Source organism: Ylistrum balloti, unplaced genomic scaffold, assembly GCF_031769215.1.
Source record: "Ylistrum balloti isolate Yb309-2 unplaced genomic scaffold, AGI_CSIRO_Ybal_v1 Utg370464, whole genome shotgun sequence".
Taxonomy (NCBI): Eukaryota; Metazoa; Mollusca; class Bivalvia; order Pectinida; family Pectinidae; genus Ylistrum; species Ylistrum balloti.
Window position 1 is genome coordinate 290,955 of NW_026782306.1, and position 144,179 is coordinate 435,133.

Genomic DNA, 144,179 nt, shown 5'->3' on the forward strand with positions numbered 1-144,179 from the left:
ATAATGTTGAACTACAAACAGGTTTTTCACGGTATTCATATCTGCTCGGTATCCAGCTTTTGTAATGTACAGAGAATGCGATATATGTTTTGTGATCGTACGACCAAGTATTCACCTGGGCAGCATTCTGATATCATAGATCTCGTTGTGGCAACCATAAAGTTAAATTACTGCAAATCTTTAATTTTCGAAGGGGATTTATTTTCTTTGATTATGCGGGCACACTTTGGCACTTAATCCACGAATTCCTATTCTTATGTCCACGAGTTGTTAAATTAGTTTAAATTGATTTATTGACTTATAATTATCCACGAAATCAAGTTTGCATTAAAAAGTTATTTTATGAACCATGAAAATAAAACCCTACAAAATATGATCGCAGAGTACTGATTCACTACTAAAAATAAAGGATATAATTTTTTCATGAAAAAAGCATCATCACGTATAATGTAGGCGGTGCTGTGGTGTGTGAAGTCTTCAAGGCAGGCAACTCTAGTCGACCAGTTTGAACACTTCAACCCAAAAACAATTTGGTGGATAGAACATGGGGACTGATGTGTTAGCACCGCGACAAGGAGACTGCATATTAATAGTTAAAACCTGAAGTACCTAGGGTTCCATGAAAACAAATATTGGAAGTAAAGGTGCAAGAGGACAACGATGAAAGAAAACCGTTTATTCAAGTAAAATATCAAAGCAGGTAGAATTGAATGTTAACACTGAATAAAAACTAGAATTATAAAGGTAATGAAATTAAACATTCAGTCGACTCCTAGAATTATAACCGTAGAATTGATAGGTGATGATACCATTTTGATATAATAAAGGTATGCGACACCTCAAGTTGGTGCCCGTTAGGGGGTTTTATTTTGATATAGCCGGATCTCATTTGAAAACATTATTTATCTGAATATTTTTTAAATCACCAGCATCTTCGCTGGAGTAGAAGACACTTACCATTCTGGAACACCTGATCTTATCCTAGTATAATTTATCCGTGTAGATGCTCGTTTAGTTCATATTTGTCCTATTTTCATCGATTGTCGATACGAATAATGCAGAACATATGGTTTTTGACCTCGGTGTCAATGTAAACTTTTCGACTGTTTTAAGTAATGTCGGTTTTTTTTTCTGTCTATGACAGCTCCTCCATATTCGTCTTTTTCTTAACTAGATACAATCTGTGGTTAGTATTCTTCCTTATTAACTCTCCAAAATTTGCTTTTGAGTTTTTGAAGAAAAACCAGAAATACTAACATGAGAAAATAATCATAAATTCAAATTCAATAAAACTAGAGGAACGTGTGAGCAAAGAAAGATTTACACGAGAATCATGAAAAAGTACAATGAGGAGGTGTCTTCTGCCTCGACGACATCTGCCATATATACCTTGGTCAATCCAAGCAAGTAATGTCACGTTCTCAAATAAGAACAAGGTGTACAACAAAGGAACCAATAAGCAAACTATCGATAACAATTTGTTTGGCCATAGTGATGTATAAATGTGGTCACATGACTAAAATGCTGTTATTTGCATTGCCTCCTCTGTAGATAGTAATGTCACAGAAGCTGGCTGGGAGGTGTCATACTTTTACTGTATCATCATGTTACACAATAATGTCTTGAAGTATGGAAATAAATTGATAAATGTTTCTTCAGCGTGAAAGAGAACCGTTCATTTGAGAAAAAAAATCAATAAAGCGGATACAAAGAGCCAATAAACCAGACACAAACAGCCAATAAATCAGACTCAAACAGTCAATAAATCAGACTCAAACAGTCAATAAATCAGACACGAACAGTCAATAAATCAGATAAAAACAATAAATAAATCAAACACAAACAACCAATAAATAAGACAAAATCAGTCAATAAATCAGACACAAACAGTCAATAAATCAGATAAAAACAATGAATAAATCAGACACAGTCAATAAATCAGACAAAAACAGTCAATAAATCAGACACAAACAGTCAATAAATCAGACACAGTCAATAAATCAGACACGAACAGTCAATAAATCAGACACAAACAACCAATAAATAAGACACAAACAGTCAATAAATCAGACACGAACAGTCAATAAATCAGACACAAACAGTCAATAAATCAGATAAAAACAATAAATAAAACAGACACAAACAGTCAATAAATCAGATAAAAACAATAAATAAATCAGACACAAACAACCAATAAATAAGACACAGTCAATAAATCAGACACGAACAGTCAATAAATCAGACACAAACAACCAATAAATAAGACACAAACAGTCAATAAATCAGACACGAACAGTCAATAAATCAGACACAAACAGTCAATAAATAAGATAAAAACAATAAATAAAACAGACACAAACAGTCAATAAATCAGATAAAAACAATAAATAAATCAGACACAAACAACCAATAAATAAGACACAATCAGTCAATAAATCAGACACGAACAGTCAATAAATCAGAAACAGTCAATAAATCAGACACAAACAGTCAATAAATCAGACACAGTCAATAAATCAGATACAAACAGTCAATAAATCAGACACAGTCAATAAATCAGAAACAATCAGTCAATATATCAGACACAAACATTCAATAAATCAGACACAAACAGTCAATAAATCAGACACAGTCAATAAATCAGAAACAAACAGTCAATAAATCAGATCCAAACAGTCAATAAACCAGGCATAAACAGTCAATAAATCAGACACAAACAGTCAATAAACCAGGTATAAACAGTCAATAAATCAGACACAAACAGTCAATAAATTAGACACAATCAGTCAATAAATCAGAAACAAACAGTCAATAAATGAATATAGAAAATGTTCTCGAATACCAAACAATGTTGAAAATAAATAACTCTTTAGCATTGTTGGTTTTTCGTATGTTTCTTTGTTTTTAACAATCTTCGAGATTGCAGGTGGTGGATATTGCCGAGTTTTGTCATAGAATGTAAGCCATGTTCTATATCAGGCAAGGTTCAGAATGAACATAATTACATAATGCTCTTTCGAAATGATCAGATGTTTGTAAATGATGAAAATTTCTTACACCATGGGGCTAGTGTACCACTCACCTTAATTCTGACATTTCATGCAATCAATTTTGATTATCCCATCGTCTGCTATGTTTCACATTCTAGGTTCTTTAAATGGACTAAAAAGCTGTAAGACGTATTTATAATTCGACTCTACTTATTCTAAATTTGTTTGATAGGAGAAATAACTATTGGGGACCAGATACAATACAATCCGTAATCCGACATAACAAACAATGTGTAACCTTCAAGGAATAGGAAGAGAGAGGGACACATACACATACAGAGAGAGAGGGGGAGGAGGACAGAGGGGGGGGGAGGACAGAGAGAGAGAGAGGGGGGGGGGAGGAGGACAGAGAGAGAGGGGGGGAGGAGGACAGAGAGAGAGGGGGGAGAGAACAGAGAGAGAGAGATAGGGGTGAGAAAGGGGGACACAAACACACACAGAGACAGAGAGAGGGGTAGAGAGAAGGAGAGAGATAGGGGTGAGAAAGGGGGACACAAACACAGAGAGAGAGTGAGAGAGAGAGAGAGAGAGAGAGAGAGAGAGAGAGAGAGAGTGGGAGATATATATATATAGAGAGAGGGGGTGAGAAGGGGGGCACAAACACACACAGAGACAGAGAGAGTGGGGGGGGGAGAGGGAGAGAGGGGGGAAAGGGGGGGGACACACACACACAGAGGGGGAAGAGAGAGGGAGAGAGAGGGGGAGAAGGGGGGGGGGACACACAAACAATGAGATAGATTTCATTACATTGAGTAATCCGACAACACAAATCTGTCAATGTGTAACCTGAGAGAGAAAGAGAGAGAGAGAGAGGGGGGGGGGGGAGAGGAACACACACACTTACACTCACACACACACACACACACACACACACACACACACACACACAGTGATAGACAGACAGACAGACAAAAACAAACGAAGAGACAGATATCATATTCAGCAATCTGTCAAACTTGCAAGGCAGACAGGTTTGTCAGACATTTTAGTTAGGTTGTTTCCCTTTTAATAAGGAGATTTTATCAGACACTATCTCAAAAGTTAATGCATTGCTTTCTGAGAATTCATGAAAGACAATCAAATTATTAGCGTTTTTTATCCATTAACATACGGTAGAGTCAATATATTGAACTGTATCATACTGCTGCTAAGGCCGTTTAGGATTCCTGAGTGATGCTACTGGTCTAGCGAGACCAGTCATGCGTCTCTTGTCAGTTAGACATATTTCTATTAATTGTACGTACTAGTAAAATGATTTTCTATACATACCGTTAAAAAAGAAGTTCATAATCAAGAAAGGTATAGTAACCGCCTCAATGTTCGCCATGTTGTCAGTAGGTTGTCCCGAGCATTCACGACTTGAAATCGTCTGGCAGATTGACGTTGATTGTTTTTATTCTTAGTATATCCATATATATACATAGAAATACGCACATAACAACATTTTCCATTGAAATATGTGCACGAATACTGAAGAGGTATGGCTGAGCGGAGAAGTCCACTTTACCAACGGAAGGAAATATGACTACACGATGGTAGTAACAGTTAGGAATCTAGCTATGAAGCCATGCCGAGAAATGTATGCACATTACACTATTGAGTAAGGATTTAGATTACTTTATACTACAGATATTATTTTTTCGAGCTACTTCTATTTGATGACGGACTCTAATGGTTGGGGTTTTGAGAGTTTGAATAAAAAAGGGTTATTTTTTAATAAAGAAATAGACAATAATTTTCTCTAGAAATTTTATCTTCAGTTCTCAAAAATGGCGAGAACCGGTCTTATTCGAACACAATCATCTTTTCAGATTATGTAGTGGTATTTGGTGTCTATTCAGACTATGTAGTGGTATTTGGTGTCTATTCAGACTATGTAGTGGTATTTGGTGTCTATTCAGACTATGTAGTGGTATTTGGTGTCTATTCAGACTATGTAGTGGTATTTGTTGTCTATTCAGACTATGTAGTGGTATTTGGTGTCTATTCAGACTATGTAGTGGTATTTGGTGTCTATTCAGACTATGTAGTGGTATTTGGTGTCTATTCAGACTATGTAGTGGTATTTGGTGTCTATTCAGGTTATGTAGTGGTATTTGGTGTCTATTCAGACTATGTAGTGGTATTTGGTGTCTATTCAGACTATGTAGTGGTATTTGGTGTCTATTCAGACTATGTAGTGGTATTTGTTGTCTATTCAGACTATGTAGTGGTATTTGGTGTCTATTCAGACTATGTAGTGGTATTTGGTGTCTATTCAGACTATGTAGTGGTATTTGGTGTCTATTCAGACTATGTAGTGGTATTTGGTGTCTATTCAGACTATGTAGTGGTATTTGGTGTCTATTCAGACTATGTAGTGGTATTTGGTGTCTATTCAGACTATGTAGTGGTATTTGGTGTCTATTCAGACTATGTAGTGATATTTGGTGTCTATTCAGACTATGTAGTGGTATTTGGTGTCTATTCAGACTATGTAGTGGTATTTGGTGTCTATTCAGACTATGTAGTGGTATTTGGTGTCTATTCAGACTATGTAGTGGTATTTGGTGTCTATTCAGACTATGTAGTGGTATTTGGTGTCTATTCAGACTATGTAGTGGTATTTGTTGTCTATTCAGACTATGTAGTGGTATTTGGTGTCTATTCAGACTATGTAGTGGTATTTGGTGTCTATTCAGACTATGTAGTGATATTTGGTGTCTATTCAGACTATGTAGTGGTATTTGGTGTCTATTCAGACTATGTAGTGGTATTTGGTGTCTATTCAGACTATGTAGTGGTATTTGGTGTCTATTCAGACTATGTAGTGGTATTTGGTGTCTATTCAGACTATGTAGTGATATTTGGTGTCTATTCAGACTATGTAGTGGTATTTGGTGTCTATTCAGACTATGTAGTGGTATTTGGTGTCTATTCAGACTATGTAGTGGTATTTGGTGTCTATTCAGACTATGTAGTGGTATTTGGTGTCTATTCAGACTATGTAGTGATATTTGGTGTCTATTCAGACTATGTAGTGGTATTTGGTGTCTATTCAGACTATGTAGTGGTATTTGGTGTCTATTCAGACTATGTAGTGGTATTTGGTGTCTATTCAGACTATGTAGTGGTATTTGGTGTCTATTCAGACTATGTAGTGGTATTTGGTGTCTATTCAGACTATGTAGTGGTATTTGTTGTCTATTCAGACTATGTAGTGGTATTTGGTGTCTATTCAGACTATGTAGTGGTATTTGGTGTCTATTCAGACTATGTAGTGATATTTGGTGTCTATTCAGACTATGTAGTGGTATTTGGTGTCTATTCAGACTATGTAGTGGTATTTGGTGTCTATTCAGACTATGTAGTGGTATTTGGTGTCTATTCAGACTATGTAGTGGTATTTGGTGTCTATTCAGACTATGTAGTGATATTTGGTGTCTATTCAGACTATGTAGTGGTATTTGGTGTCTATTCAGACTATGTAGTGGTATTTGGTGTCTATTCAGACTATGTAGTGGTATTTGGTGTCTATTCAGACTATGTAGTGATATTTGGTGTCTATTCAGACTATGTAGTGGTATTTGGTGTCTATTCAGACTATGTAGTGGTATTTGGTGTCTATTCAGACTATGTAGTGGTATTTGGTGACTATATATTTTGTTTCTTATCGGTTGCTTTAGCTTTCCTATTGTCTTTAATTTGAGTTATAAAAAGAAAATACCAACATGAGACCATAATCATTTATACGGACTACTGAGAATGTACATGGAGAATAAGACCAGGTGTCAAGGAAGAGTGTGCGTCCCCTCCTTCATCGACGACACCCAACTATGTAAACCTTGGTCAAGTCAAATAAGTATACAAGGTTCTCAGATTTGTATTAATATTTTTTGATACACTTTAGAGATGTTTGAAACAAAAAGGTCTAAATGATAAAAAAAACTACAGTTTAACCTCGTTATCTCGACCTCAACGAGACCATGGAAAAACTTCGAGACACCCGAGAATGCGATTTAAGTCAGTTCTAATTTTGTGTTAAGAGGCAAGGACCGATGAAATACTTCGAAGTAAACGGGATTTTCGAGTTATAAGAGATCGATATAACGATGTTCGTCTGTAGAACCAGATATTTCTTTTTGTTGATGTTGTTTTGAATTTGTCTTATTTTCCTGTTTATTGTGTAGAAATATTCTTGATATATTTTTGATCGTGAGCATCAGATCATTTCAAAGTCACTTTTGATATACAACTGTTTCGTAAGTACCTGATGAACCGGGAAGTAACCAAGTATTATTTTATACTTCTGTTTCCACGGGAATGCTGTTTGAGGTTTAGCTTTACGTCATGTCATGATAAAACCATTCTATGCATTGTTAGATTGTGTAGTAGTCCAAAGTGATTGATATATAAGATGTATAATAAGTGCCATCGATGCACATAGGACGTTCTTCCTTTTCAAACGCCTGGTCTTGTTTCCCTTGTAATTTTTCTGGAGCATTCGCAAATGTTTGCTCATATTTGGCTCCAGCTTTATCGAATTTGATTCAATGTTCTGTTGACATGTCAGTACCTTATTTGTCGTTCACGTTCATCATTAATGTGTGACAATATTACAACTTCCTGTGACATAAGATTCTACTCATGTCACAATTGAGGGAACAGCCATGTACAGTTCCGTACCTCCCTAACACTTGTCATCAGGAAAAACATGGGATATATTTTATCGACATCAGTTGAATGTCATCAAATTGTTTTAATTCTGTTCTGTAAAAATACTTCGATCTGATATCCTAGTATGAACATGTAACACTTATTGAACTGTAACAATATTTTTTGTTGTTGGGGACGAGTATCTCAGGTTCGATCTTAATCTTATCGACACCAGCGGTCATCCAATAAAGTAACCAAGCCATCATGGATACATCTCATGTTGTCGGTATAGTCAAATATGGTCACCGGATTTTTACAAACCGATGTTTTGGATGTATATGAGTAGAAAAATATGCAAATATACATTTTAACCTTCTCGACAATTCGATTCAGATAATGAAGTATCTAAAGATGCTTTAAGCTATGACAGCATATGGCCTTGTTCTGTAATCGGCCCGAAGAAGTCATGTTTCTTTGTTGATATAAGATTGTTGATTTACACGTACCATCATGTTATATTGTTCTATGAATTTTTATTTTGTATTTTTGTGTTTCGATACTGGGACATATCGCCCCTAAAATTGACCAATCATTTTTGTTTTGTATTTTTGTGTGTTTCGATACTGGGACATATCGCCCCTAAAATTGACCAATCATGTTTGGTTGTATCGTTGCTATTGTCTGTTTATTAAATCATATATCAAATATGATCGCTAAATATTGAAACATAACCCTTTTGTATCCTACATAACTAATTGATGATGTGTATCTGTTGATGGACGTTATTATAAATAAACATTTCAAATTAACAATTAAATTAAATACGTGAAAGGTTTGATTACCGTCTTTGAGGAATCACCCCAGGTCTCACCATCATTTATAGTCAGTATTGACGATGTCACGTTGGCTGTTCCAGTGCTCCTGGATGTTTGTATGTTTGTCCCGTTGTTACGACATTACTTACTTGGATTGACCAAAATTTACATGGCGGTTGTCGTCGATGGAGCAGAAATCGCTTACTCTTCCGGTACACCTTCTCTTATTCCCTTTTTTTGGAATTTGATTATGTTGACATGTTGATATTGATAATTTCTTGGTTTTTATTTATTTTATTTGTTTATTTATTTATTTATTTTGTATGTTTTTTGTTTTGTCATTTATTTTTGCTGTTCTTTCTCAATAAAGGAAGAATTCTAGGTGTCAATGTTAGGGAAATCTTATCATGTGCTGTGACATGTAGATCTTAAAGATAAAAAAAGCTGACAGCAACTCATTGGAAAAGCACGCAAGACTTTATTATTCAATAACCACTTCCGGTGTGCTAAAAACATGTAGAATACACCAGGTAAAAGACTATTCTAATGTATTGACTGGTGTCTTCATTATTGTTTTATACATTTGAATGAAAACATGATACTTGTCTGTTTTGTTGCAGATGAATACACACGTAACAAGGCCAATAAGAACAAAAACTGATACAGGTTTTTTCATATTTCCCTTAGATGTGAAAACATTGCATGCAATTTATATTCAACTCGCTATATTAACAACACATATCAAATTGAAATCAGCATAAAAGGACTATGAAAAATAAACACAAAATTACGCATCCTTATATTGAAAAGGTAAATAAATCAATGACACGATGTTTCCTTGAGAAGTACCCAGATATTACCAAGTGTATGTGACATTTTCCCGATATCCTTGTTTTGTATGTAGAGATCGTGTAAGGATTTTCTAGTCGTTGCTTGAATATAAAATCAAAATGGCATAATGAACAAGTTATATAGTCAAATACAGTGTTTGTACCTACACTATGTAAACTCAACAATACTCACAGTGATACAACTGAATAGAATGAGACATGGCGAACACATGCGGTAAACACTCACGTGGTAAAACACTCACGCGGTAAAACACTCACGTGGTAAAGTATTCTCACGTAAGTGAGTTGTTGTACCAAGCAAATAGCGGTGTTATAATTAATGGTTGTAGATATATATACTTAATTGTGATGAATTATCGTCACTCTGTCCAATGAACGATGACCTAGATTTTGCGAGAAAATTTTCAAGCGTATCAGCTCTCACAATTTTACAGATAGTATCATATTGTTGTATCAAATACTATAAAACGTTAGAATGGTTGAATGGATTCTAATTGTATGAGTATGTCTACAGAACATTGCTTAAATACACCAGATCTGTGACGAAGCTTTTATCCCTTATTATGAAGATTAAACTACATCTCCTCGTTAATGCGCAATTTTCGGAACAAGCTTTCATAACAGTTACTATCACCGATACCTTTCTGGCGCTGTTTAAAATTACTTATTAAAAAGTCTGGTAAAATATATCAAATGTTGAAATGTGCCGTTCTCATCTGTAAAATTTTTCTTTAGACTCCAGTTTCACGAACAATGTCTTTGGCAAGCTTATCGGCGTCCATTTTCTCCCAGTAGCCTCTGTTAGCTAAAACACCCTCTTTCAATGGTGAAAAATATATGTCCATTTTCGCCATTGCCTGAAACAACAATAAATTAACAAACAATCAATAAGAAGCTAGTTATACAGTAACTCGCTTGCGGTAACGGAAGTGTGTGAAAGGGTGCAAGATACACGTCTGTCACATTTCTTTGGATGTTTTTTTAACGTTAATGTATTTCAAATATTTTTTCATTTTGGAATCGAATACAATAGCTATTTCAATTTGGAGAATTTCTTATATTTTCATTGTGTGATTCGATAAAGTCTATTTTAATACCTTTAGGAAAATATTTCTATTCAGAAAAATGTTCTTTGTTCGCAGATTAAAAATATAAATATTGTCTGATATAACAGTTATGATATTTGACTAAATTTGTAAAAGTTATAGTGAGAAAGTTACATTATACAAAGGAAGACAAATTCCGTCTATCCAGCCCATTTGCAGTTTTGGTAGCTCGTCCTGACGTTCCCGGTCCATGCAGGCCTTTGTGGTAAAGAATGAAAAATAGGATTCTATTTCAGCAAGATTAAATTAACACTTTATGAGCAATAGGTTCAACATATAATGCGCATTTCTTCAATATTACAGTCGGTATGTGATTTCAAAGATTTGAAAATATCCATGGCTACGGTTATTACCAAACCAGCGCTATTATAATTGAAGTCTTATTGTAATACATCACACTTTCTCTTGTGCGATATGGGGAGTTGTAGATACGAAAAAAGGAAGAGCTCGTAACACAAAAATAACATTAATAAAGAGACAAATGAGAAACTGAACTGCATCGTGCAGCTATTTCGTCCTTCTAGGTCAGTGATGCCGGATGTAGAAGACCAGAAGTAATGAAACTAATAATTGTACTGTGGAAATGAAGATTAGGCGGAAGAAATGTCAAAATCTAGAATGGAAAATTGTAAGATTCCTTTTATCAATATATATACTTAATAATTTCCACATTTCGGATTATTTCAAAACAATGTCAAGTATATGTGTAATAAAAAAATCTGACATGAAGCTTCCTGATTACCACGGATTTGACCCCGATTTTTACGACAGCTGTTATCAGTGTAGTAGAAGAATGACTATACACCGTATTTACAGTTGTCAGTGTAGTAGAAGAATGACTACTTTTACACCGTATTTACAGTTGTCAGTGTAGTAGAAGAATGACTACTTTTACACCGTATTTACAGTTGTCAGTGTAGTAGAAGAATGACTACTTTTACACCGTATTTACAGTTGTCAGTGTAGTAGAAGAATGACTACTTTTACACCGTATTTACAGTTGTCAGTGTAGTAGAAGAATGACTACACACCGTATTTACAGTTGTCAGTGTAGTAGAAGAATGACTACTTTTACACCGTATTTACAGTTGTCAGTGTAGTAGAAGAATGACTACTTTTACACCGTATTTACAGTTGTCAGTGTAGTAGAAGAATGACTATACACCGTATTTACAGTTGTCAGTGCAGTAGAAGAATGACTACTTTTACACCGTATTTACAGTTGTCAGTGTAGTAGAAGAATGACTACTTTTACACCGTATTTACAGTTGTCAGTGTAGTAGAAGAATGACTACTTTTACACCGTATTTACAGTTGTCAGTGTAGTAGAAGAATGACTACTTTTACACCGTATTTACAGTTGTCAGTGTAGTAGAAGAATGACTATACACCGTATTTACAGTTGTCAGTGTAGTAGAAGAATGACTATACACCGTATTTACAGTTGTCAGTGTAGTAGAAGAATGACTACTTTTACACCGTATTTACAGTTGTCAGTGTAGTAGAAGAATGACTACTTTTACACCGTATTTACAGTTGTCAGTGTAGTAGAAGAATGACTATACACCGTATTTACAGTTGTCAGTGTAGTAGAAGAATGACTACTTTTACACCGTATTTACAGTTGTCAGTGTAGTAGAAGAATGACTACTTTTACACCGTATTTACAGTTGTCAGTGTAGTAGAAGAATGGCTACTTTTACACCGTATTTACAGTTGTCAGTGTAGTAGAAGAATGACTTTACACCGTATTTACAGTTGTCAGTGCAGTATTTACAGTTGTCAGTGTAGTAGAAGTATGACTACTTTTACACCGTATTTACAGTTGTCAGTGTAGTAGAAGAATGACTACTTTTACACCGTATAAACAGATGTCAGTGTAGTAGAAGAATGGCTACTTTTACACCGTATTTACAGTTGTCAGTGTAGTAGAAGAATGACTACTTTTACACCGTATTTACAATGTAGTAGAAGAACTACTTTTACACCGTATTTACAGTTGTCAGTGTAGTAGAAGAATGACTATACACCGTATTTACAGTTGTCAGTGTAGTAGAAGAATGACTACTTTTACACCGTATTTACAGTTGTCAGTGTAGTAGAAGAATGACTACTTTTACACCGTATTTACAGTTGTCAGTGTAGTAGAAGAATGACTACTTTTACACCGTATTTACAGTTGTCAGTGTAGTAGAAGAATGACTACTTTTACACCGTATTTACAGTTGTCAATGCAGTAGAATGACTACTTTTACACCGTATTTACAGTTGTCAGTGTAGTAGAAGAATGACTACTTTTACACCGTATTTACAGTTGTCAGTGTAGTAGAAGAATTACAGTTGTCAGTGTAGTAGAAGAATGACTACTTTTACACCGTATTTACAGTTGTCAGTGTAGTAGAAGAATGACTACTTTTACACCGTATTTACAGTTGTCAGTGTAGTAGAAGAATGACTACTTTTACACCGTATTTACAGTTGTCAGTGTAGTAGAAGAATGGCTACTTTTACACCGTATTTACAGTTGTCAGTGTAGTAGAAGAATGACTACTTTTACACCGTATTTACAGTTGTCAGTGTAGTAGAAGAATGACTACTTTTACACCGTATTTACAGTTGTCAGTGTAGTAGAAGAATGACTACTTTTACACCGTATTTACACCGTATTTACAGTTGTCAGTGTAGTAGAAGAATGACTATACACCGTATTTACAGTTGTCAGTGCAGTAGAAGAATGACTATACACCGTATTTACGTATTTACAGTACAGTTGTCAGTGTAGTAGAAGAATGACTACTTTTACACCGTATTTACAGTTGTCAGTGTAGTAGAAGAATGACTACTTTTACACCGTATTTACAGTTGTCAGTGTAGTAGAAGAATGACTACTTTAACACCGTATTTACAGTTGTCAGTGTAGTAGAAGAATGACTACTTTTACACCGTATTTACAGTTGTCAGTGTAGTAGAAGAATAACTATACACCGTATTTACAGTTGTCAATGTAGTAAAGAATGACTACTTTTACACCGTATTTACAGTTGTCAGTGTAGTAGAAGAATGACTACTTTTACACCGTATTTACAGTTGTCAGTGTAGTAGAAGAATGACTATACACCGTATTTACAGTTGTCAGTGTAGTAGAAGAATGACTATACACCGTATTTACAGTTGTCAGTGTAGTAGAAGAATGACTATACACCGTATTTACAGTTGTCAATGTAGTAGAAGAATGGCTACTTTTACACCGTATTTACAGTTGTCAATGTAGTAGAAGAATTTACAGTTGTCAGTGTAGTAGAAGAATGACTACTTTTACACCGTATTTACAGTTGTCAGTGTAGTAGAAGAATGACTATACACCGTATTTACAGTTGTCAGTGTAGTAGAAGAATGACTACTTTTACACCGTATTTACAGTTGTCAGTGTAGTAGAAGAATGACTACTTTTACACGTATTTACAGTTGTCGCTACTTTTACACCGTATTTACAGTTGTCAGTGTAGTAGAAGAATGACTACTTTTACACCGTATTTACAGTTGTCAGTGCAGTAGAAGAATGACTATACACCGTATTTACAGTTGTCAGTGCAGTAGAAGAATGACTATACACCGTATTTACAGTTGTCAGTGCAGTAGAAGAATGACTACTTTTACACCGTATTTACAGTTGTCAGTGTAGTAGAAGAATGACTATACACCGTATTTACAGTTGTCAGTGTAGTAGAAGAATGACTACTTTTACACCGTATTTACAGTTGTCAGTGCAGTAGAAGAATAACTACTTTTACACCGTTTTGGCATTGTCAGTGGAAGAAGTTATCTTACTGTTTTTGTACCCGTGGTGTTATTCACCAATATATCCTCCGTATAATTATTTTTGTTTATATGTATTACCTGTCATAAAAGTTTCGATAACAAAACAAATCTACTGGACAACACTCACCTGTGGCTGTATATTCAACTGGTGTTTTTCCTTGTCTCCCTGGTCAAAAAACTCGGACATCACTAGGTCTGCGGCCTAAAGGCAAATAGACACAAAGTCATAAAAATACACAATAATAAAGTTTAATTGATTATTAAAGATATCGTTCTCCCTATAATCTTATATCAGGTACATGCATATATTGAAGTATTTACGTATCAGCAATTTCATCAACGTTGGCGAATGTAGTTTACAAGGTGGTACTGCTGCTTGGCTTCATATGTTTAGGCCCTAAGCATCACTGACGAGTCTTGGAAGGACGTATGATGTTAAACTTCTGAAGTCAAGAAGTGCTATTCAAAAGAAGGCAGAAGTGAAGGTATTAATTGGCCTGGAGTCGGTTTCAGGAGAAGAAAAAGATCGATCACAGACCGGAACGCTCTTGTAAAGATTACAAAGGAGCCAGCTTCAAAGCTAGGACAACAGGTTATGCAATATCGCGATTAGTTTGATGTGCATCAAAGGATCAAATAATCTTCTCGACACAAGGTGTCGCACACGAAACCTTTAATCTTGCCATGACATGTTCCAGAGATACAGAGAATGACAGTGAGGTTTATATTATCTTATTAATACTATTATTTTTATGGGTTTTACCAGGAGTAACAGATTTAAGTTTGGGGGGTTATTTATACACTACAAACAAGTAATACATTTTACAGTAAAATAAATGTCGATCTAAAATATCGTTATGAAGCAGGAAAAAACTGTGTTGCTATTCAAGTACAATGTACTTGAATATCAACATAGTACTTGAAATATTTTTAGAATTCAATTTCACACTTGAGATATGTGATAGGAACTGCCAGCTGTCTCCAAACATTAAGGTTTTATTTTTAAAACTTCCTTGTGTCGACTGGCTGTTCAAGATAAAAGGAAGTTTGTTCATCCCAATGTTTTAATGCGTTATATGATAATACTCATCTAATATATGATATTTTCATAACTCACAGGCCCTCACTTATCGCATTAAGGCAGAGACGGAAGTACATCAGAGTGCAGTCACTTACATTTTAATAAATTATGTGAGTTTTCGATCATCTACTAACACAAATTTGTTCACAAGACTTTGTTTAATAGATATCACTATTTCCCTCATATTAAGTATTTCAAATACATATATCAACACACTGATCAGATATATTTAAGTCAGTTATAAACACGAGGCATTATTGTGTAATCTCGTTAGAAGTTTTCACGAGAATAGAAATGACCTGCTTGCTGAAATGTTTTAGGATGAGTAACATTAAAATGATAATAAAAAACCATGTTTGTATTTAGTAAAATATTTCAAGTTTAATAATTTTTTAAAAAATATGAATAAAGTAATACGAAAAGATCTTGTTTTCAGCTTAATGAAAGAGAAATAGAATATATTGTTATTCAGTTACTTTTGCCGGTCAGAATTACCTCCCTTTATTTGAAATTACTCTCAAGTCTAAATGTATGAATACTGATATTTTTTCCGTTTTCTTAAATATTTGCAATAATAAAGAATTGAATGAGTATTTTTTATTAAAAATCCAAAAACACCATCCCTCATCAAGTTCTCAAAAAAAAAACATATATATATATATATATATATATATATATATATAAAAGTATTGTCACTGAGCATTTGTTAAAAGAAATATGACGATGAATTTGATCTTCAGCAAACATACCGTCCTCTTCAATCACACACACACACAAAAGTGATTGGCTGAGTTTTTTTTTCAAAATTATCTGTTATATTATAGATTATACAAAAGATACCAAAGTTAATAACACCTTTTATTACAAATTTAGTGTTGTATACAGTAGAGAGCCAAAAAATGAATAAACTGCATCATACAGCCGTTTCGTCCTTCTAGGACTAGTTAGTGATGCTACATCATACAGCTGTTTCGTCCTTCTAGGACTCGTTAGTGATGCTACACCATACAGCTGTTTCGTCCTTCTAGGACTAGTTAGTGGTGCTACATCATACAACTGTTTCGTCTTTCTATTACTCGTTTGCGGTGCTACATCATACAGCTGTTTCGTCTTTCTATTACTTGTTAGTGATGCTACATCATACAGCTGTTTCGTCTTTCTATTACTTGTTAGTGATGCTACATCATACAGCTGTTTCGTCTTTCTATTACTTGTTAGTGATGCTACATCATACAGCTGTTTCGTTTTTCTATTACTTGTTAGTGATGCTACATCATACAGCTGTTTCGTCTTTCTATTACTTGTTAGTGATGCTACATCATACAGCTGTTTCGTCTTTCTATTACTTGTTAGTGATGCTACATCATACAGCTGTTTCGTCTTTCTAGGACTAGTTAGTGATGCTACATCATACAGCTGTTTCGTCTTTCTATTACCCTTCAGTGATGCTACATCATACAGCTGTTTCGTCTTTCTATTACCCGTCAGTGATGCTACATCATACAGCTGTTTCTTCCTTCTAGGACTCGTTAGTGATGCTACATCATACAGCTGTTTTATCTTTCTATTACTCGTTAGTGGTGCTACATCATACAGCTGTTTCGTCCTTCTAGGACCCTTAGTGATGCTACATCATACAGCTGTTTCGTCTTTCTATTACTTGTTAGTGATGCTACATCATACAGCTGTTTCGTCTTTCTATTACTTGTTAGTGATGCTACATCATACAGCTGTTTCGTCTTTCTAGGACTAGTTAGTGATGCTACATCATACAGCTGTTTCGTCTTTCTATTACCCGTCAGTGATGCTACATCATACAGCTGTTTCGTCTTTCTATTACCCGTCAGTGATGCTACATCATACAGCTGTTTCTTCCTTCTAGGACTCGTTAGTGATGCTACATCATACAGCTGTTTTATCTTTCTATTACTCGTTAGTGATGCTACATCATACAGCTGTTTCGTCCTTCTAGGACTCGTTAGTGATGCCAGGCGTTTATTTTTAAGCCTAGGACGAGTGAAAAAACTACAGTGATCGAAAGAAAAATCACAATCTTGTTAGGGAGGTGCGCGAGCCATTTATTTCAAAGGATTTTGTAATTTGCATACATCTGAATAATTTTACCCTGACTAAATCCAAAGAGATGGCCATATCTATCAAAAATGTACAGTTAAACGCATCAAATGCTTTAATACAAAAAGTATTAGAATGGGTATACAGCCACGCCCCTGTGGCAAAAGTCTTAAACAGCGAAAACTTTCGATGCTTTTAGTGATGAAAGAGAAATAATGTGCTAACGCGTGGTTACCTTTCGCTGTATTTGCCACGGTTTTGTTATCGAGGCTATATCACTTGACGTCATCAGTATACTTCGGAGAGTTTCTTTTGATTCTCGGTCATCCCATGCGCTTTGGCCGGAGTCGACCATTGCGAAAAACTTGTTACGTAACCTCAAAAAAATAAATGGATAATTCTGCATTTTATGACTTGATAAATGATAACAATGTTTTCGTTGCAGATATCGGTAAACAGAGTTCACACTTATGCAAAAAAAATTTTTGTTTCGAATAAGGACCAAAAGAATGATAGGGGCTTTAAATGATTACTCTAAGAATTTGTTTGAAATCTGTATTATAAATTTGTGATGATTCATGTTAATAGCGAATTTGCTGGAACTAAAACATCCCTAAAACATCCCGATTTACTGTATTTGTGGCCAGTAGACATTGGCGATACTCACTGTATGTGGAGGGAGAGATCGGTCGCCAAAATAGACTCCTTCAGTAATGTTATAATGCCACTATACTCTTCGGACGTAAAATTGGCGAATATGTTATTACCCTGGAATAAAATATAACATGTTATTACTTAGGAATAAAATATAACATGTTATTACTCTAGAATACAATATACCGTGTTATTACACAGAAATAAAATATACCGTGTTATTACTCTAGAATACAAGTACTGATTTTCTATATCTGGATAGCAACTTCCCTGTGCTACCTACTGTATTTACGTGTCGTTGTTAAAGCGATATTTAAGGGGATTTTCACAATATCACATTTTTCGTGCAAGATGTCGACAACTCAGAGACAAACTCACAACACAGGGTTTCGAGAGATATAGGTTGATGTAAAATTTTGGGAAGCTTTACTGTCGTCATAGAGATTCATTCATCATGAAGCTTATTAAGTATATTTGTTGCTCGTTAGTTTGCCTGTCGCTTTGGTTGTTGAATAGCCTATTCTGATTTAGGAACGCGGCATTACATACTTAAATTGACAAAGATGTACATGGCGGATGTGGTCGATGAAGCAAGACGCTTACTCTTTCGGAACACCTGGTCTTGTTTTCCTTGTACTTTTTCATGAATCTCCGTGTAATTTTTTCATTATTGAATTTGAGTTTGGATTATGATTATGTTCATATTTTCTTGTGGTTTCACAATTAGTTAACACGAGAATTTATTCATCCAATTAAAGTTCACAAAGATCCAAAGCCGAGGTAAACACCACTTTTCAAGTACAGAGAAACTGTCTTCATTGTTCATTATACTGAGGGGTCTCCCTGTAATAATTGGTGACTACCTCACCAAAAATCGCGCTGGAGTTCCGTCATCTGATATTCATGACAAAATGTAGTACGGTCTGTTCCCTTAGGGAACAATCACAATATCTCATACCGGTCCGCGCTTTCAACTTCTAGAGAAACAGAAACTAACAGAGATAACGTCTACACCCAACAGCTTGAATCTTTACCGAGGTTAATAGGTCAAATAATCTACAAATCAAGGTATCACGGTAAGTACATGTATTATAACTAAAATACTTAAATACAAAATATATTACGTTGTACTTTTGTCTTAAAGAATCTTCTATATAATTGGATAGCAAATACAAGAAAGAAGATAATTTTTCGTTATCTAACTTCCTGTTTTCCTTTTTTGCTGGCTGTCTACATCTTTTAGTTATTAATTACTAAATATTCCGATTGAGTCATTTATTACCTCAAAATGATGGAAACAAAAAACACCGTAATTTTCCTACATAATGGAATTGTCCCTAATGATGTGCGGTGCCGGTTATATAATAATGTGAAGTTCCTACGGATTTCCGTTATTTATTGTATAAAAACACACGTTATATTGGAATTGTTAGTACATTGATTTATACAAACAGGTTTTTTTAAGGAACTCCAGCAGTTTTTGTCTTATCAATAATGTTACCTTAATATTTCAACGCAGATCGTGATTTCTAATTAGATTTTTGTGATGCCGTATCGTTTTGGAGCATAGGAAAAGAATGTAATATTGTTGCTATTTCAGGATTATAGGATAAGTAATTAAAATATTTCTTAACCTCCTGATCAATGGTTGACGGATCATCTGTCCTTCTACACTCAAGTTATTGTTATATGACTGAGAAAATCCTCTCTTGTAATTAACTCTGAGGTCTCTCACTGGTTTCGACAAAATGCGATGTTAACCTCAAACCGACAAATTCTTGCACGAGCGATTGATACCGCAAATTAATAACTTAGTCTGAAATTATTAACAGGGAATTTCCATGACGCGATATACTTTCGACCAATGAGAAGGCAGCTTTATCTGTTTTTTCAAACATGGCAGACGACCAGAGTTGTCAAGAAAGCCGATTAGCTCCAATGTCTGAAGAAGATTTACGAAGACTTATAAGGTGGTATCTTCGTATTAACCTACAAAAGTCGATAATTGTTTAATGTCGCAATGATCCTTCGATTTTTTATCGAAGGCACAGTTCCCTTTTTCGACATTAATCGCTTTTAAGCGATCACAGATATCTATGTTTCTGTTTCCAGACAAGTTAATTTGTATCCTCCATATCATCCATCAGCTGGTACACACAGACAATTTGATGTCACATGCTCAAAGAATGCTGAGGCGAATGATAAATGTTCATGAAGAACGCAGCCCCTACATTTCCTAACTGCAGACGTCTGCGATTTTTCACGTCTTTAAACGTGACGAACTGTTCCTAAAAACAAAATTTTTAAACACATGCAATTAGTGAGTGAAACTGTGTAACATAGGTCTGTGTTATTCTCTAAAGTGTTGAGACTGAAAGATTGAAATGGTTACATACCTCATTGTTGAGTATTGTGACTGCAAGATTGAAATGGTTACATACCTCACTGTTAAGTATTGTGACTGCAAGGTTGAAATGGTCACATACCTCACTGTTGAGTATTGTGACTACATGACTGAAATGGTTACATATCTCACTGTTAAGTATTGTGACTACATGACTGAAATGGTGACATACCTCACTGTTGAGTATTGTGACTGCATGGTTGAAATGGTTACATACCTCACTGTTTAGTATTGTGACTGCATGGTTGAAATGGTGGTGTTCCATTGTGCCGTTGGTACCGTACAACTGAGCAAGCGCAGATCCAGTTCTGCAAACCAGTAAGTCAGCTGTTAGTACAGGTAGTAACGATATTGAATCGTGTTGATATTTTAAAACCAAGGATAATGGTTTAGATATTTGATATAATAACACTCAGAAGAAAACTAGATTATATCACCTATCACCCTGTTAATTGTTCAAATACAATGTCACGACTCATACTGATGTCAATCCTTGTCATAAACCAACGTTTCGTTACATCACTGTACAAGGTATGCTAGTCGTCACAGCCAACATTAACATTGCTTCTAAGGAACAGATGTAAATGTTATCTGAGATTAATTATAGTGCAGAAGGGCAATCAATACATTAAACACGCTTGTTTAACATCACTGTCGAGTCCTAGGACAAAACACTTGTATGATGCAGTCTAATCTAAATTTTATCGAAAGGCGCTTTTCACTTTCCGAACCAATATAGTGCCCCGTCACATTCCGAACCAGAAAGTTCTCTAACCAAAATAATTGTCCTCTACTAAAATAGCTACCTGTCTTTCCCGAACTAAAATAGATCCTCACTCTATCCCGCACGAAAAAAGTCCTTTGTCCAATCCCGCACCAAAATAGATCCTCGTTCTACCCCGCACCGAAAAAAGTCCTTTGTCCTATCCCGCACCAAAATAGATCCTCGTTCTACCCCGCACCGAAAAAAGTCCTTTGTCCTCTCCCGAGTCAAAGAGGTTCTGAAAGAATGTATTGCCTTTCTCGAACCAAAAAATCCCCTTCATATCCCCTTCTTAAATAGTTCCGAATCCTATCCTGAACCAGAATAATTTCCCGTCATATCCACAGCAAAATAGCTACCCTTCTGGTCCCGAACCAAAACAGTTAATTATCCTGTCCTGAAAAAAAACAAACTACCCGTCCTAGCATTAAACAATATAGTTTCCCGTCCAACCCCAATCTGCTTTCGTTAAGTGGTTCAGCAGCTGAAACACTTGTACATAAATCATCCGTATGTTGATGTTGTACTGACTTGTACATAAATCATCCGTATGTTGATGTTGTACTGACTTGTACATAAATCATCCGTATGTTGATGTTGTACTGACTTGTACATAAATCATCCGTATATTGATGTTGTACTGACTTGTACATAAATCATCCGTATATTGATGTTGTACTGACTTGTACATAAATCATCCGTATATTGATGTTGTACTGACTTTTGCTGGAAGGCGTTGTTAGTACCCCTGTGATCTAGGTCATGACAAAGACATCCAACCACCAACGCTAATGTCTCCTTGTCCGACAGGTGTCGCTTTACTCCACTTCTCTATAACAAAATCATCATTTTAAAACATAATCCAGCTTGAGACCAGCCAGTAACAATCAAATAGTGAGGTAGTTAATCACTCTCCTATCAGCAAAAGCTGAAATAGATCTGCGTTTACGAACTTGTTAACAAGTTATTTTATAAGTTTACGAACTTGTCAACAAGTTATTTTATTAGTTTATGAAGTTGTAAACAAGTTATTCAAAAAATGTATGAACTTGTTAACAAGTTATTTTATAAGTTTATGCAAACGTCTTTGAGGTTTGCTCTATTTTAAACTTTTAAAGTTGTTTTTTGAAGTTTTTTTTTCTTTATTATAGCTTAAAGCAGATTTGATTTCGATTTTATTCCATTTCCGACGTAAGCTATCAAAAAGAACTAAACAAAATAATTACAGTATCGTTAGTGAAGTAACATATTTAGACTTTTGTATGCCACTGACGTTATACATAGATGTTCGTAAGGATTTACTCTGCCGATGAAAGCACTGCTTATCTAGGCCATATCACTATATATATTATCGGCAAACAGTCCATGCTCTAGTTAAATTAACCATTCTAGAATAGTGAAATAATATCAATAAGCACATAAGCATAAGGTGATATATTTTTCTCCTACAATTCACAAAGAATCTTTGACAGGAGTTCTCTTATGTTTATTTTTTCAGATACCCACGTAATTACAAAACTTCAGAGCAGAATGACGCAGTTACAGCCTAAACATGTTGACAATTTTTATAAGGTTCCCGCATGCTAAGTTTTTATTAAAGAAATCGAACTGTTTCGCAAGCTTCACCTTTAAGGAAGCGAACATAGTCTGACACACGTTAAATGCATGTCTCCAGTTGTGGTAGGCAACGTTTCGGTAGTTTTTCCTTACTGTCAGCAGCCATCGACACAGAACCTAAACAAAACGAAAGTAAAACATTCTCATTCCACATCAATTCGACGAATGTCACAAACATTGGCATTATAGAGAAGCATTAGACACGAAAAAAGTAAAACGTACATACAACACCAGACATGACGGAAATTTCTTCAAATCCCATTGTTTTTGAGACTCTCATGAAATAGATATGAATGACAAAATCAATTTTCTCGTGTTGTCTCTTGACTCCACTTCTCTATATCGTCACTAAGGTCCTGACGGGCACAGGTCATTTCATCCGTTATCCAGGCGACATTCATATTGCACATAAATTCAAATTGACTAGTGTTCAGTGGTCAGGTAGGTTTTCATTAAAGTGCAGAAGAATAAGTTAATGAACGCGTGGATCGTGAATTCCACGTGTCAATCAATTAAAAATCTTACCTCGTAATCAATTTTAAACTTCCTAATGAATCCTAAATCTTTGAAAATTCTAATAGAGGCCACCAACATCTCGTCTTTGGTGAGAGAGAAATCGTTAAATCTATGACTGTCCAGTTTCCATTCCGTGGTCTCCGGTACTTTCTGGCTCTGTGTGGAAAGTGAACATCGCTTGAGAGTGGAAATGGTTTCAAATGTAAATAAACAATAACTGTATTTATCGGTATTGTTTTCCTTAAGGACGTATGAAGGTATGACGTCAAAAATGTCATAGAAATTTTAAAAAACCGCTTCAATCGTATATTTTCAAAAACTTCGTGCTTTAATAGAAAGAAATTTAGGGAATTTTAACCAATTATCCACTTTGTCAAGATAAAGAAACAAACTAAAGTAACTATTTAAAAAATTATGATCCTCGTCAAATTAAGATACTACCATAGCAACGTCATCTCGGCCGTTCTACAGCAATAGTTTATTTTATAGGGAAACAAAATATACAAAAACACCCAATTTATGTATACAACGTATGAAATTAATTAATTCAATACTTGACGAAGTGATAGGGTTAAGAGGTCAAGACGTAAGAGCAGACGGATTTTGGCACCGTTACGTCATTCAAAAATCCAGCAAAACGTCCTCTTTAATCACTAAATTGTAATTCTTGTTTAGGTTTGGAATCTCAAACTCCAGATTAAATAGATGTCTTAATGACTCAGCGGTGCCCACATCACTGAATTGTAATTGAATTGTCTAAATACACATACACTCTGACGTGATACTGCACGACTATTTAAAATATTTACTTTTTTATCCATAACGTGCAAGACAAAACATTTGGTTAGATATCATTTTGTCACTGAATGACACTATAATACTGGATTGTACTAACAGTAATCGGATATCATCACATTTAAGTAAAACGGATCCATCCAATCAAAACTATTAGCTCGATCACATGATTTATGAATGATATATTGCTTTCCCGATCACTTACACGATGACTTACCTTAAGTCGCACCACGTCTGTGGCTGATACACCAGAATGGTAGGATAGAGTCTAAAATAACAGAAATCGATAGATGAGATTTCTTCGGAAAGTATTGATCTCTTTATGTGGTAGTGTTAGATATACATCAAACTCTTCCTTGGGGCTTTTAGATCAGGTGAATTATTTCAATAGAAATGATATAAAATTTCATGTCTGATATATGCTTGCTCTATACTGTAATCTGATTTGTAGCAATTTCGCCTCCACAAGCCGATCTTCTTTGTGATTTAAACACGTAAGGTACGTCAGAGGTGGTGCATCTGTTATATGTTTGTAATACTATTAATATTGATTGGACAGAGCATCAAGGGGAACAAGAAACCAGATTGGAGAATGTTAACTTATGATACACTCAAAAATTCGATTATAATCTATCAGGTTAGATTTAAACTTTCCTGTCGAGAACGCTGAATTCTCAGATGCCTCTTTGGTTTCAAAACTAAGGACCATAGAATCACTTACTAGCCGAAGAAAGACGAAATCGCTTTATCGTCCAGTTTGATTCATTATCTGGCTTGACTTGTTTTTATTAGATTTATTTATTAGTAAATTTCTATTCACTAATGCGTCTTTTATACTGTCTTAACTTGGTAAATTTTACACGCATAGCTCATAATTTACTTTTTAATCCTGAACAAGTCGTCCATTCCCTTTTTCGTCATTAAGGTAGAAATTTTATTCCAAAGCAGTACATATTGTCCGTTAATTCTGTGTTAAAACACGTCATATTCACACTCTCGTTTCAGATAAAACACATCATATGCACGCTCTCGTTTCAGATAAAAGACATCATATTCACACTCTCGTTTCAGATAAAAGACATGTCACTCGTACTCTCGTCTTATAGTAACACCTGTTCACCAATGCTTTTGTCTCCGAGTCAAAAACGTGACAAACCATTTTCTTTATGGACAAGATGAGAGAGATTTCTTAACAGCAAGAGAGCAAAAGAGGGGAGATAAGAAGTATAAAAAATCCATTCGGCTGCCATAATTCCTACATTTGTCCTGTTACTTGATTTTCGATAAACATTGCGGGTTTTCATATCTTTATAATGGTTGTAGAATTCTTTAAGAACACCATAATAAACATGGACATTTCTGGTATTAAGCATGTTGTTTCTATCTGTCGACATTGAAGAAGCAAATCTATGACAGTGTGTATGTTGATAATCTCAATAATTCCATCCTACGTCTGCAGGAGTTATCTGGAAAGGGGCCATTCTTATGACGAATTCTTATAAATAAGGTAAAATGTTTTCTCGCTACGAGATCAGCGACCTTTTGTCCATATTTGATGTCCTATTCCTCATTTTACGTTTGAGTTGCGACACATTATTGTATCGGCGTTTACTTGTTTTTGTTGTCTTATTTACACCAACAAAAACTGCAGCTAAATTTACCTTTTTTCGTAAGAGATTTTTTAGATTGATGATGTAGTTTAATTCATTGTTTGTCTCAACTGTATCTCAAAAAAAAATTAAAATCGTATGTAAGGGTGTGCCTTTTGTACAATCATTGAGATTGCAGGTGATATACACTGCTGATGGACATTTTGTGGTACAATTTAAAAATGCATTCACGTCTTTGACGTTATTCGAAAATCATCTGATATTTGAAAATTATTAAATGATGGGGCTAGTTCACCTTCCCATCTAGATATGGAATATCCTTTCGATCACTTTGAATTTTCCTCATTCGCCTTCTAGGATTTAAAATTTAGGCCTTTAGTATCACTGACGAGTTCAAAAACAGCTGCATGGTAAAGTTTAATGCATTGTTTGGCTCTACTGTATCTAACACTAAATGTGTGTCTTTTGTATAGTTTCAGAATACACAGAGTAACACTGTAACAGGAAGTATAACATTTTTCTCCAGTATCTGTCACTTTACATTAGGTATGTCGGTACATGTATACGATTGTTCCCGACTCTACATACCTCTAACGTGACTGCTTGTTTCGATAACAATAGAGCTATCTCCTCGTACAGAACACAGTTGTTGATTCCCAAACCGCAGAATATCGTAAAAGCCTGTAAAAATCCATAAAGGATTGTAAGAAAAAACATTTTACGTAAAAATGAATGTCAAAATTCATAAAAAGATTTCTTTGCGATTGACCAGGTGGTCATGATGTGACGTATTTACAGAGTTACTTGATTAACATTCTTCTAAAATAACTTAATTCCTAACTAATGTGTCACGTCTACGATATCACACATGTTTTAATATATCAACATTCAGGAAGCCTTCTCAGAGTCCGCTACAGTAATGGCACTTACTTCAAACAGCTGGTCGTCATGTTCATCAAAGGAAAAACCGTCGGATTTGTTCATTACCTGAGCGACTCCTGTCAGATAGAAAAAATATATATAATTTTAAAGTAATATATTATATACTCCCCCGTGTTACATATAGTTTATATAAATCTACACATACAACTTTATAAGGAATATAAACTCCCACGTGTTACATAAAGCTATTGTAAATCTATACACACTACCTTATAAGGAATATAAACTCCCTTGTGTTACATAGTTTATATAAATCTATACACACAACTTTATAAAGAATATAAACTCCCACGTGTTACATAAAGTTATTGTAAATCTATACACACTACCTTATAAGGAATATAAACTCCCTCGTGTTACATAGTTTATATAAATCTATACACACTACCTTATAAGAATTATAAACTCCCTCGTGTTACATAGTTTATACAAATCTACACATACAACTTTATAAGGAATATAAACATCCACGTGTTACATATAGTTATTGTAAATCTATACACACTACCTTATAAGGAATATAAACTCCCTCGTGTTACATATAGTTATTGTAAATCTATACACACTACCTTATAAGGAATATAAACTCCCTCGTGTTACATAGTTTATATAAATCTACACATACAACTTTATAAGGAATATAAACATCCACGTGTTACATAAAGTTTATATAAATCTATACACACAACCTTATAAGGGATATAAATCCCCACGTATTACTTATAGTTCATAGAAATCTATTTAAATATCTTTAAAAGGAATACAACTTCCCACGCGAAAGCCTTGAAGAGGAACTGGTTGTAATCTGTTTTATCTGATTGATATCACAACTACAAAATGACTGAATCTTTCATTTTTCTGATAGAAGTATTTGTTTCATGAAAACCAATCTTTGGTAAGATGAAGATGTCTATATATAATGATGATGAAACAAAGCAACTTGCTGCGTAGCATCACCGAATCACGAGTATTTTATATCGATGATGACGTGGGCGACTCTCAAATACCATCATCTCGTGCGGAATCAGCAACGACATTCCAACTTAAATAAGGTCTCAAAAGTTCAAGATGAACATCGAATGCTTTTATATTTCTATTTGTTTGTGAAATAACGTCGTGCTAATCTGGTAAATAACACAATTGTTTGAGATCAAACGGGGTTTACGGTATCGTTCTCTGCATCCCTGCAACATTTCATGACAACATTTACGAGTGAAATAACTTGATTGGCCTAGTGTGGAATTCCAAAGGAAAAAAATCTCAGTAATCAAAGGCTGATACACTGCTTTGAAAATTACAAAAGAGCGACATCCAACTTCAAAGCACGTGCAATATACTGTTATGAGACCTCGAGATTCATTTGATGTACATCAAAGGCTTGTCTTCTCGTCTTATCCACAAGGTGACGCATATAGACCTGTCCGTGAAACTTTCCATAGATGTAGAGAGTGCTAGTGAGCGTAACCACTCAAGTGTTAAGATGGGTTTCCTTGTGACGGTGATAAATTATCCTAAAACTCCGGCATCTATTTATGATTATATAACGGTGACGTTTGTTACCGTTATCTTGTTTATGCTTCCCATAATGTCAGCGAATTCCTTGTTGAATGGCATTTCACGTGTTGCTACGGAATTCTACACAAGATTATACATTACGGTAAATACCCTACTACAAGTAACATGTTTCAGTGACATTCTACTCTAGCTTACAATTAATATGAATAATCTACTGCTCAATCACGTGGTCTTGCATAATACCTTTAATGTAATAAAGCTTTTATCTGGCTGTAAATATCCTACTTCTTGTAATGTGCTTCTGTATAATCCTTATCTAGCTTTTATCTTACAATTAAATATTTCTGTATAATCCTTATCTAGTTTTTATCTTACAATAAATATTTCTGTATAATCCTTATCTAGCTTTTATCTTACAATAAATATTTCTGTATAATCCTTATCTAGTTTTTATCTTACAATAAATATTTCTGTATAATCCTTATCTAGCTTTTATCTTACAATAAATATTTCTGTATAATCCTTATCTAGTTTTTATCTTCCTTTAAGTATCCTACTTCACGTGTTTGTGTATACTCGTTTTTTATCTTTTATCTCACAATTAATATACAACTCATGTAACATGTTCCTATTTAATCCTTTTTTTCTTCAGCTTTTAAATTAATATTCTGCACGTAATGTTTTTCTGCACTTTTTAAAATGTCTTTTTACTTACTGTAAGTATCCTGTTAGATGTAATGTGTTTCTGTAATTCTTTATTTTAGCTTTTTTTCTTACTTTAAATATCCTTTGACCTGTCTCTATATAATCCTTATTCACCTTATATCACTAAGAATAACCTACTATGCGTCCAGTTTCCTGTGAAATTCTATGAACGTCTGGGCCATGTTTTATAGAGTGCAGAATGATTCCCTGACCCCTGAACCTCGGAGACTTTGTCATTAATATCTCATTAGACCTGGAATGGTTGGAAACTAAACCTTATTTAAGCATACGAGTACATTTGAACGATGATGTATCTGTGGAAGTGACTACTAGTATTGAACAGTGTCTGATATACACAAAGCTAATGGTAGACCGGTTTCTTTGATGTACGTAAAACGTTTTTAGAATTCCAGAAGGGAATCTGGTATTTTCAAAATAGTACCAGGTCCCAGATGTTTGTACTCTCAAAGAAAAAGTACAAATGTACCCATTGTGACAGATACAACGCTTTAACTGATGTTTCATCAAGATAAAATTTTCCCTCCTGAAGACATCATAACGGCTCAGGCAGTAAAACAATACGATTCCGAGAAACGGCGATAGCTATGTTCTCTTCAGAAAATCGTTTGTCACTTGCAATCATTGCACCATTCTGATGCATCGACACCGGCACGGCCATCAAAATCGTATGAAATGTGTTCTTTCTTTATAATTGAACCAGTAAAGGTTATACACATGCTATGACTTTGGGTAATGATGTGGTTTCTACTATCCCGCTTTCACAATGACGTTATGTAAACCACTAAGTCAGTTAAAACCACATGTCAATCAGCGAGGAAGAAAACACATTTCACAGACATATTTAAGGGGAAAAAAAACATTTCACAGACATATTTGAGGAAAAAACACATTTCACAGACATATTTGAGGAAAAAACACATTTCACAGACATATTTGAGGAAAAAAGACATTTCACAAACATATTTGAGGGAAAAAAACATTTCGCAGACAAATTTGAGGGATAAAAACATTTCACAGACATATTTGAGGGAAAAAAAACCATTTCACAGACATATTTGAGGGAAAAACCATTTCACAGACATATTTGAGGGAAAAAAGACATTTCACAGACATATTTGAGGGAAAAACCATTTCACAGACATATTTGAGGAAAAAAAGACATTTCACAAACATATTTGAGGGAAAAAAACATTTCGCAGACAAATTTGAGGGATAAAAACATTTCACATACATATTTGAGGGGAAAAAAAACATTTCACAGACATATTTGAGGGAAAAACCATTTCACAGACATATTTGAGGGAAAAAGACATTTCACAGACATATTTGAGGGAAAAACCATTTCACAGACATATTTGAGGGAAAAAAAAGACATTTCACAAACATATTTGAGGGAAAAACCATTTCACAAACATATTTGAGGGAAAAAAACATTTCGCAGACATATTTGAGGGAAAAAAGACATTTCACAAACATATTTGAGGGAAAAAAACATTTCGCAGACAAATTTGAGGGATAAAAACATTTCACATACATATTTGAGGGAAAAACCATTTCACAGACATATTTGAGGGAAAAGAACAAAACATTTCACAGAGATATTTGAGGAAGAAAAACCATTTCACAGAGATATTTTGGTATCAGATATAACGACGACCGCCCTGTCCACAGGACATGGCCCTTAAGCTCCTGTGGGTGTACAACTATGTTCAAAGCACTGACAGAATACTATAACGTGATTTGGGAGAAATAACGTCATGTTAGTTGTGTTCTGATCTAGGAGCTACACGTCACTTCTGTCTGTAGAGCACGAATCCATGTTGTAGGAGATGATAAAAGTGTGCACAAGGCTGTAAACAAAGTATAATTACCAGGAGCTTTACATAGAACCCTAAAGGACAATCCGACCTAGTGTTCTCAGTGGAAAAGCTAACAAGCGTTAACTGCACTGAAGGGAGGTGTTCTCAGTGGAAAAGCTAACAAGCGTTAACTGCACTGAAGGGACTTTTATATGATTTGTATCATATTGTCTATTCATATGCTTTTCTGACTTTCTATGAATGTCAGTGTGGTAGGAAGAAAATATTAAGAAAAAACTTTTGCCGTGCTAACATTCCTGTTCTATTTATAGCTAATCAGTTAAAAAAAATTCGAATAACCCCGTGCACGCGACGGTCCTCTTTTGCTATAAATGAAATATGAACTACGGTAGAAAGAAAATAGTAAAAAGACAAACAAACTTACCGATTGTTTTTGACTCTCTGTTTCGTATCGGCTTGCACAGTATTGACCTCATAGTGATGTTTCCACATTTGTCGACCTGTATAACAATCACGTACATACATGTCGGAGTTACGGTATACTTCGTTATATCAGTACTTACAGCTCTAGCCTAAAGTTATTTCTTAATTCTATTTCTGAGATATTTCACAAATGTCTTAATAATGAAAATCGTTAATAGTTGAGAAAAATATCAGCTACAATATATTTTCAACAAGTAGAGAGCCTAATTCAACATCTATAAATTAGTTAATGTTATTAGAAAGCATGCATCGTGTGTCTCACTACTAGTAAATCATAAATGGAATGATAATCAAGTTGTTAGACTCAGAGATTTAAATTTGTTTATATTACGATTATCTCCCTTCCATCAAATGTTAGATTCAATAATTGATAAAGCTATTAAAGACTTCTCTAATTCCTTTGTGATATTTCTCATTATCTTTTTTTAATTTTTCGTGTAAAGCAGGCAATGCAGATGTAGACTGACATACCTCTTGTTCGAAACGACAATCCTGTTCGGCATCCGAAATATTGATTGTCTCCCCTGTAATCAGCACGTGTTCCGCAATCTTGTTACCAAACTTCATGTCTGAAGAGTTTTCAGGGCTATTAACGGCAGAAATGGAACTAACAAACAGCAAGACTCGTGTAAGGTAAAACGTCACCTATATCAAATACTTAATTGAAATACTTAATTGAATTTTTTTTGGTCAATCGAGAGATCCTGTTTTTACATTTAACTATCTACTATCCAATGAGAAGGCAATCCCCCCTGTTTACTATATATGATCTATTCTGTGTTGGTTTGTTTGGTCAATCGAGAGATCCTGTTTTTACATTTAACTATCTACTATCCAATGAGAAGGCAATCCCCCCTGTTTACTATATATGATCTATTCTGTGTTGGTTTGTTTGGTCAATCGAGAGATCCTGTTTTTACATTTAACTATCTACTATCCAATGAGAAGGCAATCCCCCCTGTTTACTATATATGATCTATTCTGTGTTGGTTTGTTTGGTCAATCGAGAGATCCTGTTTTTACATTTAACTATCTACTATCCAATGAGAAGGCAATCCCCCCTGTTTACTATATATGATCTATTCTGTGTTGGTTTGTTTGGTCAATCGAGAGATCCTGTTTTTACATTTAACTATCTACTATCCAATGAGAAGGCAATCCCCCCTGTTTACTATATATGATCTATTCTGTGTTGGTTTGTTTGGTCAATCGAGAGATCCTGTTTTTACATTTAACTATCTACTATCCAATGAGAAGGCAATCCCCCCTGTTTACTATATATGATCTATTCTGTGTTGGTTTGTTTGGTCAATCGAGAGATCCTGTTTTTACATTTAACTATCTACTATCCAATGAGAAGGCAATCCCCCCTGTTTACTATATATGATCTATTCTGTGTTGGTTTGTTTGGTCAATCGAGAGATCCTGTTTTTACATTTAACTATCTACTATCCAATGAGAAGGCAATCCCCCCTGTTTACTATATATGATCTATTCTGTGTTGGTTTGTTTGGTCAATCGAGAGATCCTGTTTTTACATTTAACTATCTACTATCCAATGAGAAGGCAATCCCCCCTGTTTACTATATATGATCTATTCTGTGTTGGTTTGTTTGGTCAATCGAGAGATCCTGTTTTTACATTTAACTATCTACTATCCAATGAGAAGGCAATCCCCCCTGTTTACTATATATGATCTTTTCTGTGTTGGTTTGTTTGGTCAATCGAGAGATCCTGTTTTTACATTTAACTATCTACTATCCAATGAGAAGGCAATCCCCCCTGTTTACTATATATGATCTATTCTGTGTTGGTTTGTTTGGTTAATCGAGACATCCTGTTTTTACATTTAACTATCTACTATCCAATGAGAAGGCAATCCCCCCTGTTTACTATATATGATCTATTCTGTGTTGGTTTGTTTGGTTAATCGAGACATCCTGTTTTTACATTTAACTATCTACTATCCAATGAGAAGGCAATCCCCCCTGTTTACTATATATGATTTATTCTGAGTTGGTTTGTTTGGTCAATCGAGAGATCCTGTTTTTACATTTAACTATTTACTATCCAATGAGAAGGCAATCCCCCCTGTTTACTATATATGATCTATTCTGAGTTGGTTTGTTTGGTCAATCGAGAGATCCTGTTTTTACATTTAACTATCTACTATCCAATGAGAAGGCAATGCCCGAGATTGATTGAATCATGAGGTTATGGTACTTCATATGAAGATTATAACATTTATTTCAATCGCTTTGGATTTTATCTAGACTTATAATCACCAACAAATCCTAGAAGGACGAAACAGCTGTATGATGGAGTTAGATTCGTTGTTTACCTCTACTTTCGATAATTCTGTATTACCAGGTGCTGTTGACTAAACTGTGATGGGATTCGATGAAATTTGGTTTTTATAAACGATCTATTATAAATAAAACACATCATGTAAACTGCTTGTATTATCCAATGATACGTCAGACTAGACTGTTTCTTGATTTTTATTTTTACTTCTAATTCATACTTGGAGTTTCAGTATATCAGTCATTATACACAAAGTTATTGTGAAAGGAAATATCAGTGTGTTTATAAAGATAAATTGTTAAAGTGAGAGAACAGTGCTGACTATTTCCAATTAAGACACGATATAATACAGCAGTATATCTATATTATTATAACAGATGGAGATGACACTACAGGAACGATGTATACGTCATAAGTACACGTGACAGCCATTAACACAAGGGTCAAGGTCACAATTGAAAAGACTTTCAAAGTAGAAAATGACACTGCATCGGAAAAAGTACACCCATTCTATCATGCCAAAAATAGATATTTATAAAGATTGTCATTGTTTGAACTTAATATGAGGCACATGTATTGAAATGTTTTACTGCACAGCTAGAAAGCTGACCACTTAATCAGAACTGATACATGCATGATGACTTAATGACGTGTTGACAAAACAAATCCGACAACTTGTGATCATATAACTATGTAATGACATATGAATTGCGCATTCACAAGCAACATAGCTACGACATAGTGACATCATCAGTGTATCTCAGCCAATAGGAGATAAGGAATTGTGACCTTGACCCTGTAATAGACATAGAGGTACAAGAATCAGATTACCTTGTACATATTATGGAAGGTACATTACGTGGCCGGTTGGCGGGATGCATGTTGGGATCACACGTGGAGAATACATTCCTGTGACGTCAGAAGGAGAGGAAGAACCGACAGGGACAGAAAAAGAGTCAGAGAGAGAGAAAAACATGTACAATACTGACAAAAAAAAGAAGAAATTCAGGTAAAATACAAACTGTCATGAAACCCCATGCAATTGTTAATGGGTTTTGTTCTTGTTTGAATAATTTTGAATTATTATCCCGTTAAGATAATTAAATCAAAACACTGAATGAGTATGCCCACAAGATAAAGGGTGCTTTTAACAAGACTGAATATTTCACTTTTGAAGGTTTTGTAGATTTCAACCATAACGTATATATAGTGTTCATGCGCTATAATATCAATCCAAAATCCCAACTTAAAGGAAGGTTGTCATAGCAATTAAGCATAAAGAGTTTGCAAAAACATATACGTAGTAAAATGCAGACATAAAGTGAAATAGAAGTATGACATAATCTTGTTTCAAAAGTAGATTATCCTAGATACTTCAGGGGTTACGCTCACTATCGCTCTCTACACCCCTGGAACCATCCTCGACACTTAAGGGGTTACACTTACTATCGCTCTCTGTACCCCTGGAACCATCCTCGATACTACAGGGGTTACACTCACTATCGCTCTCTGTACCCCTGGAACCATCCTCGATACTTCAGAGGTTCAGCTCACTGTCTCTTATTCTGCACCATTGAATATTTCATAGCAAAATTGAAGGTTCCATGTCCGACACGTTGTGGACAAGACGAAATGTTTGATCATTTGATGTACATCAAACGAATCTCGAGGTCATATGATGGTATGCTGTACTGCATTTGAGGTTCAAAGGCGTATTAGTTTGTGATTGGTCTGGATTTTTCAACTGAAATCCAGTTTAGACCAATCCACTCACTTAAACTGTGCCTCAATTTGGCATTAATTGTTCCTGGGTGCAGGGAGCGATAGTAAGCGTATCCCCAGTAGTATCGGGGACGAAATCATATAGGTATAGTTTGGATCATAGTGAACTAGGTAAAAACACAGTACTGATAGATATGAGGTTTAATGAGATATAGAAGTTGATTTATTACTCCAGTTCTGACTCGTCACCATGGATACTCTCTGCCGCGTCACGAGATATTGTTGAAAGCTTTTCGTGGTTTTCACAAGGAATTGTTTGATCTTGTTTCATATTTAGAAATTAATGAAGTCGAGTAAAACATGAGTTTGGATTAATATTGGACAATTCTTATCAGAGACAACAAATATAGAGGTTTATTGTGTATACAACATATTTTTTTAAAGTACATTACACGTAAAACAAAGGCTAAACAGATATATCCTACACACATTATACTTACTTATAATTGGAAGACTGTCCGTTTTTCACTGGATAACCGAGGTCGAATACCTGGTTAAAATTTGTCTGAAATACGAGATACATTGTTTTAATTTGAAAGTTTAGATAAGTTTTTAATTTCTAATCTTTTTTTTTTATTTCAAAGCTTACAGAAATTTTTAATTTCAAAGTTTACAGAAGGTCTAATTTCAATGCAAGGAAAGGTGATTGAACAATTGTTGCTGGAAGAAACTATTCGGTAATATAAATATATCAATATAAATTTGCATAAATTTTATATCAGCTATTTCTGTATACAGATCTAAGTACTTTTACAACTCTGAAAAAAAATGTCACTAGCGTTTTGATTTTTGATAATCCCAAAGTATCAAACTGCCAAACATATTTTATTTTATAAAATAGCGTAATGGAAATTATGAAGGTATAGTTCACCGAGAGCAGAAATGGATTCGACGGTAGGGTGGAGTCGGGAGGCGCGTCGAAAGGGTGGGGTCGGGAGGCGCGTCGAAAGGGTGGGGTCGGGAGGGGAGTCGGAATGGTGGGGTCGGGAAGCGCGTCGAAAGGGTGGGGTCGGGAGGCGCGTCGAAAGGGTGGGGTCGGGAGGAAATGGGGTCGGGAGGGTGGGGTGGGGAGGCGCGTCGAAAGGGTGGGGTCGGGAGGGGAGTCGAAAGGAAGGGGTCGGGAGGGGGTGGGGTCTGGAGGGGAGTCGGAAGGGGGGGGGAGGTCGGGAGGATGGGTCGGGCGGGTGGGGTCGGAATGATGGGGTCGAGAGGATGGATTCTGGAGGGGGTCGGGAGGGGGTGGGGTCAAAGAAGCCGCACTTTTAATGACTAAAATGAGAAGCGGGGGGAGGGTAATTTACTTGATATGATTGAGTTATTAAAACTAGTAAAACTACATATTGAATTGATTTGACGTTTTCATTTTAATCAAAATGCAAAAAGATAAACCTGCTAGTAGTTGTAAAAAGTGACACGTTATCTGTGGCTTGATACAGAACTACTTATTCCATTCGTCAGCAGGATAATTAGGAATAACCAAAAAATGGACGATAACATCCTCCGCGACTGGCTGTCATTCCTCTGACACATTACTTAGCGGTAGAGATCGGATTATTTCTATACAACACCACGTCTACAATACGAGATGACAGTTAGTTAATATCTATATACAGCGGGGAGATAATTCCTGTATATCTAATTCTAGAACATAAATAAGGCGATTGTACGACTGTACGAGGTTATCAGGGACAGATCTAATTCACACTAGACAGGATGTGTAAGGCACCTAGGAAAGCTGTATAAATCAAACTGAATCCAAAGTTGGAGGTGGCTGGGGTTGGAATAAATAAAAGTTTACTCCAATAAAAAAGAGTGTGATTTGGGGCGCAGTTGTAACGCACTCGTCTTTCACCAAGACGTCCTGAGTTCGAGTATTCGCACGAACTCGGTGATGTAAGATGTGACCTGTCCGACCATGTGGGGTTTTCCGGTTTCTTTCCCTCGCGTTTTTTAACCAGAGCCAACAAGTGTGATTATTTGGAAACTTGTTTCTTAGTTGTGGAGAAATTAAAACGTTCAAGAGAAAAAGCAGCATTAGTTTTTGTTATCTACGTAATAATGTAAAATGTACGATCAGTGATTAATAAATTTCAACAAATTTGCGGTTGATGACATCACCACATTGAATTGTGGCGTCACCAAGGCATCTTCACTTACCTCTGACGTACCATCCCGTAACAGGACGGAACATCTCTCACACTTCAGTAGCGTTTGTGCTCTCTGCATTATCTTGTGAATGACCATTTCTAGTGACGTCTGTTCCTCGAAAACGTCATGGACAACCTCCAGCAGAGCCTGTAAAACAAACAGGTTAGTCTCGTTAACACATCCACGTTCTTATATTTCCTATATGTCTTTCAAATATTCAGTTTATCTTTATTTAGATAAAATTAGTTTAGATCTCATGTAATAATTGAAATTAACTAAACGAGGCAAACAATACACAAGTAACAGAGGTCATAATTAACTTTAATGTCTCCGCTAGGAATCGAACCCGGGACCCCTGGCTTACTAATCTGACGCTCAACCAGTCGCGTTAAAGAGAAGTTCTCTCCAGCCGAGTGGTATATTGCGGTTAGTATTTTACCAGGGTTACACATAGGTTGATATTCTTGGTTTATATTGGACAATAATATGGAAACTACCGGCATCTCACAGAATTATAGATATGATGTAACAGAAGACTGTACAAAGGACAGAATATCAATAGTCAAAGTCAATAGAAATGTACAATGAGAATCATATATTTGATATGAAAGGACAATCGATCAGTATTTCATACTGTTAGAATTAATACATTGTAGCTGAAAAATTAATATTTACATCATTATTTCTGACTCAAAGTAGTGAACATTGAACCGGCGAAGAAACCCGAAATAGCGACAAAAAAATTAAAGTGTAAGTATTGCAATACCCTCTATATGCTATCATGGATGTTTTTTAATGCCCGAGAAATCTATATAAAGACAATGAAAAGATGCATGAATAACGAGCTATTTCGCGCTCATTATCTGCCAGATCAGTTCGTTTAACCACTAGCCATCGGCACTCATGGCATCGAACAAAAGACATATATGTGAATAGCACCTTTACATACGAATTCCGAAACTGGATTGATGTACATATAGAGGAATTAAATACTAACTACATATAGAACAGCGTGTAACGAGAAAAGGAAATACTGGAATTCAACATAACCTAAAGCGGTATGGCAGGAACTTCTACATTACAGTACCGGATATCTGGTGACACGTCTTTTCGTCTTAATAAGTGATAGACCTAGAAAACGGAAGTCTGCTCTGTAATATATATCAGTTACTTTCTCCTTGGGGCTACCCTTGTGATCCCCACTTATACAACAACTTGTCCCCGTAATGTGATTTTTATCGATAGGAGATATATATATATATTTTTGTTTCTTCTTTTTTATTTTCTTTTTTTGGAGGGTTGGGGGTTGGGTTGGGTGGGTTTGATATTTGTGCAAGATATTTCATTTACTATACTGTTTAAATTGCAATACTTCATTTTGTAATTGGGTAAGAAGATCATTGTGTACAAAGAATGACTAATGACTTAATAAGGTAAGAATCAGTGAATTATACACCTAAATTATACAATGGAGACGATGAGTCAGGCTAGCATTTAAAGGATTGTTACTACAAGATGTTTTAAATAACAGGGTTGAAACCTTTCAGTAACTCTCTTGAGAAGAGATCCGGAAATGACGCCGAATGTCTATACCAAACAAGTAACGCATTCTTAAAATCCGGAGGTGGAAAGCAGTAATGGCGGAGATCAGTTCTCTAGGGCATCATAAGGAATATTTTTGCATCTAAGTATGCGACACGATTAAGTGGGAAACTATATAGAAACCTCCAGCGATCACTTTCTACTTTCAGGCAGATTGCATCTCTATGTCCATCAAGTACACCACAGCGCTCGTTATGACATACAAAGCGTTGCCAGTCGATTTTCTACATGTGAATCAAATCTCCTCGCTCTGAACGGGTACCATACATGCTATATTAATTTCATTCGTGTCAGCAACATCTAGATTACACAATATAACACATATTGCCGTATACTATGTCAACAAGATCACACAATGTAACACATATTGTCGTAAACTATGTCAACAATGTTTAGATTACACAATGTAACACATATTGTCGTATACTATGTCAACAACATCTAGATTACACAATATAACACATATTGTCGTATACTATGTCAACAACATCTAGATTACACAATATAACACATATTGTCGTATACTATGTCAACAATGTCTAGATTACACAATGTAACACATAATGTCGTATACTATGTCACCAATGTTTAGATTGCACAATGTAACACATATTGTCGTATACTATGTCAACAAGATTACACAATGTAACACATATTGTCGTATTCTATGTCAACAAGATTACACAATGTAACACATATTGTCGTATACTATGTCAACAAGATTACACAATGTAACACATATTGTCGTATTCTATGTTAACAAGATTACACAATGTAACACATATTGTCGTATTCTATGTCAACAATGTTTAGATTACACAATGTAACACATATTGTCGTATACTATGTCAACAAGATTACACAATGTAACACATATTGTCGTATTCTATGTTAACAAGATTACACAATGTAACACATATTGTCCTATTCTATGTCAACAATGTTTAGATTGCACAATGTAACACATATTGTCGTATACTATGTCAACAACATCTAGATTACACAATATAACACATATTGTCCTATTCTATGTCAACAATGTTTAGATTGCACAATATAACACATATTGTCGTATTCTATGTCAACAAGATTACACAATGTAACACATATTGTCGTATACTATGTCAACAATGTTTAGATTACACAATGTAACACATATTGTCGTAAACTATGTCAACAATGTTTAGATTACACAATGTAACACATATTGTCGTAAACTATGTCAACAATGTTTACATTACACAATGTAACACATATTGTCGTATACTATGTCAACAATGTCTAGATTGCACAATGTAACACATATTGTCGTATTCTATGTTAACACAATGTAACACATATTGTCGTATACTATGTCATTACACAATGTAACACATAGATGTTAACAAGATTACACAATGTAACACATATTGTCGTATTCTATGTGTAACACAATGTTCAACAAGATTACACAATGTAACACAAGATTACACAATGTAACACATATTGTCCTATTCTATGTCAACAATGTTTAGATTGCACAATATAACACATATTGTCGTATACTATGTCAACAAGATTACACAATGTAGCACATAACAGTTAATCAAATTTGGAATTTTTAAGAAACATTCTTCATGCATGTTTACCTATATAAAGATAATCGCAAAATTTAATGTAGGTGAACTAGGCTGAGTCGATAAGTTAATCTCTGGAAATGTAATCTTGAGCTGAATCTAGATCGATCTTTTGGTTTAAATCAATTCTTTCTATAGTACATGACGTCATATTTCGGCTGTAATATTCTGTGGGCATGTTAAATACTTATCGTTGCTTCTTTCCGATACATAATGAGATATGGCGTAGATAACAAGTAAATAAAAAAAATGACAAAAGTCAAATTTGCCTTATTCTGTATCTATCAAGTTCAATACCTTATTCCTCTCGTATTCTTTGCTGTAGGCCTCGAATATCTGGGCATTATGTATTGCAATCCCACAGAACGTTAAGTATGTCGCCAGCATCTGAAACAACAAATGAAGTCAGTTACTAATGATGAGGGTGTTCATGATGTAAACAATGAAGAATGTCTAATCGACTTTGAAGTAATTCATTAAGTAGAAAGAGTGTTTGTCGAGCTCTACAAGACAGCTGTCGGATGCAGTTTAAATAATATGTTGGCACTGCTGTAACCAATTTGCATTGAACGGTGCAATACACTTTTTTGTCATTTGTGCAATCTTACGCTTACTTTCCGGAACACCTGGTCTTATTCACTTTGTACTTTTTAAGACCACACTGAGGAATACTGCCGATTATCCCAGCTGAGTATATGTACCACACTGAGGACCACTGTCGATTATCCCAGCTGAGTATATGTACCACACTGAGGACCACTGTCAATTGTCCCAGCTGAGTATGTGTACCACACTGAGGACCATTGTCCATTATCCCAGCTGAGTATGTGTACCACACTGAGGACCACTGTCGATTGTCCCAAATGAGTATGTGTACCACACTGAGGAATTATCCCAGATGAGTATGTGTACCACACTGAGGAATACTGTCGATTGTCCCAGCTGAGTATGTGTATCACACTGAGGACCACTGTCGATTGTCCCAGCTGAGTATGTGTACCACACTGAGGAATACTGTCGATTGTCCCAGCTGAGTATGTGTATCACACTGAGGACCACTGTCGATTGTCCCAGTTGAATATGTGTACCACACTGAGGAATTATCCCAGCTGAGTATGTGTACCACACTGAGGACCACTGCGATTATCCCAGCTGAGTATGTGTACCACACTGAGGAATACTGCGATTATCCCAGCTGAGTATATGTACCACACTGAGGACCACTGTCGATTGTCCCAGCTGAGTATGTGTACCACACTGAGGACCACTGTCGATTGTCCCAGCTGATTATATGTACCACACTGAAGAATTATCCGAGCTGAATATGTGTACCACATTGCAGGAATAAGTTTCCATCTGTGGCGTGTTACATTGAAGGAATAAGTTTCCATCTGGGGCGGGTTACATTGAAGAAATAAGTTTTCATCTGGGGCGGGTTATATTGAAGGAGTAAGTTTTCATCTGGGGCGGGTTATATTGAAGGAGTAAGTTTTCATCTGTGACGGGTTACATTGAAGGAGTAAGTTTCCATCTGGGGCGTGTTACATTGAAGGAGTAAGTTTCCATCTGGGACGGGTTACAATGAAGGAGTAAGTTTTCATCTGTGGCGGGTTACATTGAAGGAGTAAGTTACATTGAAGGAGTAAGTTTTCATCTGTGGCGGGTTACATTGAAGGAGTAAGTGTCCATCTGGGGCGGGTTACATTGAAGGAGTAAGTTTTCATCTGTGGCGGGTTACATTGAAGGAGTAAGTGTCCATCTGTGGCGGGTTACATTGAAGGAGTAAGTTTCCATCTGTGGCGGGTTACATTGAAGGAGTAAGTTTTCATCTGTGGCGGGTTACATTGAAGGAGTAAGTTTCCATCTGGCGCGGGTTACATTGAAGGAGTAAGTTTTCATCTGTGGCGGGTTACATTGAAGGAGTAAGTTTTCATCTGTGGCGGGTTACATTGAAAGAGTAAGTTTTCATCTGTGGCGGGTTACATTGAAGGAGTAAGTGTCCATCTGGGGCGGGTTACATTGAAGGAGTAAGTTTTCATCTGTGGCGGGTTACATTGAAGGAGTAAGTTTTCATCTGTGGCGGGTTACATTGAAGGAGTAAGTGTCCATCTGTGGCGGGTTACATTGAAGGAGTAAGTTTCCATCTGTGGCGGGTTACATTGAAGGAGTAAGTTTCCATCTGGCGCGGGTTACATTGAAGAAATCACAACGAGCGTTATTATAGATTGTATTCTTTGTTATGAAATAAAGGTGTTTTGTAACATACTTAAAATACAACATCCCATTCCATACATCTCTAGCGACCAGACAAGTCTGTGTCTTAGATTTACGATGTGTAGAACAAGCCAAAAATGTCGAAATGTTATGAGATAGTGTTCAGTACGCATGGCACTTAAATGTAAACCAATCTGCGTTGTTAGTATTTTATGGTGTGATAGTAAGCAGTATAGATATTCTAGATTTATCTATTCTGACTGCGATAGAACGCTAACATTAACAAATACATTCCCTTATATTCAATTACGTTTTCGTTACTCAGCATTCTGACAAACTATCTATACAGTACTACGAGGTAAGAATGACACGTTGTGGTAGAAATGAAAACAAATATGTTCATGCCTTAGGGTGATTTTTCTTTTGCTAGGCGTATCCGATCTTGGCAAATTGCCATCATCAGGCTGGGTATTATTTCGAAGATAAACAAGCACTGCCGTTTAAGAATCTGTCGTTCTGTGATGAACTTGGATGTCCACAGAAAAGGGGTATTCCTTTCAGCCATGTACTATCATTAGCTTTTTAAGAAGACCTTTCTGCCCATCATTGATTGTCATCCTGATGTAGATAGCGCGAGAGTGGCTGTCGAGACTTTAGGTATGGAGTATTTAATGTAGAAATAAGTATTGTTTACGTCAATAGATGACTCTAAATCTGAGCTACTCGTGACAGTCTAACGATAATATAGAACAAGATAGCATGTTTAGTGTGATGTTTTGGATCGAGCTTTATGAGAATCTATTTCAGCTACCTTTTGAAATGCATTGAAGATTTAAGGAGTGTTTTATTTGAAATCTGTAATGATGGTGTGGGTAATTTCCATTTTAACATTCTTCCTTACCGATACAGAATGTCATATTTTAAAAAAGTGAAACATTCTACGGGTATCTCATATCATTAAAGCAAGGCGACTACAGCGTTAGAAAAAATGTAGGAACGGGGAGTGGGTGGGGGACTGTAACCTTTAACACTTTAACATAGGTCAAACTTTGTCGGGCTTCATTCTAAGGACATACCAGCCAGATATGATTCCTCAAAGACTTTTAGTTCACGAGAAGAAGTTATTTAAATGTTTTAACAAATTAGACCCCTGTGACCTGAAAAATAATTCAAGGTCATTTCTTTTCGCAAACTTTGTAAGGCTTCATCCTAGGAAATACCAGTCAAATATCGAGACGTTTGGTCCATTGGTTATAAAGAGAAGAAGTTGACGCCAGACGACGGGAGGACGACGGTTGACGGACGCTGCGTCACGGCAAAAACTTATTTGGCTCTTCGGGCCAGGTGAGGTAATAATGTCACGTATTCAATGTGAGTACCGCAGAAGTGACAAGGCTTTGTCATCATTTCGTACAGTCAGTTGATGTGGCGGCATGACAGCTTATTTTTATAGATTGATTTATTCATTAATTTTGTAACGATAAAATCTTAATTCTTTATCAACGGTTTTTGATTTAGTTTTCATCAGTTCAATCTCTTAACGTCGATTTGGAAACGCAATCCCTGAAGAATAAATATGTACGGTTTCCCTGACAATAATTAAACTGCCTGGAACAAAGAGGTCATTGTCATTCTGATCATTTTCATGGAGAAAAGAAATCATGTACAAAATCAATTCGTAAAGTCGTACAAGTGACATCATGATAAATGTTATCAGATTTCATTTTGTCTTAATTTCTGTTCAGAACCCTTCAAATATCACATTCTTAATGATGCAACTGGTCCATTATCATAGGAATAAAGATTTATTTGTATGAATGTGACGCAGCGGTCGTCTCTCTGGAGCTAATGACATATTGAGTGGTTCGTTTGGATTAAGACATCCGCAATTTCAGCTAATCAGGGTGCACTTTGGAGAACAAAACATCTTGGTGCGTGGATAGTTACCGCTCGGTCAAATCAATAATAAAGGCTGGGAGTTATAAAGAAATCACATCGCTTTTCCCGAGTTTTTAGAAAGATTGGATACAGACACAAATCAATACATTCAAATGTTATATTATCGAAAATCACCTCGAGTTTCTTTTCTTTTCGAATTATGATTTGTTTCTGTATCTGAACATGAACGTACTGTGAATGTTTTAAGTGTGAGTTGAATCTCAGAGCCTTTGTGTTTGAATTAGGATTTTGTCGGTTGCGGGATAGTTACGTGTAACAATGTATATAAGAGTTGTACTGAATCCCACAGTCCATCAAGGTCTACTGAAAACTGCCACGCGCCAAGATTCATGTTTTCCAAAATAAAAATCATGTAGTATTTTGTTCTAAAATTTATACAATACTATCGAGGAAACAGCTGAATTACCAGTTTAATTCATTATTTGACTCTACTGTATCTAACTCAAAAAATGGAATTAAAAGGTGCTGTTCACTTGTGTCTTTTGTAAAATCATCAATTCCACAAATGTTATAGGTAGGCACAGTGTATTGTAATCCAGGATTTATCATCCTCCGTTTTGTACAAGACATTTTTTTCTAAAACATAAAAATATATTTATTGGAAGATAAGTGGTTATCCGATGTAACACCCAATCATATGATTACAGAGCCATTTCTATCACGAAATTATTGATGAATATATAACACACCTTTGTGTAAATATGTCACCACACGTCAAGATAATCACTAAACAATATGCTGATCATGCACCGGGCACTCCTGCAGTAAGTTGGTAAATATTCTCTGTCATCAATCAACGCGGTAAATTACCGTCGCGTGTTTTATAGAGATAGTCGGAGGCTAATGTATAAAAGTTATTTACCAGTGGGCTTTTGATATGGCAGGTATGTCATTCATTATGTAAAACCCTGCAGGTCCTATCTAATCATTGTACTTGTTGCCCGCGTTCAAAGATCGTAAAAGGCAACTAAATTTTGGATCAGATTTCTTTTTTGTCTAAACAATGATGAATTTCCTAATGATTCCCTTCGTAAGGGGGACTAAATTTAGGATTTTTTCTTTTTTGCCTGAACAATATTTTTCCTAATAATGTCCCATGATGTTGCGTCACGTTTTCCCGTGTCCCATATGGAAACTTACTCCTTCAATGTAACCCGCCCCAGATGGAAACTTACTCCTTCAATGTAACCCGCCCCAGATGGAAACTTATTCCTTTAATGTAACCCGCCCCAGATGGAAACTTATTCCTTCAATGTAACCCGCCCCAGATGGAAACTTATTCCTTCAATGTAACCCGCGCCAGATGGAAACTTATTCCTTCAATGTAACCCGCCCCAGATGGAAACTTACTCCTTCAATGTAACCCGCGCCAGATGGAAACTTATTCCTTTAATGTAACCCGCCCCAGATGGAAACTTATTCCTTCAATGTAACCCGCCCCAGATGGAAACTTACTCCTTCAATATAACACGCCCCAGATGGACACTTACTCCTTCAATGTAACCCGCGCCAGATGGATACTTACTCCTTCAATGTAACCGGCCCCAGATGGAAACATGACATCTATTTCTAGTTCAAACATCAGCCTTTATTCTCGATATTTAACGACAGTTCAATCTTTTTGATAATAAAAACATACGTTTTTCGAGTCTTTTTACTCCCTCATATTCTGTAGTTTTCATAAACTTCTTTTCCCAAAACTCTCAACGATGACCAACCTGGGTCTGTTGTCAAGCACCATCTTACCTTTTCATCGTCTTTGCTGAAACCTTCACATGACCCGGTCTTGTTAACAACCTGGGCCACACCCACAATGTCGTTGTCCGAGTTCCGAATGGGCATACAGATGATGGACTCTGTGACGTAGCCTGTTATTCGGTCCACCTCGTCATTGTACCGGGGGTCCTGCAAAGAATATGATATGTGACTTTAGTTAAAATCATGTTTAAAATGCAAATCCTTCCGTTTATGGAAAATGTTTTATTTTTGGTGGTAGATGGTCGTAAATGTCATTCGCGACCCTTTGACCCTTTGACTATGTGATACCAATTCCTTTACTGGTAAAAATAGTCTTATGTGTCACTTACGACCTTCTGTCCTATGTGTCACTCACGACCTTCTGTCTTATGTGTAACTTACGACCTTCTGTCTTATGTGTCACTCACGACCTTCTATCTCATGTGTCACTCACGAACTTCTATCTTATGTGTCACTCACGACCTTCTGTCTCATGTATCACTTACGACCTTCTATCCTATGTGTCACTCACGACAGGTTATGAAGCGTGCTGATGTAATTGGTAGAGCCATGGTCAACAACACTTGAGACCCAGGTTTGAATCCTCTCGCAGATATATTCTACCAGACTAGCCATGGTTATTGGGTGAATCATCAGAGACGACAAAAAATATCACACATTTGTATTTCGGTTCTGATGATGAAAACTATTTGTCTGTGGGTTGGATTCGTTCCATTTCCTGACAGCTGAGGAAGGAAAAGTGACGATAGGTATAATTCTGTATTTGTAGAAACTTTAAGATATAAATAATAGCTTTACTAGCAGATTCTTTGAAATAGAATATGGTATACTATCACGATTAATTTAAAACTTTTACCCTAAATTTAACGTTTATAACCTCGTACCACAGTCGTACAATCAGTTATTAACTTGTCACTTCCATTACGCTGTTCCATCAGATATACACAATATTAACTACCCTCCACCTTCAGATGACGTCTCTTTAAGTAATACATTACTGATGATAAAAGTTGCTTTGTTTTTAAATTGTTTACAAGACAAGTGCTTGCGTTAAGTGTCTTGTTACAGTACAGAACCGACAACGACTTTATGTGGGTGTAACACTGATGTATACTACAAATGGTTCCCAGCAGGACAACACGCCTAATCACATTATACTGACAATAAAACCGCTCGTAGTGGCAGATAAATTCTAATCTTTAAGCACCGATAAGTAATTTCCAGTTTTAGAGATTCTGGTTTGTCTCCTCAAGTACACAGAACCCAAAAGTTTTCACAAAGTACATTCCAATTAACACCAAAAATGAGGCAGTGCCATATTAGGGCAATACATATATAGATCAGCTGTGCGACAGTTTGGTATTTGTTTATAAATCTGGGAAAGATGTTAAATGTAAAAAAAAGTTGTTTGTACACAAATAAAAACATTGTTGATTAAGTATTTTTGAGTGAGGCGCCATATATAATAATTTAAAACGCTGTGGGCAAAAATCCCTACATAACAGGTCCATTTGATCCTTAACATCAATGAGGGCCCTAGGAGGAAGAAGCAGTTGTAAAGCGCATTTGCTATTTGGCTCTACTGTATCTGATTCTCTGGTATTGATAAGTTATTTTTCTCCGTCTGTGTTTTGTAAAATCTTGTAAATTTCTGATAAAATAATACTGACAGTTTTATATAAAACAAAACGCGAGTTTGTAATTCGAATTGCCAGAAAACTTGGATGTTTAGAAGATGTTTTTACATTAGACTATTGTCATGTTGCTTGTTTTGTAGGTGGAATAATAAAAAAATGTTCCAAGCTGTTGACGGATCTCAAGAAGAAGGTGCGTTTGTCGAATACAAGAACCAATACCAGACCAATACGGACAACGAACAGAAACGGAACACAACATCAGTGAAGAAAGGAAAGAGAAATTACTGCTGATAAGATGATATTGTCTGAACGAATTGTAAGGAAATACAGCATTCAGAAACAAAAAGAATTTGGTTGGTCAAAAGATTCTGATTCAGAATTTAATCTTCAAATGAGAAATGTGATTTCACTATCATAAACAAGATTCTACACGGGAAAGAAAATGTCAGAAAATTAAAAATCAAGCAATTTATACACGTATTTGTTTGTGTAAGGCTAGAAGAAATATCTACAAGAAGGTAAATCATTGATCTTTCCTCCTCCGATGTAAAAAACCTATGTCAGGATGACATATAGCATCGTTTTTCAGATGTCGTTAACCGCCGCCCTGCATTGACCTTTTCTCAGTCTACATCTCGGAGTTCCACTGGAGCTACAGAGCTGAAAATCAGCGCGCGATGTGGGATATAAAAGTCGGCAAAGTGTTAAATTCTTGCCACAATACATAAACACTCTCTCCTAAATTCTAAATTCCATCCTTTTGGTCTACCTTAAACTTACCGAGTTGGCCATAAAGAAGGTCAGTAGTGAGGGGGCTGGGGGAGGGGGCGTTTTTTTGGGGGGGTGGGGGTGGGGGGTGGGTGGGGGGGGGGGGGGGGTTCACTGTTAGTGTAAGAAGTACAGATAGGCAGTTTCTCAGTAATCAATCCTGGTCGGTTGACAGTGCAGCAGCATCTAAATATAGCAATAGTGAGAAATACCATCTATTTTAAAACAGTACTTTAAGATTTTTAGAATTAAAAGATTATAAGTAAGCTATACCATCTCCTGTACATTATGTAGATACCCTCTTAAAATTGTTAACAATTCAGACATTTCACATACGTCTTTAGATAATGTGAAACATTTTTTTTATTTTTCATTAAAGATAGAAATTGCTCTAACAGCTTGTGTGAATAATTATTATATTCCATTTTCTAAAAAAACAAGTGACACTTTTGATATTACTCAATCAATATGCTAGAAGCTTAATATTAAAAAAAACACATGAACGATTTCCGATAATATGCCGTTGTCATCCTCAAGATTCACATTTGATTGAGCATTAAACCAACAATACAGAACAATTTGTAAACAATGAGATCAATGCACAAATAATTTCGTTGAATGCGTTCAACCTTAAAATAATAGAAACGGTACAGGTGCCATTATCTCATACTACAAATAATAGAAACGGTACAGATGTCATTATCTTATACTACAAATAATAGAAACGGTACAGGTGTCATTATCTCATACTAGAAATAATGGAAACGGTACAGGTGCCATTATCTTATACTACAAATAATAGAAACGGTACAGATGTCATTATATCATACTAGAAATAATGGAAACGGTACAGGTGTCATTATCTTATACTACAAATAATAGAAACGGTACAGATGTCATTATATCATACTAGAAATAATGGAAACGGTACAGGTGCCATTATCTCATACTACAAATAATAGAAACGGTACAGGTGTCATTATCTTATACTAGAAATAATGGAAACGGTACAGATGTCATTATCTTATACTACAAATAATAGAAACGGTACAGATGTCATTATCTCATACTACAAATAATAGAAACGGTACAGATGTCATTATCTTATACTACAAATAATAGAAACGGTACAGATGTCATTATCTCATACTACAAATAATAGAAACGGTACAGATGTCATTATCTTATACTACAAATAATAGAAACGGTACAGATGTCATTATCTTATACTACAAATAATAGAAACGGTACAGATGTCATTATCTTATACTACAAATAATAGAAACGGTACAGATGTCATTATCTTATACTACAAATAATAGAAACGGTACAGATGTCATTATCTTATACTACAAATAATAGAAACGGTACAGATGTCATTATATCATATCAGAAATAATAGAAACGGTACAGATGTCATTATCTCATACTACAAATAATAGAAACGGTACAGATGTCATTATCTTATACTACAAATAATAGAAACGGTACAGATATCTTATACTACAAATAATAGAAACGGTACATCATTATCTTATACTACAAATAATAGAAACGGTACAGATGTCATTATCTTATACTACATATAATAGAAACGGTACAGATGTCATTATCTTATACTAGAAAGAATAGAAACGGTACAGATGTCATTATCTCAAATAATAGAAATACTACAAATATATACAAATAATAGAAACGGTACTACAAATAATAGAAACGGTACAGATGTCATTATCTTATACTACAAATAATAGAAACGGTACAGATGTCATTATCTTATACTACAAATAATAGAAACGGTACAGATGTCATTATCTCATACTAGAAATAATAGAAACGGTACAGATGTCATTATCTCATACTACAAATAAAAGAAACGGTACAGGTGTCATTATCTTATGTTTTTCTACCAGTTATACATTCAAGACACATTGATATCGTTCTGGGTTTTTATCTTTTGGAAACCGAACTGATTTCGTGGAATTTGATTATAAATTATCCGTGTTATCACGAGTTTTTATTATGTCATCATTTAACCAAATGAAAAAGATAAAACAGACGCAATTGCTAGGGTTAGATGGTGTGGAACGCTGTCTGTCCTAAGGTGTAAGTATCATCCTTACTTCAGCATTAGAATCAATCACTCATCGTCAGCGTACATTACAGGTTTTTTGTTTCTGTTTTAACGGGACAATGAGTTTGACCTAGGATCGCAGACAAAGTGTTTGTGTATAGCACGATAAATAGTTGTATGTCTATGTTCGTTTATCAATCAATCGTTAAAACATTCTTAGTACAATGAAACGACGCATCACTAGAAACACAAAACTGTAGACGATTTTACACTTTGATATCTTCCATTTGGCCTATTTTTCCACATTGTAATGGGTAGTGCTTCAGCTTAAGATAACTCAAACATCGTACTAAGATGACGTCATAATACGTCATCAAATACCGATTCCCACGGTTACCTAGGTCACCGAGGTAACTCATTTCAACTCTCAATCACTATGTCCATAATTATTTTGACATTTCTGTCTACTTACTTTGATTTTCGCCTCTTAGGTGTTGGGTCTATCTACTTTTAACATCACATAATGACGAAACATTTGTAGGATGCAATTAAATTGACCCCACTTTATCTAATTCTCGACTTGTATGGAAACATGTTATGGACTTTTCTTTCGTTTGGACAGTCTTTGACGTTAGAAGCCTAAACTGAATTATTTAATCATTTCATTTTGTATATTCTGTATCGACAAAACTTAACATTATAAACATGCTGAGCTGTTCACAAGGTGGTATTTATATGAGATAATTGGATTGTGCAAAAACAAAACAGCAAACACAACTTTTCAATACAAATTTCGTATCACATAAAGTCACGCGTTGTTCTGGGTGCTTGCAAAAACAGCTCAGGATATTTAAAACCCGTGTAGTTGATTGTTTTTGACAGCGTGCGTTATATAGCATTTGTCATGGTGGAAAAGACTCATTTGAATTTATATTAATATTTGATTTGTGATCGATACGTTTTCAATGATAAAACAGGCCTATACAATGGCGATGGTATCCATTGGGAATGGCATGAAACCTTCCGAATATAAATATCTCGGTAAAATATTCATGACTGGAAAATAGGTAGTGAACAGCGCTTCCAATTACATCCCCAAGGTATAATATACAATGACAACTCATAGAAATGTTTACTGATTTCAATTACTGCTTCATTTGGACGCATGCTTATTAAGACTATTAGAAATGAAGACGATAATTCACTTTTACACTCTATTGCATTTAAAAGATCAATTTACTTGTCTGTTCTGAATAACGATATCAAAATTGCTGGGACAACATTAAAAGTCTAACCATGCGATGTCATGAGTTGGTGTGAGATTTTGTATTTTCACAACAGGTATTATTATGCCAGGAAGTTATCTCAGCTGAAAAAACGGAAGTTCGCTAATAAAGTGTTATCATGCTGGAATGTCGTCATCGGGACACCGTAAAATGGTACATCGTCCTGTCATATTATACACAACAGGCTAACCGGTCTGTGGAGCCTTTTTAAAACCGAAAGTCATCCAGAGAGGAACAGGTATCAATTTGATATACTCTAACTGTCGGGGAGCGAGGACAAAAGTCATACACATACGCTCACTGTCCCTCCCTTACACTGACCACGCCCATCACTTAATGATGTCCTGTAGCTTCATATTTTTAGTTTGTTTTCATTCCATTCATGTATATGCAGTTATCAACTTTCCTTATATCCATTAAACTTGGATTCAGATTTATTATTTAAATTCAGTCTCAATAATTATCTTTTTATCAATAATTAATACAAGGTTGTTGAAATCTTGTTGGAAAGTTTCTTCCTATATGATGTTAATATCACCGGTTTTGATACATACAGTACAGAAAAACCATTACTCTTAATACCATCGTGGGGACAATAACGGTCAGAAAAGCTGGATGGCTTAAAAAGCGATTCTGACCAACCAGACACGTTGTGGGTGTGGTCACTGTTGTTCTGGCAATGAAATGGTAATGTTATGAAACCAAGTGAATGTTTCAGTGACTGTGAGAGAAATGGTAAAATTTTCAAACAAAGTGAATGTTTCAGTGACTGTGAGAGAAATGGTAAAATTTTCATACTAAGTTAGTGCATGTACGTTTATCTTGAAACAAGAAGTAATTATACTAAAGTAGAAAGTTTAAGAACTAAATAACCAGCTGAACTAGCACCTGGCACCTGTATACAGTCGAATACATGCCAGGTCACTTTGACTTTTTTTGGTGAAATTAAGTGCAACACAAAGCCAAAGGATTGTTAAAAATTGGTCTTAATTGTGAGGTGGTCTTAATAGTGAGGTGGTCTTAATAGTGAGGTGGTCCTAATAGTGAGGTGATCTTAATAGTGAGGTGGTCTTAATTGTGAGGTGATCTTAATAGTGAGGTGGTCTTAATTGTGAGGTGATCTTAAAAGTGAGGTAGTGTTAATCATGAACATTTATAAAGGATTTATAGGGGGACTGAAATGAAGAGGCCCTGAGTGCGATGTGGTCTTAATTTTGAGGAGGACTTTAAGTAAGGTTTCACTTTATCGTTGTATGATAGTGACGTCATTCTGATAGAGGACCATAAAATATCGTCCAGGTGACTAGCAAACCTTACTATGGATCAGGTGAATGTGTTCTAGTGACTTAGTAGGAACTAGATCAACTCAGTATCGAATCCCACGCTGTCCAGACTGAGTTACTATCACACAGTAACTGATTTATTTCGGTTATTAGATCTCTACAAATACTCCGTTGTCCGCTTAAGGTCGATAGCACAGTACGTTTTACTGCGTTTTTATTGGAATCAACCTTCCAATGCAATGATAGTTGTTCTGTCCTTTTAGGCAGCATCAGTGAAAGTAGTAGTGAATCTAGGTGGAGAGGTGCACTAACCGCAGTAAGAAAGGAATTCCGTGATTTTCATTTGTCTGATAACTTTAGAGGAACATCGGGTAAGATAATCTACTGTTCCTTCTTCTTCCTTTATCTATTGATCGGAGAATCTGCTGTTCAGTTTACCTCCTTTGATTTATTGATCGGAGAATCTGCTGTTCAGTTTACCTCCTTTGATTTATTGATCGGAGAATCTGCTGTTCAATTTACCTCCTTTGATTTATTGATCGGAGAATCTGCTGTTCAAGTTACCTCCTTTGATTTATTGATCGGATAATCTGCTGTTCAATTTACCTCCTTTGATTTATTGATCGGAGAATCTGCTGTTCAATTTACCTCCTTTGATTTATTGATCGGAGAATCTGCTGTTCAAGTTACCTCCTTTGATTTATTGATCGGAGAATCTGATGTTCAATTTACCTCCTTTTCTATACAATATTTCCTACACTGATATACTCCTTAGGGTAATCAAGGTTTCAAATGTTACAAGAAAATGGTTAAACAAAACGTCAGTATGTTTTAACTTTCCCGAATCAGCCTTCTGATGCGTGGCAACAAAAACCCAAACAAACAAACAACTCTGAAGGTTATAGGAGAAGTGCTCTCCCCTGCATATTCATTTCGTTATACCACGACAAATGTGATCAGGTTCGTTACGAGTAATCAATTGGATCTTCCTGTGAGAGAAATTGTCGTCGTTAATATTGGTTAAAATTACGTTCTATTACGTCTCCTGACATAATAACATCTTAATCATGTGCTTCCTAACTCACCATTTAGCCTGCAAAATTCAGGTCTTTGGTATCATTGACGAGCTGACGAGTCCTAGAAGGACGAGACAGCTGTATGATGTAACATCACTAACGAGTCCTAGAAGGACGAAACAGCAGTAAAAAAAACAGAAAAAAAAGAAAAATGAAAAACACGGAGAATCCTTAACAAGTACAAGGGCAATAAGATAATATGTTCCGGAAGAGTAAGCGTCCTTGAATATTTCTTATTAAGATCACTATAACGATACCCCCCACCACCTCAAAATGTCAGTGAATCCATGTAAGCAATGTCACGTTTCCAAAAGAATTTGGTAAACAGTAAACCGGTCTCAACAATTTGTTGAAGTCGTGGATTTCCCAATTTTGTTGAAACAATCACTGAGATTGTAAACTATAACAGAAAAAAATCTAGGTCTTATCTCCGTGAAGAAATTAGTTGTAAATTCCCTGGGAAAGCGCGGAGGAAATGCGCACAGTGTCGTCTTAAGTACAACTTAGATATGTCACTTATAATCGACTTACCGGTATACTATAACTATAGCGCATATCAGGTGACCCTAGCATGTTGTCAAGTATTTAGGCATCACTGATCTTAATAATATCGTTTTTCATTTCAATGCTCTAATCTGAACTTATTTAATACTTATATCACTTTCACTGTTGATGTATGGAGGCTGGGCAAGGTGAGTGATAGAGGATATTGATTTAGACATGAACATTTTAAACTGGCAGAAGAAATGTTCATTTTCTACTTCGTTTTCTTGTTCAACAAGAGAAGACCGGAGACAGATAATTAGGAAAATCGAGAAAAATCGATATTCTTTAGTCTCAGTGCCATGTAGCATCGGAATTCTGAAATCGACGTCGGATTTCTTCCTTAAATTTTGTGTTGAATAGACAATCCGAAAGTAATCACGATCTATGGACATTGCATGTTTTGCGGTGCTCGAGACTCCGAAGTAAGTGTTGTAGGGGAGATCCGATAACATTAGTATTCACTCTTAGACAATCTCTCTGGGATTGCCTGTCTTTATGGTTCTTACGAAAGGCCTGATGGATGAGAGTGAGCCTGGCACAAAATGAACGAACTGCAAACATGTCAAGCAGTCAACTATACATTTGATTCTGCTGTTTTTGTAAACATCGTTTCATTTCCATATCTTCGTGTTCCTTGTACATTTTTGTTATTGTTTTTCTTTAATTTTCTTACTTCTTAAAGATAATTAGAACCCGCACATAAATTCTTGTGGATATGGGTTATTTTCGTTAATGATACATTATTAGAAAACGACGTCAAACATGATAGTGACGTCAAACCTGATAGTGACGTCAAACATGATAGTGACATCAAACATGATAATGAAGTCAGATCTAATAGCGCGCGACCACTTCAAATTCAAACACTACCATGCCTTATTCAAATAAAATATAAACTTGGTACATTTGTATATAAAATATACAATGTACTTATGTTTGGAGAAAGAAATTAATGATATCTTCTGATGGCAGTGGCTATGCCGCATTTTGTACCTTTGTGACCTTTATCATATCATAATTGTGACCTTTGAAACAAGAAACTGATTTCCAGGAGGGAAGGTTGTACTTGTGATCGAGGTTCTGACGATAATGCCATTTATACACTTTTTTTTCCCAAAATGAATCAAGATTTTGTTGATAAAGGGAGAACATGTAATTAAATTCAGTATTGGAAAATCACATTTATTGGTTACAAGCTTGTCATGATGAAAGAAAGCAGGTTTTACAGCAAATGTTCAAACTGAACTTCAGGAGAAGTAATCAATAGTTAACAACAACACAAGATGCTCCCTGAAATCCGAGTATATGACACGCGTATCGCTGACAAACTTTCAAGACTTTTGCTTGACAACTTAGCCATTTTCCTTCCAATTTAAGTATATACTGGGGTTATGGTATAACTAAAGGCTGGATATCCTCTCACGTGAACACGTGAACAAATCTATAACAGAAGGGACGGTACGTACCTCTGAACGGAATGTAAAAAAGCAAACGTTTCACTGATGTGGCAGTTCACCACGAGTCAACAAAAGTAGTGACGTAATGATCTCGTCTGCTCGCGTACAACAGGCTCAATACCTGAATGGCTGGAGATCAATGATTCGGAAGATAAATGGAGTTTTGGCTGATTATCACTTGTAGTGTAAGAGTGGAAGAAGGAACCGAATTCCTCGGCCGGCGCTGATAAATAGTCAGTCATTTAATGGTTGGTTGGCGTTTTCCCGGAGGAAAACCTTCAACCTTTAGACAAATTGATGAAATTGTTGACCGCTGCGGTCTGAGTGATGTCGGCTGCCGCTGTTGCTATTGATAAAACGAAACAATGACCAGTGGCTTTGTAACATTAGGTTGTACTAAATATAGCAAATAGATTCTTGTAAAACGATACATTGAATTAATTCAGCAGAGAGTTGTGGTGCAGCTGATCTCCGTGACAAAAAACACGTGACACATATATAGAATTACAAGCTTTTCAGTGATAATGTGCAATGATGTATCAGTAAAAGGCTTTAAAACACATTAGGAATAGATAATGCTGATAATAACTTAATTGATACAAGGGATAGTCTAACCCCTTAATGACATATACTTTCAAATATTCAGAAAATTTTTCTCAAGATGAACGGACAATATTGTAAAATAGTCATGCAATGTTTGGGATATTAGAATAAAGGTTAAACAAATCAGCTGTTAGATATATATGTTTGCCTTTTCCCGAAAAAAGATGACAATATAAATCGAGCACCAGCAAAACCATTCCCATTCCCGCTCGTCCCCAAATAACGACCCAGAATATAGGTCCTTAAAAAGTTCAAACACATGGTTCCGTACTAAAAAAATTGCTTGGTAGCAGAACTGTGCCTAGAACGTAATTACCCTTTCCGCGAATGAACGCGATATGTCATATCTACTGGAATAAGTGACAGGGTTTTGGCTAATTTGGTAGTTGGAGAGGTTTGTACAGTGAATTTCCCTGGGGCTCGTTTTCTCCAGACTTTTCAGGATAATACTTTGTTACATGCCTTATATGAACACCAATTAGAACTAACGTAGTTCGTGAGAGAAAATGGATGCGTATTAGGTGAACAGAGTAATCTCATAATGAATGTTCAGACACGGAACATCAGAGAACAACATTATCAAAAAATATCACCTCGTGACGTACTATAAGATATTGACATTTTCTAAATCTGCTAACAACTTTCTTACAGGGTGTGATTTCTTTCGGTAACTTTTAGAACCAATTATCCGGCTATGTCTCCCAAACTCCTACCCTGTGTTCATCCCAAACCAACTAATTACAATCCCCAGTAGTGACGAAATAGCTTTTACTATACACCCAGCCGTAACGGCTGCCATTTTTACACTAGTTTCTGGGGTGTAGTAATTTCTGAAACAGTTTTAGATATCAGATCCGGTGTTACATAACTCTCTCATTAAGAAGCTCATAATAGATCTTGTGATAATTTTCTTTCATTTTTCTCTCTTGTTTTACGTGTTTTTATTATTTTGTGAGTGTGTGTGTGTTTTTTTTGTTTTGTTTACTTTTTTCTGTGACCAGCAAACATTTAAAGGAGCCAGTCTAACCAATAGTGTTGTTTCACACAAAGTGAATGTGTATGGCCACAAACAAAACAACATAACACGCCTCTATAAAATCTACCTTACCGTGTCCATAAGTAAGCCGAAATTCCTCATACGTCATGCAAAAAAAAAAATTAGAGCTCAAAATCACACTTTTATATGAAATATGAAATTAAAATTTTTACAACCCTCTTTTCTCCGCTTAAATTAGGAGTCTTCGAAAGCGCTGAAAAAATAAAACCATTTATAATCAATATTGAATTGAAAAGGCCGATGTCATACCTTGAAGTGTGTGAATTTTTTTTAGAATTTTGTTCTTTTATAATTATTTTTCCGTTCTATATATTGTTTTATTTATAGTCACGGAGGAGACTTCAAACAGAGTGCTCCTTATCACGTTGATTTATGATACAACAGAGAGTAAGGACAACTAGACCTGGTTGTTCATCTGCTTTATAGTGAAGATAAAACATACATATCGATTGACCAGTCAGAAAACTGATTAAAACGTTAATTTATTCCAAAGAGTGTCGATAATTTTCCGTTTGAAATTTTGTTGTCTGTCCTCTTCAGAGAATATTGAGGCACGAGGGCTTCAAATAACGTACCTTTATAAGATATTCACACTTCACTTCACTTCATGAGATCATGCAAGAAAGATAATGAAAGTAGGAACGTAATGATTGTTGTAACAACCGTTTACTGTTATAATTCTATTAGAACAAATTGTGACCTATTGACCTTTGACGAATTAACCTCTATTTCGACCACCTCGTATCTTGATATCCAATCATCGTTTGTCTTTTTAAGTGGCTCTATCGATTCATCGTCACCGTCAAACCGTCCCTTTTTATGAAGTAGCCGTTAAGTCCCTTTCAAGCTTACAAAATAACATTTTTTATCAAAATAGCCCCTTTTCTGTTCTTTGTTTATTTGTATGCCTGTTTTTTTTTTTTTTTTTTCTTCTTCTTCTTCTTTCTTTCAATTTTTGTTTTTATTTTCATCATCACAATACAGAAATAAATGCCACAGACATGTTAAATGAGTAGATGTCCTTTCCTTCATTTGGAAAGCTGATACTTATTTTCTCGTTTGATATCGCGACATTTATATGCAACACAAACAATACATGTAAGCCCTGGTCGTATTAATGGACATGATCTCGTGTCTTTAATCATCTGATATTCAATACTCCTATTTCATACTTGGCATTTTCAGACATCATAATATGAAGGGGATATGCATTTTACGTAGGTTACAGCTGGCAGTTATATCCAGCGATTTATGACATTTTGTTCATCACGTGCCAGCATTAAAAATGAATCCATGGTCGGAGGACTGCTAGATGATATTATCAGTTTTAATAGGCTCCATGACTTCGTGCTCTAAAGCCTGTCTCGATTGACAAGAATTCGTCATCTTTTCTAGAGAAATATCGTCAATTCCCTTTTGTAAAAACTAATTCTTAATAGTAGTTTTAACTCTGTGACCACACTGTACTACTGATCTGATGTACAATACATCTGTTAGGGATTTTATAGCTAGCGATATCTCGCGATTTTTTCCGTGTTTCTCTATACCCGACCTTTGATACTGTATTACTTATGAAACCTTTCAGTCATAGGGTTTTACCAATCAGAATGACATATTTTCATTCCTTACTGAAGAGTGATGAGAATTCTGTTAAAAATCCAATGTAATAATTCATTCTTTCCAAAGCAATGTTATTACATTAAAGAACGACAACTCTGCGCGGGCGTCAGTCCTCGTGTTTAGGATTGTTCTGAACGGTATTCAGAAATTGCTTTCTGATCTGTTCAATATTGATTAGAGAGAAAAAAGACACATGAAAGCAATAATTCAGAGAAAATGGCATCATGTTTCTTTTTTTCTTTAGATTAATGAGAAACTGTATTAAAATGTTAGTACTTGCGCTCTTTGTTCCCTTCCTGATCCGGTCAAATTATATCAATTTCCTTGCACTTCGGCTTTCATCACATCGGCAACGTACCGTACTTAGCCGTAACAGGAAGTGACATTAATTGGAGAAGACAGATAATTATTTAATACCAAATTATAAGTTACACCAGGAAAGTCAAGTGACAAAAGCATTAGTCGTCCACACAGACGTCATCTCCTGGTTCGATGCACGAGAAAAGTGTAATGACATTTTCAAAGGTGTAATCATTTTCTGTTGGCTATTTAAGCCTCTTCTCAGCTTGTTACAAGAAAAAAATGCCTCATCCGGAATGGTCCACCTAAAACCCTATGATTGGTGTATTTAGAGTACGCATAATGATACCCTAACATTGCCGCAAATATATTCAAATCTAACTTGGCTATAAATCGACTGCCTTATTACCGTCATCGTGTCATTGTCGTCGTCGTCGCCGACGCCGTCGCCGCACCCGCCTTCGCCATGCCAATCTTTTTCGCTTTTCTTCCTTTTTTCTGAAAATTATTATTTTTAATGGTTTCTCACCAGGTCTCTTTTCTAGTATTTCTAAATTATATATCTTTTGAAATATAACTGCATTTCTTTAATAGAACAATGTATTTTTCTCATAAGTCTGGCTATTACATACACGTCATTTTCTGTTGTACCACTTGCATTCGTTTTAAAGCGGCTACGTGCTCGTTTCACTGATAAATGCTGACCTGTCACTTTTAACGAACAACAGTATTGTGAATTAACTCCACGAAATAATTAATCACGGCCACGTGCACACGTTCTGTCCACTAACTCGAACCTTATTGGATCCCACTGTAGTAAGGGCCGACTTAATGAAATCTTCCTGGAAAATAAACAGACGAAATCAATAGAATGCTTTCAAAAGTAGGACTTTCTTGATGCATTCTATGTCCACCGCGCCTGTACTGCCGGACAGTCAGGCACCATGTACATAAATATATAGCATTGGTATCTCGAGTTAAAAGAACGAGATTTCGCGAGAGAAGAAATGTTCTAATCACTATTGAAAAAAATATATTTATATATCTAATGGTGTTTTTATTGTTTTGAAGCTTTGCTACAAATGTATAAGCCATGCAGGATTTTTTTGTCTGCTGTCTGAGGCGACTATGTTTGGGTTAAGATCTGTTCCCTTTTTCAAACCCACATCTTGTGATAATTTCACTGTTTCACTTTTGGCCTTTTTTGGGAGTTTTCTCCTATGTAGAAGGCGGCTTTGGGTTCTGTCCCTCGTGCCGTGACAAACCAAAGTGTCTTTATCTAACGAAGTTACTACTCTCTGCTTTACGCCTACCAGGTATTGTTGTAGTAAAAACAATATGACCGGGTGGGGTGCTGGGAGTCTTCGGTAGTCCACTTCAGTAGGGTAGCACTATAAAGTCGGATTTAGTTTCGCACTATCATAACAAGTCTAACATGAACACATTGCAGCCTCCCACAAATACACGCTCTCAAACACATGCACTCCCCATGTATACATAAGCGTCCTTCAATGAGTAGAGATATCTACAGGATGTTCAGTAATATATAACTAAGATTAACCTGGTATGTTATGAAAAGTTAAGAAATTTCAACAGCTTAATCATGGCTTTCATCGTGATTTACACACAAGACAGAAGGTGTCAAACTTGTTATTGATGTAATTTGATTTCATTCCATATTTTTTATTACATGACAAAACACTCCAAGTACAAATTAATTGGATCCGGAAACAAGGCATGTGTTTCTAATATAAATGCGTACAGAATACTTACATACAAACTATTTATATATATTGTATGATTGATTTATAAACATCGCGCAAACTGATGTAACTACTGCCAATAAAAAATATGCAAAAAGATGACGAAGTGTTATTTAAATATTTGACACGTTTACAGCAAAACCATTGAATATCGCCCGAATGTTTCCATATGACGATGTCATTTATTAACAAAATTTTCCATATAAAGTCATTAGCATCACCCTTTGGGCTTTAAAAGATGATATTGAAAGCGATCGGGCATATCTATAACTAAAAATGAATGACACTCGGAAAATCTAATGTTTCTCTATTTTATGGTTAGTTAGACTTAACAGTAAGTGAGATCGATCATGTTTAACATCTATAGCCGTGTCAGTCCAAGCTATTGAGACTGCATGCAGATTTCCTGTAGGCGCCTGGAGGAATTTTCTTAGTGATATTCGCTGCAATCAACCAATCAACTTCATTTATCTCAAAAAATGCGAGACAAGTCGCCATCTTATCATGCGTAAAATCCACAATGAACGGCGTGACAATAAATCCGGAACAATAAACTGGAGATGGGCTGGAGATAATTATATTGATACAAAATCGACCGTTGCGGAATACTAGATCACCGTAACAACTTTCTGGGTTAATTTGAATTTCAATAAATAACATGATCCTTTATAATAACGATGTGCTTACAACATATGCTTACATAACGACCTAATCAGATTTTTACAAGCATATCTCAGGATTTTTAAAAAGGTAAAAAAAAAATTAACGTAAGGAAATTCGTTAACTGACTGAAAAGTATTGACTGAAACAACTGCAAAAAGAGTCTTCACCCTTGAAGTTCATGATAATGATAAGTTTCAGTTTTCTTTCGTGTTACCAAAAGAGTTTGTTGATAGGTAAACAGCGCTACCTGTTTCGGTGCTCATGAAGACACATACGATTTTGGTAGTGAAATGAATGACTTCATATCAAAGTATTTTTACCAATATTAGATTACTTTATATCTGGGTTTGTCAGTTATCAATGATTAATGAGAAAACACATTAGTACTGTTCTAAACACTTTCAGCGAGTGTCTTTTAAACTCGATACGTGCTTGACGGAAATATTTGTAGAATTTGTGTTGAAGGACAATCGCATGAATATTAATTAATCAATTCAAACGATCTCCGTTTAAAATATATACCTGTTTGTATCTGTTAGTTTTAAATAAAAAAAACCTTTTACCATTACTTGAGGTATGTGTACATCAACAATGAAGTAATGTCGACAGAAAAAGCACTTCAATCATCCCTGTCACTTAGGTGATTGTTTCAAAGCTATTCACAATGCTTTTTTCAGATTGCTTTTCAAGCGTCATATTGACAAATATAATAACGACGCCATAACGAAATTGCGTAACTTCTCCAGAGTGCGTATAGAGTAAACATGTTTTCTGAAGATGGCTTCAAGGATCGAATTTCTGTCCGAATTAATTTTAAACCGTTTACAAAATACACCAAATTGAAAGAAAAGCGTGTAATAGTGTTACTTTCCATGACCATGAATCACTTTTTCAGATTTTTTTCCCTATTTGTAGATTTAAAACTAGTTTGAATCCTGAAAGGATCTTTTCGTCCACTTTTTACTTAACACCTTTGAAAACATGCAGGGTAATGTGAACACTATGTTATTGATAGTTTTTTTTTCTGAAATAGATTTACGGTTAAATGAAACATACCGTGACATTGTTTTCAATAAAATTGAATCGCTTGATTCTCTGACAACCACATAAAAGTGTCAAATGATCAAAATGTGATACAGAGTTTTGTTTATCGTGTTCCAGTTCGAGATCCCAGTAGGGACGGGCAGACGATCATGCGATAAAACATAACGACAGCGCGTGAACATCACACGGATTTGTGTAAGTGACTTTAGGGCAGGAATGTGAACGATACGATGAGATACACTTGTATTATTGTAGGGATAAGTCTTTGATCTTACATGCGGAACACATTACGTTTCATGTAGCAGGGCATTGCAGCAGTGCATTATGGGTTAAATTTAGAGTGTCAGACGACAGGGCTGCGTGTTGATGCATTGTGGGTGATTTTAATGGTGCACTTCCTTGCTTCGTCAGCGTATTGCTGCAATCGCTTCCTCCCGAGGATGTTTTTGTGCATATCCCCTAATGAGCAGAATTCTCCGGTAAATCACATGACCAATGATCAAATCTTTGCTTAAGTTATCACATCTATCGCATTCAGTTCGGAGCCGATGTGTTCTCTGAGATGACGTGTTGAGAATTGACGTGTACACACATACCTATGACGCCGAAACTTCTGACGCGTGCACATGTATCATTTTAGAGTCACAAAATGTGAATATAGTGTACTTATGTATGACATCACACAGATGACGTTTATATATATTTCACACTCAGAAATGACGCCCAAACACAGGTGTATGATGTCACACAGATGACATTCAAATACATTTCATACTCGGAAATGACGTTCCAACACAGGTGTATGACGTCACGTAAATGCCGTTTACGCATGCAGTAGCACTTTACAGCAGAGCTATACACACGTTCCGTTTAGAGGTGAAATGAGAACAGACAATCAAAGTTTTATCAGAAAGTGTGGATACAAAAAGTAATAGTATCTGCATATTTGAGATGTTACAATCAATTATGTTATTGCTTGGCTGATGATTAAACGTTCCCGAATCATCAGCCAGCATGTGTAAACGATCTGTCATCTTTTTGTCTCTAACAGCTATCGTGGTAGCATTACTGCAAATATCACTGAAAATAACAACACTATAATATGCTGTTTATTTCTATATAATCAAGCCAACGCAGTGGGGATAGGGGTATGTTGAGGAATGGAGTATAATATCAATAGATTTGTCTAGTCCCGACGTTCTCGTCTGTATTTATGACATAACTATCACTCGGTTGCTGAATGTCAACTGCCAGCTCCGCCTGATGCTGTTCTGCCTCTAGGCAGTTATTGAACGGTATTGATATCTTGTCAGTAATTTACTTCTTCGTGTATTAATTCATATGAAATTTAAAAACATCATGATTAAATTATGGTGTGCTTTATCTCTATAAAGTTGATTATTGTAATCCACGAGGCTGTGGGACGGTAGACATACGTCAGTATCAGAGAGATACATGTTAGTATAGTCACAATGTCACTTTAATTCGGAATCAGTTCTCTTTTCATCAAGTTCACATCAATAGGTATTTTTTGTTTACAGATTTACGTTCTGATGTATTAAGCTATTGAAGAAAGGTGTGAGCCGCGATCTGAACAAAAACTGAAAATATCGCGATTATCTCCCTTGTTTCTATTTTTGTTTACTTTATATCAGTGGTGAAATACATTGTCAGCCTATATGAATCCCTCATTAAGTGAGGGACTTCCCCATTCCTGCATACAACACGATCATCATAGGTATCATATGGTGTCTCACAAACACACACACATGTTGATTATATTGAAGTTTGTATCATAAATCCACATGCCACTTATTTTTCTTGATAGATCATTAATACCTACATGTAATACAATTTATGAATCCAAACAAAATCGCTGAATTCAAACGTAAAGACATTGTAGTGTTTGGACGGTTGTGTTAATGGCATATTCCACGGAATATAATCACATCATCAGATATGGCAGATTCACAAAAAGCGACTTGGTTGGCGACAATCGTAAAGCTGAGAGGCTTAAACAATACCTCCATATCTTATCCTGATCTTCTGTGTCGGAATTCAATTTTCTCATTCCATTTCATAGAATAGCTCACCCTAATGAGTTTTCTGTTTGGTGCTTTCTAATCATCGTTTCGTTGCTGAGATTTTGGCTATGTTGGTGACAAGTTAATTCAAAGAAATGACTTTGCTGTTGTCATCAACATTCTTGAACAAATCTTGAATGAAGAATAATACAAATGGGAAGCGACAGGAAGGAATATCGAAGGCTGTTTTGTACGCGGGTCACAAACAAGTTATTGGACTAGCTGTTGTAAATGGCGAATTTGTCTTGACAGTTACATTGTGTTACTGGAGCCGAACCATCATTCGGAATACCTCGAACCAAGATAAATGATCTCAGTCCGTCAGCTATTTCCTACCTATAAGAGACAGGTGACAGAGAACACCGGTAGATATATACACTGTAATATTTACACCACAAAGAAATCTACTTCTGACTCCGTACACAAATGCCTCTAATTTCAGTAATTCTGTTCTGTTATTTAATTTTCACAAAATGCATTTGTATATATATATATGTTTTTTTTTTTTTTTTGCTTATTTTTTTTTTAAACGAGGAAACGAACTTCAATAAAAAATTGCACCTTTAAAGACAATCCATCGTCATTTGGAATGTACCACCATACTACAAAATATCAGTAAGGAAACAACCTGTGTGGACCACTCGGGAAAGCCCAAACTCATCAGCAGATCAGCAGTACTTATCAGCAGTACTCATCAGCATCAGCATCAGCAATACTCATCAGCAGTACTCATTAGCAGTCGTGAAATCTGTTCTATATCCGTTGTTTGTATCTCCGGGAAACTTACATCCAACTGTTTGTCTAGTCGTATCAGAAATTTCCAGTGAATATGTCATTTTCTGATTTAGCTTACGTCACAGAATCCTTTGTAACCAAAAACAGAAAACGGCAAAGTCAATATTACAAAGTGTATATTGTTAAGTTTGATTTATTTAATCAATTTAATTTAATTAGATAACATTTTAAAGATATCAAAATAGATTAAACCATAAAGTAGTGACGCACTGTTTTAAAGAGACCTGTTGACAATTTGTTAGGTCAACCACGTGCACCGAACGTGACGGCATCGTTTCCGGGAAATCTCATGGTAAATATCGAAGGATGTTGAGGCGTTCCTCCAGCCTCGTCTTTTATGCAACGACTTACATAATATGACAGACAGTTATGTAATTAGTTAATGTGATGAAGCAGTATAATATACACCAGGCTAATTAAATAATGACGTATTTTTTAATGTTTTTCTCTGTATCCTTTGCGAGATCAGGACCAACCAAACTACAGCAGTTTAATAGATAGTTGAAGGCAGCGATAATACTAGCACAAACCGGAATTCGGGTCCGTAACTTCTAAACTCCGGACAGGAATTATTTCCCTCGATTTTTTGTTTACTTAATGCCATTGGAGATTCGATTAGGTTGTAGGGAATAAATGATGTTATTATCTCCTGTTTTCCAATAATTTTTGCTGATGCTGATAAATTCACAATGGCAGGAACATTTCAGAATGGCGTCCTAAAATACTAGAAAGGATGTAATTTAATGAGTTGCCACCAACAATTTTCAATAGAAATACTTAACAAAATTATTTAAATCTTGCTAACCGATTGAAAAATCACATTTTACCGACCTATTGAAATCTTTCGGAAGTATTTAAGTCTTACTAGCCAATCAAAATCTAACATTTCACTAACCTATTAAAATTTTACTTACCCATTAAAATCTAACTAATCCATCAAAATCTAACTAATCCATTAAAATCTAACGAATCCATTAAAATCTAACGAATCCATTAAAATCTAACTAATCCATCTAACTAATCCATGAAAATCTAACGAATCCATTAAAATCTTACTAACTTATCAAAATCTTACCAGCCTATCAAAATCTTATCACCCTATCAAAATCTTACCAGCCTATCAAAATCTTACCAGCCTATCAAAATCTTATTAGCCTATCAAAATCTTACTAGCCTATTAAAATCTTACCAGCCTATCAAAATCTTATAAGCCTATCAAAATCTTATAAGCTTATCAAAATCTTACTAGCCTATTAAAATCTTACTAGCCTATCAAAATCTTATAAGCCTATCAAAATCTTATAAGCCTATCAAAATCTAACTAACCCATAAAAAGCTAATATCAAAATCTAACTAATCCATTAAAATCTAACTAATCCTATTAAAATCTTATCCTAATCCTCAAAATCAAAATCTTATAAGCCTATCAAAATCTTATAAGCTTATCAAAATCTTACTATCCTTTCAAAATCTTACTAGCCTATTAAAATCTTACCAGCCTATCAAAATCTTACCAGCCTATCAAAATCTTATAAGCCTATCAAAATCTTATAAGCCTATCAAAATCTTACTATCCTATCAAAATCTTATAAGCCTATCAAAATCTTATAAGCTTATCAAAATCTTACTATCCTTTCAAAATCTTATAAGCCTATCAAAATCTTATAAGCCTATCAAAATCTTATAAGCCTATCAAAATCTTACTAGCCTATCAAAATCTTACTAGCCTATCAAAATCTTACCTATCTATTAAAATCTTACTAGCCTATTAAAATCTTACCAGCCTATCAAAATCTTATAAGCCTATCAAAATCTTACTATCCTTTCAAAATCTTACTAGCCTATCAAAATCTTACTAACCTATCAAATTCTCACTAACCTTTCAAATTCTTACTAACCTATCATATTCTCACTAACCTTTCAAATTCTCACTAACCTATCATATTCTCACTAACCTATCAAATTCTTACTAACCTATCATATTCTCACTAACCTTTCAAATTCTCACTAACCTATCAAATTCTCACTAACCTACCATATTCTCACTAACCTACTACAATCTCACTAACCTATAAATTCTCACTAACCTATCAAATTCTCACTAACCTATCATATTCTCACTAACCTTTCAAATTCTTACTAACCTTTCATATTCTCACTAACCTATCATATTCTCACTAACCTTTCAAATTCTCACTAACCTATCAAATTCTTACTAACCTATCAAATTCTCACTAACCTTTCAAATTCTCACTAACCTACCAAATTCTCACTAACCTATCATATTCTCACTAACCTATCAAATTCTCACTAACCTATCAAATTCTCACTAACCTTTCAAATTCTCACTAACCTATCATATTCTCACTAACCTACCATATTCTCACTAACCTATAAATTCTCACTAACCTATTGAATTCTCACTAACTTATTAGAATATATCATACCTACTAAAATCTCACTAACCTACCAAGCGGAAGGGAAATATCACGAGAACTGATATTCGTTTTAAATGTGATGACCTTTAAAATAAAATCATGCTTTAGAGCTGAAGGATGCAATTTCAAGACAGAACATTTCTTTTCTCCAAATATTCACAACATGATTAATGTACAATAAAATCCGAATTCGCTGACAGATTGGCTGCCGATTAAAATAAACGCTAAATAAAGTGAGGATTTCGCATTTTATATTTTGTCATTTTCTAAAAATAGAAAAAGTAAGACGTCAGATGAATAATAAAACTCACATTCTAGAAATGTTTCCACATTTCAATGGTTTTGTAAGGATACTCGTAAAATTCGGTCACGTTGAATGTTGAGCAAATGTCGATTGTAATAGACAAAGGATTGATATCAGCACAAGTTATTGTGATGAGATTATACAAATATGTACGTGATTATCACAGTTTTATTATAGCCGATTTTATTTCTTTGATCAACTTGCCGACACTGCTTTAAAAACAAGACAGTCATCATCACTGATTCAGTATACTGCGCCGACAACTCCTTAACTAAAGCCGAAATCAAACAAAAACAAAGCACATTTCAGAGGAAATTACATTCGGGTTATGTCTCAACCGGTTTCCTTCGGTTTGTGGATAAAACTAACGATGTCACTAAAACCATCTCAGGAAAAGAAATAAAATTTCAGGAGACAATTTATTTTCATGACTGCAAGATGGAGGTGCCGGGTAAGATGTAGGTGAACATCAGATGATTAGTCAGACACCAGTTAGGCAGACAATAGATGAGAAATCAAAAGGTACTAAGTAGTTCGGCAAATGATCTACAGAGGTTGGTTGCCTTTGTAGATCAAGTTTATATAAAGGTTTTCATTCTTAACTAGCTAACTACACGACTAACTAGATAACTACATGACTAACTAGATAACTACATGACTAACTAGATAACTATACGACATACTAGATAACTACACGACTAACTAGATAACTACACGACTAACTAGATAACTACATGACTAACTAGATAACTACATGACTTACTAGATAACTAACTAGATAACTACACGACTAACTAGATAACTACACGACTAACTAGATAACTACATGACTAACTAGATAACTATACGACTAACTAGATAACTATACGACTAACTAGATAACTATACGACTAACTAGATAACTACATGACTAACTAGATAACTACATGACTAACTAGATAACTACATGACTAACTAGATAACTACATGACTAACTAGATAACTACATGACTAACTAGATAACTACACGACTAACTAGATAACTACACGACAGACGAGATAACTACACGACTAACTAGATAACTACACGACTAACTAGATAACTACATGACTAACTAGATAACTACATGACTAACTAGATAACTACATGACTAACTAGATAACTACATGACGACTAACTAACTACAAGACTAACTAGATAACTACACGACTAACTAGATAACTACACGACTAACTAGATAACTACATGACTAACTAGATAACTACAAGACTAACTAGATAACTACACGACTTACTAGATAACTATACGACTAACTAGATAACTACACGACTTACTAGATAACTATACGACTAACTAGATAACTACATGACTAACTAGATAACTACATGACTAACTAGATAACTACAAGACTAACTAGATAACTACATGACTAACTAGATAACTACAAGACTAACTAGATAACTACACGACTAACTAGATAACTACAAGACTAACTAGATAACTACAAGACTAACTAGATAACTACATGACTAACTAGATAACTACACGACTAACTAGATAACTGTACGACTAACTAGATAACTATACGACTAACTAGATAACTACATGACTAACTAGATAACTACATGACTAACTAGATAACTACATGACTAACTAGATAACTATACGACATACTAGATAACTACAAGACTAACTAGATAACTACAAGACTGACTAGATAACTACATAACTACAAGACTAACTAGATAACTACATGACTAACTAGATAACTACATGACTAACTAGATAACTACATGACTAACTAGATAACTATACGACTAACTAGATAACTACAAGACTAACTAGATAACTACAAGACTAACTAGATAACTATCTAGATAACTACATGACTAACTAGATAACTACAAGACTAACTAGATAACTACACGACGAACTAGATAACTACAAGACTAACTAGATAACTACACGACGAACTAGATAACTATACGACTAACTAGATAACTATACGACTAACTAGATAACTACATGACTAACTAGATAACTACATGACTAACTAGATAACTACACGACTAACTAGATAACTACTAGATAATGACTAACTAGATAACTACAAGACTAACTAGATAACTACACGACTAACTAGATAACTACACGACTAACTAGATAACTATACGACTTGCTAGATAACTATACGACTAACTAGATAACTACATGACTAACTAGATAACTACAAGACTAACTAGATAACTACACGACTAACTAGATAACTACATGACTTACTAGATAACTACACGACTAACTAGATAACTACACGACTAACTAGATAACTACATGACTTACTAGATAACTACATGACTAACTAGATAACTACACGACTAACTAGATAACTACATGACTAACTAGATAACTACATGACTAACTAGATAACTATACGACTAACTAGATAACTACAAGACTAACTAGATAACTACATGACTAACTAGATAACTACACGACATACTAGATAACTACACGACTAACTAGATAACTACATGACTAACTAGATAACTACAAGACTAACTAGATAACTACACAACTTACTAGATAAGTAAGGTCAGGCCGATGCGCAATTTATCGACCGCTGCATACGCACACAAAGGCAGGCAAATCATTTTCTTTCGGATAACATATCATGCTTTAAGATAATAGCAGATCATTTTATGGTTCAAGGTTATGTTCCAATAGGCCCAGACATGTGAATCAGCTCACAGATTTGTTCATTAACGTACGCCATCTACAAACTGTTTACACTTCAGCTCTATACTTCAATGGCCTGTTTAAGTTCTGTTCCTTGAGTCAGAAAGTCGGTATTCCAGATCTTAAGGTTGAGAGATTTTCTAAAAGATATGACACACCTACCAATAGCTCTTCAGACTTAATTCCTATGTCTAGTGTGTCCGTGTGTGATTGTACATGTAATGCAACACAAAAGATAAGAATTGCAACTGAACAGGAAATTCAGCAAATTTTATAAATTGTTACTAGAATACATTATAAAAAAGAAATGACAGAGCATAGGAAATGACGTGGCAGCATTCTCGTTAACGAGAGTCTAGTTAGTGAAAAAAATACAACAAATAAAATGTGGATATGTCAACAGTTTTCATTGAAACGTAATTTGAAAAAAAGTGGGGAATGCCGAAATTCAAAGAAAATAAATATTTATACGCAAACCTCTGAAAACTTTCAGGAGAATAAGTGTTCCGGAAGAATAAGCGTCTTCCCATAATATCAATGTTATTTAATATCAGACAGAACAAATCTGGAAGCATTTTATCTTACACACATTTTTTATACCTCCTTGTGAAATATCGCTGTCTGCTCACGCTCATCATTCCTTTTAGACACGCAAATAAAATGTAGCAATTTCCAACAGACAAGAAGAAACCGGATGGAATGATTCGTAGTAAATGTCTGTCAGGGATCAGAAATTATCGTTTAGTGTGGAAAAGTTTTGCAACGCACCTGAGTTACCAGCTATCAATTCATGTTAACGGAAATCGATGTAGGACAGTAAGATGGTTTCCCAGAATTCCCGCGCCTATCACGTATCTATCACGTGTCTATCTCGTAGCTATCACATCACGTGCCTATCTCGTATCTATCTCGTATCTATCACGTGTCTATCACGTGGTTATCAAGTCAGGAGACATTTGAGGAAATACTAGCTGGAAGTCTCTATTTTAACAACGAAAAATAACAACGGTTATTTTCAAATCAAAGAAACCAAAGTAAAAATTAGAAAATACTTGGAAGTGGTAGTAATATTGACAGTAAAACTTGCGTCATGATACGTCAAAACAAATATCTTCAAATTTTTAGTTGTGAGTTTCTTTTGTTCTTTTATAATTTTACAGCTTCGTATAATTGAAAGTTATACGTACTTATTTTTGTAATGTCGCCTTACCAACAACTCCGGATATGTCAGTTATTGATACCGGAAGTGACCGGCGGCCAGGTCTATTTACCTTGGAGACAACTACATTTATTTCTACACCGACCGAATCACTGTACATTTTTATCACACACCTATATACTAGTTTGTCGTAGTAATTAGTATACAGACGAATGTAACACACAATATAATTATTACATTTATATCTAAAAGGACTACTTTTTGGTAGACGTCTCACCTCGACCATCGAATGTGTATTCATACGCTTGACCAGATGGGCGTTCCAAGCCTGATATACTACCATCTGGTTTACATCAAACTTAACACGAAGCTAATAGTAGAATGGATATAAGATACATACATGATTTTTTTCTTTAAATAGATATTAGGAAACATTTCTGTGAATTGATATTCATACAAGTGTCCTGATAAACAACCAAACTGATATCTATATATTCATGTAAACAGTGAATTGTCAACAAAAGTGTTATCTACATGTTTAACAATAACGCACTCAATGACCAGCTGTGGACAATAGAAATATTGGACGATCATTTGACGGAGAACGCCTAGCATCTTCCCTTGATGATAGTACAAACGTTAATATCATCTTTGAATACAAATTTTGAGTTTCAGATTAGACAAACAATGAATTAAACTACATCATACAGCTGTTTCAAGACATTTTTTCTCTATTTTTCATCACCTTGAATAAAGATAAGTAGATAGTAATATGTGATATGACACCAGTTGGAATGACTAATTGATACCTTGGTAGTTGAATAACATTCTACAAAAGTACCCCATCCAGCCCCAGTCTTTTAAGTTTCTATACGTGTCGAAAACAGGGTGGGCTGGGACCAGAACCACTAATCGTTTACCGTATCGTATTAGTTTGGAGAAAAAGATGTTCAAATACTATATTTCAATGCCGATCATCAGAAAGTAATGACAGGCATATTGTATCTTTAAAGCTTTAACCGGAAAAAACCGAATTATTTCATATCAAACTCAATCAAAACATGATGCAAACTCAAAGCGGATACTTTGACGAAAGACTATTGACAGCATCACTCAAACTACAAAATATTTAGTCAACTGGGAACATTTTTGTGGTTACAAACAAGACATTTCTAAAACAGATGTAAGACTGACATGGTGTTGTGAACTTGGCTGTGGTGATTGAGGGTGTTTTTACGGAAATGCGTATTTCTTTTGAAATTGACATCAGCACATTTTTTGTACACACTTCACTTTGCGCAATGGGATATGACGCAGCTCGTGTTTGAATCACAGAAATACGGTACTCACTCACAGGAATACTTTAATTGGGGTTTAATGACGAAAACCCTTAGGAGCAACTTTGAACTGGAATAGACCTTCCGTCTTGTTTAAAGCTGATCTTGTGATACCGTGCCTCTATAATTGGAACGCATACATTTTATATTTCGACTGAAAAACACATCATGTGGAAGTCATTTCACCTGATGAGTCCTAATCAGTTTGAGGATTCTGTGTGACAGTAAAATGTCAAGAATCACCAAATTGCATCACTAAATCACTAATTAAACAGCTATATTGTAAGTGGAATCCTGTTTAATGAAGCGGAACAATCCTTAATTGTTCATTTTTTCTCACTGTTGTCTTCGAGATTCGTCACGAAAGGCAAATCCCATCGTTAAGGTTGAGAGATGAAATGTACATTTGGAATTTTCAATAGTGTTCAGCTTAAACAATCATTGGGGTTTGTGAAAATTGTAATTTTTAGAATGTATATGAGAACTTAATTCATTTTTAAAAATATACCTCTGCAGGTTTTTATTCAGAAATGTATTTAAAGGCTGTTTTTTTTTATTCAAATATTGATATGTTTAGGTGGACGTCTATGCAAACGCTTAAAATCATGCGGGAAAATACAGAAACTATTTTGATTATAATTGAGATGTTGTCATTGGATTAGGGTGTATTTGGGACAGGACGACGTTGAAGCAAAGTAAAAGTAATATATCAATTTATGTGTGAAAATTGGGTTAAAAGAGCTTGCACTCGCTAGGTGCTGTCGCATTATTGAAACGGATACCGGGAAGGATTTCATTCTAACTGTTTATTCTTTGTGTGAGTTTAACATTAGAAATACAACCATGGTTTAAACATCTCGTAACTTAAGATATATGTAGACTACATCTCTTTTTAACAGAAACATCGTCATGATGGCGTATCGAATACTCTCTTGATATCTAATCGTTATGACGATATCACAAGGTCATGATGATGTATAACTTATCACGTGACATATTAAACGTCATGATGACGTGTGACTTATCACGTGACATATTAAATGTCATGATGACGTGTGACTTATCACGTGACATATTAAATGTCATGATGACGTGATAACTTATCACGTGACATATTTAACGTCATGATGACGTGTAACATATCACGTGACATATTTAACGTCAGGATGACGTGTAACTTATCACGTGACATATTTAATGTCAGGATGACGTGTAACTTATCACGTGACATATTTAATGTCAGGATGACATGTGACTTATCACGTGACATATTTAACGTCAGGATGACGTGTAACTTATCACGTGACATATTAAATGTCAGGTTGACGTGCATTTTATTAGAAACGATGACAAAATATTCCTTGTTGATTTTGCTGACGTAAATACGGTAAATGATTTGTGAAAAATTCATTCATCTATAATTTTTTTTATATATTTATACAGACGAGATGAAAAAGAACTGAACTGTTTAATCGTTGTTATACTCAAGATATACACCCTTTACAAAGATATTTCAAATGACATTTATTGTTCATGGGAAAGCATGATTTTCAGGTTGCTAACACACAAGCAAGGTGTATTCTTTCTGGATCAGTATTCTGAGACAAGCTTGTTAGAGAGTGGGCGTCCGTCTCTTAGAAAAAAAGACACGTGAATTATTTTATTACTCTCTACTATGTGCACTATCGAAAAGAATGAAACATTGGAATTCCGGAAAGTGTGGGATAATAATGCTTTATAGTGTTTTAATGTCGGTTCGTATGTATGTTGCTGACGTCAATTAGTATCTGGTTTCTTCATTCTTTGTCCTGGCGATGCAGCCTTGTAGGAACAAAGATAGCGTTATTGTAGAATCGCATTAACAGATCCTGTACATCCTTGTAGGAACATAGATAGCGTTATTATAGAATCGCATTAACAGATACTGTACAGCCTTGTAGGAACATAGATAGCGTTATTATAGAATCGCATTAACAGATACTGTACAGCCCTGTAGGAACATAGATAGCGTTATTATAGAATCGCATTAACAGATACTGTAAAGCCTTGTAGGAACATAGCGTTATTATAGAATCGCATTAACAGATACTGTACAGCCCTGTAGGAACATAGATAGCGTTATTATAGAATCGCATTAACAGATCCTGTACATCCTTGTAGGAACATAGATAGCGTTATTATAGAATCGCATTAACAGATCCTGTACATCCTTGTAGGAACATAGATAGCGTTATTATAGAATCGCATTAACAGATCCTGTACATCCTTGTAGGAACATAGATAGCGTTATTATAGAATCGCATTAACAGATACTGTACAGCCCTGTAGGAACATAGCGTTTTTATAGAATCGCATTAACAGATACTGTACAGCCCTGTAGGAACATAGACAGCGTTATTATAGAATCGCATTAACAGATACTGTACAGCCTTGTAGGAACATAGATAGCGTTATTATAGAATCGCATTAACAGATACTGTACAGCCTTGTAGGAACATAGACAGCGTTATTATAGAATCGCATTAACAGATACTGTACAGCCTTGTAGGAACATAGCGTTATTATAGAATCGCATTAACAGATACTGTACAGCCTTGTAGGAACATAGATAGCGTTATTATAGAATCGCATTAACAGATACTGTACAGCCCTGTAGGAACATAGCGTTATTATAGAATCGCATTAACAGATACTGTACATCCTTGTAGGAACATAGATAGCGTTATTATAGAATCGCATTAACAGATACTGTACAGCCCTGTAGGAACATAGCGTTATTATAGAATCGCATTAACAGATACTGTACATCCTTGTAGGAACATAGATAGCATTATTATAGAATCGCATTAACAGATACTGTACATCCTTGTAGGAACATAGCGTTATTATAGAATCGCATTAACAGATACTGTACAGACCTGTAGGAACATAGATAGCGTTATTATAGAATCGCATTAACAGATCCTGTACATCCTTGTAGGAACATAGATAGCATTATTATAGAATCGCATTAACAGATACTGTACATCCTTGTAGGAACATAGCGTTATTATAGAATCGCATTAACAGATACTGTACAGACCTGTAGGAACATAGCGTTATTATAGAATCGCATTAACAGATACTGTACAGTTGTTTACTCAAGTTAACGGGTGTTCAATCCGATGAATGAAATGTTTGCTAATTCTGTTTCCTTATTGATGACAAACAATCACTAATGTTGGCCTCTTGTTTACTGAAGATGTTGCTGTGATTGAATCCATTGTGATGCCTTCCATTTCACGTAGGTATTGTAGTCCTTCGTTATAAAGGGTTATGGAAACACGTGCAGTCATTTTTTATTCTGTTTTGGATAAGATTTAAGTAAAGCAAGATTATTTGCGTAAGTCAACGACTATCAAAGTTGTAAGTTATAAATTAAAATAAATAAATAAATATTGTGTTTTTTCAGAACAAGTAAAAGATATGTTATTTTTTGTTTATTCTAAAATAGAATTCCTGAACTTTTGTTTAAATCCATCTACCTGATTAAGATAGCCCTGCCGTGTTATATCCCCCACTATTTCGAATCTTCTTTATACATAGCCTGTTTGAAAACCTTCAGGGTTTCGATTAAGATATAATAATATGTTTGGTGACACTAGACAAATACCCTCTTATTCAAAGAAATCTAATTTTCCACTTCAGTCGTCGCCAAAATCTAAAGTGTATAAACAAAATATTTAGAATAAATCCCATTATCGGTTCCTCTATGTTCACAACATTAATTAACCAATTAGTGACCTCTATTTATGTCGAACAACACAGGTAACTAGTGACCTCTATTTATGTCGAACGACACAGGTAACTAGTGACCTCTATTTATGTCGAACAACACAGGTAACTAGTGACCTCTATTTATGTCGAACAACACAGGTAACTAGTGACCTCTATTTATGTCGAACAACACAGGTAACTAGTGACCTCTATTTATGTCGAACAACACAGGTAACTAGTGACCTCTATTTATGTCGAACAACACAGGTAACTAGTGACCTCTATTTATGTCGAACAACACAGGTAACTAGTGACCTCTATTTATGTCGAACAACACAGGTAACTAGTGACCTCTATTTATGTCGAACAACACAGGTAACTAGTGACCTCTATTTATGTCGAACAACACAGGTAACTAGTGACCTCTATTTATGTCGAACAACACAGGTAACTAGTGACCTCTATTTATGTCGAACAACACAGGTAACTAGTGACCTCTATTTATGTCGAACAACACAAGTTATTAGTGACCTCTATTTATGTCGAACAACACAGGTAACTAGTGACCTCTATTTATGTCGAACAACACAGGCAACTAGTGACCTCTATTTATGTCGAACAACACAGGTAACTAGTGACCTCTATTTATGTCGAACAACGGCAACAGACTTAAATTCTATTCGTGAATAGTTCTAAATATATATTTCCTCCCTATGTAGATGAATGTATTCACTTTTAATTAAACCAAATGCTTTCAATCGATCCTAAACTTTAATCAATGCATTGTGGAGACTTCAAGTGAAAATTTTACTTCAATACAGTACAAGAATTACAGTATCATACATAATTGTTGAAAATATTTCTACATAGATTTATCAATATTTACACAGGACTATTAGGCTTGAGCGCACCAAGCGATATGTATTCACACCAATGTACATACAGCAAAAGAATCCTTAAATTGCTTCATAAGACTGTTTCGTCTTTGTTTCAGAAATGTCAATTAAATTATTATTTATACTCGATGATCTAGAGGATTTCTGAGCCTCGATTTCATTGTCGTGTCAGCAATGTTCATTTGAGTCTAACACAATATCGTTGGCAACGACAGAATCACACAAAGCCAGTTCAGTTAGTAGTTGTCACATGATGGACATGTGATACCGACACACTGTATATATATATATATAACATCTACACGATTTAATAGCATTTTGGTTGGCCGCGTGACGTAGTTGTAACCATAGTGTTACGAACGCTTCAATCCAGGTCAGCAAGAGTGACCAATGAAAACTGAAAGCGTGTTACCTATCGGTTGTAAAATAAAGAAAAAATCTATGTTTTCTTTTCATTTTGTGACATGAAATAGAAAATATTTAAGTGTCTTCAGTAATAACAAAAATATTTCACAAGCGTTTCTAATATTTTAGTATCTTTCACGAGTGCGCAGCACGAGTTAAAGGTACAAAAATATTAGACACATGTGTGATATATATTACTGAAGACACGATTAAATATTCTATTCATTACATTTTCACATGCAAAATAGCCAAATGACTGGCATGTTGAGAACAGATACGAAACGAAGATGCTGACTGGGCGTTTTACCGACACTACCATCTTATTGAATAACTTCGCAGTACGCGACAAAATATAATCCGTTTTTTTTAATCATGAAAATTATGTAAAACTAAAATAAATTTTAATGTAAAAACATATTCATATTCACATAGAAAATGTTATTTAGTCATGTCACTAACAGACAAAAATAGCTGTAAACATTCAGAGAGAGTTTAACCTGTGTCAAGTTACTACGCGGCTGAAAATGTTGATGGCACGAATGCCCTTGAAATGTCTAACGTGTTAGCTCCACATTCAACACATTTGTTTTGGGGATTGGGTTTGGTCTGTGATAAGGTTATTTGCATTATTTGCCGAATTTCATGGCAGTTTTCTTGTTTTGTGATATTTTTGTACCGGGCTTTATGATTTGTCAATTTTATAAGATGATTTGTGTTCTCTCTTTTCATTGACGTCAGTCTGCAAAAGTGTTTTATCAATGAGGCAGTTCTCTATATTTCAATGGCAAAAATGTTATCAATATCATTAAAAAAGATTCTGTAAAAATATCATTTTTTCGTGGAGATTTTGTTTTCGTTGAATTCGTGGTTACTCTAAATCCACTAATTTATGCATCCACGAAATGATAATCAGAAATAAATGTTGTTATGGATTAAAGTACCAGTGGAATTTCTGGGCCAGATTCACCCATGAGATCAAGTATCGTCGAAAATGCACATTTCCGTTAAATTACGAAATTCATGAACCACGAAAGTAAACGATTTACAGTATATGGCAGAGGAATGGAAATTATTGAAATATTAAAGTATACAACAGGTAGATTTTATTCTTCGTATTTCTACTAAATTCGCCACAAGTCTAGCATTCCATCTCATTTTGTGTCATAGAACGTGCAAATAATTCACTTTGAGGACCCGCAAGTGTTGTAACAAAAGACGTAGCTTTCTAAATTTTATGCAGAAACGTTCATTTCTTATCTCCCTTTGGATATGATAACAACCCTGATGTACATTTAACTGTTTGTCTTCTAATCCCAGAAGACTTGTGGAAGCTGCAAACCACGATTTAATTCGTGTAAATAGTGGCGCTTTTAAGTATTTATTTTTACCAATTAGGATTTTCTCCAATCGCTCCCTAGTTTTCAACAGTTCAAGGTCCTTAGCAGCACTGAAACCTTACAGCAGAACGAAACAGCTCGTTAATACTGTAGTCGCATGTATTGGGAGGTGCTATTAACTTCTGGGTCATTTGTACATTGAATGATATCTCAGGTTTAGCTCTGTAGTCTTACTGTAGTGGCTATTATTCTTCATTATGAATGTTTATGATCACATGATATAATTAAGTGGTAAAATATAAAATAATTATACATTTGTGTTTTTTAAAATTAAAAAAAACCAAAAAACAACGAGAAATGACCAACAGAACTGAGTCATCATCCAAACTCTAATTCAATAAAGATATAGCAAAATATGAACAAAAGAGAGTTGTACACGGAGACTTCTGAAAAAGGACAAGGAGAAGAAGACAAAATGTTCCGGAAAAGTAAGCGTCTTCTGCTTCACCGACGACCCCCGCCATGCAAATCTTGGTCTTTCCATGAAATAAGTGTCGCGTTCCCAAATAAGAACAATGTAAAAAGAAAAAAAAGCGGAACAACCAGACACACTTTATATCGTACAAACATATGATTCTCAATGAGATATCTGTGACGACCTAAAACTTCCCCATCATTTTCATCAACAAAATATCTGTCTCTATGAGCGATCATGGCTAGTGTTACTAATTAAATACAAAACTAAACATTGTACATTGTGCGATAAACAGAAACAAGCTTGTTAATTAGTATGATATATTTTCTGTAGACGTAAAGATATAATTATATCCACGTCCTGGTAAATACATGCCAATTACAGTATCATATGGAGAGTTTTAACCTGGTTAGTTTTGTTGATAACATATTAACCTGCATGACATAGAATATAATATATTTTGTTGGTTTGTTTGGTTTTGCTTCGAACATCTCAAGGGAAAGCTGATATATCAATTACAAATAATTCCGGATGTCTTTTCCTGACTGATTATCTGTTTCTAAAACACAAACAACCATCAACTCATGTTTCTACTGGCAACATCACTGAGAATGAAAACATCTCTCATCTGACGAAATGCGTTTTCAACAAAATCAATTTTCATGAAATTTTAAATTTCTGGATTTATACCCATGATCGTGAAGCTGACTAAGATTTTATCAAATGTGGTATCGGTGGTTATTTACTTTGATGAACAAACAAACAAACAAACAAGTAAAGAGACTATAAAAATGCAGACAAAAATTTTGAACCATTACGTGTACGTCATGTCCGTCACATACCATATGTCCTGCATGGTGTTTATCAATGTTACCATGGTGACTGATTTCCAGACAAATATTCAATCTAAGAAAATTCGTATTATTCAGAATATGGCGCCACAAGATATATCTGGTGGATGACAACTGTTGTCAGCTTCCAAAGTCTAGTTTCCTCAAAGGAAATAAAGAGAATGGTTTTCTCTTCTTTTACTCTACCACTTTATATAATTTGTACCACAGCGCTGGCTATTTCTTAAATTTAAAGAATGCATTAAGTTTGGTTAAGGAATGTTTGATATCATTTGAAAAGACGCTTTGCCACGAACTCACATAGGGATTATTATTTTAAGCATGTAAAATGAGGATGTTCACTGTCCCTTAATGCTTTGTAATATCGTTTGATAGATACTCCAGGAATTAAGAAATGTTTATAAATGTGAAATTAATATCTTTTCCTTACGTAAAATCATACTGATGGAGAATTTCAAGGTTACCTTCAAGTTATGATAGCATGTTTGTATATCATATATAACTGATTTAAGAGGAATAGGAGAAACAAATCTAAAAATGTTGTTCTGAATTATCAATCGACTAAAAATAAATATCAGGGGAAGCAATATACAGATATTTTTTCTGTTTCTTGTTTATCTTGATATTTTGTTCATGAAATAAAATCCACAAGTATTATCAAAACTTTTCCCTATTTTGTTCTTTTTCTTAATTTTCATAGCTTAGTTCAGTAAAAGACACCATTATCTATCGCAGGAAACACAGAAAATATTTTTTCTGTGCCGAAATGGAAACAGACGTTAAAGTATATAGAACGTTCATGAACATAAAACAAAATTGTTCCAAAAGTTTGCGACGGTTACATGTCAATCCGTTATAAAGTGGCCAACGAGCCTTGGGAGAATTTGGAGATGACGCCATTGCTTTACAAGATAAATATATAATTGTATTCTTTATGATATCAGATTTACAATAGATTAATTGCTTATTCATTGTGTAAGCTTTCAATTGTTGTCTGCTATGGTCTGAAATGGTTATGTCCTCTTAAGTCTTCCATGTGTGAGATAGCGTGTTGTTCCCTGTGATGAACAGTAACTAAACAGAAAATGAGGAACATCTGAAGACGGGAGAAATGACGGTTACATATTTTGGGGGGGGGGGGGGGGACTTTTGCTAATTCATGCTGTTATGTTGTTACAGGGACTTAAGTATTCATTAGAACGTTTGACTTTGCCTTAACCAGCATACGACATTTTAATTCATTTGACATGGTTCAGAATACATAGATTTAATTAATTTTCTTTTTAATGAACAAATATATCAAAATTATGATTTTTTTTTTGTTTAAGTTATGGGCTGCTGCACCATCCTAGCTAGATTTTAACATTTCTTTCGATCGCTTGGAATTTCCCTGCGCCACTTTCTAGCCCTCAAAATGTGTGCCCTTATCATCACCGGCGAAGGAAACATATGTGTTAAACAGTTTAATTAATTCAATTACATGTAATTCTGTATTGGTATTAAAAACTACTACTCACATGACTGTCTTGTTTGTACAATCGTTCATTGTATGATTAATAACATTGTAAAAAATTACGTGATTTTAACAGTAGTGAACAAATATAAAGATTTACGTGATTTTCTGCATTATCAACATTCATGTTGTTTTAAATATTGAAAACATAGGAATCCTAAAGGAACACTTTTCAGAATATGGGAAGACAATCATTACGACATGCCCTATGTTTATGCAGTCGTGCATCTTGTAGTTACTATCTTTTAGGGAATTATTTCATTAATATCAATATCAATAGTATTTTTTACCAAAATGACATTTTACATTTAAAGCCATTTAATCATCTTACTGGTGATTACTTTAACTCCCACGTGCATCCGTGTGTGTAAGTAAGTCGTATCCCACTGCTGTGACTAAAACAAACATAAACTAGAAACTAAGGCATTGTGTCAGTGAACCAATTACTACACTGTCTCCAACGTAACGCTAAGCGTGTGTAGTTACACTGTATTGATGTCATCAAGCCATCATTGATGTGACCTATAGGGACATTCTGTGTTATGGTGATGATGATTTGCTTTGCCGAGAAAATATGCATGATATTATTGTATATCAATTGGGTTTTCTGTTCGTTTTATCGAATTTGAATTTCTGCTTCATTTACATGTTTGTCTCTTAAATAATAGAAATTGGCATGACATGGCATATTTCCTGTAGCATGCATTGTATAACACAGCGTGGTGTGGAATGGTATGATATAAAGCGTGGTGTAGCATGGTATGGTATAACACAGCGTGGTGTGGAATGGTATGATATAAAGCGTGGTGTAGCATGGTATGGTATAACAGCGTGGTGTGGAATGGTATGCTATAACAGCGTGGTGTAGCGTGGTATGGTATAACACAGCGTGATGTGGAAGGGTATGATATAAAGCGTGGCGTAGCGTGGTATGGTATAACAGCGTGGTGTGGAGGGAATGATACAAAGCGTGGTGTAGCGTGGTATGGTATAACAGCGTGATATGGTACAACAGCGTGGTGTGGAATGACGTGGCATATCGTGATGTAGCGTGGTATGGTATAACAGCGTGGTGTGGAGGGAATGATACAAAGCGTGGTGTAGCGTGGTATGGTATAACAGCGTGGTATGGTATAACAGCGTGGTATGGTATAACACAGTGTGGTGTGGAATGACATGGTATATCCTGGTGTAGCGTGGTACGGTATAACAGCGTGGTATGGTATGGTATAACAGCGTGGTATGGTATAACACAGTGTGGTGTGGAATGACATGGTATATCCTGGTGTAGCGTGGTACGGTATAACAAAGCGTGGTGTGGAGCGTGGTGTGGAATGACGTGGCATATCCTGGTGTAGCGTGGTATGGTATAACACAGCGTAGTGTGGAAGGGTATGATATAAAGCGTGGTGTGGAATGACGTGGCATATCCTGGTGTAGCGTGGTATGGTATAACACAGCGTGGTGTGGAATGACATGGTATATCCTGGTGTAGCGTGGTATGGTATAACAGCGTGGTATGGTATAACAGCGTGGTATGGTATAACACAGTGTGGTGTGGAATGACATGGTATATCCTGGTGTAGCGTGGTATGGTATAACAGCGTGGTATGGTATAACACAGTGTGGTGTGGAATGACATGGTATATCCTGGTGTAGCGTGGTACGGTATAACAGCGTGGTATGGTATGGTATAACAGCGTGGTATGGTATAACACAGTGTGGTGTGGAATGACATGGTATATCCTGGTGTAGCGTGGTACGGTATAACAAAGCGTGGTGTGGAAGGGTATGATATAAAGCGTGGTGTGGAATGACGTGGCATATCCTGGTGTAGCGTGGTATGGTATAACACAGCGTAGTGTGGAAGGGTAAGTTTGCCCCTAAAGTATAAATTCTGTTATAAGAGTATGATGTAATTTTCAATGGCAAGAAATATATATTGATATATTCTGGATAATTTCAATAAATCAGATTAATTTGTCTGAATCATTTGTCAACTGTAATCAACAAAGTGCATACAAACTGCGGCGACAAGGCTCTGTTATAGTATTGTTTTCTGCTACATGATGTGACAGACTTGCCCACGGGTAGCGTTCGCGTGTTTTGTCCACCACGTGCAATAAAGGTCTGGTACACTTGGGAGTATCGCTGACGACGATAAGACTAGTTCACACGTGCTTTGTCACGACATATGGTACGGTCTGTTCAAACGTCCTTTTTATGTTTCTTTTATAAAGGCATACTTATAAAAGTACATCCGATATAAACTAAAATGTAACTTGTTCCGAATTAAATACAATACGGAGGGTGTCGACAAGAAGGCAGCGGCAAATCTCACAATACAAAGTGCAAGTTGTTCGTTACTGCAATGTAATGTTTACACACGGGATTTTCACGTCGCTGTAACTCTGCCATAACACCATTTAAGTTGTAGACAAGTTTCCTTTGGATTTGGTTAAGGACAGACGGGAGCTGTCAACCTCTGTTAAGGACTGACATATCTCGTGAAATACAACGTAGACGTAATCTATCGTCACACTGCCACACATGATAGCACCTATAAAGTTCCGTGTGGTTTCCTGTTTTCCATGGCGCTTTTCAAACAAATTTTTTCGTAAAATGATGAAACAGTCGTTTTCTGCGTGGAAATTTTGAGAATTATATATATATATTGTATGGTTACAAGTTCCGTTGGCTGTAGAATGACGGAAAACCCATAATATCTGTGAAATGTCTAGATTTCTTTATATAGACGATATTTAATAATGTCTTCAGTAATAACAAATTTATTTCACAAGTGTGTCTAATATTGTGGTATCTTTTAAAGATAAAAGAATATCAGACACAGGAGTGAAATATATTTGTTACTGAAGACACTATTGAATATTCTATTTATTACATTTTCACAAGTAGAATAGCCGGCATGTTTAGAGCAGATATAAAAGGCAAAGCGGAGTAGGCCTTTCTACTACTTATTATAACTTCGTACTAAGCGACAAAATATAGTCCTTTTTAAAAAAATAATCATTAGAGTGTGTTGACGCAAAAATGAATTTTAAAATATATTCATTTTTTTATTCACAAAGAAAATTTCACTTATTCATGTCACTTACAGACAAAATAAGCTGTCAAATGTTCAGAGAGTTTAACCTGTGTCACGTTAACAATGTGTTTGATATGGACGATGTAAGATAAGGAAAGGAAAGGCCACCAAGAATTATAGTTTTTATCAGAATTGGATTTCCTTGTACGATATGTTATGTCTTCGAATCTCATTCCTACTGGCTTTGATTTAGAGGTTATATACCAGGGTCTGAGATGTGGACATTACCTGGATTTAACCAGATTTATATGGCACTTCTTGTCAATGAAATATAAAACGCTTACCCTTCTTGAACACCTGTTATCAATCCCTACATACGTTTGGTGTTATATTGCCTTCATGTAAATTTTATTCTTTAATAATATTTTGTCCTCATTTCAACAATTTGAAGTTTTTTGTGGTGTGATTTAATTATTTTACTTTGGTATGTTAAAAGTCTAAATGCATAATGCTGACCACTTTCAAGCAATTTTTGTTTTTGTTTGTTTGTTTTTGTTGTTGTTGTTGTTGTTTTGTTGTTGTTGTTGTTGTTGTTGTTGTTGTTGTTGTTGTTGTTGTTGTTGTTGTTGTTGTTTACTGCTTAAAGTGACTCGCTTATTTACGCTTCATAAAAAATGTCGTTCGTTGGACTGTACGCACTGAAGAAATAGCCCGAGATCTGATTGAACAGCCCGACAAACTGATGGAACAGCCCGACTACTGATGGAACAGCCCGACAAACTGATGGAACAGCCCGATTACTGATGGAACAGCCCGACTACTGATGGAACAACCCGACTACTGATGGAACAGCCCGACTACTGATGGAACAACCCGACTACTGATGGAACAATCCGACAATTGATGGAACAGCAAAATTGCTGATTCCAATTTTGTTGGAAAAGGTTGTCAGACTTGACTTTTACCAAAGTGTAAACATCAATTTTGTTGATAAGGCCAAAGTGAGAATACACACCGGAAATGTAAATATTCGATAATTAACGTGTCCGGGGATTCGTGAAATTGTAAAGAAAAATATACAGTAGTGTATCACGCGTCCGGACCTCTGTCGCGGCATTGGAAATCTTCATTAAGTTTCAAATGAGTTGAAAGATTTTACACTGAACTGAGCTATTGAAAATGTCGGGACACAAACGAAGTATGAATGTGAAACTGAAGGATTCTATGGATAGGTACAATTAAAACACTCAGGTGATAATTTGACCAAATAAAAGTTCTTATAGCTAATAGATAAAATCTCGTATGTTTTATTTCGCATTATTTTCTGCGGGTTTGTAATGTCAATAGAATAAAAGTTCACAAAACCAGTAGAAGATTTGGGTGTGACATTTTAATGACTTTACGCTCACATAGTACAAATAGGATTATATGTTAGGATTAGAGTAAAAAAAGTTGGAAAATTCCTTACTGTCTTGATCATGACATACGTCAGTGCCAGCACGCTCGTTTGTCTGTTGAAAGTGACTATGTAGCCATCAAAACGTCACACTCAAATCTTCTACTGGTTTTGTGAACTTTTATTCTATTGATATTGCCAACCCGAATAAAATATTGCGAAATAAAACAAATGAAACTTTATCTATTAGCAAGGTATATTATAAAAAAATTAAACTTAATCTCGATAAACCGTCTATATTGTTTAACAATGAGAAATACTGAACCTCGATAAACCGTCTATATTGTTTAACACTGAGAAATACTGAATCTCGATAAACCGTCTATATTGTTTAACACTGAGAAATACTGAATCCCGATAAACCGTCTATATTGTTTAACAATGAGAAATACTGAACCTCGACAAACCGTCTATATTGTTTAACACTGAGAAATACTGAATCCCGATAAACCGTCTATATTGTTTAACAATGAGAAATACTGAACCTCGACAAACCGTCTATATTGTTTAACACTGAGAAATACTGAATCTAGATAAACCGTCTATATTGTTTAACACTGAGAAATACTGAATCTCAACAAACCATCTATATTGTTTTACTATGAGAAATACTGAACCTCGATAAACCGTCTATATTGTTTAACACTGAGAAATACTGAACCTCGACAAACCGTCTATATTGTTTAACACTGAGAAATACTGAACCTCGACAAACCGTCTATATTGTTTAACACTGAGAAATACTGAACCTCGACAAACCGTCTATATTGTTTAACACTGAGAAATACTGAATCTCGATAAACCGTCTATATCGTTTAAAATTAATTGATATTGCAGTGGGGTAGAAAGATATATACAATGATAAGTTAAAACTCAGACATATAATTTGACGTGATTATATTGATTCCGACATTCTTATATCAGAAGAGAGAATTATTTCACTAGACCGAATATTTACGGATCAGAGACGGTGCGCCAGCTCCCTTTGTGATTGCCCTCATTCGGCAAGTAGAGCTAGTCTTCGGCCTTGACATTTCTAAACATTGATCAACCCACATTATTACTTATATAGAACTTATAAAGATTGAGTTTTCGCGTGAACAAACACCTGTTATTTGGTTCTTTATTTCTTTTAGTAGTGTATACTTGCTGTATGTGTCAATGACGTATGACATTTGAAAGCCCGATGCCATTATTTTCTTCACATCAAATTACTGATTACATCTTATTACATATAACTTTAACAACAATGCCATTTACAGAGGCAACATGTCCAAACCAATAAATTGATTATTTAAAATTCTACTGATAAGAAATATCATCAAATACATTCAACGTCATGAATCACTCAGATTATCAAAACGCCATATACGGAAATATGAGCAAAATTATCTTAACGTTGTTTAAAAGATAATGTCTATATATAATGCACAGTCGCTGTCTTAATGATAAGCGGTACAGCACTCATATCTCACAGCTAAAATACAGCTTATAGAACAAGTTGTCTGTTTATCCTGCAGCATCTTAAGAAGATTTTTGTATAGTGTGTTAAATACGTGTTTCCTTGGCCTTGACTTCACACTAGACTAGTGAGATGTACCCACAAATAATTGGGGAAATGTTACACAAAACTCCAAAGGATGCAACGTTATTTTTACTCCTCTAAAATGATATTGTTCAATACATAAATAGGTTTTTTTTTTATTACAAAGGGGGATATCTAAGGAATTCTTGGACTGTTTCAGGCAAGCTTTTTCTAGCTGCTTTCCGTAACAGCCGAACCAAAAAAATATATTTGGGGACAATGACAATGGCAGTTACAGGATAAATCAGTATTAGCTGACGTCAGATATTTTAATCCAAATATTCCTGGCGTCTTGTGTTTCCCTTATGTATTACAATTATTTTCATCAAAGCAATTCACGTCAATTAACTCCCACTGATTGAAGGTTGGTTTCATCATCACTTTTCTTTTCATATCGAAAATTAAATTTCTGAACCCCTTTCCTCTCGTCATGCCGCTACGGCGTCTCATAAAATCGATTGTGACGGCCATCTTATCTCATCAAAACATTGCTTAATATGTTTGGCTTTGTTAATGTCTGTATTCAGATGAAAATCTAAGTATCACATATGCTTAATAAGTTCTGCCTTGTTAGAATGGAGATGACCATGTAACCAAATGCACTGGGTTATTCGGGAAAAAAAACCCGCTGATTTTTGCTATTGTCTGCATTTTACGACAGCTAAGGTCACATGATAACAGATACAATCACATGACAAACAACTAAGGTCACAGGAAAACTCCAAAGTGTCAATGAAACACTCAAGGAAATAACAGATAAGAGAAATATCAGAGAATAATCTAACACGACTATTGAAATATTAAAGAAATGTCGAGTGGAAACATTCCACGGCGGTTAGCAGCGGTAGATGACGTCATGTCTGTCACATGTGTACGAAACGTCGTCAAATTGTGTTCGGGATCTGAAGACATCATCTAGACGCCTTTAAATTGTGCTCGAGATCTGAAGACAACTTAATAAGACGTCCTCGATTTGTGTACAAGATCTGAGAACATCACATCAAGACATCCTCGATTTGTGTACAATATCTTAGGACATATGATCAAGACGTCTTCGAACTTGTGATGTACTAGTACATTTGGTGCGAGTAATTTCCTTTCTCGTGATACAAAATCGTCTTATTGTGACGTAGCATAAGGATGTTATAGAAACAACATAAATCGTGTTTTTTCTTCTTGATATTCATTTTCCTACCAATCAATAAAGAAAATTGAATTCCGCAATCGAACACAGATGTTTCTATATATCAGAGAATTTTATAAAAGAAACACAGCATCTTTCAACACAGTAGAGTCAGACAATGAATTGACCTCCATCCTACAGCTGTTTCGTCCTTCTAGGACTCCTCAGTCATTCTACATCCTACAGCTGTTTCGTCCTTCTAGGACTCGTCAGTGATGCTACATCCTACAGCTGTTTCGTCCTTCTAGGACTCGTCAGTGATGCTACATCATACAGCTGTTTCGTCCTTCTAAGACTCGTCAGTGATGCTACATCATTCAGCTGTTTCGTCCTTCTAAGACTCGTCAGTGATGCTACATCATTCAGCTGTTTCGTCCTTCTAGGACTCGTCAGTGATGCTACATCATACAGCTGTTTCGTCCTTCCAGGATTCGTCTGTGATGCTACATCATACATCATAGGTGTCTACCACCTGTTGTTTCAAAGATTGTACGAAAGTCCACCAGCAGTGTCTAGCACCTGTTGTCTCAGAGATTGTACAAAACACACATACTTACAATTAGATACGGTTGAGTCAAACCTTACATGCATTTATTAAGTGACAATTCTAAGTAGGGATAATTTCTTATGGGTTAGGCAAATACATTGATTTCTTTCCTAATTGTCCGGCCTAATTCTAGCTGTGGACGACCGTTTCGAGCCATTTTCATGTTCTGACGTCCTAGAATGACCTCCCAGACATGCCACATTATAAACAATTCCTGATTCGCTTTTCGCGTGAACAGTCGCCATTTATTTGTCAGGTTATGCATTTAAATGACGAAGCTGACTTACGATAACATTCATCACAGACAGGCCAGAGAGCCATAACGAGAGAGTGGGTGTCAGGTTCTACAGTAGAAATTTATAATTCTGAATCTCGATAATCCGGAACTCTCGACTTTGACAATTAACCAAGTTTGAAATCTCGAGTAAAAGATGGCGGGCAAATAATCAGTGGTTGGAAAAATCTGTGAAATTATTTATTTACTTATTTATTCTTTTTTATTCATTTTTTAAAATGTATTCATTCATTTACTCATTTTTTAAAGATTAATTTGACTAGTGCGACAACTTTTAAATTCAATAAATAAATAATATAAATTTAATTCCTATATTACTATAGTAACCATAACCCATATGGTTAAAACCACTCTGTAGTTAGTGCGCACTACCAAGGTTTACCTCGGCCGTGCGGGTAAGTAGAACTATTTCTCCCTAAGTAGGATAATGTCTCGAGGACTTTCAAACGTATATTATATATCAGTAGGTATTCGTGACAAATGTCTGTTCCAATCTGATAAAGCTATATGATGTGTGTAATCGTCAATAAATTGACAAATCGTTATGGAAAGAACGACAAGGAAAGCTCACACGTGACAAAGTAAACAAATCGGCCACGATGTTTAACATTATAGCCAATTTTATTCAGCCAATAATTAAACCAACAACTTTCAAATGACATTGGACAATTCAGCCAGCGTGAGACCGCAACACGTACACGTATAAGGAATGCCAATGTTTAACCAGCAAAGTTACAACAAGTAATTACTCCAATTCTACCAACAGTAAAACCGAGGTGTGTTATAAAGATTATTGTCGTGTGTCATTCAGCAAGCATGTTAAACCACTTTTATTTAAAGAATATATTTTTATCCATCTCGTGTAGACTGCTGTTCACAAACTCCTGAGTAACGCCATGTTACTGAGTTATCGCCCTTGGTTCTATTTAGCTGGCCCGTAAACTCAGGTATAAGGACAATGAAGACTTAAGTTCCAGTCCGCCAGTAAAATATCTAAAGAATTTGTGTATTATTAGTGATCTTTATAAGCATTGATCAACTAGTAAAGAGATAATCATCCCAACAGCTGGCATCACGTGCTGCTTAGCTCAACCCCCTCCCTCAGCCACTATTCCGAAGGGTTCCGAATATCTGGCGGGAACAGATTGTCAGAACCCTTCGGACTACCATTTCACCAGCCCTTGTGTCAATGTCAACCTCTCTTTCTAACATGTTGAATAATATTACAACCTGCCAGGTTGTTAGGCAAGCGTGTTTTGAGGAGGACATCCAGATGACACTTCAGGGATGTACTTCTACAGCTTCATCGTCTAATGAGAGTCTGCATATGAATTTAGCTGATACGAAGACGTGTAATCATAGACAGGTAATCTCTCTTCGGAATACTTCTCGGCATGTTGATTATTGATTTATACAGCTGGATAGACTACTGGGGGAAATGAGGTAAAATAAGATTGTCATGTCCTGAGATACACGCAAAAGCTTACTATTTCAATGTCAATTCCTTTATTTCCAAATGCAAATAGCATTTATGATATGATATGCATACAGGTAAATATTTCATTCATTGACCGTAAGAAAGCACACATATACCAGTAAGGATAAACTCCCGGGGATTAGGTCGTTGTCCTGCCCATTCTGATGTACATGTCGCTTAAATGCAACAATCTAGTTTGTTTAGAATCTACAAATGTTCCCCAGGCGAACAGTTGATAATCGACTCCGTATCGTGACCGAAGTGACCTTTTACAGTATTGGTAATCTTAAGAAATAAGAATTTTCAGAGTTAATAAAAGGGTGACGAAAGCGAGGAGACATTGTCCCTAACACCCCAAATATTTAATGCTAGGTCAAACTTGAACAATGCCATGTTCTCAACAAACGTTACGGGGTAGTAACATCAAATAAAAGATAAAAAAGTAGCTTCTTTAGATATTAGTTTTGTTCCATAAATGCTCCATCTAACGGTTCATTCTCGAGTGATACGTTCCACCGTGTGATTTAAAGTGTCGACGTTAGACGTCAGGTATGAGACCGAGGAGATATAATCGGTTCGCGCAATCGTGAGATCTTCAGCATTTTACGTTCAAGGTCAGATATATGATCAAGGGTATTTGATGGTTTTTTCAGCCGTGAAGGATAGAGGTTTTGACGTCATCAAAGGCCAGTAATAAGTGAACTAGAATATTTAAAAGGTTGGCAACCTTGAAATGTACAGCGTTTGATGTCCAAAGTGAGTTAGGAGGCCAATGAGATTTGATAGACTCGTGTATCAATGAGGTTTCGGAATCGGTTGTCAGTCACGGACACCTGTTGTACAATTGTTGTGTCACGTGCTTGACAGAACCGGATCTCGAATACCCAAACAAATCACAAACCCGTACTCAACTTCCGGCGTATATACGATTTATGTTTGACATATAAGCAGGATCTAAAATGGTATATAATTAATTTTGATGGCAGCCCAAGATGGAAGCATCGATTTTCTGGGTCTTTCTTTATCAGTATGTACATGAACCTTGAACGTAAAAAATGGCAGACACAAAAAAAACTGCTAGGTAAGGTAAGGGCGTTTATCAAAAGTGCAATTTGGAGCTGTATGACGTCACAGTTAGAACGACAACAAGCATATCAATAAACAGATGTAACATGTCTCCAACGAGAAAAATATATTGATAGCCATAAGGTCACTGACAGTTGACACGTGTCACTGATCACATACACACAAGGCTATCCATGATGCGTATCAGTAGAAGTAAAACAGATATATTTCCAGAGTTTATCATGAAAATAGTCTTTAAAATTCTACCATATATAAAGAAGATAATGCATTTTACTCAACATGGTTTAAAGTCAATGTAGATATGGTATTTGATTGAGGGCGGTAGACCTTGGTGTAGTTTGTATGGGACAGCACCCACGCGTGGCTCAGTCGTCGGGGAAAAGTAAATACTAAGGTATAAATCAATGGGTGATGACCGTTTGATTGAATTAATTTTCTTGGGGATTTCTCCGACAACATCCAAATAGGACTTTTATAGCACCGTGGTTATTTATGAACCAAATCAATCGGTTCCTTTTGCAAATACAAGTAATATAGGGGACGTATTCGAGATAAAACACCGATCGAGTTGGTCCCATATTGTCTGGTATCACTACTTTTACGAAACCCAGCCAAATGAATCGGAACACATACAATTGGATATCTATAATCAAAGCCGTTACTTTGATACATAACCCGAAACTGATAAACCTCACGGGGTAATTCAATTCTAATGGACAAGACACAAGCATGACTCTCGTACCTAACACTGAGTGTGTTTATTATAGATCATATGTTTAACTAGATTTTTTATTTCACTTTATCAGAAAGGAGTCATATTTCATATTGGTTCGTTTATTTGCTCTGACGTCACTCCAACCGCTGATATGTTTTTAGTGCCAACAGGTGACGAGGGCGCCATCACTCTACTGCCGTATAGACCACGTGACATCACGATATAGTCCGAAGGGTTCAGACAATCTCGATTTCATTTTTATCCTTGTGGCGGTCGATAATCTGAACCCTTTCCCTATATACCCGTGTATAGGCCGGCATTCATGAAAGTTTTATTTAGTTTATGACATAGTAAAAGTTATGAATGATTCATCGATGGAGGACAAAATATGTTCCATTATCTTCCATATGTGTCAATGCAATGGAACTTTATAAACTAAGCATTTCCACACATTTCCCCCTACAACTCTAGCATACTTACAATGACTGCCACTGATCGGAATCTCTCTAGACTCGTCCTTGTAAACTCTTTCTGACAATCTACTGATGTCTCTCTAGACTTGTCGTTGTAAACCCTTTCTGACAATCTACTGATGTCTCTCTAGACTTGCCGTTATAAACCCTTTCTGACAATCTACTGATGTCTCTCTAGACTTGTCGTTGTAAACCCTTTCTGACAATCTACTGATGTCTCTCTAGACTTGCCGTTGTAAACCCTTTCTGACAATCTAGTTATGTCTATTGATGCGCTGAATTAACGTGTTTGGTACCATTGATATTGGAAAGTTAAACAGACACAAAGAACCCAACAAGAGTTTGTGTTATTTCTAGATTGTTCCGTTAACAAACACTGCCGTTTGGGCTTCCTGGTAGTAGCTGGTGGTAACTTCTCTCTGACAATATACGAGAGGCCCATTACATGCCACCTAGATTATCTTGATGATATATTTCATATTTTCAAAAAATTTTAATTGTTTTTCAAACCAATTAATTTCCAAATTATCCTGCTCTACTTTCAAAGTTTATTTTATTCAAATAGTATCTATAGTAATTGAAACCAACCGTGCGCCACATAAACACACGTCTTTATTCGTCTTACTGAAATATTTAATACCTGGGACATCATTTATTTCAATTGGGACACGAAATTACAACAGTGGGATTATATAATTTTGATTAGATCCACTTTCTGTTAAGTTGTATTTAATGGAGAATTAATGTTCTCACCTTGTTTTAAAATTGAATTGAACTGAATGGGTCAAGGTAAATGTAAAATGACGGGAGTATTAGGATTATTCAGGATTTTAGCACCCGAGGAGCTAGTCTGAGGATTCAGGGCCAATTCAAATTCGTTCACACTAAAGCCGTAAACACAACTGACGTTTAATATCCTAATGGTGCCATAAAATCTACAACTTCTACTTTAAGTGTTTTTCTTGTGCAATCTAATTGGCACTCAGCGTTTTCTGGGGAGTGCAGTTCGTGAGTGAACAGAATGGTGTATCAAGTCAGCCCTGACCAACAGGCCTTAATTAAGGGACCGCAATGAATGGTGTAATATAAGTCTGTGTTATAGGACCTCTAGTCTCTTTATACATGTTGTACATCACACATACACGTAAACTATTGCGCTTGATCTGTTAAGGACATCGAAGACGGTTGTCACGATGTCCAGTACAATCAGCTGCCAGAAAATAGTTTGATTTGAATTTCACAGTAAACTAGACAAACATTATTTGCTATGTTTTTCAGCTGAAATAAATCTCTATTATTGGCGCCTATGGGAGCGCGAAAACAGTCTTACTGTGGGAGGAAACCAAAGTATCCGGGGATATTCCACGTGATCGGGAATGTGACCCCATAACTTTTCACGTTCGTTCGGTGAATCGAACTATGGACGTTTAAGTGAATGACAAGAAGTGCGAAATCACTGCGCCGTCAGACCAATTACACAGGACCGGATGTCCTTCCACAGTATCTCAACGAAACAGCTGTGATTACTATATTTGATTATGTTGTAAAACCCAGTTTTCTACCACCGAGCCAACACTAATCACTAATCTGGAACTCCAAGAGGTCGCTTTTTATGCTGAAACTGACCTTCAGCGGTTAGAACCTGACCATTGATATTTAGACTTGTAAGAATCCATGCAAACTCGGTAGGGGAGCAATACATCTTTGGAACAGGATATCCCATTAACAACCGTCCCAACAAGTCAACGATCTCAAAATAAAGTGAGCATTGTTTGAAACAGGACAGTCGAGATTATCGATATTCCCGCATCTGGTACACATATCTGGATTTCTGTGACATGATATGATATTAAGGTTAATGCAAGACTGATGTTATGGTACTACACATTTCTCTCTTGGATATATAAGAACCATTTCTACCTTTGCTGTACAAAAACAAATCTCTCTTTGTGCTGCATAAAAAACAAATCTCTCTTTGCTATATAAAAATCTTTCTTTGCTATTTAAAACATTTCTCTATTTACCGTAAAAAATGTCTCTCATTGCTATATAAAACATTTCTCTATTTACTGTAAAAAATGTCTCTCATTGCTATATAAAACATTTCTCTATTTACTGTAAAAAATGTCTCTCTTTGCTATATAACACATTTCTCTATTTACTGTAAAAAATGTCTCTCTTTGCTATATAAAAACATTTCTCTCTTTGTTGTGCAAAAAGAAATCGCTCTTTGCTGCATAAAAAACCCATTTCTCTCTTTGCTTTATCAAAAATCTCTTTTTGTTATATATATATATATATGTCAACGTCACTCTCGGTATTCACCGAATCATTTATGTTGCTCTCCTTTAATCTTTGCACTGACTAATGTACATTGTAGGGTTCAAAAGAAGATTTCTTCAAATAATATTTTCTATAAATCGCAGGAGAGAACACATCTCCCTGATGATGTCATTTTGTAAAGAATTAATGGAATTACTTTAAGATATTGGAGAATTATGGGGAGGAATTATGGATAAGAATTATGGCGCCAGAAAGTAGTATAGCTAACTTTGACGGGGTATAGCTGTCTTTGATGGAATATAGCTGTCTTTGACGGGGTATAACTGTCTTTGATGGAATATAACTGTCTGATGGAATATAGCTGTCTTTGACGGGGTATAACTGTCTTTGATGGATTATAACTGTCTTTGATGGAATATAGCTGTCTGATGGAATATAGCTGTCTTTGATGGAATATAACTGTCTGATGGAATATAACTGTCTGATGGAATATAACTGTCTTTGATGGGGGATCCTTCACGTACAATATCCTTCCAGAGAAATCAGGAAATTTGTACAGCAGTGAATAAAAAATACAAATAAACAGCTTCAATCTGAACAGGCGTAGTTGACATAGTAACCTCTGTGTCGTACATCCCGGAACCTTATCGGGTGTCACGTGATCAATGTAAACATCGAACTATCATAAACAAACACAGGATAAGCCTCTTATGTGTTAAGATCTGACATTATTTCTGGTAGCGATAAAGCTGACGTTCCGAATGGTCCATGTGGACGCACTCTACCGTCTTCTACCAATACTGGTAGAGAGAGGATCTGTAAATTACGTACAAGTATTAATCGTTGTGTGTTGATTTAATAGATATTACAGAGTTTCTGATGACCTTTCGAAGTGAAAGATATTCATTCTAGATTATTGAGCGTTAGCAAACAAATCGGTCACGTCCTACCCGTCAAATGTACGCCTTCAATAATCACTTAAGAATAATTGATGTGTGAGCAAATTTACATGCCAGTGATGCACATATCGTGGAATATGCATTACTCTAATTTGCTTACTGGAGACTATAGTTACGGCTAGTTATGGGCTCTGTTTTAAGGTTTGAAATGCATTGCTATTTTATCTGATTTTGCACTCGATAATTATACACGATGGCTCGATTCAGAGACAGAGAGAGGAGAGAGAGAGAGAAGAGGAGAGTAGGAGAGAGAGAGGGGGAGAAAGAGAGAGGAACGAGAGGGAGGAAGAGCGAGAGAGAGTGTGGGAGGGAGTGAGGAGAGAGAGAGAGAGGGAGAGAGTAGAGAGTAGGAGAGAGAGAGGGGGGAGAGAGAGGGGGGAGAGAGAGAGAGGAAAGAGAGAGAGAGGGAGAGCGAGAGAGAGAGGGGGGAAGAGAGAGAGAAAGAGGAAAGAGAGAGAGAGTGAGGAGAGAGAGAGAGAGAGAGAGTGAGGAAAGTAAGAGAGAGAGTGTGTGTGGAGGGGGGAATAAATTTATTGGCGATCGTATATACATGTACCATGAAAGAATAAGAAATCAAGGATCCAACTGTTTCACATCAGTCACTTGTCCTGATCTTTTTCTTCAACGTGATAATCACGGACAGCTTCTTTCCAAAGTGTATGGTAAGCGTGATAATCAGGGTCACCTTCTTACCAAAGTGTATGGTAAGCGTGATAATCAGGGTCACCTTCTTACCAAGGTGTATGGTAAGCGTGATAATCAGGGTCACCTTCTTACCAAAGTTTATGGTAAGCGTGATAATCAGGGTCACCTTCTTACCGAAGTGTATGGTAAGCGTGATAATTTCGAATTCCCTATTGTGAATTATCCTTCTTTTGAAAGCAACAACCCTGCTTCCCTAAAATGTCAGTATTTTTTTAACATGCATTGCAAACATATCCAAATTACCCAACTGTGGTCATTATTCATGGGAGAACCAAGATGTGTTTGTTTTTGTGTCGAATGTAAATAATTGGAAACCAGATTAACACAATTGGAAAACACTGTCCATGCAGAATTAATGAGAAGCTGAGAAGAAGCAAAACAATATGACTGCATTTTCTGAATGTCCGAGATACGATTAAATCTTTAAAAAGGCGACAAAACATTTTCTGAATGTCCGAGATGTGATTAAATCTTTAAAAAGGCGACAAAACATTTTCTGAATGTCCGAGATGTGATTAAATCTTTAAAAAGGCGACAAAACATTTTCTGAATGTCCGAGATGTGATTAAATCTTTAAAAAGGCGACAAAACATTTTCTGAATGTCCGAGATGTGATTAAATCTTTAAAAAGGCGACAGAACATTTTCTGAATGTCCGAGATCTTTAAAAAGGCGACAAAACATTTTCTGAATGTCCGAGATGTGATTAAATCTTTAAAAAGGCGACAAAACATTTTCTGAATGTCCGAGAAGCGATTAAATCTTTAAAAAGGCGACAATACATTTTCTGAATGTCCGAGATGCGATTAAATCTTTAAAAAGGCGACAAAACATTTTCTGAATGTCCGAGATACGATTAAATCTTTAAAAAGGCGACAAAACATTTTCTGAATGTCCGAGATACGATTAAATCTTTAAAAAGGCGACAAAACATTTTCTGAATGTCCGAGATGTGATTAAATCTTTAAATCTTAAAAAAAGGCGACAAAACATTTTCTGAATGTCCGAGATGTGATTAAATCTTAAATCTTTAAAAAGGCGACAAAACATTTTCTGAATGTCCGAGATGTGATTAAATCTTTAAAAAGGCGACAAAACATTTTCTGAATGTCCGAGATGTGATTAAATCTTTAAAAAGGCGACAAAACATTTTCTGAATGTCCGAGATGTGATTAAATCTTTAAAAAGGCGACAAAACATTTTCTGAATGTCCGAGATGCGATTAAATCTTTAAAAAGGCGACAAAACATTTTCTGAATGTCCGAGATACGATTAAATCTTTAAAAAGGCGACAAAACATTTTCTGAATGTCCGAGATACGATTAAATCTTTAAAAAGGCGACAAAACATTTTCTGAATGTCCGAGATGTGATTAAATCTTTAAAAAGGCGACAAAACATTTTCTGAATGTCCGAGATGTGATTAAATCTTTAAAAAGGCGACAAAACATTTTCTGAATGTCCGAGATACGATTAAATCTTTAAAAAGGCGACAAAACATTTTCAGTTAATCATTATTTGAGAAAGACATATAATTATATTGTGTCATCTTAGATCGTTTTTATAACTATAGGTTTATTATACTTGTTCATCAGAAAACGACTTTTTACCAAGGAAATACTGGATTATCTGTAAAATTATCAGCATTATATTTCGTTTGAATTGCATATTTCAATAAACCCCAAGGTCGTTTTTTGAAATTTTATCTCAATAGCAGAAGACAATTATATAGCATTGATATTTTTTTCAAAATGTTAAGCGATTTTGTTCCTGTGAGGGTTTAACCTTGGGCTGTTATAGAATTGTCATAGACAGCCTAAATGAGGTCGTATCTATGGGAGATCTGGGGCTGCCGACGTGTCTAGGTAATTAGCAGTGTCTCACGATCTGTAACCAACCAACTGGTTCACGTGTCTTTCTCGGGTAACAGTCTTACAGCCGGCAAACAGGAGAAATTAATTAAAATTACATAGACATGCATTAAACGGACTTTGGTATAACGATGTTTTCTTTATCAAACCTCGGGAAAATGTTGTTCCGGTTTCGCCTTGTCATATTTCTGTTCCCTATATTGTGTTTGTCTGTGCCAGATACAATTAGTCAGACGTGAAGAGACACAAAGCCGAACAACACAATAGGAATGACGAGCTGATTGTGCTCCCTCGGATCAACTAATTGAAAGATCGGATAACTGTGAAATGTTTAATTAAAGAACCATAACATATATTTTAAGAATAGTTTTAACTAACTGTAGATACGATTTTGCAACGTCTAGATTATAAACAAGAATTTCGATGTAATAAGTCATTCAATAGTTATATATACTGTCCCTTACCTAACGTAGTCTACAGGAGTCGACCAAGTCATTCAATAGCTGTCCCTTACCTAACGTAGTCTACAGGAGTCGATCAAGTCATTCAATAGCTATATATACTGTCCCTTACGTAACGTTGTCTACAGGAGTCGACGAAGTCCTTCAATAGCTATATATACTGTCCCTTACCTAACGTAGTCTACAGGAGTCGACCAAGTCCTTCAATAGCTATATATACTGTCCCTTACCTAACGTAGTCTACAGGAGTCGACCAAGTCCTTCAATAGCTATACATACTGTCCCTTACCTAACGTAGTCTACAGGAGTCGACCAAGTCATTCAATAGCTATATATGCTGTCTCTTTCATAACGTAGATCATTAGTGTACACAAGTAAACGAATCTCTCTGTGTCATAAAATCGACTTTTAGCCTCATATTCATCAGTCATCATCAATATTATTTTTCATGTCCTTACACGCCTGCTCGTGCGCTCGTTATCACAGACATGTGTCTATAATTGATGAACAATATTAACGGTTATAATGGACGTTGTGGTTCTGATATATTACAGACAGGGCACTGACACCGTGTCGAATGTTTTATGTCAGAGTTATAGGAAGATTAGGAATTTGATGTTCATATAATATAGGTGTAAAAGAAACAGAAAATCATGTCACCTTCCTCTTCAGCAGAAATGTTGTGAGCTGTAATTCATAACTTCGTCTATAAAAAAAGATAAAACTTTGACTGGATGGTTTCTTGCTGCTGCCTATAGTTTAGGGAAGTGCTTCCAAAACAACTTGGAAGTAAAGGAGTTAAACTTATACAATAACGTCCAAAAAATAGGTAAAACTTGGCAACTTCAAAAATTGAACAGATGTCCTACATACAGTAACACCGATATAACAGTAAAATATACATCCTTGTCAGAAATATCAAAATATCACTCCAGTAATGAAAATTATAACTCAGTGTCGCCAAAGAAAGGGAAATTATCCCACTGTATCGACACATATTGGAATAGTATACCACCTTGTCCACACAAAAAAGGAAAGTTACAGCATCTCTATTCCAACAAAACTAATTTCCTGTCCCCCGCAGTTTATTCAGACTAGATTTCGACAAAGTTCGTTGTCACCCCTATTGGGCCTTTTCCTATAGGATCCGAGTTCTTACGTCTATACAAATTGATTCTCCCTCTACCAACAATGATTTAGGCCAGATTTGGTCAAAAGGTTCCAATTTGAATGGAGTAAGAAGTTTTTTTTTAAATATTAGGTCATACCCTCTTCCCTCATACAAAAGTAGGTCACCTTCACCCATGGATGCTCTAGATCACAGTTATTCCGAGTCCGTTATCCAATAACCATATCTGCAAGAATCTTTAAGATTGTCTCCAGTATTTGGCCCCCTGCCCCCTAGGGCGTCAGATCCTTGATTTATACAAACTGGGGTCTATTTTTACTTAAGGAAGCTTCAATAGAAAATTAGGTCGAAATCCAACCAAACGTACTGAACTAGAAAGTAACGGACGGCGAGACGGCGAGACTGATGGACGGCAGGACGAAAGGAACATCATAAGAAAGCTTCACTTCAGAAAAATAGTACAACGATTTAAAGCCGGTATCTCATTTTTGTTAGATGTTTTAATACGTTTTCTCTTTCTATTTATTTTCAATATATCGTCATCTACAAATCGAGACAGAGGTCCCGAAGTTAAACAAATAAATCCTTATCACATGTAGTGGGTCGCTAAGGAGATAAAACAGGACTTCAAGCAGCGGTGTTAGTGATATAGACAATGTTCAACTGTCTCTCCATATATAACACGTCAATCTGTCAAAATTAGAAATTACGTAATCAAATGAAAAATCGACTGTTGAATTTACGTCAGAATGTAATTTATAACACTTTAAAAGCAATTACATCGCATGTATAGACCATATCTTCTTTCTTTAGGACTTCTGAGGTATTGATGACCTATGTGGCAAGCCTTAGTGACGACAGATGTGCTGTTAATACGTCGCCTAGGCAACATACGTGTAATAGACTATAACCATGGCCTATTACAGGATTTACTTTTTAATTCACTTAAAACAACGTGTACTGGAAAATCATAAATGTTCGTGGTAGATTTATTTTCGTCCATTTTTTGGTTATTCTTAGTCCAATAATCCACATGTACACAAACTTTTGAAATAAGTATTAGTTGTTTCATTAAGAAATCGAGTGTAAAGTGTCCACTGAATGATATTTAGATAAATGAATTAATAAAAAATCACGAAAATTAAAACCGGAAAAATATATTATTTAAATTCTACAATAGATTTCAAACCACTATCGTCCTAATTACAATTTTGTTCTGTGATAATTTTACTACAGGTAAAGAGCAGCAACTTTCAATGCAGATTTAGAACTCAATAAAGCAGGACAAAATGATGAATAATTAATGCATCATACAGATATTTTGTCCTTACAGGACTCTTCAGTGCAAAAAGAAATACATTTTAAATCCAGGTAGAGCCGAAAGAAATGTGAAATCTTAAAGCCCCGCCATTTAATACATTTCATTATTTTCTTTTATGTGGTAATGTCAATAGAACGCCAAGTTTATGCGCCAAGTTTATGTGGTAATGTCAACAGAACGCCGAGTATATGTGGTGATGTCAACAGAACGCCGAGTATATGTGGTGATGTCAACAGAACGCCGAGTATATGTGGTGATGTCATCAGAACGCCGAGTATGTGTGGTGATGTCAACAGAACGCCGAGTATGTGTGGTGATGTCAACAGAACGCCGAGTATGTGTGGTGATGTCAACAGAACGCCGAGTATGTGTGGTGATGTCAACAGAACGCCGAGTATGTGTGGTGATGTCAACAGAACGCCGAGTATGTGTGGTGATGTCAAGAGAACGCCGAGTATGTGTGGTGATGTCAACAGAACGCCGAGTATATGTGGTGATGTCAACAGAACGCCGAGTATATGTGGTGATGTCAACAGAACGCCGAGTATATGTGGTGATGTCAACAGAACGCCGAGAATATGTGGTGATGTCAACAGAACGCCGAGTATATGTGGTGATGTCAACAGAACGCCGAGTATATGTGGTGATGTCAACAGAACGCCGAGTATATGTGGTGATGTCAACAGAACGCCGAGTATATGTGGTGATGTCAACAGAACGCCGAGTATATGTGGTGATGTCAACAGAACGCCGAGTATATGTGGTGATGTCAATAGAACGCCGAGTATATGTGGTGATGTCAACAGAACGCCGAGAATATGTGGTGATGTCAACAGAACGCCGAGTATATGTGGTAATGTCAACAAAACGCCGAGTATCACTATCACAACACAGGTAAACGTGGCGTGAAGGAAAAGTCAAACTCTGGGACTTTGAGATACTCTGCAAACGGGGCATGTTTCTCTCCATTTATCTCCAGTATTTTCTCATTTGAAACATACTTTACATATCATTTGGTAAATAAATGAAATAAACATTGGAATGGTCTATTGTCATCTACAGTCGCAATAAGTAGACACCTAGGGGATCACTGTCATCACAGTCACTCCCCTACCCAGCTCCGCCCCACCCAGCTCCACCCCTATTTCGTTCCCATTCCATCCGAAAAGATATACTCCATACTTTAGAATACATACAGTTATATCACATTTATCTTGTTGTCTTAGAAATAAATTATAGAGCAAAGGAAACAATGTTAAAAGTTGCGATACGATCTGTGTATTACGTGTTCCTGAAAATGTCTTGTAGTATTGGTAATATATACAAGCTGGGTATCCAGTAGGCCTTGTAGATCTCAGATAACCCTGTTACCCTCGGGTTATACGCCCAATCATTGTGGGTTTTTTATGTACAGTATTCGTCGATACCATGCACAGACTCTCTACCAGATCCGACTGGAATTATCAGTTAAAATATGACGTTAACTGTCTGATTATTTAAGTTTGAAATGGAGATGAAAGAGAGAGAAGTGAAAAAGATCAATTAGAAGGAAAATTGAACGAGTTCATGAATACATGAACGCACATTCTGATTACTCTTTTGTGCTAAATATGATAAAACTTACTGACCCCAGGGATATAAACATATACATGTACAAACGACCCCAATCAAAATTGTTTTCTGTCACGTGACGAAGTATGATCTCTGGGAGCTGATAAAATCTACCAAACCATGTTTTCTTTATTCCTGGTAGAGTCAATCAATACAACACTATTGATGGTTCGATTTGTATCAACAATATAATTACTAGTTTATGATAGCTGTTGAACAGCTGGTGCTTGTCTGATAGTAAAATACAAAACCATGTTAAAGCTGTTCAAATACACAGCTGGTAGTCGCATTACTTATATCTCTAGCTTATTGATATAAAATATCGTATATTTTGAGAGAAATCATTTAATTTCAGAGTAATTGACAGCTTGAGCTGTTTATTAGAAATCTTGCTAGATCTGCGACATCTTACCTGGTAACTGTTCGACACTGACTGAGTTATATATCCACAGAGATAAACAGTTTGTTTACATCCTGATAAAATGGAAAGGAAAATTACTCTCACACATATGTTGCACTTTCAACTATTTAAAAATTGTATGGATTAAAAAAAATGTATTTCCTGAAAGTAAAGTGGTATACCTAATCTGTGTAAATTATGCGGGGTTGGGGACTGGTATCAATCCATTACAGTAAATTATATTACCGTACAACTACAGGCATTGTGGAACCTATTTCAAACATTCTTCTCACCTTTATTGAATAATATTGATCTAGAAAATAGGTTTGCACGCTACATTATTTTGCAGTGTGCACTTCGTAATAACATTTTTGAATTTTACGGATATCTACAATGTGTATACAACATAAATCAAGTGATGTGACTCACATTCTTTAAGACAACAAACAGAACCGAGAGGTTCGTGATGTACTTCCTACAACCCCATGGTTAAGACAGGGTGAGTTGAACTACTGATTTACCTAAAGATGAACTGTGCTTGTTGATCCAAGATTGCTTTCAGATCTCAAACCAGTTTGACGATTAGAAATAGGTCCAAAATAACGTAATATTTGATATGTACGTTATTTAAAGGTAAGCAATTTGATTTTGTTCTCAATTGTGCCTTTTATCATTTTTATTATCTAATTCTAAACACGAGCCACTAACAAATCCATCTTTTTTCTCGATTTTCAGGACATCATACTCACTGGATGTCAACACTGCTTCATCCAAACCGTTTTGCAGTTCTGTAAAATCGGTGAGTTTCGTGGTAGATTCATTTTCGTTGATTGCATGGAAAGATCTTAACACAAGAATCCCTCTGTTTAGATTAGTGTAAATTGATTCATTGTGCTATATTTATTCCCGAATATAAATGTCATCGAAAACAAAAATTTGGGGGGGGGGGGATTTACATAATTTTTCAGTATTGTTTTCTACTTTTTTTTTTTTTGCTTTTAAGTACAATATCTTATGTTTGACAGAGAATAATAATGTTCCCGTATGTAAGATATATAATAAGTTCCCGTATGTAAGGTATATAATAAGTTCCCGTATGTAAGGTATAAAATAAGTTCCCGTATGTAAGGTATATAATTAGTTACCGTATGTAAGGTATATAATAAGTTCCCGTATGTAAGGTATGAAATAAGTTCCCGTATGTAAGGTATATAATTAGTTAACCTATGTAAGGTATATAATAAGTTCCCGTATGTAAAGTATATAACAAGTCAGATGGTTGATGATAATGTAGAAACAAGTCATATGGTAAATAAGGAATCGATATCAATATTTTTGGTACTTACATTATTACATCTGATACCACAAAATTTATTTCTAGGAAGTTCTATCGAGAAAGGAGGGGTAGTCTGTCGTGTAAAAGCAATACAACCGTTGAGTCGTTATTTTGATATATAAAGTTGGGATTTGCAGGACATATTTTGCTTAAAGTTGGAACAAACAGTCAACAAATTAAACGTTTAGAAAAGAAGCTGAATTTTTTCATATGGATGTAACACATGTAAACATCATTAAATATACCAACTCGCTGAGGTTCAATTCGATAACGTCAAATGTTGCGAACGACACTCAAAGCGGCACTAAAATACTTTCAAAATTGTGGTTTTGGTAGATTTTGTATGGCCGCGAATCCATAGTTGGATCCTTTCCTTTATCTTTTTTCTAAAATTAAACTTTAAAAGTTTACTTACCAAACTTGCGTCCAGGATATTCACCGTGTCTCCATTTGCAGCAACATGTCCTATTATTCCTTTTCCCCACGCGACTTTGATGCTGCTCTCACCGGAAGTGGATGGAAAGATTGAGGTCCCAGAATGAATATCAAATAACTTGGACACAAGGACAGGGCGATTAGAACCCTTTCCCTCTACAACAAACACGGACCCTGCATCACCATCAACTAACACACTAATGTTGGATTTTATCTTGTTGGTAAGACTCCGAAGGTCAAGGTCGTTGGAAATATCCTTCACAATTTCCAAAAAGAAATCCCGTTCGTTGAGTTGTCTCAGATCCCGCTTCATGTCGATATCTTTACTAGGATAACGTGGTAGTCTCACCTTTGACTGTATCAAAAGACTCAAAATGTTCACAGAATTTGGGGGCAGAGACCGGAACATCCGCATGTCTTTTAGACTACTACGTCGGCCCTCGATCGTGAGTTCGGGTGAGGACGTCGGCTCGTAAGTTCTAAATATGTTCTTCTTTTTTGATTTCGCGAAGTCCTGACGAAGATATTTTTTAGAATTTGTTCTTTGGTGAGCATTCTCAAAAAAACCATCATCACAACGAAGATCACGTGGAGAGGAGGGATTGCTGTTACCACCACTCAGTGAACCCCTTTTGGTAGGATGTGGTGCACTTTCACCTACCGCGCTATATCCGTGCAGTAACAGCCACTTGTTGATAAGGATAGTATCCGCTTTCTTTAGGAATAATTCATGCATGAAGTCTTTGTGTGAATCCATCCATTCCTCCACGGCACTCGCAGTCAATCCTGACATTGTCTCAAGTAACCTACTCCGATCTCATCAACAAATTGTTATATATGTGTCTTTCCATAGTTGGGAGACGGACATTTTGAAAGAGCCGTTTTCTATATAAAGCTCACATTCTGATAAACGCAAACGTAACAAGAAAATCACGATTTTGTTATTCAGAAAGCACCGTATTCAGTAGAGTGTAAGATCTCTCACATTTGTTTGTGTTCCTTTGAAAGAATTTGCCTCTCAGCGTTAGGGCGATTAAGTTTTCTTTCCAAACAGAAACATATTGGTAACACGAAACACTATTTGGTCATCGAATTTTTCAAACTTGCTGACTCGTGCCTATATATACAAACCAATGCTTGTCACGTGGTTTTTATAGCGTGCTCAACGTTGACCGTACATATAAAAACATTAAAAGTCATGAGTTGCCACGGGGTTTATGTTACAATTCATCTTACGAAAAAATCACTGTAAAAATCCAGCAATATTTCCTGTAGATCATACAATTATCCATACAATTAGTATTTTTACAAAAAGTAAAAAAAAATCTAAAGTACATATCCATTTACTGGATTAACTTCAACACCGAGTAAGTTTAACTTGCTGTGAACATTACGATATCAAATCCTACTATATCAGTATTACTCTGCAGCCCAATAGGGGACATTGTCCCCACACACCAAGCTAATCCCGTATGTTGTTATACAGAGCCAGTACGAATGACTGGATATGATGAGAGCGTAGTGTTTCAGTTCTGTGTTAGCGGTCGCCCAACAGATATGTATCTATCGGCGCATTTGCTATTGCGGATCGATATCTGCTGGAAGCTGTGATCCGGTCGCGTAGTAATCATGTGTCATCCAGGATCATTTTGCCGCGCATTCTGACAAAAAGTGACACCATTATTGAAAAGAATCATACTTCTCTGTATTACGAACACTATTGTACCAACTGACAACTTCATTAATTATTGACTGGTGTTAAATGCTGTAGACGGTACCATATAAAATATACCTATACCTATGACTGCTCCCAACTCTGATGTAGAACGAACTGACCGCTAAGTCATTGATTCTATGATACTATAATAATGAGAATCAGTCACCATTATCTATAGGAAAGAATGTGCGCTCATTCGTGTGGTATTAATAGCGAAATTTGAATAACTAAACGGTCATCTATGTATATATAGTACGGACTTGATGACTCTAGTAAATGTCGATGAATTCACTTTCAGATAAAAACACAAGATATTTTTTTCATATTCATCAATGTGTACAATAACAGACCAAATATTTTTATGATACGACAGTACGTTTTATAAATGTAAAGCCTATATATGACATGACAGTACGTTTTATAAATGTAAAGTCTATATATGACATGACAGTACGTTTTATAAATGTAAAGCCTATATATGACATGACAGTACGTTTTATACATGTAAAGTCTGTATATGATACGACAGTACGTTTTATAAATGTAAAGTCTATATATGACATGACAGTACGTTTTATAAATGTAAAGTCTATATATGACATGACAGTACGTTTTATAAATGTAAAGTCTGTATATGATACGACAGTACGTTTTATAAATGTAAAGCCTATATATGACATGACAGAACGTTTTATAAATGTGAAGTCTGTATATGATACGACAGTACGTTTTATAAATGTAAAGTCTATATATGACATGACAGAACGTTTTATCAATGTAAAGTCTTTATATGACATGACAGTACGTTTTATAAATGTAAAGTCTGTATATGACATGACAGTACGTTTTATAAATGTAAAGTTTTTATATAAGACAGTACGTTTTATAAATGTGAAGTCTGTATATGATACGACAGTACGTTTTATAAATGTAAAGCCTATATATGACATGACAGTAAGTTTTATAAATGCCTTTATATAGCCTTTATATAAGACAGTACGTTTTATAAATGTATATAGCCTTTATATGATAGGACAGTACGTTTTATAAATGTAAAGCCTTTATATGATAGGACAGTACGTTTTATAAATGTAAAGCCTATATATGACATGACAGTAAGTTTTATAAATGTATAGCCTTTATATAAGACAGTACGTTTTATAAATGTAAAGCCTTTATATGATAGGACAGTACGTTTTATAAATGTAAAGCCTTTATATGATAGGACAGTACGTTTTATAAATGTAAAGCCTATGGATGATTCACATGTTTACCATGCATTCCCCCGTTCATTAAGACAACAATACCTAAAACTGTATCCAACCTCCACAATGAAATGCGAGTTTAAAATTCAATAAGTAAATAGTTCACCAAGGAAATAAAAGATAATGTAATTATTTAAAAGATAAACTTTAGAAACAGCAATAACATGTATTTTCTCAACAGTAACATGACAAACATTATCCAGTATTCTCTTTATAATACTTATTTTTCGAATCATTACAAAGTTGTATGTGACAGGTGAATATTTGATTACAGCCTGTACATTTAACAGTAAGCTTCAGATTGTGATGTGGCCGACCATGCCATCAGTTACTCTAACACTGTTAAAATTCCTATCATTGGTTAACGTCGGCAATACTTTGAGGAATATTTCAATCGATATACAAATTAATTTTACCCTATGTAGTTATTGACTTTACAATATTGCTCGTAAGATGTGAAATGATTGTTTACAATTTTATACATAACATTTATAACTTGTTTCGAAATATCACTCTAGCCTTTAACAACATCCTTGTCGAGTTTGGCGGTAAGATCTTCCAACAGACTCTTGGCATACCTATGGAACTAACTTTACCCCTCTGGTGTCTGACTTTTAGTGTTCATTTCAAGCTGACTTTTTTAAGAAGAGGTTGTCAAAACAGGTCAAAGACATACATTTTAATTTTATATATATTGGTGACGTCTTGTCTCTAAATAACAAGAGATTTATTGACCGAGTCCATCAAACGTACCCACTAGAATTTAAAGGACACGACTGCCTCTTCTACATCAGTCGCCGATTTCGATCTTTTCCTATCATGAAACCAACACGGATAGCTTTCAACCGCACTGCATGAAAAACATGAAGATTTCGATTTCCCTATTGTTAATATCCCTTTTCTGGATAGCAACAGTCCTACATTACCAATACAAAGTGTTCACATGTTGCAGTTTCATTTAAATTCATGATTTTCGTACAAGATATCGGCAAATGACAAGCTCACAATAGAGGTGTCGAGAGATGTTATTCTCTTGTTCAATATTCTTATTATTTGCCCAGATTTCTACATGTGACTCTTGTTCACCGAAATTTAATTTGGATTCTGTTGACAGAAAGTATTTTCTTTTATTTTCATTTAACAAATCATAAAACTAAATCACAACAGAAAATGTAATCTCAGATTGTCTGGGTGAAGAGTGTGCTTTACGAAATATCAATTCCCATTTCATACTGAACGCCGGAAATCTGCCATCAGCCACGTCTGTGTATCGATGTTATATATAGTTTTACCGTCCAGTTTATGGCCACGGTTATTTCATCAGTATGTCGATGATAATTACCCAATGATATTTTCTGTAACATTTCATCCATCCACAAACACAATACTTTGATTCCGAGAATATATTAATTATTTTTCATATGCATATTTCTGTTTGTGATTGTTATGAAACAATGTTAGAAATTTTAATTAAGTAAAATATGTGTACATTTGTGTATTAGATTTTTATCTCGTCGCACTTGGTGAACTTAGCATCTTAAAATCTTGTTGATTTCTAAAACTTTTCATTGGAAAAGGTTTTTTTTATAATAAGGACACTTTGCAATTCGATTTCCAAAACAACATTTATTTTTGTAATTTTTTTAGGATGAATTACTTCCTATTTTACATACTCTTCAACAGTAACGACAAAACTTATAGCGCTACTGGAGGTCCTCTTATATTCGAGATTGAAGGTGGTAGACACTGTTCGTGGATATTTAGTTTGTAGTTTGTTGTAAACATGTGTGTCACTTTTAAAGTCTTTCAAATAGTGGCACGATTCAAAATATACAAATGTACTTGACGTTCTTCTAAAATTATCAGGTGTATGAAAATCACGGAATTAATTGAATTATGGGGCTTGCGTACCTTCGCATTTTGATTTTGACGTTTCCTTCGATCGCTTGAGATGCCGCCTTGGTTTCACTGACGACTCCTAGAAAAATGGGCGATACCGTTTACTTCAGGGACTAAAACGGTACATTACAATGGGTAATTTTATATGCAAATTACGAATGTAAGTAGGTTCAGATATGAACGCCTCATCTATAAAAGTTTCGATCGAAAATAAACGCTTGAATGATTTTACAGATAAATCTATATACGCTATATAGCTACAACGAAAATGTTCACGTTTGTTTTGAGATCTACCATACATTTCGTAAGATGTTACATAGCTATCAATCAATCGTGCAGATTAAAAAATGTGTTACATTGTTTGTTTCTGGTTGTCATTTCTGTCAGTGGTATTGGACATACCAGTTCACGTGTGTCATCCGACGTGTCTACGCTAGTGAATAGAAAGGTCTTGTCTTTGGCACACAAAAAAACGGATTTTTAAAGCTGTTGGCGGCAAATTTCTCATTAGCCAAGCTGACATTTCTTCCGAACACAACGTCAATTCTTCAACCCATGGACCAAGGAGTCATTTCCAATTTCAAGTACCGTTAAGTCATACATTCTTTGTTTTTGTTTTTTGTTTTTTATTTTCAATACGGATTGGGAATATTTTGAAATAAGTAGATGTTTATCAGTTATCTGTTAGTATGTCTGCATAATTATACCTACAGCTATGCTCTTGGAAATATCACCTGGATTGATTTAGACTGATACGTAAATAATGAATAAGACGCCATTCCGGATAAAAAAGAAAATACCATGTCAACATAATCCAAACTCAAATTCCATAAAACTAGGGCAACGATGAGCAAAGGAAAGACTTACATGGAGACTCATGAAAAAGTACAAGGAGAATAAGATCAAGTGTACCGGTTATCAAAATTGATAACTAGGAAAAAATATAACCAAAAGAAATATTTGAAACAGCACCATGAGATCAACGCGCGGTTTCAAATCTTTCTTTAATTCGTATGTTGCCTTCGTTAAATGGAATTCGAGTTTAAATGACGGTTTTGTTGATATGTCGATATTCTCCAGCTGTTTTATAATACGTTTTGAAGGCCACAGAAATTTTGATTCATCCTTGAAATGTATCGGATTTAATAGATCGGGTTCCTATACTGATCTGGCATTGGTTCAAAATATCTTCTCTAGGGCTTTTATTGCACTAGTTTCCAAAGGCGTTGGCGTTCAGTACTGCTATCTGTTTGCTTTTATCTAAATTGCTGAATTGACTTTTTCATGAATCGATTGCTGATTTCAAAAATTGAAATAGACAACCACTATTAGACAAAGCTATTAAGGTACATATGTTTATCCCTAGATGTAACACACGGATAAATGACTCTTCTCCGTCTCGTTACTTTGATGAGGTTGAGTTGTGGAAAAGGTTTTACTCTATTTAAATAAGATAAAAGCACGTGGTGTTACTCCATTGAAATAAGATAAAAGCACGTGGTGTTACTCCATTGAAATGAGATAGAAGCACGTGCTACAGCTGGCCTACTCATTGATTCTTCACGTCTTTAACCAGAGAGCATCATCAGATAATGCTATTCTCAGAAAAAGGAGATACGAGGAACATCTCACTATTTAAATATCACGTACAATAACGATTGTCAAAAAGTGGGTCTTGATATTGCTGTTGAATTATCATCTATAAGATTTGTTTTGGCCATACCGGCGAACATAGCGAACATACCGGCGAACATAGCGATCATACCGGCGAACATAGCGAACATACCGGCGAACATAGCGAACATACCGGCGAACATAGCGAACATAGCAAACATAGCAAACATACCGGCGGCGAACATAGCGAACATAGCAAACATACCGGCGGCGAACATATCGGCGAACATAGCGATCATAGCGAACATAGCGAACATACCGGCGAACATAGCGAACATACCGGCGAACATAGCGAACCCGGCGAACATAGCGAACATAGCAAACATACCGGCGGCGAACATAGCGAACATAGCAAACATACCGGCGGCGAACATATCGGCGAACATAGCGATCATAGCGAACATAGCGAACATACCGGCGAACATAGCGAACATACCGGCGAACATAGCGAACATACCGGCGAACATAGCGAACATACCGGCGAACATAGCGAACATACCGGCGAACATAGCGAACATACCGGCGAATATATCGGCGAACATAGCGAATATACCGGCGAACATTGCGATCATAGCGAACATACCGGCGAACATAGCGAATATACCGGCGAACATAGCGAACATAGCGAACATACCGGCGAACATAGCAAACATACCGGCGGCGAACATAGCGAACATAGCAAACATACCGGCGGCGAACATATCGGCGAACATAGCGATCATAGCGAACATAGCGAACATACCGGCGAACATAGCGAATATACCGGCGAACATAGCGAACATAGCGAACATACCGGCGAACATAGCAAACATACCGGCGGCGAACATAGCAAACATACCGGCGGCGAACATATCGGCGAACATAGCGATCATAGCGAACATAGCGAACATACCGGCGAACATAGCGAACATACCGGCGAACATAGCGAACATACCGGCGAACATAGCGAATATACCGGCGAACATAGCGAACATACCGGCGAACATAGCGAACATAGCGAATATATCGGCGAACATAGCGAATATACCGGCGAACATTGCGATCATAGCGAACATACCGGCGAACATAGCGAATATACCGGCGAACATAGCGAACATACCAGCGATCATAGCGAACATAGCGAATATACCGGCGAACATAGCGAATATATCGGCGAACATAGCAATCATAGCGAACATAGCGAGCATACCGGCGAACATAGCGGACATACCGGTGAACATAGCGATCATAGCGAACATAGCGAACATACCGGCGAACATAGCGAACATACCGGCGAACATAGCGAACATACCAGCGATCATAGCGAACATAGCGAATATATCGGCGAACATAGCGAATATACCGGCGAACATAGCGATCATAGCGAACATAGCGAACATACCGGCGAACATAGCGAACATAGCGGACATACCGGCGAACATAGCGAACATAGCGGACATACCGGCGAAAATAGCGAACATACCGGCGAACATAGCGAACATAGCGGACATACCGGCGAACATAGCGAACATAGCCGACATACCGGCGAACAGGAACAAGGAAATACTAACTTGTCAACACAATCATAATTCAAACTCAAATTCAATAAAACTACAGCAAAAATTAACAAATGAAACGCTTACACGGAGATTCCTGAAAAAAGTACAAGGAGAATAAGACCAGGTGTTTCGGTATAGTAAGTGTCTACCGTTCATCGACGACTTCCGCCATGTACATCTTTGTCAATCCAATTAAATAATGTCACTGTCTGAAATGATATGGGAGCACCGGAACCAACAGGTAAACTAACGAGCATCAGACATCTCCAGTTTCCTGTCGCACAAAGAAACGAATATTTTTCAACGAGGTCTCTATGACGACCGTAAAATTACCCCATAATGTTTATCAATCTACACCTTTTGAATCCATGTGTTACTAGTGTTTTCAGTCAGTTTGACGACTTTTTGTACAGAAATCGTGATAACAGGAAGAGATACTACAGTATGAACATGTGACCAGCGGAGGTTGGAAACCTAGTTTTCATTGTTATAATACATCTTGTATCCCATACAGTGTACCTTCTAACAAACACGAAACACAGCCTAAGAAAAAGATGTTTCAATTCAAGGATGATCTCGCTCTTCATGGTAATTTAAACATTGACAAATAATATCCCAGACTTTTTAGACCATAACGTTTCACCAAAACAACAGGCTGATATCATGGAAAAACAAACGACGATGGGAGACAGTTTTGAGTTATATATTGTCCTGTGTTCAAACGTTTCCAAACCGTCTGGACAAGTACTATTTATAGCTTCTATAACCTCCACGAGATCCTGCCAGCCTCTCGTCCTCTGCCCTTTCTCGAAAAGATGTTTATAAATAAAACATGAGGACATTAAAATGTGATGGTAGGTCAGTGGTGTACATGTAAACGGTGTTGTACGTGTCGGCAGTGGTATAATGTCAACAGTGGTGTAACATGACAACAGTGGTGTAACATGTCAACATTGGTGTACATGTCAACAGTGGTGTACATGTCAACAGTGCAGTACATGTCAACAGTGGTGTAACATGTCAACAGTGGTGTACATGTCAACAGTGCAGTACATGTCAACAGTGGTGTAATATGTCAGCAGTGCAGTACATGTCAACAGTGGTGTAACATGTCAACAATAGTGTACATGTCAACAGTGCAGTTCATGTCAACAGTGGTGTACATGTCAACAGTGGTGTACATGTCAACAGTGGTGTAACATGTCAACAGTGCAGTACATGTCAAGAGTGGTGTAACATGTCAACAGTGGTGTACATGTCAACAGTTTAGTACATGTCAACAGTGGTGTAACATGTCAACAGTGCAGTACATGTCAACAGTGGTGTAACATGTCAACAGTGCAGTACATCTCAACAGTGGTGTAACATGTCAACAGTGGTGTACATCTCAACAGGTTGTACATCTCAACAGTGGTGTAACATGTCAACAGTGCAGTACATGTCAACAGTGGTGTAACATGTCAACAGTGCAGTACATCTCAACAGTGGTGTAACATGTCAACAGTGCAGTACATGTCGACAGTGTTGTACATCTCAACAGTGGTGTAACATGTCAACAGTGCAGTACATGTCAACAGTGGTGTAACATGTCAACAGTGGTGTAACATGTTAACAGTGGTGTACATGTCAACAGTGGTGTAACATGTCAACAGTGGTGTACATCTCAACAGTGGTGTAACATGTCAACAGTACAGTACATGTCAACAGTGGTGTGCATGTCAACAGTGGTGTAACATGTCAACAGTGCAGTACATGTCAACAGTGGTGTACATGTCAACAGTGGTGTAACATGTCAACAGTGGTGTACATGTCAACAGTGGTGTAACATGTCAACAGTGGTGTACATCTCAACAGTGGTGTAACATGTCAACAGTGGTGTAACATGTCAACAGTGCAGTACATGTCAACAGTAGTGTAGATGTCAACAATGTGGTATGTGTCGACAAATGTGTTTTAGTCCCCAGCGTTATACGTGACGTTCTACTTTACAATGGAGTACATTTCGACAAGATGCTATAGAGTGGATTAATTTCAGAGAATCTCTGTTTTATTGGAGTTTTAATGCTATCAGATGAGAAGCTGGTGACAAGCTAAGAAGACGGTCTGGTTAAAAAAATGGATCAGAAACCTTCATTAAGACACTTTCACGTGATATTTCTGTGGAAATTTCATTAAAACAGCAAAAAAAGATAGCTTGTGGGAATGGGTTTATGATTAAAGTGGGGTGTGCATTTGACAAAGATCAATCGGGCTACACGAGAAAAATGAAATGGTCACGTGTCAATAACAAAGACTAGATGTCGGTGTAAATTGTCCAATAATCTGACGGAGAATTAAACAGATAAAAGACTTCAAGGACGCGAAAGCTGACGTTATCAATACTCGCTGTAAGTAATATGGAAGACTCCCTATACTATAATCCCTATAGCTGTTGCTACTGGTTCTGATCCAAAAGTAACAATTTAGCTTGGAATTCTGCACGGGATGTCGTTAATAAGAAAAAAAAATATTTATAAATTCTTAGGTTTTTTTTTTTCGCATATCGCAGTATTCAATTGAAACAAGTTTTACTAATATTTTGTTTTAAAAAGAGATTCTTCCTAGTCTACTTTGATAGCAGGATATATTAATGAAAAATCAGAAATAAACATTTAAAATCCATTCAAAATTATCGACGAGGCTTGATGTGCGCAAAGCATAGCAAAAAATACTGTGATCTCGCAAGTACACAAATGTTTTTAGTTTTTTATTCAATAGGTAAAACATCTTGTTTCTTATCCTGGTGATAAATATTAACGATCTGGATTGGACTTGACGTGTGAAAACGCGATCCATAGAATGCTAAATAAAGTTTTAATTATTTTGAACCAAAAAGGAAACGAGAAAGAGATATATTCCTTAATTTCAAAATATATATTGGAACTTCAAAAAAGTCGATCTAAATATAACCACTTCATAAATAAATGAACAATGGAAACAAAGTTCAATTTCCGGTAAATTCTAATTATAAACAAGTTGAAACATGAATATCGATATCGGGACGTTACAGCATGCATTGATGGCTGGTATCGACATCAAAGCCCCAGATCTATAAACATTGTGTGATTGCACTACGAAGACCCCTGTTTGTTAGACTTAATGTCTAAATCATGACCCGATCCAGAGCATTCCGCTCGGTAGTCAACATCCCCCGAAATAGGCCGAATTATCAATAAGAATAACATTGCATGAACCTCCTTTTAAAAGTAGCAGGGAATATAACCTTATGATTTAAAAGGGTAGGCATATTTTCATTTATAGACGACACCTGCCATGTTCATCTAGTGTAATGTCATGTTTTCAAACTGAGAACCGAGTCAATAACAACAAAACCACTATACTTTTTATCGAGCGCTGAACACATAAAGCGTTATATATTGGGAAGACGGTACACATTTCTTTATGAGATGTTGAAGCCGACAAAAATCTATTCCCACTAATCTCCAATCAGCAGTGACATCTTCACATCGCAAGTCAGTGTAACTTTTTATCTAGAAAATGGCAATCAGAATTCTCATCGCGACTAACAAACAGATCAATCATTGCCAATTCCTGTTGATACAATGAATAATGTCACTAAATTTCTCGTTATATAAACCTAACACAACACCTCGGTATTGGAAAGTAAAATTGAAGGACTTGTCAAGTATATTGTTCTTTTCCTTGATAATTCGATCTCATACAAAAACAGCTTTAAAATATCAGCTATGAGAGATGCGCAGCATATGATCTAATGACAGATCTACAGGGAGATCATTAAAAAGGTGACAGAATAATAAGACCATCTGTTTCAAAAAACTTATTCTGCTTAATCGATACTATCCGCTAAGCATACTTGATTAAGCAGTCAAATAGACACTAAGTAAATATCATTGGCCAAGTATACCTTGGTTATACATTCTCAAACAGGCACCAGGTCTATATCACCAGCCAAGTATACCTTGGTTATACATTCTCAAACAGGCACCAGGTCTATATCACCAGCCAAGTATACCTTGGTTATACATTCTCAAACAGGCACCAGGTCTATATCACCAGCCAAGTATACCTTGGTTATACATTCTCAAAAAGGCACCAGGTCTATATCACCAGCCAAGTATACTTTGGTTATACATTCTCAAACAGGCACCAGGTCTATATCACCAGCCAAGTATACCTTGGTTATACATTCTCAAACAGGCACCAGGTCTATATCACCAGCAAAGTATACCTTGGTTATACATTCTCAAACAGGCACCTAGTCTATATCACCAGCCAAATAAACATAGGTTACGTTCTCAAAAAGGCACCAGGTCTATATCATCAGCCAAATAAACATAGGTTACGTTCTCAATAGCACCAGGTCCATAACACCACCAAATAAACATAGGTTACGTTCTCAAATAGGCACCAGTTCCATATCACCCGTGAAATAAATTATCGGTTACGTTCTCAAATAGGTACCAGTCCATATCACTCGTCAAATAAACACTGGTTACGTTCTCAATAGCACCAGGTATATAACAACTATCAGTCACATTATTGAGCTTCGAACAGATCTACCCTCTTGCTAGTCAAGGGAATAGTAAAGTTTTTGATGAGATCGTTATGAAATGCCTATCAGAAAACTTTTTAATATCTTTAGCAGCTTCAACACCATTAGCTTGTATGTCATCTTTTGACGTCGTTCAAGAAAATTGGGTTATTAAGAAGAAACCCTTGAACGTCACTAATATCGAAAATTCACAACCGTTCTTTATTAACAATCATTTTTTTGTTGCGAGTTCAAATCTACATTCCGCCCATTCCTTCTTTAGTTCTATTTAATATTTGCTGCTATTTGATATTTTTCTTGATTAAAAGCAATGCAAGTCTTATTTCAGTGACTAGATATCGATATAGAGACGAATGGCAGGAATAATAGAAGTACATAGAGTAAAATCGCGAGACTTCGATCTAATCCGAGAAAAGGCGAGAAATGACAAATGTGATTAGTGTTCCATATTCTGTTTATAAATCCCGATATATTCGGCTTGTTTTAAGATCTTCTAAATGTTAATGTACAAAGTCTGCAGCTGGTTTCAATAAGGAAACGTGGAGGTCGCTCCTTATGTACAAATATATATTTCTCATATGATCTGGTTTTTGTTCGCTGAAATGATGATACGAGATTACAGGTAAACTGATGAATGCTTCACAAAGAAGAATGTGCTGCTTTAGAACTGGATATCACGCTGAATATAAATATCTCCGACAGCACGAGTTGATGACGTGCGACATTTAATAGGGTATCTGTTGTGTATATCTATCGTAATCATCAGGAATAGAAATAATAGCTGTATGCTATTTTTGTATATGTTTAGTCTAAATATATAATATTCGACGTCAGTGCTAAGTATTTATTCATTTTTAGGAAGATCGGGAAATTGATTTAGAGGCGAGAGGAATTATATCTCGTTAATAAATCAATATATATGATTACTATAAGAAACACGTATTGATAGCAAGCGCTTTATAAATGATAATCAAAGCAGTTTTAGGAAAAAAAGCTATAGTCATCCAGAAATAGTTAATGAACGTAGTTTGGAAATATCAAACCATCGCTTCATTTGCTTTTATTTTCCTCTACCTGAAAACACCTGATCACTCTGATGGCGATAAACCGAAAACTGTACAATATGTGTAAGGAAGGACAGAGCACAGCTCTATCGTCGATAAAAATCATAATATTTGCCTCGAACAACAAGCTTAAATCCATCATTGTGAAAATTAAAAATTGTTCTTCTTTTGAAATTTCTTTGATTGCTCCGAGCGCTCGACCAAATTAACGTAATTCATCTGCTGTAACCGTACTAAGCCTGCGTTTGACTTTTTAAGTTCACTGCTGCCGTCAATACATTCTCAGCGCGTCCTCCAACGGTAAGGACACTCCCCCATTCCTTCAACATTAAGAGCTAGCTTAATCACCTTCAAACCAGTTAAAGTGTTTTGTGAAAAAGATGAACATTCCCAAATTTATACAGTAGAGAGCTCAACATGATAACCGGAAACATGTCATTTTCTGGGAAAGTATGAAAATTTTCACCTTGTGATGTGACAATTTTTAGATATATGTATATGATTTTCTTGGTAGTTTTATCAGCTGGTATACTACACACTTTCCTGTTCTTGGAATAAATTGGATTCAACTTATTCATATATTTTCATTTCGACAGAGTTTTAATAAAACCTGTTATTTTGAGACCCGACTGTCTACTTGTTTTTTCCAGATTAGGACAAAAGAGAGACCAAACAATCTTAACTTTAGCTGTCTTATAAGTGACGGGCCAATACTAAGAAATGTGGAGATATTAAAACAGCACCATCAATTAGTTTAATAGCAATGTCGGACGAGTTACCTCTTAGTCTCAAAAGAGCAAAGCATGTTTCCCAAATATTAAGCTTGGAAGGCAACAGCATGACTGAAATTTCCTTTAATTAATGAGAGTCAGATGGACATCAGTTTATAGATATAAAGCTATTAAACGTGTGATCGTCAAGTAGTTAATTAAGATAATTAAAGTAGATGAAAAGTTTCAAAACTTCTTGCCACTTTGGTTTCTTGTAAACCTGAATTTTATTATGAAATTCTTAAATCCTCCAACAAGATATTTTACGTTACTGAAGCAACACATACTGCAACCATGAAAGACAAATTCAATGTTTGTGTGAAATATTGTACTGCTGGTCTTAGAAATCCACCATCAGGTCGAGCAGGTCTAAGTGTTTTCTTACTTGGCAACAATACAAACATATCTGTTAGAATGTAGGACAATTGCTCTGTTATTCTAGTGAACTCATAGTTATAGGCTTAGCGTTAAGATTGATAGGACAAACCAAACCAGACAGGGCACCCATTCTCTCATATAGTCTTTCGGCAGGCACTATAATTTATAGACACCGAAAATAGCTCGAGACATGTCAATCTGACTGTGCGCTTTGCTTCGAAAAGTTTTCTATTTATCGTGGTTACGTCATTGAGAGTACATATGTATATATCTATATATGAACCGACATCTTATTCAATTGCGCTCGTCTCTAGGCAGTGAGTATCTTGTTTTAATCGGGCACATTAATATGAATGGATGGGGTTAGTTTCTTAATCTTAGATAATGTAGAGGTATTAATATTCATGAACTATTGATCTTTGCGATGTTTGTATCTAACACTGAAAATTTATAGGTATATCAAATGTACAACTCGTAGGGTACATTTATCGAAAATGTTACTAAAAGAGATCACAAAGACCTTGCGAAATCCTTCAATTTCACTTTCAGATATATTGATGACGTCTTGTCTTTCAATAACCAGAGATTTATCTACCACATCCATCGTATATACCAATCAGAATTGGAAATCAAACACATGGCAAACAAAAAAAGCAGCTTAACTCGATAGCTTTCCTACAACAGGGACAGCTTTATACTTGTCTGTATGATAAACGTGGTGATTTCAATTTCCCTATTGTGTATTTCCCGTTTCAGGAGAGCAGCTTTCCAGTATCTCCAACTACGGTGTTTACCTGTCACTCGCAACGCAGGATTTCGAGAAATTTCTTATAATGATATTTTTATTGTCGTCAAAATTATCTTATTGGGAAATATTTGACTTTCTTACATGATATAAGTTGGACGTGTTCAATACTCGTTAGTAAAACTGTTAGTTTCGTTGTTGTATACTTTGATCTTATTCGGGAAGGTGACATTACTTACTTTGATTAAGTTTTACATGGCGGCAGTTGTTGAAGCAGTAGACGCTTACTCTTCGTAAACGCCTGGTTCTATTTTCTTTGCACGTTTTTCAGGAATCATCATGTACATCTCTCATATGTTCATATTTCCCCTAGTTTTACTAAGTTGGAGTTTTAATTATGATTATTCTGACAGGTTGGTATCTGCTCGTTTTTTATTTTTTATTTTATTATTTTTTTTTCAAATTTTTAATCAATTTATTCAGGAGTTGGAATCAAATTTACGCACTGATAACAGGTTTTACCTAAGCTAAATATTATTTCGTGATAATTCTACTATAAATTTGCTAAACTGTGCCCTTATAACTCAGCATTTTAAAAAAAATCATTCACTGATCAGTAAGCACAAGAGAGTTAAAACTGACCACTGGTGAATCAACAACGGTATGTGCTCGTTAGTTGACATGTATTGAAACTTTCTGATGAGATGACAAGAGATGCATACAAAATATGCTCGGATGAGCCGAAAACAGATTCATTGAAATTCGGTTAATAAAGAGAGAGCTACGTTTAGACAAATATGATATCGTATTTCTCAAAACATTAAAACTTTTATTGACATATATCGACATTCGTTTCAGTATGCGAGATTGATCCAAATATTGAAATATACAACAGATTGTAATCATTTTATTTGTTTGAATGACATAACGTTCGCAGGAAGCACGGAAATTAAACCAGCTTCTACAACCTATAAAATCAAATTAAGTATATTTAAATAGCGGGTATATGACGTAATTAAAACGGGTATCTTGTTACGATAAAACCTTATAGAGTTATTGACATTTCAAGCAATGAGAACGCAAACACACAAACACTCATTTCCCATGGAAAAGCCTGTGGTGATTTAATCCCGCGATGAAAGTGTTCGTCTTCGCTTTTGGTTTTATTTATTTATCTAATTTTTTGTAGTTTTTGAATTTTTTGGACATTTAAATCAAGCCGTTAAAATTTTTTAGGCCATTTTTAATGAAATGTTGCTTTTAAACTAGCATTTGTTCTCGTATCTTTTAAGGCTGGAAGTTATACTAATAGAATTTCCATAAGGACAAATAATCCTTGTCACTCTGGATTACAACATAACATTATATCGGCCGTCTCCGTTTAAAAAAAAAAAAAAAAATATCCTAATACGTCAACATAATCATAATCCAGATTCGACTTCAATAAAACTAGATTAAATTATAAATAAGGGGAAAATAGCAATAATTTAATCCTTAATCATCACTAACGAGCTCCAGAGTAGACAGCTGTGTACTACAAGCTAATTCATTATTTGTTTCTAGATCTCTAATTCCGATCCTGGAAATAACTGTTATCTTCTCTACCTTTTACACAATCCTTCCAATCAATTTTGCCTCCAAAAGTGCAAATTACAATACCGGGAGTTGGTAAGTTTTCAATGGTTTAATTAAACTGTTATTGATTTTTTTTATCATGTTCAGGATAGAGATTAGTGTTGTGACAATGAAATATAAGCAGTAATCAAGCTAGCTATTGAGAAGTGTATGCTATGTTCCTCCTCCCGTATAGAAGACGGGAGCAGTACTAAGAATACATACCGGAGATCGATTTATTTCGGATCTGTATGGCTCCGTCTCTTCCTCACCAACTTTTTCATTCAGTGCATTTCTGTAACAGTGTGTACTGTAAATTGTTTGTATATATCTGTTAATGAAGCATCTAGATAATTACAAGGCAACATGAACGCATTCCATAAGTATAGCCTATTTAGATCATTTTGATATCGTTCAAATTAAAATTTATTTAGATAATCACGATCCAGGCGCCTCACGAAGCGACATCCTCCTGTCAATCACGTGTGAAGTCAATATCTACTTTCAGTAAACATAATCAGATTTAGCTGCAGTGTTTTCCAAATAATGATTTCTACATTGTACGTAATATTTATTATCTCATCCCTCAGATTTCTCAGTGATATTGGAGACGTAAAAATGTAAACATGTTCACGATCAAAATATTGTTAGAGCCAACATTATCACTCACTGTATATTCCAGTCGGTACTCAAAATACACAGTAGAACTCCCCGTAAACAAGTTCTGGTTCAACGAAGATCATAGAAAGTGAATGTCCAGTTAACTGCAATTCTAGTAATAAATTTAATTGTCATTAAGAAATACCCGGTTTCTTTGTATGATATTACGCTGCACGTGTTCGATGTTCGTTAGTTTGTCTGTTGGTTCCGTTGTACGATATGAAGCTGCACGTGTTTGATGTTCGTTAGTTTGTCTGTTGGTTCCGTTGTACGATATGAAGCTGCACGTGTTTGATGTTCGTTAGTTTGTCTGTTGGTTCCGTTGTGCGATATGAAGCTGCACGTGTTTGATGCTCGTTAGTTTGTCTGTTAGTTCTGTTGTACGATATGAAGCTGCACGTGTTTGATGTTCGTTAGTTTGTCTGTTGGTTCCGTTGTGCGATATGAAGCTGCACGTGTTTGATGCTCGTTAGTTTGTCTGTTAGTTCTGTTGTACGATATGAAGCTGCACGTGTTTGATGTTCGTTAGTTTGTCTGTTAGTTCTGTTGTACGATATGAAGCTGCACGTGTTTGATGTTCGTTAGTTTGTCTGTTAGTTCTGTTGATGTATACATTTTTATCATTTGAGAACGTGACATTACCGATGTCGATTGACCAAGATTTTAATGTCGTGACGTCTATGAAGCAGAAAATACTTACTCTTCCGGAACACCTGGTATTATTCTCCTTGTACTTTGCAGGAGTCTGTTTGTATTTTTTTGTTTTGATCATTTTTTGCCGTGGTTTTATTGAATGAGAGTTTGGATTATGATTATATTGACATGTTGGTATTTCCTAGTTTTATTGAATTAGAGTTTGGATTATGATTATGTTGACATGTTGGCAGTTTCTTGTTGTTGTCCTAGTTTTATTGTTTTTGAGTTTGGATTATGATTATATTGACATGATGGTATTTTGTTGTTTCTGTCCTAGTTTTATTGAATTAGAGTTTGGATTATGATTATATTGACATGATGGTATTTTGTTGTTTCGGCCCTAGTTTTATTGAATTAGAGTTTGGATTATGATTATATTGACATGTTGGTTTTTCCTAGTTTTATTGAATTAGAGTTTGGATTATGATTATATTGACATGATGGTATTTTGTTGTTTCGGCCCTAGTTTTATTGAATTAGAGTTTGGATTATGATTATATTGACATGATGGTATTTTGTTGTTTCGGCCCTAGTTTTATTGAATTAGAGTTTGGATTATGATTATATTGACATGATGGTATTTTGTTGTTTCGGCCCTAGTTTTATTGAATTAGAGTTTGGATTATGATTATATTGACATGATGGTATTTTGTTGTTTCGGCCCTAGTTTTATTGAATTAGAGTTTGGATTATGATTATATTGACATGATGGTATTTTGTTGTTTCGGCCCTAGTTTTATTGAATTAGAGTTTGGATTATGATGATGTTGACATGATGGTATTTTGTTGTTTCGGCCCTAGTTTTATTGAATTAGAGTTTGGATTATGATTATATTGACATGATGGTATTTTGTTGTTTCGGCCCTAGTTTTATTGAATTAGAGTTTGGATTATGATTATATTGACATGATGGTATTTTGTTGTTTCTGCCCTAGTTTTATTGAATTAGAGTTTGGATTATGATTATATTGACATGATGGTATTTTGTTGTTTCTGTCCTAGTTTTATTGAATTAGAGTTTGGATTATGATGATGTTGACATGTTGGTATTTTGTTGTTTCTGTCCTTGTTTTATTGAATTAGAGTTTGGATTATGATTATATTGACATGATGGTATTTTGTTGTTTCTGTCCTAGTTTTATTGAATTAGAGTTTGGATTATGATTATATTGACATGATGGTATTTTGTTGTTTCGGCCCTAGTTTTATTGAATTAGAGTTTGGATTATGATTATATTGACATGATGGTATTTTGTTGTTTCTGCCCTAGTTTTATTGAATTAGAGTTTGGATTATGATTATGTAGACATGTTGGTATTTTGTTGTTTCTGCCCTAGTTTTATTGAATTAGAGTTTGGATTATGATTATATTGACATGATGGTATTTTGTTGTTTCTGCCCTAGTTTTATTGAATTAGAGTTTGGATTATGATTATATTGACATGATGGTATTTTGTTGTTTCTGTCCTAGTTTTATTGAATTAGAGTTTGGATTATGATTATATTGACATGATGGTATTTTGTTGTTTCTGTCCTAGTTTTATTGAATTAGAGTTTGGATTATGATTATATTGACATGATGGTATTTTGTTGTTTCTGTCCTAGTTTTATTGAATTTGTGTTTGGATTATGATTATATTGACATGATGGTATTTTGTTGTTTCTGTCCTAGTTTTATTGAATTAGAGTTTGGATTATGATTATATTGACATGATCGTATTGTCTTGCTGATTTTTCCTAATACTTATAGTCGATAATACTTCCCCTGAGTGTAGATAAATATTCCGTTTTGATCAATGCTTTATTCAAGTGGGGTTTTATGTCACAAAATGTTTATGAGAAAAATATCAATACATTCACGTCTGATAATGTAGTGAGCTTTTAAATCTAGTAAGAGTTATATATAAAGTAGGTAAGTAAACTTATGTGTATATTGACATGCAATACATTTCATCTTCAGTTTCTGTCCTAGTTTTAAGGGGGATTATGTTATATTGACATGTTGGTTGTCTTGACAAAAGTCACAATACTTATGAAATGAATATAAATGAGAATATTAAATTTCAAAAGAATGAGCTGGCAGAATCACCAGCAACCGTGTTGTATATACAAGTGTAACCCATTGTATGGCATTGCTACAATGTAACCTTTCCAAAGACGAAAATTAAAAATGGTAAGTATAAGTGTTGAACCCCTTTCAATTGGTTTTTACGGGTGTATGAATGCCACCTGGATAAATACAATTTAGCATGCAACACTAATACGCTTCATAGAAATTCCCCTTATCCTGCTGGCATTCATACACCCATCAATACCAACTGAAATCAGCTCAATGCTTAATGGCCAGAAGAGAAAAAAAGTTGATATATTTGTTAGTAAATATCAGCTTTATTTATCCGTCAGCATGTAGTTGATACCCAACACTACTAAGAAGGTTTAACACCAGAAACTTCTTAAAGTACAAAGCAACTTTCTACACGATTTAGCTATATCATGATTACCTTACACAGTACATTGCTGCACCATTTGCTTTCATGATGTAGGCTCTTAACATCACTAACGAGTCCTAGAAAAAACGAAATAGCTGTATAATGCAGTTTTATTCATTATTTAACTCAACCTTATCTAAATCTTATTTTTTTTATTAAAATGTACCATTCTCTTTTTATTTCTTTTACGTTGCCAGGACATTAGCATTCGTCGGTGAGAAATTATTTTGCAATTTGAAGTGTCATGGAGACGAAGTAACTTTAACTTACAAAGTGTGCGTTTTGTATTTTACGATCGAAGAATTATGATAGGATCCATCAGTTTAATTAAAAACTAAATAACATATTAAACTGCATGAGAGCATATCACAGAATTACTATTTAACCAAATGGAAAGTCTTGAATAGTATGTTAATCGTTAGTGGACGACTATGTGTATATTTGTAGATATTTAAACATATTTGTATGCATGATTTACCAGCATGAGATGTTTATGAAGAGATTACGATAGATATTACACTCCATGAAAGACACAATCAACTTAACGCATTTTTTTTAATCTGAGCCAACATTCTGTCATTTATTGGCATTTTTCCTTTATCACGATTTTCGTGCAAGATGTCGTGATCTGTCAAACTCATGACACAAAGTTTCAAGGGATTAAAGTTAATGAAAATTACTAAAAAAAGTTTATAGTTGTCATGGTGATCTCATTGAGAAATTCTTTGTGTTTTATAATGTCGGGCATGTTTGCTGCTCGTTAGTTTGCCTGTTGGCTCCGTTGTTGCATACTTTGTTCTCATTTGAGAACGTAGCATTACTTACTTGGATTGACCAAGGTTTACATGACGGGTGTTTTGATGAAGCAGAAGACGCTTACTCTTTCAAAACACCTGGTCTTAGACAGGAGTCTCTAAATCAATCTTTCGTTTGATCATATTTTGTCCTAGATTTATTTGAATTTGACTTTTGATTATCATTCTGTTCACATGTTGCTATTTCCTTGTTGTTTTGGTTCGAGATACCAATGAGCTCAGCAGTCACTATTGTTAACATGAAGTTTTTCCTAATGCTAGGTTGCGACCATTTCTATTTTTTAAACTAAAATGAAAACCGCTTATTTGTTAAAGTATACGCATTTTTCAGAGTAACTCAATTATTGATTTCCTGTCTGAAAGGGATGTTAGAACTGACGGGTTCGGGTTTGAGAAATTACAACATTCATGATATTCTCAGAGTAACGGTATTCGGCTGCATCTGAATCTAATTGACATGTACATACAGTTATATACAAACAAGATGTAAACTGTGAGCCACGTCCACGTTTAAGTAGTACCTGCTCATACAGAAAATGGCAAGGTCATTTCAGTAGTTGATGTATTTTGCACGAGGAAGGCAGTTATTGTAAAAAGTGTCTCCGATCGTTTGTGATCATGATGTACAGAGCGCCATTCCAGTATCCAAATATCCTACAGCTTGGTTTTCTATTTGAATTGTTTTGTTCCGAAATAAAACAAAATTAACCTGAAATAAGCACTGCCTAAAAGTTAAATGGATGAAGCGCACGTTCCTAGGTGATAGGGTCTCGGATAAAACCATTAGTATTGTGAGGTTTAATGACCTTGAAGGAATCGATTAATTTTGTTGTTGTTGATTAATAATTACAAGATAACATACATCATTCGTTCTTGTCACTAACCACAATATCAACCAACACAATATTCATGGAAATATCTAGGCCTGGGAAGACATTAAACAAAAATTACAGACACTGGTGAGAACCTGATCGCCGCGCGTGCCTCCTCTAAAAATAGAACAAAAAATAACGGATGAAAGTCATAAGACGATAGTAACACTATAACCATATAAGGAATCGGTACGATATCTGTTTTAAAGCTTTGTAAAGGCTGACATTCATAACGAATCGCCGATGACAAATTTCCTGAAAATATCCTATGCCAAGTGAATACTTTTATACCGAACATTGCGATAAAATAAACAGACTGTAATATTTTGTCCGTTAATAATTTTTATTTGTTTCAAAATGATGAAGTTGTAATAAAATCAACACGCCTTGATCTGTTTAATAGCGAACGCAGCTCGAGCGGTCCCTGTGAAACAAGTCCTAAAGATAACACACGCAGAAAAAAAAAAACGAAATCAATCATCCATACCATTAGTAATAAAGTTTTGAGATGGATGTGGAAGTCCCAGAAATGTTTTGCGCCAATGGCAAATAGCAAGATGGCGGACATAGCAATAGATAGTCACGTTCACCTGGACGCTTCGTCACATGTGCGGCATTAGGTACTGTATTGTGGTAAGTAAATGTAATGATATATTTTCGAGAATATTTATTCAACCTAACTACGTTATGTAGATCATGACGTTTCGTTTTTCCTTATATTTTTCTTTAATACAATCTCTGCTGGTTTTCCGGTTAAGTATTCTCATTCAACCAGACTCTTGTTACCTGCACAATGATTAAATAAATTAAGTAACGTTCATATGTCTGACAATTTCAGAAGAACGTCAAGTGCTAGTGTATATTATGAACTGTGCCACCATTTGAATGAATTCAAATATAGCATGCAGGTTACAACAAACCATTGGGACTTAAAGTTCACCATCAATGTCTACCACCTCCTATCTCCAAAATTGAACAAAATAAGCGAATACTACCTTTTAATACAAATTAACAGTTAGGTTCAGAAGTGCCAAATAATAAATTAAAACTTCATCATGCAGCTTTTTCGTCCCTCAATCTAATTTAATCTGTAACGCACTTATTCACGCGTTTTAAATTATGAGAATTTCAATAGCAGACAAATTTGAACGTCAGGTTCAATTTGGACCAATCGAGCTAAAAAAATTCAGGCCGTAGTATCTTTGGGCTAGTAACTGTCAGGCTTACAAAAGGTAGTTATGCTTCCAAAGTTTCAATTTTCAGTCATGTGTAATTTTCATTTTTTTGTATTTTTAGGTCATTTGACTGACGACCTAAAGTGTATTTGTGGGATATAATATTGAAATATTCTTATCTCTCTCGCTGGTCAATCAAACACAATGTGTATTTCTGTAGCATTATTACGTGTAAGATATAGAAAGTAAATATTTACAAATGATTACATTTTAAATCATTGATTATGTGCAGTAGAACAAAATCCCATCAACGGAAATATTATCAATATCCTTTTGACACGATCTTAAGCCTTTTCACGGCGCCGTTCGGTTCGCAAAGCATCGTGTTGGAATGAAGTCGTTCTCAATGCCGCAAAGTTACATACATCAAGACCTATTTTGAGTGTCTCTAATGCTGCAATATAAATTCAGCTGGAGAGCGAGATAACCTTGTGTGATTGCACATTTCATCACTGACGTCAAATATGACGTAGAGTTTTTCTTCCCGGATTAATCTAAATGTAAATGACTTTGGCGTCAACAGAATAACCAGGGCTTTGTTAACGTGCGATAAAGCCTATATATTCTTAGCTTACGAAAGTTTTCCGCCTGATCTTACCGCCGGATGACAAGACTCGGACACTTTATTGACCAAGTCTTAGTTTCATATAAACAGCATCGAAACAAACAGACGTAACAACAAGTCTAAAATTGAAACAATCACGTCAATCATGGATTAATTATACTGAAGGCATCAAACATATATAGATTATACCACAGCGTCAACACACAGACAAAATATATCACAGCGTCAACACACACAGACAAAATATATCACAGCGTCAACACACACAGACAAAATATATCAAAGCGTCAACACACACAGACAAAATATACCACAGCGTCAACACACACAGACAAAATATACCACAGCGTCAACACACACAGACAAAATATATCACAGCGTCAACACACACAGACAAAATATACCACAGCGTCAACACACACAGACAAAATATACCACAGCGTCAACACACACAGACAAAATATATCATAGCGTCAACACACACAGACAAAATATATCACAGCGTCAACACAAACAGACAAAATATACCACAGCGTCAACACACACAGACAAAATACATATTAGCGTCAACACAGACAGACAAAATATACCACAGCGTCAACAAAGACAAAATATACCACAGCGTCAACACACACAGACAAAATATACCACAGCGTCAACACACACAGACAAAATATATCACAGCGTCAACACACACAGACAAAATATACCACAGCGTCAACACACACAGACAAAATATACCACAGCGTCAACACAAACATACACACAAAATATACCACAGCGTCAACACACACAGACAAAATATACCACAGCGTCAACACACACAGACAAAATATATCACAGCGTCAACACACACAGACAAAATATATCACAGCGTCAACACACACAGACAAAATATACCACAGCGTCAACACAAACACAGACAAAATATACCACAGCGTCAGCACACACAGACAAAATATACCACAGCGTCAACACACACAGACACAGCGTCAACACAGACAGACAAAATATACCACAGCGTCAACAAAGACAAAATATAACACAGCGTCAACACACACAGACAAAATATACCACAGCGTCAACATAAACAGACAAAATATACCACAGCGTCAACACACACAGACAAAATATATCTCAGCGTCAACACAGACAGACAAAATATACCACAGCGTCAACAAAGACAAAATATATCAAAGAGTCAACACAGACACACAAAATATACCACAGCGTCAACAAAGGCAAAATATATCAAAGCGTCAAGACACACAGACAAAATATACCACAGCGTCAACACACACAGACAAAATATACCACAGCGTCAACACACACAAAATATACCACAACGTCAACACACACAGACAAAATATACCACAACGTCAACACACACAGACAAAATATACCACAGCGTCAACACACACAGACAAAATATACCACAGCGTCAACACACACAGACAAAATATACCACAGCGTCAACACACACAGACAAAATATACCACAGCGTCAACACACACAGACAAAATATACCACAGCGTCAACACACACAGACAAAATATACCACAGCGTCAACACACACAGACAGCGTCAACACACACAGACAGCGTCAACACACACATCAACACACACAGACAAAATATACCACAGCGTCAACACACACAGACAAAATATACCACAGCGTCAACACACACAGACAAAATATACCACAGCGTCAACACACACACACAGAGCGTCAACACAAATATATCACAGCGTCAACACACACGCAATATACACACAGACAAAATACACCACAGCATCAACACACAGACAAAATATACTACAGCGTCAACATAAACAGACAAAGTATATCACAGCGTCAACACACACAGACGAAATATCAACACACACAGACAAAATATACACACACACAGACAAAATATATCATAGCGTCAACACAAACACAGACAAAATATATCACAGCGTCAACACACACAGACAAAATATATCATAGCGTCAACACACACAGACAAAATATATCACAGCGTCAACACACACAGACAAAATATACCACAACGTCAACACACACAGACAAAATATACCACAGCGTCAACACACACAGACAAAATATACCACAGCGTCAACACACACAGACAAAATATATCACAGCGTCAACACACACAGACAAAATATACCACAGCGTCAACACACAGACAAAATATACCACAGCGTCAACGCACACAGACAAAATATATCACAGCTTCAACCCACACAGACAAAATTTATCACAGCGTCAACACACACAGACAAAATATATCACAGCGTCAACACACACAGACAAAATATACCACAGCGTCAATACACACAGACAAAATATATCATAGCGTCAACACACACAGACAAAATATATCACAGCGTCAACACACACAGACAAAATATATCATAGCGTCAACACACACAGACAAAATATATCATAGCGTCAACACACACAGACAAAATATATCACAGCGTCAACACACACAGACAAAATATACCACAGCGTCAACACACACAGACAAAATATATCACAGCGTCTACACACACAGACAAAATATATCACAGCGTCAACACACACAGACAAAATATATCACAGCTTCAACCCACACAGACAAAATTTACCACAGCGTTAACACACACAGACAAAATATATCACAGTGTCAACACACACAGACAAAATATATCACAGCGTCAACACACACAGACAAAATATATCACAGCATCTACACACACAGACAAAATATATCACAGCGTCAACACACACAGACAAAATATACCACAGCGTCAACGCACACAGACAAAATATATCACAGCTTCAACCCACACAGACAAAATTTACCACAGCGTTAACACACACAGACAAAATATATCACAGTGTCAACACACACAGACAAAATATACCACAGCGTCAACACACACAGACAAAATATACCACAGCGTCAACACACACAGACAAAATATACCACAGCGTCAACACAAACACAGACAAAATATACCACAGCGTCAACACACACAGACAAAATATACCACAGCGTCAACACACACAGACAAAATATATCACAGCGTCAACACACACAGACAAAATATACCACAGCGTCAACACACACAGACAAAATATACCACAGCGTCAACACACACAGACAAAATATATCACAGCGTCAACACACACAGACAAAATATACCACAGCGTCAACACACACAGACAAAGTATATCACAGCGTCACCACACAGACAAATTATACCACAGCGTCAACACACACAGACAAAATATATCACAGCGTCAACACACACAGACAAAATATACCACAGCGTCAACACACACAGACAAAATATACCACAGCGTCAACACACACAGACAAAATATATCACAGCGTCAACACACACAGACAAAATATACCACAGCGTCAATACACACAGACAAAATATATCATAGCGTCAACACACACAGACAAAATATATCACAGCGTCAACACACACAGACAAAATATATCACAGCGTCAACACACACAGACAAAATATATCACAGCGTCAACACACACAGACAAAATATATCACAGCGTCAACACACACAGACAAAATATCGGTCAAAATACACAGACAAAATATTGTCAACACACACAGACACACAGAAAATATACCACAGCGTCAACACACACAGACAAAATATTCATTTGTCACAGTGTTTTTATGTTACTAGCAATGTGAGGGATGATTGAATCGAATTTGTTAATTTCATTTTGAAATTATTGATCGAAAAAAACCATACCAAAAAAACATCATTAGTTATTTTTACACACATAAACACTATTCAATATTTATAAAAAAAAACCCATACGGTTTGTATCAATCAACAAAGTGGAGATTCAATTAATGATATATGACCGTAATTAATTCCAATTTTATTTATTTATTCATTTCTACGTAATTGTAATTAACCATTAGGTTCCCTGCCCATATGATCAGCCATGATAACATCACTACCAGGTCGCTGGTAGTGTAACACCACACTGTCGCATTAAACTTCTTTCTTTTTTCTGTTGAACGAACTTCGATGGATCAAAAAGAAATCGAATGCTGCGACATCTTATCAATATCCGTTGATTTTAACTCCCTACATTAGATAGTATTTCTGCCGCTGAACCGTAAACAATCTACACGTTTACAACTGATTCATTAAATGATTTATCGGGCGATTGTTTATGTCAACACACTGATTGGCCTAAACTTTGCCCCTGATTGTTGTCCACGAGAAAGTAGATCAATAAGGCTAGTTATAGGTCAGTTAATGCTACTGTTAATGTCTGGTCAATAAGTCACGATTATGTCCACTAAATCGATCCACGCCATCATTAGTGTATAACTGATAACCCCTATAACCCTGACACACTATATATAATTGTACTATCAATATTGGTTTTTCATTCTTTGTTATGGTATTATGAAGATATTTGTCAACGTTTTAGTCGATATAACCAAGTAGTAGTGTCTCCTCAGTTCCTTGTATAGTCTTCCCTCTGGTTGTGGTGTCTCCTCAGTTCCTTGTATTGTCTTCCCTCTGGTTGTGGTGTCTCCTCAGTTCCTTGTATAGTCTTCCCTCTGGTTGTGTTGTCTCCTCAGTTCCTTGTATAGTCTTCCCTCTGGTTGTGGTGTTCCCTCAGTGCTTCACAATATACCGCTCGGTTAAAGAGATCCTCAGACCAGTAAACCAGAGGTTCCGAGTTCGAATCCTTACCGCGATTTATTCATGAAAACATTAATACTAGCGTTTTAGTTTACTTTTCATAAATATCAATCATGTCATCGATGAAGCGGAAAACGCTTATCCCCAGGAATGCCTGGTCTTTCCTTCTGCTTGTACTTTTCAGGAGTCTCTCATTTTGTGTTGTAATTCCGTGTATTCGTTATTTTCTTTTTCCTTCTTGTGAAGATCACGCCATCTGATTCATTGTAACCATACAACCTGTTGGATTGGTTTGTCTATAATTTGTCTCTGGCATCCGATTCTTCCTTTTGATGGTCCTCGTGTTGGTTAACGATGAGTATAGATTCGGCCTCAGTAAGGAGTTCTTTGTTTAGAGACGTAAAGAACATGTGAAGACTCGCTGCATAGTTAACGACCGTCTATCGTTGTCATCCCAGCAGAATTGCCTGAACGATAGGTTAAAACCATATTGTATTACATTCCTAAATGTTGCTCATTAATTATTCAAGAATACTATCGGTCAAAGACGATGGCCTTAATTTGTAGGGAGAATACTGTCACAGATGATGTTGCTCTCATAGTACATGTAAGTAATGTAGTAACTGATGATGTCATCGATGAACACAGTCTCGTGAGGCGATAATTCCATTGTTATCTTTATCTTTGTTTCCTTTGCATTCGTGACAGGTAGACAAGTGTGTTTCTTTCGATTTTTTATTCCGGAACTAGCAGCACATCTAAACAAAGAACCAACATGGGCGTACGGTACGGAAATACCGACACACTAAAATACAAAACGGTCAATTCCGGATATATATGTGTAAATATAACACCATATTGTAGTAGCAATACGTCCGAACAAAGCCTTCTTTAATATATTTTTAAACATTTTGTTTTCGTTTGATCAGTGCACAATTTAAATTTTACATCTATTTCATGGAGCCTAAAGTTGGTTCCCAGTTTTTAGTTCCTAATTCCGTTTGAGGAAAACGGAACTGGGGACCAGATCCTGGGTCCGATTAAGGAAAACGTATAATAATGCTGACAAAACGAAAGGTCCAAATCGCATTTTATCTTTTTGATTCGAAAAAGGAATCGAACCCACAACCTTTATACAGAAGACTGCCATGCTTTTAAAATAGTTCTGTCTTATACGGAACTGATATTCAAACTCCAGTAACGGAACTAGGACCTAGGACTGGGAACCAACTTCACGCTCCAGCTATTTCAACGTAATGCGACAAATTTTCATACCGTGACATAAATTGTCTAAATATTCCCTTGAAACACATCAAAACTGTATCACAATTATTTTCAATTGTTGAATAGCACAATTTGCAGCACCTCTTATAAGACTTTCATTTTGTCTATTGTCAGTTACTGTTAATTACCAATGTCCTTGTTATATCATTTTAAGCCCTGCCATCAAGATTTTTTATCAAACAAGTAAGGTTAGAGGCTCCGTCGGCTGGCCGATTTTATATTCAGATTTATTGGGGTCACAACAAGCAGCCCCATGTCAGATTAGTGTGAACGTGTTACGTGTTACATATGTGATATTTAAATAACTCTGTCATCGCAGTCAGGAAAATGCCCAAGCTCCTTTATGTTTATATTGCATTGATGAATGTATATAAAGCGTTCAACCTACACAGACTTATAACTAGACGTAAATCATTGAAGGTAAATGGAACAGAGATTCGAAACATAATCCTGACCTAGACACGATGGATTTAATCGAGAGATGCAGCACGAATACTGTGATTAAATTTCCTAGCAGAATCCCGCCAGCTTTTTGTTTCACTATAGGTAATGGCCGATTTCATCCACATATTGAGCGAATATTTTATAGATTGTATTAGCCATCTTATAAAGTCTTGCTGCAAGACTTATCTGTCTACATCTAAAGCTATAAAGCCTGATGAGATTTCAAATGCACTAGCCGAGCTTTTCTCCACAGATTTTAACCAGTCTTTATGCCTTTTATATTTCATGGATATAGATAACTCTTATATTTCCTTATAACTTTGGGATTAAAGCTCTTCTCCAAAATATTCAGCTATCCTTGGAATTTTTTGGAAATTAGTTTTCACAGGATATTTAACGATTCAAGTAAGGCGAGATTTAAAAACTTGAAGCCCAAAGTACAAATGTTAATCAAGTGGACTTCTTTCGGGTGATTTGATATTCTTGTATCGTGATGTAACGATTTGATTGATTCAATGAAGCGACGCTCCAGTGTTTCACAGATGGACGGAATGGTCGATAATAAGAGAGTTTATTATTCTCGTGTAACTGGATTTTACAGCAAATCGGAATAATGGGAGTGTATTGGGAAATGGTCGGCATTTTACTGATGAATAACTGTTGTTGATAATTTAACCGTATGTTTTATTAGTTCTATATATTATTAATGAAACAGTAGATTGATCAATATATTTCATAACTGAAATGGAATTGTTTGGCGATTATTTCATAGAATTATATTCATTTTCCCTCGCGAATTTTCTATAGTTTTTTTGTTCTGTTTATTTAACGTATGGAAATGTCATTCCAGTCAGCCAGTCGCCTGAATCTACAACCATAATGAGTATTGTATAAATTAATAGATTGCGTTGCCTGGGGAGCAAATTAATTTGTCCGCTGGAAGGCAGAAAGGCCGTAATAGTGGACGTAAAACTCGTTAGATAAATGAATAAATAAATAAATAAATAGTAAATTAATGACGTAATAACATCAATTTCGATATCTGATAATGATTTATACCAATAGCTGATAACAACATTCTTAAACGTCACTTAACGTAATCATATTTAGAGCTGTACTGACAGAATACGGGAAACATAGTTATATGTACGTTAACAGTGAGAGACAAGGATTGAAAACCATTACATAGAACCGAAGGCAACAGTAGGTTCTATACATAACTTTATACTTTGTCACTTAAACACTGATGTTTTATGTCCAATAAAACTAATTGTATGTTACAGTGTTTACATGCCGCAGTTTATTCGATATTCAAAGACATCGCGATGTTCGTGCAAGATGTCTGCAACGGACAAACAAACTAACAACAAAGGATTTCAAGATATGCGGAGAGCTGAACTTGAGGTTTTTTAATGTAAAACCAATTTTCATTTCAGTAATACTTACCATAACTTTAGTATGCAAATACAGTACCTACACCCATCTTTGTATCCCAACAACAAAAGATTCAAAAGAAAAACAATCCCGCCCTCCCTACGATCCATGAGCCATCACGGCAGGAACGCAGAGTGATCTCCCTTCCTCTAATAACCTTTATGGCGTAAACCCCACAGAGGGGCAGCCAGGCAGATAAGGAAGAGGGGAGGATAGGGTGGGACTCCATAAAGTTATGGTAAGTATTACATCATGAAAATTGGTTTTACATTAAAAAACCTCAATAGGGAGGGAGAACAGAGTGCTAAAGTGAAGGAAGGGACCTCTCTGTGAAAGAGCAGGTGTACCCACATGCCGCCGTACGGAAAGACATGGCCCGGGGCTAACGAGGAGGCCCAGCCACTGACTATGCCACCACCAAAGGTCCCAATGAATACAGGCCTTCTGAGTGGGAAGCTAGGGATCACAGATAAAAATCTGTGAAGGTATCCCTGCCCTGCCAGAATACTGCAGACATGACCTCCTGAAAGGAGGACTCATTGAGAGAAGGGCCCAGGATGAAGCAAGGGCCCTGACCTCGTGAGACCGCGCTTTCGCTCTCGCCCGAGCCAGATCATCAAAATGCTCGTAAGCATACTAAATCACCTGGCAAACCCACCTGGAAACCGACTGGGAGGAGACATCTCGTTCCCTGTTTGATGGGCAAAACAGACGGGACCGAGAGCCCCGCCCCCCCTGGTTTTATCAAGATAAAACCTAAGAGCCCGACAAAGACAAAGCAACCTATCTCGCTCCTCCGAGCTAGTCACAGCCAGGATCCTGATGGGATCGTGCGAGAACCCCGGAACCTGATTCTTCGCTAAAAACAACTCTATTCATAGCAAAGCCTCTGATTAGGGCAGAAAGAGAGGAGGACTAACCGATCTCCTTCCTGCCATAACAAGCAAGAACTCTGGCAATAGCTGTACGATAGCCAGCAATAGTGCCAGGTGGCAGATAGCGGTACCTAAACAGAGAGATTAGGAAGTCCGCAATCAAATGCAGAGGCTTCGAATGAATAAGCTTCCTTGCCGACACACCAATCACAGAAGATCATCCAACGTGACTGGTAGAGGGCAGAAGAGGAAGCCCTGATTGATTGCTCAATGCAATCTGACACCTCTTGAGAAAAGCCTGCCTTGGCGTGGCTTCCAGAGATAGCCTCAACGCGTGAAGGTGGAGGATCTCTGGTCAAGAGTGTGTCGTTCTGGGTCAAGGCTGGCGAAGGAGATTCGGTCTGGTGGGGAGAGCCAAGGGCTCCTCCACCAGAAACGACAAGAGCTCCTGAAACCAAGCTTGCCTCGGCCACAGAGGGGCTCTCAGAAGTAAGGAGCAGTGATGCTCCCAGAACTTCTGTAGAACCCTGCCCACCAGGTTGAAGGGAGGGAATGCATATGCATACGTCCCTTCCTATTCCAGAGAAAGGGCGTCCACAGCCCACGCCTTACGGTCTGGGACCGGGGAGACGAAGGTTAGCAGCTGGTTGTTCAGGGAAGTGGCAAACAGGTCTATAATAGGTCTGTCCCACGCCTGACAATTCCCCTTGAAAATCAAGGGACACAGCTGCCATTCCGTCAACACCGGCTGGTGGCGCCTGGAGAGTGGCCACCAACACACTCAGCCTGCCAGAAAGATGCTTGACCGCTATGGTCAACTGCATGTCCTGGCAGAGAAGAAGGATGTGGATGGAGAGGGCACACAGGACATGAGACCTGGTGGCCCCTGTCTCTCCAGATACGCGACAACTGTTGTCGGTAGCCACACTTTGGACTGCAGGATACCCCTAAAGGACTGCAGAGCCAAATGAACAGTCTCATCTCGAGTACACTGATGTGCTCCGAGAGCTGTTCGCCAGACCACTCCCCCGAGCGGCATTGGCCATCGAGGTAAGCTCACATTCCTGTCATGAACGCGTCCATGAACAGGATCATAGAGGGGAAAGGCTTGGTCAGAGGTACCCCGTGGAAAACGTTCTCCTGAATGGTCCACCAGCAAGAGAACTCCCTGACCGACTGGGTAAGCGGGATCCAGGCCTCCTGGATGACGGAACCCAGTCAGACAGGAGGAACATCTGGAGAGGTCCGATGTGAATCCTCCCTAGGGGGACCACATATGCCAAGGAGTTGAGATACCCCAGAAAACTGAGGAACCAATGTACCTGGACAAGCGACCAAGTGATGAAAGTCAGAGCCAGAGCCCTGACCTTCTCAAACTTCTCCAGAGGTGGAAGGGCTAAGCCCCGAACCATGTCAAAATGGTTCCCCAGGAAGAAGAAGTCCTAATATGAAGGAACCTCTGACTTCTCTCTGGAAGGAATGAAGCCGACTCTGAGCAAGAGTTTCAGGACCAGACGAGTGTCCTTCACTAACGATTCCCACACCAAAAGAGGCATGAGGGAGTCGTCGAAATAGATGTGGACGTCTATTCTGCGTGAGTGAAGGAAACACCAGCAGCAACTTGGTGAACACCAAAGGAGCTGTCGTGAGCCCCAAGGGCATCTCTGCCTTGGCAGCATGGTCCCTACTTCCTCCTGGAGCACCCGTGCCCTTTCTGAATCCCCGGGAGGAGGAAAGAAACAAAAACGGCCAGGAGGCGAGGGACGAATCCTGAAGAAGGGGAATACCTAGACCCTCCCTGACCACCGACAAAAGCCCAAGCGTCATCTGTAATATCCTGCCACTGGGAAAGGAAAGCAGAGAGACGTCCGCCCACAGGGAGTTCCGGATGGGGCAGATTGAGCCCCTGCCAGACCAGAGAATCGTCTGCCCACCCGGAGCCTGAGCCTGCGGGAGAAGGACATGAGCCCGGGAAAGGAGAACCACCGTCCACCCGGCCATACCCTTCGCCTTTCGCGGCCAAGAAGCAGAAATAGTCAGGAACCCTTCTTCTTGCCCCCAGGAGGTTTCTTACCCTTCCTACCCTTCCCCTTGTTGCCGTTGAAGTGAGGTTGGGACTTGGGCTGTGCAGAAAACTGAGCAGCCGAAGACTTCGCCTTCTTCTTAGGAGGCACTGACCCCTGCGAGGCACTGGCCTTCTCAGCCTGAAACCTCTTCACCAGAAGTGCTGAGGCGACCGAGTCCTCCTTCATATCCTTCTGAACCCAAGGAAGAGCTCCCCTGAACAGGGTAGAGCCCTAGAAGGGGGCATTCAACAAGCGGAAACGGTAGGGTTACTGGACTGGGCGGATTTTCAGAACTGAAAACTGCCTAGCCAACACGGCATTGACGAGCAGAGAACCTGCAAGGCTGCCGTGTCCTGTATGTCGGCTGTTCTGTCTCGGATAACCGACACTCAGGCAAATCGGATACCCTGTATAGACAAACTGTCAGGAAGTCTATGTATGACAGAACTTGGATGGAGAGGTGCAACATTCTCTCCATCCTGTGGTGCTCTTTGGGATCGAGCACCACCTGGTCCACTGATTTGCCGGGCCAGGCAGCCAG

The 144,179-nt window shown here is 36.1% G+C and overlaps 3 protein-coding genes across 3 annotated transcripts in view; all 3 read right to left on the reverse strand.

Annotated features, from left to right (window-relative positions):
• The window catches only part of LOC132555231 (uncharacterized), a 25,444-nt gene extending 20,945 nt beyond the window's left edge, over nt 1-4,499 (reverse strand). The window contains exon 1 of the mRNA XM_060219582.1: nt 4,320-4,499. Within this exon, the coding sequence (XP_060075565.1) occupies nt 4,320-4,377 (58 nt within the window). The 5' untranslated portion in view covers nt 4,378-4,499. The remainder of the gene's footprint in view (nt 1-4,319) is intronic.
• A 5,583-nt stretch (nt 4,500-10,082) lies between these two features.
• On the reverse strand, nt 10,083-109,066 carry LOC132555226 (dual 3',5'-cyclic-AMP and -GMP phosphodiesterase 11A-like). The gene is made up of 19 exons (XM_060219575.1): nt 108,254-109,066; nt 46,647-46,805; nt 41,025-41,114; nt 37,519-37,656; nt 35,802-35,866; nt 31,747-31,861; nt 31,217-31,292; nt 26,720-26,787; nt 26,378-26,470; nt 24,397-24,447; nt 23,394-23,540; nt 22,878-22,985; nt 21,973-22,082; nt 20,706-20,796; nt 18,098-18,198; nt 17,666-17,807; nt 14,404-14,478; nt 10,572-10,655; nt 10,083-10,208 (listed from the first exon to the last, which is right to left on the reverse strand). Exons 1-19 carry the CDS (start codon nt 109,064-109,066, stop codon nt 10,083-10,085), a joined length of 2,652 nt encoding a protein of 883 aa, XP_060075558.1.
• A 5,749-nt stretch (nt 109,067-114,815) lies between these two features.
• Nucleotides 114,816-116,348, reverse strand: LOC132555227 (uncharacterized). Its single transcript, XM_060219577.1, has one exon. It carries the CDS (start codon nt 116,346-116,348, stop codon nt 114,816-114,818), a length of 1,533 nt encoding a protein of 510 aa, XP_060075560.1.
• Nucleotides 116,349-144,179: the final 27,831 nt, after the last annotated feature.

Coding starts and splice junctions, on each gene's coding strand:
- LOC132555226 (XM_060219575.1), bottom strand. CDS start 109,066: ATGTCAGGATTGACTGCGAGTGCCGTGGAGGAATGGATGGATTCACAC. Junction 37,657..41,024: donor AAGAATACGAGAGGAATAAG/GTATTGAACTTG, acceptor TTTGTTTTACAG/GCTCTGCTGGAGGTTGTCCA. Junction 14,479..17,665: donor CGTGGCAAATACAGCGAAAG/GTAACCACGCGT, acceptor ATTTGCCTTTAG/GCCGCAGACCTAGTGATGTC.
- LOC132555227 (XM_060219577.1), bottom strand. CDS start 116,348: ATGTCGGCTATGTTCGCTATGTTCGCCGGTATGTCCGCTATGTTCGCT.